General features: G+C 66.0%; 6 protein-coding genes and 1 long non-coding RNA gene across 15 annotated transcripts; 2 read left to right on the top strand and 5 right to left on the bottom strand.

Moving 5' to 3' along the window:
* Positions 1 to 27,492: 27,492 nt before the first annotated feature.
* Positions 27,493 to 35,908, bottom strand: MRPL23 (mitochondrial ribosomal protein L23). Of its 3 annotated transcripts, none has more exons than XM_090292786.1 (5): positions 35,733 to 35,908; positions 31,999 to 32,121; positions 31,062 to 31,144; positions 30,567 to 30,640; positions 27,493 to 27,689 (listed from the first exon to the last, which is right to left on the bottom strand). In XM_090292786.1, the coding sequence occupies exons 2-5, from the start codon at positions 32,001 to 32,003 to the stop codon at positions 27,534 to 27,536; spliced, it is 318 nt and encodes a 105-aa protein (XP_090148912.1). In that variant the 5' UTR covers positions 32,004 to 32,121; positions 35,733 to 35,908; the 3' UTR covers positions 27,493 to 27,533. The 3 variants fall into 3 exon arrangements, with proteins under 3 accessions (XP_090148912.1, XP_090148894.1, XP_090148904.1); XM_090292768.1 differs by lacking the exon at positions 35,733 to 35,908 and adding an exon at positions 34,621 to 34,703; XM_090292778.1 differs by lacking the exons at positions 31,999 to 32,121; positions 35,733 to 35,908 and adding an exon at positions 34,621 to 34,693.
* LOC150017339 (uncharacterized) lies at positions 34,878 to 44,131 on the top strand. The gene is made up of 3 exons (XR_016514357.1): positions 34,878 to 34,935; positions 35,605 to 35,744; positions 44,005 to 44,131. It is a non-coding gene; the product is annotated as an uncharacterized LOC150017339 (long non-coding RNA).
* Positions 44,132 to 46,312: 2,181 nt separating this feature from the next.
* On the bottom strand, positions 46,313 to 61,380 carry TNNT3 (troponin T3, fast skeletal type). Of its 4 annotated transcripts, XM_090292718.1 has the most exons (17): positions 61,296 to 61,380; positions 58,547 to 58,578; positions 58,440 to 58,453; positions 58,026 to 58,043; positions 57,023 to 57,040; positions 56,842 to 56,856; positions 56,182 to 56,193; positions 55,955 to 55,969; positions 53,601 to 53,619; positions 51,042 to 51,087; positions 50,380 to 50,496; positions 50,211 to 50,288; positions 49,973 to 50,086; positions 49,748 to 49,857; positions 49,489 to 49,579; positions 48,566 to 48,606; positions 46,313 to 46,538 (listed from the first exon to the last, which is right to left on the bottom strand). In XM_090292718.1, the coding sequence occupies exons 2-17, from the start codon at positions 58,561 to 58,563 to the stop codon at positions 46,484 to 46,486; spliced, it is 780 nt and encodes a 259-aa protein (XP_090148844.1). In that variant the 5' UTR covers positions 58,564 to 58,578; positions 61,296 to 61,380; the 3' UTR covers positions 46,313 to 46,483. The 4 variants fall into 4 exon arrangements, with proteins under 4 accessions (XP_090148844.1, XP_090148819.1, XP_090148826.1 ...); XM_090292693.1 differs by lacking the exons at positions 48,566 to 48,606; positions 61,296 to 61,380 and adding an exon at positions 47,905 to 47,945; XM_090292700.1 differs by lacking the exons at positions 56,182 to 56,193; positions 61,296 to 61,380.
* A 1,804-nt stretch (positions 61,381 to 63,184) lies between these two features.
* PRR33 (proline rich 33) lies at positions 63,185 to 67,887 on the top strand. Its single transcript, XM_090292687.1, is given in 3 exon segments — positions 63,185 to 63,266; positions 66,472 to 66,629; positions 66,631 to 67,887. Coding segments are annotated over 2 exon segments (1,341 nt in total). The 5' UTR covers positions 63,185 to 63,266; positions 66,472 to 66,479; the 3' UTR covers positions 67,822 to 67,887.
* LSP1 (lymphocyte specific protein 1) lies at positions 65,109 to 96,312 on the bottom strand. The gene is made up of 11 exons (XM_090292807.1): positions 96,176 to 96,312; positions 75,466 to 75,588; positions 73,228 to 73,350; positions 71,332 to 71,515; positions 70,980 to 71,066; positions 70,715 to 70,758; positions 70,521 to 70,602; positions 69,237 to 69,371; positions 68,839 to 68,913; positions 68,583 to 68,685; positions 65,109 to 65,503 (listed from the first exon to the last, which is right to left on the bottom strand). The coding sequence occupies exons 1-10, from the start codon at positions 96,241 to 96,243 to the stop codon at positions 68,596 to 68,598; spliced, it is 1,011 nt and encodes a 336-aa protein (XP_090148933.1). The 5' UTR covers positions 96,244 to 96,312; the 3' UTR covers positions 65,109 to 65,503; positions 68,583 to 68,595.
* A 6,524-nt stretch (positions 96,313 to 102,836) lies between these two features.
* On the bottom strand, positions 102,837 to 103,872 carry TNNI2 (troponin I2, fast skeletal type). Its single transcript, XM_090292759.1, has 5 exons — positions 103,788 to 103,872; positions 103,568 to 103,696; positions 103,368 to 103,457; positions 103,105 to 103,281; positions 102,837 to 103,027 (listed from the first exon to the last, which is right to left on the bottom strand). The coding sequence occupies exons 2-5, from the start codon at positions 103,688 to 103,690 to the stop codon at positions 102,932 to 102,934; spliced, it is 486 nt and encodes a 161-aa protein (XP_090148885.1). The 5' UTR covers positions 103,691 to 103,696; positions 103,788 to 103,872; the 3' UTR covers positions 102,837 to 102,931.
* Positions 103,873 to 106,384: 2,512 nt separating this feature from the next.
* Positions 106,385 to 111,658, bottom strand: SYT8 (synaptotagmin 8). Of its 4 annotated transcripts, none has more exons than XM_090292655.1 (8): positions 111,038 to 111,658; positions 108,148 to 108,524; positions 107,662 to 107,760; positions 107,411 to 107,578; positions 107,165 to 107,332; positions 106,977 to 107,082; positions 106,753 to 106,886; positions 106,385 to 106,652 (listed from the first exon to the last, which is right to left on the bottom strand). In XM_090292655.1, exons 1-8 carry the CDS (start codon positions 111,426 to 111,428, stop codon positions 106,419 to 106,421), a joined length of 1,677 nt encoding a protein of 558 aa, XP_090148781.1. In that variant the 5' UTR covers positions 111,429 to 111,658; the 3' UTR covers positions 106,385 to 106,418. The 4 variants fall into 4 exon arrangements, with proteins under 4 accessions (XP_090148781.1, XP_090148795.1, XP_090148802.1 ...); XM_090292669.1 differs by having other exon boundaries at positions 110,613 to 111,101; XM_090292676.1 differs by having other exon boundaries at positions 108,148 to 108,214; positions 110,613 to 111,101.
* Between the last annotated feature and the right edge of the window lie 22,098 nt (positions 111,659 to 133,756).

The following is a 133,756-nucleotide window of genomic DNA, read 5'->3' as shown; positions in this document are numbered from 1 at the left end:
GCCCTCGTGTTGGGGGGGGCGGTGGAAGATCACATGACATTGCAGGCTGCGGGACCAGGGGTCCCTGCAGGAGGGCTGGGGGCTGAGTCCTGCCACACAGAGTCCCTCCTGGACGACACCCAGGCCTCCCCATTCTGGCCACAAGTCCCAAAGGCCTGCAGGAGGGGAGGGAGGGGAGGGAGGGCCTGATAGGCCCGGACCCCACCACGCTGTTGCCCGCCCTGCTGAAGCACAGCGGTCCTGGGAGCCCCAAGCTCAAGGGGACACAGATGTCCCTTCCCGCCCCCACCCCTGCTGTGGGGAGCCCTGGAGGTGCAGGGGGTCAGCTCAGCTCCAATGAGGGGGGCAGAGTGGGGCGTCCGAGGTGGGGGTGAGCTTCTCAATAGCCAGGTATTAGGCGAGCAGAGGGGGGCAGGGAGGTAGGAAAGGGGGAGGGAGGCAGGCTGAGCAGGGTGGCTATGAGTGAAGAGTTGGGGGAGGGGGGCGGAGGGGAGGAAGCTGAGGGGTCTTGCCACCAAAGCCCTAGGATTGTGGAGTGTAAGTGCGCCCCCCGCCCCCCTGCTTGTGGTTGGCTGGGCTGGGGGCCTGCAGGCTGGGCGGGCGCTCCGCCCCTAAGCCCCCGAGTCCGGGCCTCCCAGCCCCCCTGGGCCCCCGCTGGAGCCGAGGCTGGAGCGGGAGGAAGCAGCTGTTGGATATGAGCCTGGGGTCCTCCGCCCCTCCCTGCACTGAGCCAGGAAATGCCTCAGCCCCAGATAAAGACCAGATAGGAAAGCCTGAGATACACACCCCAGCTCGTCTCCTAGGTCCCCACGGCCCCCGGTGTCCGCGCTCCCCTCTGGACCCCCTGCCCCTCCTGGCCGTGCAGGGCTACAAGGGGACAGGACAGTCCCAGGCCAGCGGGGCGGTGGTCACCACAGTGTGCATTTGGGCAAAGGCATTTCGGGAAGGCCAGGCGCTGGTGCCCTCAGGGTCTGCCATGTCCCTGGGAGGCTGACGTCGGTGCCAGGTCCTGCTCTCGGGCAAGGCTGTGCCCTCTCCAGGTCACTGGCCCACCCACTCATCCAAGTGGGCTTCACAGGGGTCTGAAGGAACTGTCCGTGAGAGTCTTCACAGAGTTAGGACTGTCAGTGGCCTTTATTAACAAACACATGTCTCCACTCAAGCTTTGCAAAGCTGGGCCGTGAGGGTGAAGGCTGGGCAGCCAGGCCGTGGACAGCAGCGTGGGCACCGCCGAGGGTGGCAGCCGTGGGCTGGGAGGGGGGCCTGGAGAGGGGCAGCTGGAAGCCTTCTCTGGGAAACACAGGGAATCGGGGTGCCCAGGAGAGGGGGAGCCACCCTCAGGGGGCCTGGAGTTAGTCGGGCCGCTTCCCTGGGGTGCAGGGACCCTCTCCTGGTCCTGGGGACAGAGTCACATGGCGCGCACACTCTGAGCCTCCCCGCTCTGGGCCCCCTAGCCCCGAGCCCCAGGCCCTCTGAGAGCGAGCATACATCTGGGCTGGAATGTGGGAGGGTGGGGCTGCTCCCCACACTCACCAGGGGAATGCGGAGGCCCCAGCGCCGCCCCCAGCGGCCCCCTTTGAATTCCCCAGCCGGGGTCTGCACCGGGCGGGAGCCTGTTTTTCTCAGCGGCACCAGGAGGGAAGGAACCTGAGTACCTGGAGGGGCCCGGCGGAGGCCTGGGGTCCGCGTGGGGCCGGAGGCAGGTGGGGGCAAGAAGCCACAGGCCAAGGCCCGGCTCTGCAAACAGGCCGCGCCCGCCCGCCCGCCCCGCGGGGCCCTCCGCGGCGCTGGGGACCGCAGGCTGGAATGTTTACCTTTGGCCCAGCCCGATTTCCTGCTTTTTAGAAAAGGGGCTTAGAGAGGGCTGTTAGACTGGCTCCTGGCGCCCCCACCACCCGAAGGCACTTTCAAAGGGCCCCTGCGCTGACTTAAGTGTCTGTGAAGCAAACAGGGGCTTGAATTTCACTTCCAAACCCCAGCCGGGGTGGGGGCCGGGGCCGGGGCCGGGGCCGGGCAGCAGCCAGGGCGTCTGTGCGGGAAGTCAGGGGAGCCCAGGGCCGGGGGCCGGGGTTCAGGCCCTGCTCACCCCTGCTAGGCTCCCAGCACGGGAGTGCTTGGTTGTCACACCTAGACCTCCCTGCTGGCTGTGCTCCATGCAGGGGTGAGGCCGAGCAGGCCAGGCCGTCCGGGAGGACAGGACTCACTGTCTGTCCGCATGTGTCCCTGTGTCCGTGTGTACTCATGCCTGTGTGCTGGCCTGCGTATCCACACGCACATGCTCATGTGTCCCTGTGTCCACACATGCCCACACGTGAGTCACAGTTTGTTCACGTGTGCAGCCCACTTTCCCAGTGTGTTCCCCTGTGCCCACGTGTGTCCCTGCATCTGTGGACGCTCGTGTCTGTGTTCATGTATGCGCCCACATGTGCACGCTCCCTGTGCCCCTGTGTGTCCGGTGTCCATGGGCATGTGCGCATGTTCCCCATGTGCCCGCATGTGTGCCTGGTGTCCTGTGTTAGCATGTGTTCACACGCTTGCACATGTGCGCGCCTTTCCACGTGGCCCATGGCCTGTGTGCAGCCTGAGTCTCCCTGTCCCAGGCTGGGTGTGCACAGCTGTGTGGCCGTGGCCGTCACCGAGGGTCCCTGTCCGGGGTCCCTCCATGCTATCTTGCTTCAGGCATGGCTGTGGGTCCTGTCCTGGTTGGGAACACTCGGTGGGGCCTGCCGGCTTTTGTGTGGCCCAGCCCTGTGTGGGACCGTGTCCCCTGCAGGGTGGACGTCTGTCTGAGTCTGGCTGTGTGTGTCTCATGCCTTTGTGTGGGTTCGTGTCTTGGTCTGGATTTAATGACCCAGGAACCCACTTTCAGGCAGGGCTTGTGGGCAGCTGGGGGGCGGGGCGGGGTCAGGACACTTGTTTTACCGCTGAATGGGGACAGAAAGAAATGTCCCTAACACAAAGGAACCGAAATCCCTGAGACAGGCCCGAGGAGAGGCTGGGGACCTCACTCTGGCGCACCCTGGGAGGTCTCAGAGACTGCCTGAGGGCCTCGACCCAGCCCAGGCTCCCGGGGAGGCTGCAGCTCCCCTCCTCCCAGAGCTGGGGGTGGGGGCTGAGCCCAGAGTGGAGGGAGCAGGGAACCAGGCTGGGGGCCCCGCCAGCTCCTCGCCAACCTGGGGCCAGGAGCAGCAGCTGCTGGTTCGAGACCCGCCTGGGCTCAGGCCTCCCCTCGTTTGCAGGATCCATGCCTGGGCTGGACCTGACAAGCCGGCGATTAGATGGCCCTGGAGAGGGAGTGGAAGGTTCTAGAAGGAGCACGCCTAGCTGGGGCACCCCCGAGGCAGTGCTGACCACACCAGGCCTGGCCCGGGGCCGCCCGCAGCCCTCCTTTCTGTCCCCTCTCCCTGCCTTTCCCCTTCCCTGCCTTCTCTGGACCTCTCCCCAGCCTGCCCCGGTGACACGTCTGGCCCTTTTCCAGAGGTGAGGGGAACCAGCGGGGCCCCTTCCTGGAAGCCCACCTGCAGGCCAGCTTGCTGGGAAGGGGCCCCGTGGCGCCTCCACCCGCCCCAGGCCGTTTCCTGGAAGCGGTCACTGGATACTCTGTTCCGTGTCAGCGCCATGCTCGCATAAAGCAGACACTGAGCTCCTTGTCCTCCGGGAGCCCGGGCCCCATCACCGAACACCTGGCCGGACACAGGCGGGGAGCCGGGCCGAGGGGAGCAGCGAGGGCCTGGGGCTGGACCAGCAAACAAACGTGGGCGCCAGGCGCAGGGGGCCCTCGCCCCGCTCCCGCCCAGAGCCTCCGCCCGCGTCGCCCGCCCCTCGGTGCTGTGTGCGGGGGGCTGAGAGGGGGCCGGGGGCACCGTGCGGACCCTTGGGGGGTGCAGGCCCTGGGTTCTGCTTCAGAGAAACACAAGAGCCTGGGGTTCAGCTTGGTGGGAGCCCCAGGGGCTGGAGCCAGACGAGGGGGGCGGTAGATTAGGATGGAGCCGCTGCCCCTGCTCTCTCCCTGCAGGCGGAGGAGCGGGCCCCCCAGGGCTGCGGAGGGCGGAGGGGCTGCTGCAGCCGCAGCCGGGCTTGGAGCCTGTGGGTCTGGTATGCGGCCCCGAGGGCGGGAGGGGGGAGGCAGGATGGCGGGAAGACCATTCCCGGGGTTGGGGCCCGAGCAAGGAGCAGAAGGAGGGAGAGGGGGTGGGATGCCTGGAATGGAGGCCCAACTCCAGGCCGACTGCGGGGCTCTCAGCTGCCTGCACAGGCTGCGGCCGGGGCTGGGGGCACCGATGGGGGAGCACAGACTCTCCCAGGAGACGGCCCACGGTGCAGCCTTGGGGGGCCGTGACTGCAGGGGTTGCCAGAGAAGACAGAGACATGGCCCATGCATTCAGGGGTGCTGGGGAACAGGGTTTTGGGGGCCCCAGGCTGAGGGAGAGTGTGGGCCTGACGCCTCCGCCCCCCTTCCCCGCCCCTCTGGTGAGACGTGCGAGGCAAGGCGAGGGGCCCGGGGTGGGGGGAAGCGGGGCCCCGTGGGTTTATTCAGGTGGCGTTCAGATCACGCCCTGTGTGTGCTGGGCCCCCAGAGCAGGAGAAGCACACAGAGCCCCCGCGGCGCCCCATTGGCCGGCGGTGATATCACCCCTGTGTCAACACGGAGAATCGGCGGCTTCCCGGCCAGGGTTTATGGAGTGGGACCGGCTGCCCGGCCTCCCCCCAGCCCCCCGGCGCCCACACACTGGGGCTCTGTTCTGGGGCCTGGGGGCGGAGTCCACGTGTGGCGCCCTGGCCTTGCCTTTTCCCCCCGAGTCCCCGCAGAGAGTGTGGGGGTCCGCGGACCTGGCCTCCACCTCCCCTTCCCATTGAGGGCCTGGGGGGTGCAGGGTGGCCTCTGGGATGGGTCTCAGGCCGAGCCAGTGGGCCTCTCCAAACAAGGGTCAGTCCTCCACAGACCCCTGAAAAGCCAGAGGGGACCCCCTTCCTTGCCCCTACACTCAGGCTCACCACCCTGGCACCGCAGGCCACAGGTTGGAGGGTGACCCCAGCAGCAGGGATTGTCCCACCCGGACTCCCTGCCTCCGGGAGCGTGGTGGGCGGTCCGGAACGGACGGACCGAACAGGGTCTGAGGTCCTGCCTTCCCAGAGCCCCTGCCACGGAAGGTCCAGGGGGGTCTCCCTCCACAGAGGCCCCGTGTCAGTCAGGCTCTGAGACCCTGGGGAGGCCAACGGCGGGGGGTGGGGGGGCCTGGCGTGGGGCTCCAGCCACATGGCTCCCCAGTGGTGCCTAGGCCGGCTGGGGGACCGTTCCCTTCACACGTGCCTCTGCGCAGACGGCTTAGGCCGGGGTCCTGCTGTGAAGTGTCTGCCACCCCGGGGGCGCGTCTTGGGGCCGGAGGAGGGCGGGGGTGGCAAAGGAAGCCTGGGAAGGAGGACCTGGGGGTAGAGGGAGGCCGCCCCTCCAGGAACCCATCTCCTAGGGATTTGGAACCCCTTAGCGAGCCCTGAGACACGCGTGTCCCTGTGTGCTGGTTGGGGGATAGGCCCGAGAGACGCCACCTATGGCTGTGGCGTGCGAGTGCAGTGCTGGGGGGATGAAGGGGGTCTGCTGCCCTCCACCCCATTTTTCTTTGTCAGCTCTGTGTTCATCAGCTTCTGTCACCAAGGAAGAAGGTGAGGAAGGAGGGGAGAGAGCCCGCTGGGCCACCCCAGGCCAAGCTCCTCTTAGCTGCCTGTGTCTGCCTGTCTGTCTGCTGTGCCCCCTCCTTCCCCAGGGCCTCGGACCCCAACCCCCACTGTCCCCTCATCCCCTCCCGCCCCCGGGAGTGGTTCCCATGGGTCCGAGCTGTCCCGGCACCCCTCCCCTCTCCCCCAGCCCCCCTTTGAGTTTGAGGGTGAAGGACCTCACCCTGGGACATGGGGCAGAGGGCATGTGTGCCAAGAGTGGCCCCTGGGGGACACGTGGCTGTTTGCAGTTCAGGAGGCGGCTGAGATAAAGAGGCCGTTTTCCCAGTTGGAACACAGCCAGGGGGGCCGGGGGCCGCCCAGGGCCAAGGGTAGGCCTTGGCTGCAGGGTCCCCTCCCGGGCAGCTCTTGTCTGCACGGAGCAGGGGACTGTTGCACAATGAGGTCCCACTGCAGTGCGGTGGGGGCAGGAGGCTTAGCACCCCTGCCCCCACCGTGAGACAGTCCCCTCTCAGCTCCCAGGCTGTGCCCCCACCGCTGCGGGAGGCCCAGGAGGTTTGCAGGGTACCCGCCTCCCACCTCCCACATGTGGGACCGTGTCGTGCAACAGGGACCTGATTAAGGCCAGATTTCATGGGCCCTGAGGTTCAGGTGGGCACGGTCCCTGCCCAAGGACTGCCAGCCCAAGACAGTGGCCAGCCCCTGGAGGGTGGGTCACAGGGTTAAGGGCAACGTTGCCATCGGTCACCGTAAATGCTGTGGGAGAAGAGAGGAGAGGCTCTCGGGGCCGGTTGGGAGGACATCTGGGGGATGCGGAGGAAATGGAGCCTTGGATAGAATTTCATACGCCTGGCCGGCCAGCTCTTCTGGACATGGAGTCCTGAGCAGCAGGAAGGCCCGGGGCTGGGAGTGACCCCACCTGGGCCCCACGCCGTGCTGAGAAGCTGCCCAGAGCCCCCGTTCCCGGCTGGGTGTCAGACCAGGCTTGCAGGAGGCTGGGGCCCGGGAGCAGGAAAGGCTGGCTGCGGGGCTGGGTTGCCCAGCACAGGGTGGGCCCACCAGTCACGACGGCCCCAGGCACCTCCGCTCCCTGCCATCCATCACCAGCTGTCACCCAGGAATGCGCTGTGGAGGCGCACTCCCTCTGGCTGAGGCCCCTGCCGCTCCCACTCCCCTGCTGGCTCCGCTGCGCGCACCCCTCCATTCCAGGGGTCCCCACCCCACTGCCCCTGCTGCCCCCTTTTTGGGCCTGGTCTTAGGGGGACTCGGGTGTGTACACCTAAGTCAGCTCCGGGAGTCCCAGCCTCCTCCTCGGGAGCCCTGGGTGTGCTCATTGGGTATCTCAGAAAGGGGGTGTCCATCTCAGAAAGGGGGTGCTCCACAGACCCAGCCAGCCACTTCTCCTGGGGGAAAGAGGAGGCAGCCCACCCGTGCCCAGAGCGCCTGCAGAGGGCTGGGGTCCCGGCGAGGGAGCACGTTTTAAGTTATGCGCCCCCTCCCCCACAGGCCAGGCCCGGCACAGTGAGCCAAGGTGGCTGTGGAGGCCAGGCAGCGCGGGACGCCCTCCGGGTCCCCAACGGTGCCTGCCCCCCCCGGGAACCTTGTGGGGCCCCGAGTTGGAGGGCAAGAAAAGTGAGGCCCACATGGGCGTTGGGGAAGCCCCAGAAAGAGAGACTTTGCGGGGGGGGGGGCAGAAGTCCCCAGCGGCCGCTGCAGGCTGCCCCCCTGCCGGCCAGAGCTGCCCGTCTGTTTTGTCATTTGCCTCAGCCCCTGGGGGACCCCACCCCTCTGTCCATCACACACACACTGTCCCCCGTTTTTTAATTTTGACACTTGAGCTGACAACTCTCTGAGGGGTTGGGGTTGGAGCAGACAGCCAGCTCTGCCCTCAGCAATGGTCTCCCACAGCCGGCCCCGCCGGGGTGGCCGTCTCTCTGACTGGAGTCCCTGCGCCTCCTGCCCGGCCCCTGTCCACTCCTGGGCGGCCGTGGCGAAGCCCCCTAGAAGAAGGCCCTCGAGGTCCAAGGTGGGGGTTTCTCTGGCCTCCAGTGGACAGAAAGGAGGGTGTGCTTGTCCTGGTGTCCCTGTGACAGGGCGTTCACACGGCCACACACTGGCTCCTGGGCTTGGGGCAGCACCCGGAATGGGCAGTGACGGGGGGCTTTCAACATCCCCGTTGTGCAGATGAGGAAACTGAGGCACCGAGAGGTAGAGGGTGTCCCTGAGCCCCCAGAGCGGCTAAGGGACCCGCCCAGGATGTGGGTCCTGCGAGCGGCCTTCAGATCCCAAGGCCTGTACCCGCCTCTGGCTCCGCACGCCGGGTGGGGTTGCAGGGCGGTCTCCCGAGCAGCGTGGCCTCTCCCCCTGCAGGAGTCAGGCTGTGGGGCCCACGCTCAGGAGGAACTTTCTGGAAGGTCAAAGGCTTCCGAGGTGGAAGTTTGCAGAGGGAGGCAGGTGTCTGTGGTCCCACCCCCACCACCCCCTCCCCAGCCAGGATGGAGGGGTGTAGCCTGTGTGGGCTCAGGATCACCCCACCGAGGACAAAGTCCGGGCCGCTGACCTGCAGCTCAGGGCTCAGGCAGGGCCAGCAGGGCCCCCAGGGGGCGGGGGCCGGGGGCTCACTAAGTGGGAGAAAGGTAGCACACCGGCCCTGGGGCCCAGCCGGCGGCCCCTCACCAGCCTCACGCACCCCGAGTCCTCCGCGCCCTGCTCTACCCGAGGGTCTCCTGTTGCCTGCCACCCTCTGCCTGCTGAGGGGGTTGGGCTGCCCAGGAAGGCCCTCGCTCTCAGAAGGCATTCTGGGACATGCCGCAAGCCTGCTGCCCCTCACCAACACCCCCCATGTCCGCAGCTTCCCTCCTGGGGCGTGGGGCTCCAGGCCCCGATTCTCAGCCCCTGCCAGGCGTGCATGCTGGCCGCTCTGAGGCGGGCCCAGCGCCGGGGCCACGGGCACCCCGTGGGAGATGCTCCCCAGGCAGCCCCCACGCATGGGGCGCAGAGCCCAGGCACGGGCCCCCCTCCTCCTGCCTGCCCTGCTGTGCCAGGGGAGAGAAGGGGTGTGTGGCACGCTCCCGGCAATGCCATTTCGCTTCTAGAAACTTCTCAGGGAACTGTCAAATCCTCGACCCCAGGATGGCTGGGGTCCTTGCTAGCGCTGCCTTCAGGATTCCTGAGTCACTTGCTCTAGGGGCAGGGGGCAGCCAGCAGCTGGGAGAGAGCCCCCATGCGGGTCCCCCAGAGGTCAGCTCAGGCAGCCACTGGGAAAGGTGGGGCTGGGTGTGGTTCCCAGAGGAAAAAGTGCCACATCTCGGGGGTGGGGTGGGGGGCAGCGGACCTGGTGCTGCACAGCCCTCCAGGGAGCCCCTGAGCCTTCAGCTCCAAGGCGTTGGGTGCGGGGCTTCGCAGGACGGAAGGGCAGGGGGCTCTGCATAGAAGACTGGCCAGGAAGGGACCAGGCCGGGGATCCCCCCAGCCACCTCCATGCTGGCCCACAGCGGGGGGACCCAGCTGGCCTAGCCCTGGGAACAGAGTCACCTGTGGAAGGCAGGCCGTCTCTGGGACACACTAGATGGGCCAGGCACCCACGTGCCCGGCTCTGGGTGGCCACGGGTGCCCAGCCTACAGAGCCCTTGGGCCAGGAAAGACCCTGCTCCTGCTGGCCTGGGAGGTATCTGCAGGGGGTCAGAGGCAGCTCTGGCTGGAAGCCCCCCACACTGCCCGCCCTTGCTCTCTGGGGATCCAGGGCCATCAGAGACGTGCCAGAAACAGTGTTTATTTTCAAGTGACATTTTTAAGAAAAACAGCTTCCCCCAAATGCTTGACCTTGCGTCTGGAATGTGGAGAGGCCGACAGCTGTCCACTCCCCAGACCCTGCACAGCCCCTGACCGGGGCCAGGGGGCTGGGGGCCTCCTGGGGGACACAGGCTGTCCGTGGTCAGAGCGTGGAACCCGGCTCTGGGCTCTGTTCCCAGTCTCGCTGTGTCCGCAGCAGGGTGCTGACACCCCCCCGCAGCCCCTGCAGGGACAGCTTATCTTGGCCAGGGGCCCCATCACCCAGGGCTTGGAGTTCTGGGACATCGGCTCCCGGTAGCACGCGCCACACTCCCATGCAGCCCTGTGCTTCTGCTCCTGCTGGGCTCCCAGCTTCTGTCCCCCTTAGCCGGTGGCAGGCCCCAGCCCTCTAATGCTCCTTAGAGCCCCCACCTCCAGGAAGCCCTCCAGGGGCGCTCCACAGGGTCTGCTTTTGGGTGGCAGCAGACAGTCCCTCCTGCCCCGTGCATATGCTGCCCCCATCTCGCCCATAGGCCCGCAGGCTGAGGCTGGGCTGGATCAGTGGGTCCATCACTGAGGGGCAGCGGGCCTGGTGACCCCTGCCCCGGGTGATTTCCTGGAGCCCATCTGACCCCTGTCCTGTGACAGCCAGTGGGGGCGTTGGTCAGACCCCTTGGCTTGTCCTGCCCCAGGACTCCTACTGTCAAAGAGGTTCAGGGGAGCCCCACCCAACCCCTGTCCCAGCCATGGCCTGCCCTTCCCCCACAGTGGGACCGGGCCCCGGGGTCCCTGGCAGCCCACCGCCGAGGGGAGGAGGCGCCGGCACTGCCCCCAAAGCCCGCGGCTTCCTGTTTCGCAGCCCACAAAGCACTAAAGGCCGCAGGTCCCGGACATCAAAGGCCCCGGGAAGCTCATTGTGCTGAATTAAGTGTCGATGAGGAGAGGCATGTGGCTCACATTTCCACGGGGCTCCTGCCCCGCCTGCCTGCCGCTCAGGGGGGTGGGGGGCTGGGCGCGAGGGCGGGCAGCCCCCGGAACTGGCCCCGGAGGAGCAGCACAAACCAGCCCCTCAAGGTGAACCTCCTTTGAGCCCCAGAGGGAGTGGACCAAGGGCCAGGATTTGGGTGGGTGCTGCCCACACCCAGGCCGCCTCTGCCCGCCCGGTGGGCAGCGCTAAATATTTGCCAAGGCCAGTGCCCTCCGGGGGGCCAAGGTGGCCCACGGGATGGTCTGGCCTGTAACCACCCTGCCCTGTGTTCCTCTGAAAGCCACGCTCAGCCCTCACGCCTGGGGCACGTGGAGCCCGGGGCGGACAGACTGACAAAGAGCCAGCCGCTCCTTCCCCCTAAAGAATCCGGCGGGGTGGGGGACAGGTAGGGGGAGGAGGCGGGAAGGCGGCGGTGGGAGCACCAGAGCCCATCCCCCTCCCCCTCTCCTAAGTCCTGGGGTTGCCAGCAGCTGCCACGTTTCCAGGAGAGAGCAGGCGACGTGCAGAGGGAGCGGGGGGCTGGGGGCCGGGGGCAGAGAGCGAGGACAGAGGAGGGGCGCCCAGCAGTCAGTGACCCGGGGGGTTATCATGGGTCTCTTTGCACAGCGTCTCGTCTGCAAAGTTGGCTGAGCAAACACGGGAGCCCAGGGAGATAGGGCAGCGGCCCCCCACCGCCCCTCTGTGGAGCCCTGCTTTCCGGGTCAAAATCCAGCTCAGCATCCGCCCCCCCGATGGCCCAGTGTTCCCAGAGGCCCACGGGTCCCAGCGCCCCTGCCCGCCCCCACGGGACTGCCAGCCCCGGCTCCTTGTCTGCTCCAGGGGTGGGCGAGGGGCCCCCTTGTGCACAGCAGGATTCAGTGTGTCTGCTGTTGCCTCGGTCCTTGCCGGGGACAGCTGGGGCTCATCACCCCCCGGGACCCTCTGCTGGGCCCGGTGACTTGGTTTACCCAGTGTCACCAACGCCCTGGAGCCCTGCTGGGTCCACTTTAGGCAGAGGGGGCCCCTCCTCCGGAAAGGCCCTGAAACCCCAGAGAGGGGAGACGGGAGAGTTGGGGCCGGAAGGAGCCGCGTGGGAAGCCGCATAGCCAGGGGTGGGGGAGGGGCGGCGAGGGGCCCCCCTCACCCCTCCGGCAGCTGCGGGGCTTATCCGGCTCTTCCCCCCTGTGGGAGTCCCCACCACACTCAATCATGGAGGCCTTGGCCCCGGGGCTGGGACAGCTGCGGCTCCAGAGCGCTCCCAGGGGCCAGACCCACCAGGCAGCAGGCTCAGCCCCTCCCCCGAGGGGCACCTCCACAGGGGCCCCGAACTGGAGGGGCTGGTTCTGAAGGGACCCAGGATGAGAGCGGGGATGGAGCCTGGGCCAGAGGTGGCCAGCCTGGGGCTGCCCGGGACCCCCGCCCCGTAAGCCCATCACGCGCGGACAGGCCATGGGTGCCTCCCCAGCCCGGGGTCAAAGGCCCCGCTCAGCCACTGCAGGACAGGGTGCAGGCTGAGGGATGGGGACAGCTGCTGCCCTGGACTCTCCCGCATGGAAGGGAGCCCCCGTCCAGCCGCTGGGCCTGCCCAAGACCGTGTGCCCACCCCTCTCTTCCTCCTAATCCCCCTCCGGCTTCTTCCCAGTCCTCTAGGCACTCGGGACACATTTTCCAAATTCTCGGCCACTGCTGCTTCCTTTTCAAATTCCTCGTCCCCCGACCCGCCCCATCCCCACCATGGGAAAGGCTTCTGCTGCCTGGACACATGCTCTGGCCGGCCAGGGCTGGGCGGGGGGCAGAGCAGCTGGCGGCCCCAGCAGCTGGGAGGTGTGGGGGTGCCAAGGAGGAGAGCCCAGATTACGGGGGCGTCATGGGAAAGCAGTGACGGAATGCTCCCCAGAGCCCCCCCTCTCAGTGTTCCTGGCCTCCAGTGGCTCTGGAGGGAGGAAGACGGGGCTCCTAGCTGGGACCACTGTGTCCTGTTGGCGAGGGGCTCTGCCAGGAATGTCCCTGTGCCCAGCACACGGGCCCTGCCCTTATGCCTGCTCGTGGGCTCGGAGGACGGGGCTGGCCCCCCATACCACACGGGTGCCCACAGGCCCTCCCAGCAGGGGCCAGAGTACAGGACACCCGAGGGTGCAGGGCTGGGGTGCCCTAGGCCCGCGTGCCCCGGGGACACGCAGACAGCAGTAGCCAGCTCGGTCACAGGGCAGCGACCCTGGAGACAGAGAGCAGCGTCCCTGCTGAGAAGGGGGCTCTCTCTGCCCGCTGGGGAGCGGAGAGGCCGGCCTGCCCCGGTGCCCGGCCTCCTCGTGGGCAGCCGTGGTCTCGGTCAGCCCGCAGCTGTCCAGCCAGTGCCTTCAGCATGGCGGCCCGGGGGGCGGGGCTGCGCCAGTGCTCCCGTGTTTTCGCCTCAGCCAGCGGCCCCTCTTTGCACCTTGACCCTGGGGCTCCCCCGGGCAGCCAGCCTGCCTCGTCCAGACCGGGCCCTTCCCGCTCCCAGCTCCGGGGCCGCCCCTCTGTGGCCATCTTCTCTCAGCTCCCCGTCCCCTTCTGTAATGGCAGTCAGAAGACTCTCTCCTGCCTGTGGGGAGGGACCCCAAAGCAGCACAGGCCCAGGCGTCCACTTGGACTGGCTGCGGCAAGTCCGTGGCCTCCTCCCTGGGAGGACCTCGTGTCCCGCGACCCCAGCACCCCTCTGTGCCTTGTGATACAGCCCCCATGTGCACCCCGCTGCTTCCCTCGAGCCCCCAGGCAGGCGGCTCCTTTCCTGGAGGGTGACTTCAGTGTTCCCCGCGGCACACGCTGCGCCAGCGCTGAGGCCCAGGCGTCCCCCCGCACTGTGCGCCCCCACCTCTCACCCACAGCAGCTACGCCTGCCCCCCGGCCCGGGCTCGGCCGCTCCGCACCAGAATAGAGAGCTGTGGGTTGGGGCAGCCAGGGGTTGTGGCAGGAGGGCAGGGGACAGTCTCCTGGTGGGGCGGCCAGGGTGGGCAGGCAGGTCAGCCACCAGAAGGAGGGGTGGTGTTCCCGGAGCCAGGCCAGCGGGATGCCACCTCCGTGCCCTGGGTCTCAGCCAGGGGACACTGCCCCGTGGGCAGGATGGCGACTGGGGTCCTCCTGAGCTCGGCCCTTTGTGCTTTATGGTGGTGGCTAGCGAGCTGTTGAAGCCACCCACAAGTGTCGGTGAGGGCAGGTCAAGGGCATGCGGCACCGGCACAGCGGGGCCGCCCCCCACCGCGTCCCCTGAACACCGTAGCCTTCCTGGCCCGTCCTCCTTGGCCCTCACACCTGAGGGCAGACCGGGGTGGGTCCCCGAGTTCTCGTGGAAAGCACGTGGCAGCTGGGCCCTGGGCGGGCAGAGCCGGGATGTGGTGGGGAGGCCTGCAGGCCCGAGGGGGGCAGCACGGGGACCCCATCTGCTGGACAAGGCCTCGGCTCTGCTGCCCACCTGCCGGCTGGAGGACCGGCTGCACCCAACCGCCTTGACAGCTAGAGCCGGTTACACCTTCCAGCCTCTGGTTGCCGTTAGCGGCTCCAGGCAGGAGGCGGGCCCTGCAGCCAGCGAGGGGCCACCTGGACCTCGTTATTCTTAAGTGGTTGGGTCTGAGAGTGTGGGGGAGGGGAGGGGAAAGAACAGCCCTTCCCCAACCCCCTCCCAGCCAGCACTTTGGGGGCTCCACACAGAGTGAACCAACCATGAACCAGGCCCCCCTCCCAGAGCGTGGAAGGGGCGTCTGTAGTCAGCTCAGCCCAGCAGGAGAAAGACCCAAAAGGATGAGGCAGGACAGCAGGTCCCGGTCCTTCCCTGTCTCCTGGGGTGGGGTGGGAGGGTCCCCGTGTCCTTCCCAAAGGTACCCTGGGGAGTCTGCAGTGAAGGCCACCATCCACACCTGATCCTGGGGGGGACCCTCCTGGCTCTCCCCATCCTCCCCACCCCAGGATGCCTCCAACAGGTGACGGAGCCAGGAGGGTGCTCAGGGGCCATGGCCCACGGTCCCCAAGAGGCCCAAGATACAAACTCTGCCGTCAAGGACCCCCTGCAGAGGCACATCGGCAAACATCCCCAGCTCCCAGGAGGCCCACTGGGTGCCCTGTGGGAGGGGATCAGGCTCTGGGCTCAGGGCGGGGCTCCAGCTCCTGCCCACGAGGGACAGGGGCCTCCAGGGTGAGCGCCCTGGGCTTGGGGTGGGAGGCCGGCAGCCTGGGGGGCCCTGGGGCCCAGCTCCGCACCCACATGGAGGGTTCTGACGCACCCCTTTCCGCGTTGCCCCCACTCACTCCGGAGCCCAGCGGAGGATCCCGGTCGCCTCCTGGCACACAACCACTGGGGAGAGGCGGGCGGGCCGGGCCGGGGGGCGGTGAGTGGCGGGCAGCCTCCAGCCCGTGGACCGGACGGAGGGGCACGCGGCAGGGCTGTCGGCATCGTTGCCTCTGTGTTGCTCCCTATGGAGCAAGTGCACACTCAGCGACACAGGGCAGTCGGTTCTGTCCTTTCTCCTTAATCCCTCCGGCGTAGGGTTTCCCGGCCTGGACAGTCCACCCAAGGGCAACACGGGCGTCCGCCCGGACACACGGGCAGCCACCAGTCCCCGGCCGCACCCCCGGGTTGGGGGCTCCAGGGGTCCTCCTGCCCCCGCCCGGCACAGAGGGGACGGTGGCACCCTCACCCACCAGATAGGGGGGTGGAAGCTCAGAGAGCCCGGGGGCCGTGGCCCCGCTATCGGGGGTCCATCCTGGACGGGACGGCGTGAGGCTGTCCTCACCCGGAGGGGAGTGCCAGGTGCCACCCGGGCAACTGGGGGTCCTGGGACGGAAAACAGATGAGGGGATGGACCTGGGTTTCTGGAAGGTTCTGCCACGTCTCTGATTGAGTTACTCTACACCACTCAGCTCCATGGGACGAGGGCCCCTTTACCTGGGCACCCACCTCTGGCCATGGAGGCCCAGAGCCCTGCCCTCAGCCCAGCAGGGTGCAGCTGCACAGCCGCAGGGGAGAACGGGGCCCCAGAACCCCCAGCCCTCTGTACACCTCACACCCTGGCCCCCCACCCACCCCACCGACCTTGAAAGGCAGATGCTTGTCTGCTCTGGTCTGCTGCCCGCGTGGCCTTGGGCGGCCTCGGGCCAGGGCACTGCAGGTGCACCAAACAGGGACCCCAGTCCCCAGCAGGAAAGAAGATGCACTATTTGGCCAGTGGACATGGCGCCCCTCTGGTTAGCCCGCATCTGACCCCGACTCCGGCCACGGCCCCTGTGGCGTAGGTCCCGGTCCCTGAGCCTTCTCATTTCCAGTCTTGTGACGTGGCCCCTTCCCCACGGCCCCAGCCGGTCCTCTCTCTCTAAATGCCTCTCGGATCCCACGGAGACACCGCACCCTTCCCAAGGCCCCTCACCTGCGCACCCTCTCCCTGTGCTCCGCCTCCCAGAACCTTCCGTCTCCTTCCTGGTCCCGTCTCCACAAGGGCAAGAGGGACGGCAGGCACCGCGGGCTCCTGCACCGTGGCCAGGGGTGCTGCCGGCCGCCTCCTGAGGAGGTTCGGGAAGTGGCCCTGTGGGTGGCCGTGCGGGTGGGTGGCCGGGGCGGAGGAGCAGGGTGACTGCAGCAGACATGTGTCCAGGGGTGGCCTCGCCCTCACAGTCAGGCTGGGCCACCTCTGGCGGGGCTCCCCCACTGCGGCGCCGGAGCGTCCCGGCCTGAAACAGCGCTCCACGCGCTGGTGGCAGTGGGCAAGTGGCACACAGCCCTGGCTCGGACTCAGCCATGCCTGCGTGCTGCAGTACCTGACCGTGTGGTCACGGGGTCCCCACTGTGGCCCTCAGCGCCCGCAGGAGCCTTATCCAGGCCTCACGGGGCCCGGTGGGACAGGACGTGGGGCGCATGGAAATGTGGACGGACTGGGTGTCCGGGAACAACTCAACACCGGCTGCGGAGGCCCAGGCCTCATTGGAACAGGGCTCCTGTCCCAAGAGAGGAGCCGGCCGGTCATGTGCGCCCAGCCCACGGGGCCGGGGCAGCCACTGGGCTGCAGGTGGGTCTGGGATGCCTCCTCTCTGGCCGGCCACCTCTCTCTGCAGCGGGCGCGTGGGGGGCGGGGTGGAGGAGGCAGCGAGCCCAGCTGGTAGGGGAGGGGAGGAGAGGGCACCCTGGCTCTTCTGCTCCCTACAGGACAGGGAGTCACCAAATCCGTCAGCTCTGTGCCCGGGGCGGGCTCGCTGGGACGTTCAGGGCTGGGCTGCCAGCCTCCGCGGGGGGAGGGGAAATGTGCTGACCTCCCCTCACGCCCTGACCCCTCACCCACCCTCGGGCCTTCCCGTCACCTCCTCCAAGACCCTGGGCAGCGTCTTGCCCCCAGGAGCAGGGAAGTGACAGAGCTACCCTGCCCGGGAGCCTGCACCCCTCTGCATTTCCTCCATCCCCAGTGCTCCCCGTGGAGCAAGGCCTGACCTCGGGGAACAGCACGGCCACACTGGGCACCCTCGGTGGCCCAAGGCTGCAGGAGGCAGCATCCGGAGCCGGAGAACAGCCCCAAGGCAACCTCAGCGCCTGCGCAGAAGGAGGAGGGTAGCTCGCAGCAGGGAGGACCCGGGCGTGACCTCTGCTGGCCTCCGTGGCCCAGCCGGCCGCTCTCGAGGGGCTGCAGCGGACGGTGTGAGATGAAGAAGGAAGAGTCGGGACGATCAGGCCAGGCTCTGCCAGGGATCCCGGGACAGAAGGGGCAAGGGTGGGGCACGCAGAGGCAGGCTGGACCGCTCTGCAACTCTGGACCCCAGGGCAGCATCTCCCGTGTGCCGGCCTCCAGTGGGGCCCCGTGGAGGTCACGTGGGGGAAGGGGGTTCAGGCCGGACTTAACAATGGCCCAAAGAAAGGAGGGGCTAGGAAGGGACAGGCCAAGAAGGCCTCTGGCTTCGGAGGAGGCCACAGAGGGCTGCGTGGTGGCGGGGTCAGGGGTGGGGTTATTGGGAGCTGACCCTGTCTTGGAGGGATGGGGGTACGGAAGGGGCTGCAGAGGCATGTGAGGACTCTGTGGGGCCGGGAGGTAGAGCAGGGCTCGGGGGCTGCGCTTAGGCTCACTCCCCAGCCCATAAGATTTGGGGGGGCGGGCCGGGTATGTTGGCGTGAGCGTGAGGGCGAGGCCATGGGGGCTGGGGCTGTGTTTAAAGCCAAGTCAGGAGGACCCTGAGCAGGACTGGGTTTGGGGTACAAGGGCTGGACTTGGGGTGCGAGGGCCCAAGCGAGTGTGTTGCGCAGCGGGGGACGAGTGGAGGGTCAGTGTCGCCCAGCCTTGGGGGAGGCTGGGAAGCAGAGCCCGCAGCATGCAGACCCCCACCGCCGGCCCGCCCCCCACCTCCGGCCTGCCCGCTCAGGGGCCTTCTGGATTCCATCAGGTGTCACCACAATCTGGCTGTGACATAATGAGTCAGGCCTGGGTCAGCAGCGTGACCTCTTGTGGCACCGATGCTTGGAAATCCCCAAATCAAGATGACCCAACACACAGGCTCCAGAGTGAGTTTTCCAAGGGCCCCCAGCTACCAAAGGGCCCATCAGGCGGCCCTCCCCATGACTGCCTCCCGTGGAGGGTAAGGTGGCTGGACCCCAGGACCACCTGGGGCAGGAGCGCCCCCCACACCCAGCCAGGGGCACCCCTCGCGGGGCAGAGGCAGCCGAGCCACCCAGAGAGGGCCGGCCGCAGGAGACAAAGGAGAGTGTGAGACCCGGCGCGACTCCCAGTGTGACCCCGCGCAGCGGAGGGATCCGGGCGCCGGCAGGACTGGGCACCTGGAGGGGGCCTAGCCGGGCCGAGGCTGAGGAGGAGGCTCAGGAGGCTGGAATCAATAACTCACATGTGGAGAGGGGGCGGGGGTGTGGGGAGGGGGTTCCTCCTGTCCCCAAGTTCAAAGTCTTATGTGAACAGACCTAACATCCTTCTTGTCCTTCCCCTCCAGGTGTTATCTGGAAAAAAACACACAAAACTTTTCAAAGTACACGCTGAAACTTCAGCACGAAAATTTAATGTCAGAAACCTGTAATCTTTCCCCAGAGATAAGACGCGGCCTCACAGGAGGGGCCGGCCCAGTCTCCCCCGCGGGGCCCCAGCCCTGGAGCCGGCTGGGCTGGGGGCTGGGGGCTGGGGCGGCGGAACTGTGGGAGGGGGCGGTCCTGCGAGGGGCCGGCATGTCTGCCCTGCGCCGGCTTGGACTTGTCTCCTGCCTGCCCCGAGGGCTGAGCTGTCCCAAGGGGCTGGGACCGGACATTCCTGCCGCCGTGCAGGTCCTGCCGTCCTCGTGACACCCAAGGCCTCTCCCGCAGGCCCCGCTCTAGGCGCTGCAGCTCCTGGCCAGCATGGAGGGCTCAGCTTGTCAACAGCTGAGCGGGGAAGCTTCACCACCGCCGCGTGTGACCCCTCTGAGCAGCGGTGGCCCCTCCTGGCCGCAGCGCCCACGTCCCTCGGGGGACACTGGCCCCTGTCCCAGGCCCTGGCACTGGGTCCACACCCGCAGTTGGTTCCGGGAACCAAGACTGGGTGTGGGTGTTGGGGGGCTCAGAACTGGCCTGGCGGGTGCGGAGAGGGGAACAAAAGACTCCAGTCGGTGCTTCCTCGGTTCCCCTGGTGCAGACGAAATTTCTCTAGTTGGCACCCAGGCGTCCCCAGCGGAAACAAAGCCTTGGCCTCGGCTGTGAGAGCATGGCCAGACGCCCGCACCCCCAGCCACCCGGGTCCAGGGTCACTGCTCAGGCACCCCGGGAAGGCGAGGGGGTGCCGGGCCCCGATTTCTGGGGCCGTGTTCTGGGACAGAAGGAGGCGAGAAGGTGCGGGCAGGCATGGAGAACTGGCCTGGCTTGAGGGTGGGGGCCCAGGCTGCCCGCGGTCTCACTGTATGATGCTACTGCCCCCGTCAGGCGGCCGCCACCTGGGGCCCCGACCTGGTGACCCTGCCCAGCACTGCTCTGACCAGTTCCGGGACCCCCACCTCCTGAGGGGTGGTGGGGTCACTGAGCCCTCTTTTGAATAGAAACAGATGAGGGCCCCTGGTTGGGCCCGAGTGACCCAGAGCCCCAAGACCGAGCTTGCCAGCTGTGGGGGCTGTCTCTTGACAAACCCCAACATCCTGGGGACCCTGAACAGGGATGGGGGAGGGGGGCGCAGGCCACCTCTCCCCGGCCTCCACCTTGTGCGCACACGCCATTGGGTGGCGAGTGTTCTGGGCGGGAGCGAGTCCGAAAGGTGAGTTTCTTCTCCCGAAAGGGCTGTCCCACCCCCTGGAGGGGACCGGGAGTCAGGGGGCCACTCTGTTGTGGGCTGTTTGTGGGCCCCTCCCAGCGTTGCCATAGAGACACCTGAGAGCGGCGGGGGGAGCCATACCTCGGAGGTGACTAGGTGCGCTGGGCCCCCACCCAGTAGCCCCCAGCTCTTTCCCAGGACTCACCCTGGCCCCAGGCTCCAACCCGGTCCCAGCCCGGTCCCAGCCCCCAGCAAGAATGCTCCATGACCCTGTGGGCAAGCATGTGTCCCAGCAAGTCAGGCCAAGCGCGCCCGGCCGGCGCCGGCCCCTCTCCCGCCTGTGGGCCTCCCCCGCCCGGCCTGCTGCTGACCAGCCCACGCAGCCACCCCATCCACCTCCGTCCACTCCTGGGGGCTCTCAGGGGCTTCCGCACTGGCCCTGCTTCCCGCCTGGTCCCTGCAACCACGTTCCCTGTTCTGTACCCCACGCTCTGTGGGTCAGCCCTGGCTTCAGTCCGCCAACGGTCCCACATCCCCACCCTGCTGCTTAGAACACACCCCAGCACCCCAGTCTGCGGAGGGGCGTCAGGCGGGGAGCAGGACTCGGGGGATGTGGGCAAACTTGAGGAGCCGGAGGCCGCGTGGCACGAAGGACTTTGGACGACCCCACAGCCCTGCCCGGCCTCTCCTGGAGGCCTGGGGGCCTTGTACCCTCCCCGGCCTGGGGGGATCAGGGCGACTCAGAAACTGCTGCTCTGGCGGGGTCATCCTGACTGATGGGGACAGCTGCGTCCCACCTCCTGAGGCTATTTCGGTTTCCAGCGTCCAGCAGGCCACTTGATAGCCTCAGAATGAGGGCGTCCCTGCCCTCTGCACCCGCACAGGCAGCTGTCGGCCCCCTCACTCCCAGGCCCTGAAGGAGGCTGGGAACACATAGTTTTCCCATTTCGTGCCAGCCAAGGGGCCAGGGCGGATTTAGCGGGGGCGAGGTGGGGGGACAGGACCCGCAGGAAGGTGGGGACAGGACAGGACCAGAGCTCCAGCTGCTCCCAACCCCACTGGGGCTCCTCCAGGACCGGCCTGCACCTCCCGCCAGGTTTTATTTTTAGGAGGCACCTTCTAGGATGGCGATGGCCTCATTCTGGGGGCACAGGGGCAAGCCCAGCGTGGTGACATGCCAGGCTGTCTCAGGACCCAGGGGTTCTGGAACCTGGGTGCTGAAGTTCTGAGGGGGTACCCCCCGCCCTAAGCCATGCATGAGCCCTAGCTGCGGCCAGGGATTCTCCCCACAGCCAGCAGGGCTGAGCCCACCAAGGACTGAGGGGTGTCCCACCCCTAGGTCCCCGCCAGCCCAGCCTCTGAGGTGGACGAGGACCTGAATCAGGAAGGAACCAGATGACAGTGGCACTTCTCTTCTGAAAAGACAGAAAACCAATGCAGTGGGGCCCTGGGTGGCACCCCAAAACCACGGAGGGCAGCAGGGGCATCCCAGGCACCAGGGAGCTGCAGGGGCAACCAGAGCCTCGGTGACCTCACTGCTGTGCCCCCAGGGGTCAGGCGCCGGTGTGGATGGGATGGGGGCATCTGTGGGCGTGGCCTGATCTGGGGCCACACGGGGCTGTGACCGCGGGGGTCCCTCCGGGGCGTGGGGAGCTTGGATAGTCTCACACAGGAGTGGACGCCCCATGAACCTTCCCACACTTGACTCTGGACCAGGCCTTCCAGAGGACCAGCCTTGCGCCCTCTGCCCCACTAACGGCCGTGCATGTGAGGCGGCTCATCCAGGGCCGGCGCCACACCCAGCAGGGACACAGGGTGCGACAGGCCACGTGGGGGCGGGGCGCGGTGACGGGCAGCCACAGGGACAGAGACCCAGCTGGACAGGGGCCTCAGGCCTGCCACAACGCATTAGGGTAGAGCGGCAGGCCAAGCCCGGGGGCCCGGGGGTGCAGGGCCTCTGCCCGCCAGACCAGCTCCTCCCTGACCCGCATTGCCATCCCCGCATTTTAGACAAAGTCAAGGCCGTAGCCAGCGGCCTCACAGTTGCAAGGCCTGCCGCACCTGCCCCCGGCTCCCGCGGCTCCCGGACAAACTCCCATGTCACCCCGAACCCTCACACGGGCCCCTCTCCTCCGAGGTTCCGCTGGCCCGCTGGCGGCCGGGCTTCCGGCTGTGGAAACCACAGGGAGGCCTTGGGAGGCTGCAGGGGTGGGCCGCGTGGACTGCCATGCCCACGGGCGACGGGGGCCCAGCGGGGGTGGCACATGGACAGCAGAGCCCCCGGGGCCCTTGCCCACCTGCGCTGGCCTCCTTAATGAGAGTGTTTCTGGGCCCTTTGATCTGGCCCTTAATGACCAGCCCCTCCCGAGGAGCCCAACACTGTCCCCCACACCCCAGGTCCCCAGCCCACGCAGGGAAGGGTACCGGGACACCCCACCGCTGGGACAGCCACAGCCCCGAGCTGAAGCTGTGTGCTCTTGTCCTGATGGGGCGGTGGGGGCAGGGCAAGAGGCCAGGCGGTCTGGGGTCACCTAGGCTCCTCCCCAGCCCACGTTGTGGGAAAGAACCACCATTTTGTCACCGGGGGCTGCCTCAGACATGCACAGGCGTAGCTGGCTGCGCGCGCTGCTGGGCCCGCTGACGGTGGCCGGCGGCCTGTGACGGGCAGCCAGGGCGCTTCCTCTGAGCGCCAGCGCTGGGCAGCCACGCTGGGCAGCAGCGCCTGGTCACAGGCCTGCAGGTCCACTTCCCGAGGTGGTCTAGCCACACAAGGCCTGTGACATCCTCCAGCCACAGCCTGAGAGAACACGGCACGGAGTGGGGTACGGGGTGGAGGGGAGAGCTTCGGGGGTCAGTGGGGCCACGGAGCCGTAGGAGCCCGGCTTGGGGGGCTCCCTCCCTCCCTCACACGCGCGTGCACACACACGCAGGGAGCAATGAGTCCTCTGTGCTCCGGGCTCCCACCGCCCCCACCCTGGCAGCAGGCATGGGGTTTTATTAGTGCTACAAATCAGATATCACACAGTTTGGGGCTGACATGGTTTTTATAAGAATTATTTGGGGCCCTGGCCGCCGGTGAAGTCCCAGGGAGAACCTGGCAAGGAACTTCCAGCTGTTTGGGCCGTCGGAATTCCAAACACTTCATAAAGTGAAGGTATGAGAGGCCGGCACCTTGTTCTGTTTAAGGGGTACTTCACCCCTGCCCCGGGCCCGCCACAAAGGCTTCTGGGAGGCACCTCCCCCAGCCGACGGGGAAGGGCGCCTGCAGCTGCGAGGCGAGGGTTGCTGGGTGGAGGGGGGGGTCCTCCACACACTTCAGCCCCCAGCCTGGAAGTGCCACCCAGAAGCTTTTGAGGCCCGAACCTCTACAGTGGCCTTCCACACCTACTGGGTCCCCTCAAACCTCCCCCTCTGCCCACTGCCCAGGCCCACCACCCAGGCTGGCGACCAGTCAGTCCCCGGGCCCACGGCAGCCGCGCAGGGCCAGGCGGCCAGCTCAGGGCGGTCCTCCAAGTGCCCCTGGCCCCATAGAGAATGTCACACGGCTGCAGGAGGGAGGGCGCGGTGGACATCCGCACACAGGCAGCGGGGACAGGCCCGTCTCGTGTACACTGAATGTCGATGCTGAGGACTCTCACCCAAATCATAACCACCCAAATCAGCAGCATGTCCCGTGATGCCCGGCTTTGGGACACGGGCCGGTGTCAGGACACGGGGTGAGGCCAGCAGGCTGAAGGGACAGACAGGGGCCGAGCACCACCCCGCTGGGCACCTCAGGGACACTTCGGGGGGCCCACAGAGCCGTGCCACGTGAGCGCGCCCACGCAGGAAGTAGGGCGGAGCCTACGATTATCCGTCTCTCCCCCTTGAGCTTCCCAGGGAGAAGGTGCTGAGCACCCTCGGACCTGCGAGCCCTCGTCCTTGCAGGGGACACGGACAGGGACCCTCCGCATCTGAGTGACTCCACGTAGCAGGGTGGGGGCAACAGAGCTCCGGAGGGAGGGACGGACGCAGTGGCCTGGGGCACCAGGAGCGGACCTCCAGGCACCAACCCGAAGACTCGGAACCAGGACCCCGCCAAGCTGGGTGGCACAGAGCGCGGCTGTGAGCGGCGAGGGCTGGCCGCCCAGCCCCCAGGGCCTGGCCTCCTGCGGGAAGGCGGGCAGGCCGCCCCTCTCCCCTCCTCATGACGTGAGGGGCTCCAGCATCCGCCCCACGAGGCTGGGGCCAATCAAAGCCAGATGTGGGAGCACCAGAAAAATGCTGATTATTTTGACTAGGAAAAGCCCTATTTACAAAGAAATAATGAAGTGATTGGGGGGCTGGTGCTGGGGATGATCTCAGCGGGAAGGAGGGAACACAGATGCTGCACAGGGCGCCTGCCGGACCATGTGTGGAGAGGTCCTGGGCCAGCTGCTTCCAAGGCCAATGGCCATCGCGTCCCCACGGGCATCTCGGGGTGTCTGAGGCCGAGCCCTGTGGGGTGCAGCTCATCCCGTGGGTGTGAGCCTGGAAAGGGATTCCTGGGATGGAGACGGGCCCTCATCCCTTTTGCCCAGGAAGCAGAGGCATCCCGGAGGCCAGAGGAGCGGAGCGCTGGGCGGGCAGGGATGGGGGGGTGGCCCTGCAGTGTGGCTGCCCCTGTGCGCGGCGGAGGTGCGAGACCACCATCTGCCATTGACAGAGTCCTAGCACAGCTCAGAGGGCAGGTTCTGTGCTCCGAAGGGACTTCGGGTCAGTTGCAAAGATGAGATAGGCACCCACACCCGCTGAGATTTGGGGATCAGCCCAAGGCCCCTGGCGTGGGGGAGCCCGGCCACCAAACTGGGGCCGATGAGTTTCCTGAGGGTGAGAGCCGAGTACCCTCTGTGGGGCGGGAGGACCTGGGGCACAGCACTTGGAGGACAGAGGCCCTGGGAGGGGCCAGAACCCCAGGGCCAGCCTAGCCCTTGACTTCCAGGCAGGGGCTCTGAGGGACCCTGGGCACCCTCAGGAGCGGGGACAGTCTGAGGACGTGGCCCCACCTCTGCAGCCTTGAGGACATGAGGACCATGGCAAGCCCCTTCCGCGCAGGCTGTTCCAGACCCAGCAGCCACACCACCCGGGGACACAGGGAGGCGGGAGGCGAGGACTCGGGAACGCGGGGACGCGGGGACGCGGGGACACGGGGACGCGGGGACTCGGGTGCATTGCATGCGTGCTGCAGACAACTACTCGGTCCCGAGGCGGCGGCCCTGGAGGGCGCTGGGCTGAGTGAAAGGAGCCCGTCACCACCGGCCACACACACGTCACTCATGTCTGTGAGACGTGTGGGAGGTCACAGGTGGCAGGGCGCCGGCCAGGGCTGTCGCGGGGCGGCCCAACAGACGGCCGTGGTGACGGACGCGGAACGCAGGCCTCAAGCAACGCCCTTCCAGCGGGGACCGCAGGGTGTGCGCTCGTCTCCGTAAAGCCCCTGAGAGAGACGACCACCCCTGCCCGGCAGCAGCCAGAAGCCAGGGGCACGGCCTCAGGCGGGACCGCTGCCGTGCTGGGGGCGGGGCTGGCACCCACAGCACCTCGCTGGCAGCGGCCGGCCCGGACCCCCACGCACCGCCTGACCCCTCTCCCCGGCTCCCAGGGACAGGCGTCTGGGCTCTCCCGCGGGCAGAGCTGACGTGCTCTCCGATAGCCCCCCGTTACCCGCTCACTCCCTCAGCTGGTCGCTACTACGTCTAGAGTCCCAGGAAGGCCCAGAGGAGGGACGGGAGCCCGAGATCACGGTCACTCCAGAGCGACCTTCCAGGAGCCTGACTTCTTTCCCTTCTGCTGGAGGCCGGGGCTGAGGGCAGGGCAGCGGGGGGCACAGGGCCGGGGGGCCGTGGACAGCCTCACCTGTGACTGGGGCCCTTTCTCAGTGGGGACCCGGTGGGTGGGGCGGACCCCTGCAGTGAGCCACTGGGGGGGCTCCTCTGGAGCTGAAACGATGGCCTGAGGGGCCCAGGGAGGGCTCTGCTGGCCCTGAGGGGAGAACCAGGCACCGAGGGGCGTCCAGCTGTCCTGTAGGCCCTGGGCGGCAGGGCCTTGGGGGGGCACTGCTGGGGCCTGGGGTACATCCCTGGGGGTCGCGGACTTGGGTCCGCTGCACAAGCTGAGGAGTGAGGCTGGGGGGCCCTGTCCTTAGGGTGCGGGAGGCAGCTGGCCGCAGCCCCCACCCCCACCCTGCACCCCAGGTCTCTGTCCCTCCTGCAGATAAACAGCCCCCCGGGCCACAGAGGCACAGAGGGGTGGGGGCAGCACTGCGGCTGTGGGTCCCGAGTGAGTTCTCTCTGCAGGAGCAGGCAGGCTGTTCGGTCACGTGGGGATCTGGTGGAGAGACATACGCCCAGGCCGGGGGGCCCCCGGAGGGGGGAGGGGAGCACAGCGGGCTGAGATCAGCCATGCTAAGGAAAAACTAAGTCACAGGGAAGCCACTGCATGGGGCCCCTGGCCTCAGGGGCAGAGGGGGGCTCCCTCCCCAAGCCTGGAGCCAGGGCGCCTGGGTGGGGAAGGGAGAGACTCGCCAGCCCCTCCTCAAAGCTGTGCCTGGGGCCGGGGCCCAGCGGCCCCCCGCTGAAGGCCCACTTCCTGGATTCCTGCAGGCAACCCCCACCCCGCGCTCCCTCCCCGCCGCCCCGCCTGCACCCTAACATTTCACGCAGGGGCTCTGCGGCTCTGGGGCGTGGGGGCTTGTGTGGCGCCAAGGACTCTGAGGCTGGGGGCCTGCCCTCCCCGCTGGGCAGCAGGCCTGGCCCTTCAGGGGCCCCGGGGCCGCAGGGAGGGTCTGAAAGCCAAGGCGCGGCGGGAGGGGCGGTGCCGGGGCGGCTGGGCTGGAAGGGTAGCTGGGGAGGGACGTGATCCCCTCCGCCCCCAGCCCTGAGTTGGGGTCCTCAGGGCCCCAGGAGTTGCTTCTCTGAGGAAAAGGCCGTTGCTGCAGCAGCAGGCCACTTCCGGGCCTCCCGTCACTTTAAATCAACACCGAAGGGCAGAGCTTGCCCTACCCTCCCCCCTGCCACGGGGGTGCCTGCCCCCCACAGCCATCCTGTCGGGTGTCCCTCGCCCAGCCAGCTCCCCACTTCCGCCTCTCCCTGCAGCCCCGGGAGGGACAGGGCCCAGACTACAGCAGGCAGCCATGTGCTGGTCTCCTCGCTGCTGAGATCTCTAGCCGATCCCCTCTCTTGACATCAACACCCCGCGCCTCTGCCGCAGAGGGGCTCACAGTCTGGGCTCCCCACTGCCCCCCCCCCGTCCAGGGAGCTGCCGGGCTGTGGTGGGGCTCAGGGCACAGCTCAGACCCACGGACAAGCCTCAGGGGCCCGAGATGTGGGGGTCAGCCACCGAGACACCAGGCCCACCCCCCGCCGTGGGCTGCGCCCCTGCCTGCCCCCCGCCCCACTCCAGGCCTGCTCCTGCCTCCTGCCAGCAGCTCAGGGCCTCGCTCTGCACTTGTGTCTCCTGACCACCACCTTCCTTGGGTCCCTCTGCAGCCCCTGCCCACTCAACACCCCCCAATCATGTTAAACTGGAGCCGCGGCCGGGAGGGGCTCTGGCCAAGACTAGGCTCCAGCCAACACCCGCCCTGGTGCTCACGAAACAACCCCCAACCCCCCCGCCTGGAGCCAGCCTCTCCGTGTGGATGCTGGGGACGGCTGTGGGTGCTCTTCCCAGTGGCCTCTGCAGCCGGCGCGACCTTGTCTGTGTCCTGGGACCATACACGTGGTCATAGGGGCCAGGCGGCACCCGGGCGCCGTGCGCACAGTGGGGGAGCCGGGAGCGGGTGTGCCCAGAACCAGCAGGCGAGGCCTTGGTGGAGACCCAGGGACAGAGGGGCAGTCACTGGTCCTCTGTCCACACGCAGCACTTTTATTGAAGCTGTGAGCCCGTCACAGGCCAAACCAGCTGGGGACCCCGCCGCGCCTGGGGTCCCTGCCCTGCTTCTTCCTCTGCTCCTCCAGGAGCTCCTCCTCCATGGAGCTGCTGTCTGGGGCCGGCTCCTTCTCGGGGAAGATGTCGGGGAACGTGAAGGTCTGCCCGTGCGCCTGTGGAGGAAGACCGGGCTCCAGCACGGCCACTCCGGCCGGCCGCGGGGGGCAGGGGACCTGCGTGGGCCCCGAGGGCCACCGCGCCATGTGGACAAGGCCCCCCACCCCTCCCAGACCCACCTGCCGGAGCTCGGCTCCCACCCTGAGCCCCAGCACAGACACATGTCTCCCCAAGTAACGTCCCTGCCTGGAGGAGGAGACACCTGAGTGCAGACGCCGGCCTGTGTGACAGCGGGGCCGGCAGTGAGGGAACTGCTCTGTGACAGTGCAGTGTGACACCCACGCTCTCTTTAGGGGTGTCTGCAGGGGGCTGGGAGGCTCAGGGAAACGCGGCCCCCAGCGTGCGCGCCCCTAAAGCCTGTTCCACCCAAACACCCGCAGGCCTCTGCCCACATGAAGCATGTGAGGGGCGTGTAGGGCGGCAGCCTGTGCGCCAGGGCCTTCCAGTCTCACCGCGGGTTCCGTGTGCTCCTGCCGCCCCTGCCCCCCAGCCCGAGGACCGGGGAGCCAGCCCCCACTGCGGGGGAGGGAGGCGCACCCCAGACAGGTAGGGAAGGCGGGGGATGGCAGTATCCGGGACGCCCTCGTCCGTGAAATCAGTCAAGCACGCTCGGTTCTTGCAGACCCTTGTTTTGTAAAGAAATGTGGACGTGGGCAGGCGGCCAAGTGCGAGCTGACCTGGCCCGTGCGCCCCCCGAGAACGAGGTTTATACATTCGGGTCACGTGGAGCGGGCGCGGGCCTGCGGTGATGAGAAGCAGCCGCGCTGCCTCGGTAGCCAGCCCGCGGGAGGATTATCTTACACGTTTCAAACCTTTTTTTTTTCTTTTTTAAAATTCCAAAGGGCAATAGTTTACATGCAGGGCTGATTGCCCGGAATGGGGGTTTATGTTTAATATATTGAGGTGATTCTGCTCGTTTTCCGAGGTGGGGGAAACCCAAAATGACATTTTAAATATAAATACAAAGATGGCAATTTGCAACAGCTCGGGGAAGAAAATGAGGAAGGGTGAAAGGAATTCTGTTTTTACCAGAGGCAGCTGTTTATGGTGCCTGTGCGGCCCCTTTCTAGAGAATTCACCTTGTACTTTCAAAAACAAAACCCTCAAGCCTTACAAAGAAGAGAGAGCAATCTGATTGCGGAAAAATGCAGAAAAGCAGAAAAATGTCACAAAAGTGAAGAAACCGGCCCGGGCTGCAATCCTGGAGCCAGGGCCATTGTCTGCTCGGCTGCCGCTGCGGGCCCCCGCGGGGCCCGCCAGTCATTCCTGCGCACTGTGTAAACAGCGGGCTGCCCGAGGCAGGCCGGCGCTGTTTGCTGCGGCCCTCGCCCAGGGCCGTGGGGCCGCGGAGATGTTTATCAGGTTGTCAGAGGAGGGAAAAATGTGGGTCTCCCACCCAGTGGGACCGGCTTTTCCGTGGCAGCCAACTCAAAATAAATCTGGCGATTTAATTTGTCTTTCTGACTGACCCTCTGTGTGCTTTATGATTAGCTGTTTTTAGAAGCCCCGAGGGGGGCCCGAAAGGACAGGCCAGCAGAGAACAGGGTGGGGGGCAGAAAAGGGACCCCTTCAGAGGGCGTGGGACCAACCTCCTGGCTGTTTGCCGGCCCGGCAAAAATCTGCAGGAGCGTGGGGGCGGGGTGTGTTACAAAGGTGACTTTGGCGCAGCAGGAACTGTGCCCAGCGGGGACACTGTGCCCCCCAGCCCGCCGCCTGGGTCTTAAAACCTGGGGTTCACAAAGGCCTCAGAGCGGCAGCTGCAGGCACCAGGTCTGAGCCCCGCTCAGTTCATTTTTCGGGGGTGGGGGGCGCTGGGGAAAACGTGAGGCTCAGATGACTCAAAACCACAGCTCTGCAGTGAAGGGCCTCATGGCGAACGTGGACATGCGGGCTGCCCCGCAGCCTGCCCTGGCCGAGGCGGGTGGCCGGGCCCCGCGTGGAGGACACAGGGGCCTTTATCAGCCCGGCGGCGCCCCCCCCGACCCCCACGCTGGCCGATATCATGCCCAGCAAATATTAGGCCAGGCAGTCACGGCCCCCATTCGGGACAAGAGCCGTGACTCTTTGCAGAAGGGCTGCCACGCTAGCCTTGTCCCCGGCGCAGCCGCCCGCGAGGGGTTCCCAACAACGCTACTGCCATCTAGCGGCCGCCGCGCTTGGCTCCTCCCGGGGCTGCGGCACAGACTCTGGGGGGGGGGGTCTCGAGCAGCAGGAGGGCAGCTCGCGGACCCAGCGGCTTCGGAGACCCTCGGTGTCAGTCCCACGCCCGAGAAAGTGCGCCAGCCTGCGGCCCACCGTCACCCCGGGAGAGCGGGAACGGGGGCGGGCGAGTGAGCAGCTGGCTGGCCGCAGCCCCGGGCTTGCTCAGTAAAGGCTCGTGTGGCCGGGCAGGAGCCGCAGGGAGAAGCGGGGCGGCGGTGCTGGCGCCCACAGCCCAGTGGCATGGGGTGGGGGGCAGGGGGGTAGGAGGCTTCCAGCCCCAGGTCCCGGCAGCGACTCGCACCCCGAGGGAGGGCCGCCTCCCCGCCTGGGCCCCGTCCAAGATCCGGCCCTCCCGAGCAGGCAGCCTTTGAGCTCAGCGTGATCTGGTTTCTGTCAGAACCCAAATCCCCTGGGCCTGGGTGGGCCTGCTCTGCCCGCAGCACGTTCAGAGCTCCAAGGCTCAACAAGGGTGGCCCCTGAGAAGTTCCAAAGTGCCCCAGCCCGTCCCCTCCCCCCGGCTCATCGGGGCTGCACTGTGCACCAGCAATGAGCCAGCGGGCCTTGGGATCCTGCCCGCCCCCGGCCCCCAGGACGTGGCTGCTGCACAGACGTGCACCCCCCGCCCCCCAGGGTCACTGCCAGCAGCCCCGCGGCCCCGCGCACACACTCACCAGCTGCACGTAGGCCACCTTGTAGTCCGGCTTCTTCACCCTGACATTCCTGTGGTCTCTCTTCCTGTTGGAACCTGTTGGGGGGAGACCCGTTGCTGCCAGCACACCACGCACAGCGCAGCTCAGCCAGGGACCCTTCTAGGACGGCCCTGCACAGACCGTGTCACACCCGAGGGTGCTGTCTCGAGTCTGCAGGCTGTGCTCACGGCTCCTGCTAAGAACCTGAACGTGGCTCCAAAGACTCAGGCAACTGGCTTCTTGGCCGGCACCTTGGACCGGGGTCCCCAGGAAGGGTTAGGGGAGAGCGCTCTGGCAGCGCTCGGGGCAGCCCTGGGGGCCCGCCCGCGGCTCTGCTCAGCCCCAACCCGGCTCTGCCTGGGAGACGTGTGGCCCTGAAGCCGCCTCAGCGTCCTCCTGTGCCAGGAACCGGGCCCACGGCGCGGCTGCGGGGGCGCACGGGGGAGCGGCAGGGAGCGGCCCCGCGCAGGCACCCACCGTGCTGCACCCTGGTCCGCACGGCGGCCACGGGCACGCTGTAGATGCGCTCCAGGTAGTTCCTCAGGTCCACCCGGGTCATCCTGGGGAGGGCGAGGGAGAGGACGCGTGAGCCAGGCTGACGGGGGCCGTCCGACCTCTGGGCGAAGCCCCCAGGTTACACGGTGGGGCAGCTGGGGGCCGAGCCTCATCAGCCACATGAGGGAAAAGCCCGGGCAGTGGCCAGGCTGCACCCCCCGCCCCCCCAGCACTGTCCCACTGACGCATCAGCGAGGGGGCCCTGGAGGGACCAGGCCCGGTCACCCTCCCACTGGCTCCCACTCGAGAGGCCAGGCTCCGAGGACCCTCCCTGGCTGCTGGGAGCCCAGGCCGACCTGCCGTCCGAAGCCCTGGGGTGGCCCAGTCTGCAGCTGCTGCCCCACCCCAGGGTCCTAACCGGCACTTCCAAAAAGTGACTGTATTTGGGGGGCTCTGGTCTGGTTTGCTTTTCACCTTCGGTGCATCAGAAACTCAGGCCCTCAGCCGCACCCGCCCTTGGCCCTGAAAGCTCAGGGGAGCACAGGCCAAGGCTGGGCCACGCCGGGGACAGTCACACCTGGGCTTCCGAGCAGTGCCCTACGGCGAGGGTGACAGGGCAGCTGTGCCCCTGGGGTGGCCAGGGGCCTGGGAAAGGAGCCGGCTCGGCTGTGGTGTCAGCAGCTCTGGGGACAGGGCCGAGCCTGGGGGCAGAGCTTGACGGACGCAGCAGGAGGGGGCAGGAAAGAAGGCAGGAAAGAAGGTGGCCGAGGCCCTCCAGCCCGCTGGCCCGGGTGGGGGGGCCGGGCGGCCTCTGCAAACAGCAGGTCTCCGTCAATATTTGCAGAGCCTGCGGGGCGGCCTGCAGGAGTTTCCCCAGCGGGAGGAAGCGGCGCCCCCGCCTCCGGTCCTGCGGACTCACTCCATGGGGATCCGGAACTGCACGGTGTCCTCGGGCTGCGGCGTGCCGGGCCGCACCAGCTGAATGAAGAAGTTGGTGCGGAAGACGCGGAGCTGGGGGTTGCCCAGCTGGTACAGAGGGTACCTGCGAGGGAGAGACTCACGTCCACACTGGTCTGGAACCCCCCGAGCAGGCTGCGCGCCCGGGCCCCAGGGCTGGGAGGCACAGGGGGCAGCTCTCCGCAGGCCATCCCCCTAAGGCCCCCACGGCCCCGTCGCTCACTCACATGGTTCTGCCCAGTGTGGGAGGCCAGTCCCCCGACCCCATCTTGGGGTAATGTGGGCTGGTGACCCCCGCGGCCAGCCTTTAGAAAGGGGCCAATGAATGATTCAAGAAACAAACAGAGGCCAGAGGGGATAGACCCCTAAGCCCCCCAAACAGGCTGGTGGTGAGGCTCAGAGACATGTGTTTGCTGCAAGTGACAGTCCCACAGGCACTGGGCCCCAACATGGCTGTCCCCATCCCAGCAGTGGGCCCCCCGTGGCAGGCCCGCTGACGACACAGTTCACCCACTGACCCCCTCGTGCCGGGCGAGGCGGTGGACAGGCAGCTTGCAGACCCCGGCTATGCCACGCAGTGGGGACGGGGCCACTTCCACACCCCGTGCAGGAGAGTGCCGGCTCCGCCGGCACAGGAGGCTCAGGGAACGGGGGGTTTGCAGTCCACCAGCCCCAAGCGCACCCCGAAAGCCCCCCGGGTGGGCAGAGGTGGCTGTAGTTCTGAGCCACTGCACTTCCACGGGGACCACACTTCGGCCAGGAGCCCAGGGGCAGGTCGTGGTGGGGGGTAGGTGCCAGGGTCTCTGCTGGTCTCAGCCACCCCAGTGACCCCTCGGCAGCACCGAGCACCGAGGAAGGGGCTCACTGTGGCCAAATCCCACGCTGGCTCTTGCCTCCCATGTCGGGCAGATACCAAGGGCCAGGGCGTCAGAGGACCCGAGTGGGACGTCTTGCAGGGAGCAGGGCGGAGTGGGTGCTGGCTCGTGGCTGGGCCAGGGCATGTGAACTGAATGGCTGGGTACCGTCTCTCTGGGCCGCGTGGGGGACTGAGTCCGCATGTGGCAGTCACCGCGGCAGAGGTTCCCTGTGGCACAGCCTCTGCGCAGGGTGGACACGGCAAGGGGCCGGGAGGGCAGGTGGGCCTGAAGGGTACAGGCCTTGCTTTGCCCTCGTGGGAGTGCAGGCAGACAGCTGCCGCCCAGGGGGCTCCGCCCACGCGGTGACCCACGGCAGCGCTGCAGGGGCACTGTGGGGTGTGCGGGCACTGGCTCAGACGCCCCGCTCTCTCCAGGCCACCCCACCGTTTGGGGCCCGAGGGGGCTGCCCAGGTGCTGGCACTAAGACACCCGATGGGAGGGTCTAGGTGAGAGGCCAAGGCCGGCAGGGCGAGCCTGTTCCCCCCCCCCACTGAGCCCCAGGCCTTCCGGGCCCCTGCCTGAGGCCTGGGACCCCCCCCAGCTCGGGAACAAGCTGGCCTGCCTCTGCATACCCTCCTGCTGGGGCCTGGAGCACGGCTCCCTGAGCCTCCGGGAGGCCCTGCACCCCCGTGGGGCCCACCCCGGCCTCTGGCTGGTTTCGCCCAGCCCCCGGCCTCCCTGACCGCTCCCCTCGCAGTTTCGCAAGCACCTCGACCTAACATCTCTCCTCTCCTGCAAACAACAAGCTGGCTGGCTGCCACCTCCCGCCCTGTGGCCCCAGGGTGACTCATCCGCAAACCCACCCTCTCCCTCCCTGCACCGCGTGGCTCCGCTGCAAGGCCCCCCTCCCGCTCCCCCGGCCAGCAAGAGAGCACGTGCGCGCAAGCTGGGCCCCTTGTTCTCATTCCCTTCCTGCCTGCACGTCCCTGGCCTCCAGGGTGGCCTCCGGGGTGGCCTGCAGGGCCTGGCTCAGAGCCTCCACTCCTTGGGGCCCCTGCCCCTTCCTGGCTGCTCCAGGAAGCGGTGTCCCCCCCACCCCCCTGAGCCCCCTGACGCCCTCTCCCCAAAGCCCCGCTCTGCCCCAGCCACGGAGCCTGCCTGGGCGCCTGGGCCGGGGGTGGGGGCATGCGGGCACCCCGCACGGCCCTGCTCCCCAGGATCAACGGCCTGCGCGCATGCGTGTGCGCGCTCGCCCCTTTATCCACGGACTGGCACTTGCAGGAGGCCACGGGGCCTCCTGTTCTCGGGGCCACCGCGGCCCCGGATTCCACGCATTCATTTATTCACAACGCAACGCATTCATTTATTCACGGATTCGCACTTGCAGGCGGCCACGGCCTAAGCTCTGGGTGGTCCGCCCGCCGAGGGGGGAGGGGTGGCGGGGCTGGAGGGGCGCAGCGCGGCCCCGCCCCAGTGCCGCGCGGGCTGGGCGGCCCCTTGGGGGCGGGGTCTGCGGGCCCAGCGTGGGCCCCCCGCGGCCGGGCCGGGGCCTGCTCCGGGCCTAGCGTCCGGCCACGTGGCCCGGGGTTGCGGCGGCGCCGGCTGCCGGGCTCGGACCGCGCTCCGGCAGGCCTCACCCCTCGCCCCTCTCCCCGGGCCGGGGTCCGCGCCCCAGTAACCGGGGCCGGGACCGCCCCGCCCCTCCCCGCGCGGGCCCCCCTACTCACAGCACGTTCCGCGCCATCGCCGGCTTCCGGGCCACGGGCGGAAGAAATGGCGCGCGCGCGCCCGGCGCGGCCTCCGGCCCGGCGCCCCCTGGTGTTCGGAGGGTGCTCCCCGCGCCCCGCGGCAGCCCTGCGCCCGGAGACCGCCGCGCCTGAGCCCCACCCGCCGCACAGGACCCAGTCCCCAGGGCCTGTAGCTGCCTCTCCCCGTCCCCTGTCTGCACCCCGCGGCGCCCTGCGCGCTCCGCAGGGCAGGGGTGGCGTTGTCAGGAGCACCAAGCCGGCCGCAGCAGAGAAGGGCCCCGGGAAGCCTCCAGGGTGGGGATGGGACCCAAGAGGGCTCAGGGCGCTGGGCCTGGCGGCTGCTCCCAGGAGAGCAGCAGAGCCTGCAGGGAGGGGGGGCGGGTGCCCCTCCGAGAGGCCCGTCCTGGGCGGGGGGCTGCAGGCCCCCCTTGGTGTGTCTGTGGACGGGAATGACGCAGGCGCTGCAGATGAGGAGGGCGCACAGGGCAGGGCCCAGGTGGACCGTGGGCTGCGGCCTGCCTGCTGGGGACAGACGGGGAGGAGCAGGCCGTCCCCTGCTGGTCCCCAGGCCCACGTGGGATGCAGGGCTCCAGCCTTTGGTGGAGGAGACTTGACGGCGGGGACATGTCAGAAGGGCCACTGTGCGGTGGGGCTGGGAAGAAAGAGAGCTGCGGAGGGGCCCAGCCAGCAGTCCAGCAGGCTCTCTCCTTTTCATAAACTGCTGACTCTGAGGCCAGGCCCTCACGGGAAGGTGACATGTGACTCACAGAGAGGTGACCAGAAACTGGGTTCAAAGTCATGTGAGGCTAATGAGAGGGGGCGGTGGGTTTGGGGGCTCTGCTGCGGGGCGGACCCCCCACGCTCAGTCCTGGCCTCTCTGATTATCTGCCAGCTGCGTCCCCTCCACAGCCGCGGGTCCTTCCCTGGGCGCCCATGGCCACCTCCTCACTGCCCCTCCCCCAGGTCACCCCTGTGCTGCGGGACGTGCCTCCCCTGAATCAACCGGCAGCTCTTCCCGGGCCGAGGGTCGCCGGATAAAACAGACACCGCCCAGCTAAATTTGAAGCTCGGATAAGCAACGTGGTTCTCACCGTCTTGGGCAGGTACGACCCCTCTTGACAGTGGGCGCCCTGGGTTTCTGGTCCTGGGGGCAGGGGCCGTGAGCCAGCCCGAAGGGCCGAGGGCCTGGGACCCTGAGTTCCCCTGGTGGCAGCCTTGCCTGTGCCTCCCTTGTGGGTGAGGTGGCTCCCTTCCACTTCAAAGGCTTGATGCACACCAGGCGGATCTGGGGAGACTGGCACGGGCAGGACAGCCCAGGCTAGGGTGGCAGGCTCGCCCCTCCCCAGCCCCTCGCCCGCCCGCCTGCCCGAGTGGCTTTGGGACTCCAAACAGACCACACCCCCAGAGTCGAGGTCACCTGGCTGGTACAATGGGTCCAGACCTGCTGGCTGTGCTGGAGCAGTGTTTGCCATTCATGTGCAGGCCAAGGCCTGTGGGATCTGCCCGCCTTCGGAACCCAGTGGAGGATGCAGCCCGTGGGCCCTGTGGCTCCCTCCCGGGGGCTCGGGGCACCTCCCCAGTGCCGTGCCTGGCTTCCTGAGGCATTTCTGCTTCCTGGAGGGGCCGGCACACAGGAACCCCCGGGGTAAAATGCTGTGTCTCATTGGCCCGGATACCAACGCGGTGAGAAGTGTTTGCCCTTTCTCGTGTCTCCGAATCTGTGACCTGTCTATTCATGTCTTGCTCGCTTGTTCCCAGTGAGGGTGTGTTATGGGCTGAATTGAGTCCCCTAAATGTATCTCAGAATGGGACTGCATGTGCAGACGGGGTCTTTAAAGAGGTGCTGAAGGTAAAAGGAGGTCGTTGGCGTGGCCCTAATCCAGTGTGACTGGTGTCCTGATCACCACAGAGGGATGGCCGTGTGGGGACACAGGGAGAGGTCTGCACGCCCATGAGCGAGCCCTGGGGGCGGGGGGCAGCCTGTGCACAGCTGGGTCTCGGACTCCAGCCTCCAGGACGGGGACGTGAGCGTCTCTGGGGCAAGAGGCCGCTGTCGGTGCGCACTGGCAAACCTCTTCGGGTGCTAATGTTTCCCGTGGACTTCCAAGTGCATTTAGTGTGTTCACTGTAGGATCCCCTCGTCTGTCAGAACCTCTTCCCTGTTCGCCATCTGCCTTTTAATTTTCCCAGCCAGCCCTGCCGAGGGAGGAGTGGCGCGCAGCGCGCGGCCCCCACGCAGGTGAGGGCGAAGCCCCCGTCTCGCAGGAGCCCCTGAGAGCCGCCGCCTCGCGCCTCCCCCGCCCCGCGCCCCAGCCCCCCCGCCCGGGCCCCCGTGACCTGGTCAGCCTGCACGGTATGGAGTTTGCCATAAATGGAAGCGTCGGCTATACTGCTCTGCTTGGCTCGCTTCCCCGGGGGACGGTTGGGGGCCGGGCCCGGCCTCGCGTGCGGCGGCCGCATTCCTCCGCGGCCCGGGGCCGCAGCACCGCCCGTGTGTCCGCTCGCGCTGGTGGACGCTTGGGCGGCGTCCAGCTTCGGACGGTGGAAAACAAAGCAGTATTTACGTCCATGTGAAAGTCTGTCCAAGGACAGCCATTTCCTTTTCTCGTGGGTAAATGCCGAGGAGGAGAATGACTTCAGACCACAGGGGAGGGTCATGTCGAGCTGGGCACGGGAGGGACAGTGCCAGCGGCCCGTCGTGCATTTCCGCCCGCGGGGGCGGGGGGGGGGGCGCCTGCCCGGGCCTGCGAGCCGGCCGTCCTCGGGGGCGGGCGCCCTGTGACCTCAGTGCGCTCCCCGGCGACCGAGGGGCTCCTCCGTTTCCACGTGCGCCCCGGCCCCCCGTTTGTCTCGTTAATGAGGTGTCACGTCTCATCTTGTGCCCACTTTTTAAAAACCGGGTGGTTTGTTTTCTTATGATGAAGTGTCTGCACTTTTTTTTTTTTTTTTTTTGGTACATTGTTTGTTTTTGCTTTTCTGAGCGTTCCTTCTATCTTCTGGGTCACGTCTTTGTGAAATATTTGCGGGGCAAACATTTTCTTCCAGCCGGCGTCCTCTCTTTGCATCCTCTTGACCGTGTCTTTGAAAGAGCAGACCGTAAACCTTCTTGGCGCGTTTCAGCGCGCAGGGTTGCCTTTTCGGGGGCTGCGCTCCGGGCCCGGAGGCCCCCGTTCCCAGAGGGGCTCTCCTGGGTGTGTGGGGTTCGCGTTTCCTGCGTCAGCCTCTGATCCATTTTGAATTAAGTTTTGGTTATGAGGTGAGGTGTGATTCCACGTTATTATCATGACTGTTACTGCACGTGGCTATCCCAGCGTCCCTGGGGGACTTGCTGGACAAGTGACAGTTTCTGCAGAAGTCTGGGGTTATTGCTGGGCCCCGTGTTTTACCCTCTCGATCTGTGGGAATATCTGCCCACCAGGCCCAGTCCGTTTTGCTTACTCTAATCTTAACTAATTCATAGACTGTTAGCTCGGCTTTGCTCTCCTTGTTCAGGGTTGTTAGGGCAGCTCTGGGCCCTCTGCATTTCCAAGGCCCTGAGCGATGGGGCCTCTGACTGGGATGGCATCAGGAAATGGTGGGAGCCCTGGTGGGTGCAGCTCAGTGGACTGAGCCCCGGCCTGCAAACCAAAGGGTCACTGGTTCAATCCCCTGTCAGGGCACAGGCCTGGGTTTCGGGCCGGGTCCCCAGTTGGGGGTGTGCATGAGAGGCAACCACACACGGATGTTTCTCTCCCTCTCTTTCTCCCTCCCTTTTCCTCTCTCTAAAAATAAATTAATAACATATTTCCAAAAGAAAAAGAAATGGAGGGAGAACCGCCGTCCCCACAGCAGTGATGGGATCTCCCAGCCCGTGATTCTTTTATGCCTCTCACTGATGTTTTCTGTTTTTCAAAATGTAGGCCTTTTACCCCCTTTCTCAGAGTCAGTCCTAATTTTGGATACTCTTAGGAAGTGGGTTTTTTTAAGATCACCATCTGATTGTTCCTATTTTATAGAAACACAAGTGACCTCCCGTATCAGTCTTATGTTCTGAAGCTTTGCCAGACCCACTCATTAGCCCCTGTAGCTTTTCCTGGAGGCTCCCTTGGGTGAGCTGCTCGGGTCGTCTGTGACGAAAGCAGTCTCCTCTCCCACCGGGCGATTTTTTTTTCCTGCCCGATTGCACTAGTGACCACCTCCGGCACAATGCCCTGGGGACCTGCTGAGCAGACTCCCTCATCTTGGTTCTGTTCCTAACAGCCCTTCTCCACGAGGTGCCCTGTGCTGGAGGGAGGAAGCTCCCTCTGTCCCCCGTTTGCCAAGGGCTTTGTGTATTTTTTATTTTAATAAGGAATGAGTGTTGTATTTTGTCAGATGCGTTTTCTGCACCTCTGGAGTGGGTCCTATCTATGGGTTTCTTTCTTTTTTTCCAATCTGCGAACATGGTGAGCGACTGATTTCCAGGTGTTATGCCGACCCTGCGCTCCTGGGATGGACAGCACCCGGTCATGGCATGGTCCCCGGTTTATAGATCGCTGAATTCCGTTTGGTGACATCGTATTTAGAATGTTCGCACGTAGGGTTTGGAGGGACACCGGTCTGTGGTTTTCTTGGACGGTCTTTGGGATTGGGTTGGGGTAACGCTGGCCTCATAGCGTGGGCTGTCACATAGCCCCCCCCCACCCCCCTTCACCGTCTTTGAAGAGTTTGTACATAAGCGCAGCCATTTCTTCTTCCGATGTTCGGTAGGACCCACCAGGGAAGCCGTCTGGGCCTGGAGCTTCCTTGGTGGGGAAGTTTTCTTGTTTTGTTTTTTTTTTCTGTGAAGACGCCTTTAACTCCACCTTTCCCTCTCAGGTGCTCTGTGCTTTCTGATGGTGCCTTCATCGGCTGTGTTTTTCGAGCAGGCTGGCCATCCCAACAGACCTGCCAAGCTTTGCGGCAAAAAGGTGTCCCTCACATCCCCAGAGGATTATGTACTATCTGCGCCGTCTGTGGTGACGTCACCCCCCACTCCTGAGAGTGGCACTTGGTGGCTTCTCAGTTGCTGTCGCTGTTTAAAAGAAGCGAGTTTTGATTTTATCAATTTTTTTTTCTCTTTTTATGTTTTCCATTTTGTCGATTTCCATTTGATCTGTACCATTTCCTGCCTTGTGCTTCCTTGGGATTTAATGTGCATTTTTTCCTATATTCCTTAAGGTGGGAGCTGAGATCACTGACCGAGCCTCCCCCCGCCCCCCACTCTCTGCCGGGACCCGCGGCCCCCCGGCCCCCAAAGCGGGGCGTCCGCGGGCCGCCACGTCCACTCTGCCGAGAACACTTCCCAGGCTCCTTTCTGATTTTTCTTTGACTCATGGATCATTTAGAAGTGTGTTATTTCAATTCTAAATAGTTGAGCGTTTTCCAAGGGTCTTTCTGTTATTGATTTATAATTTAATTCCTTATGGTCCAGGAACATAACTGTGTGACTTGAATCCTTCTCAACTTATTAAGTCTTGTTTTATGGCCCAGAACAGGCCCCACGTTGCTGGGTGCTCCGTGCTCCCCGGGAAGGAATGTGGGTTTGAGCGGCCCGTTCCGTAAGTGTCAGCGGAGCCGAGCTGGCTGGCGTGCTGTTCAAGTCTCCCGCCTCCCTGCTGGGCCTCTCCGACTGACTGTTGAGAGGGGGGCATTGATCTCTGGCTCCAATTGCGGGTCTGTCTCCCTCTCCTTTCCATGCCATCACTTTTGGCTTCGTGCACTTTCTGAAGGTCTGTTCCTGCTTTGAAGCTACGCTGCGTGTGTCTGTACATTGAACACATGTCCCCAGGCCGTAGCCAGACCTCTGCCCAGCCCTGGACAGTGTCCTCCCGGGCACGTGCCGCGGGGCCTCCCTGCGGGTCCCTCTCTGACGCTCGGCCCCATGGCCTTGCCTTGCCTGGGCCTCCCCGACCCCGACCCTCAGCTCTCTCGTCCTCCCAGGGACCCTGCGGGCCTCCCCCACCACCCCCGTCCCTCCTTCCTGCACCGAGGCCTGAGCACGCTCTCGAGGACGCAGGCCGGGCAGCTGGGGGGTGCGCCCTGACCCTTCCCCGTCTCCTAGGGCCCTTGTCGTTCACGGCCTGGGGTTTTCTGTGGTTTTTATCTGTTTTCCTGTTGTTTTGGGCAGGAGGATCCCTGTGGCCCCTGAGCTAGATGTGAGGAACACGTTTCCGATGTGCAGGCATGTACCAGGCACCAGCCCGTCCTTCCCTCCCAAGTGCTCAGAGTGCAGAGAGCGGGCTCCACGCTCCCCTCGAGTTTATCGCGGACGACTTTCTCCCGCATCCAGCTCTCTGACTCTCCCAGCACGTGTGCCCCGCACCTTAGGGGCCGTGCCCTCGCGCTGCGGGGGCTGGAGAAGGAGCCAGGAGAAATTCCACAGCCTGCAGAAAACATCACAAAGCAGAGGCGCTGGGGTTCTGGGCCCCGGCCTGTGGCGGCGTCCACAGCACGCGGCCGTGTGACCTTGTGTCTCTGAGCCTCAGTGTGCTCTCCTGGCCAGTGTGGCCGGGGCGGGGGGCACTGCCGGGCACCCCACTCCCACAGCCGTGTCACCTCCCCCTGTGAAGCCCGCTTTTAATTTTCAGACTTCTCCTAGTGCTCCCTGCCCATTTTCCCTTCTCGATGAATTCCACATGCGTCTTGTCAGCCCCCTCCCCCGCTCCGGCACGCCCCTCGCCCCCAAATAAATCCCATTAGAATTCTGCTTGGAAATCTGGCAACTCTATACATTAATTTGGGAAGAGCTGGCTCTTATAAACTTCCTGCCCAGCACAGGATGTGTTTTTTCTTTCTCTCTTCTGCCCCCCAAGTTTGTTTATGCATTTCTCATTAAAGCTTGTCGTGTTCTTCCGAGGGACCCCTCGCGTTTCTTAAGAGGGTCATTGCTCAGTGTCTTCCTGCTCTTTGGCTTCGTGTTTTCTTTTGTTTGGGAACGAGATGTGTGTTCTCCTCCTTTATCTTCTCGCAGGCCACGGCTGGAGCAGAGTAAGCGATATTGAGGTGAAATATGTGTTTTGCGTCTGGCGACTTTCCTGAAGCCCCTCATCATTCTGAAGGCTCTTCCGCTGGCTCTCTGGGGCCCACGGAAGGGCTGCGGGGGCCCCCCCCGCCCCCCGCCCGTCCTCCGATTTCCGCTTCACGTCTTTCTCATTGTGTTGGGCGTCGAGGCCGGCCGAGCTGTAATGGCAAAAGCAGGCGCCCTCGCCGGGTTCCTGTGCCGGCCTGGAATGCGCGGGGCCCACCGCACAGGCCCAGGGAGGAAGCGCTTGTTTACCCTGCTCTATAGTTTCTGGAGGTTTTGTTTGGTTTTGTTCTCAGAAGTCAGACCTGACTCTCAGCAAATGCCCTTTCCCGGTGTTTTACGGCTGTGAACCCTTTAAGATACGCCAGGAGGTGAGAGTAAAAATAGGAAGAGGCTGCGGCACCCCACCCCCCAGCCCTGGGCCTCCGAAACGAGACGTGCCAAACCCCATTCCACTCCGGGCGCCCCCTGCCCGCCCCGCCCCACCAGAGGGGCCCATCCATCTGAAACGTGTCCTCCTCACATCCAGGCACATATAATTCATGGTCTCGTTTAAAAACTGCGGTGTCAGTAAGATCGCGCTGGCTCCCCCCGCAGCCCGCTCGCCACGCCTCTCGCTGTGTTCCAGACGCTGGCTGCGGCCGCGGGCAGCTGTGGGGCCCTGCTTTTAACTCTGTGGACCCCGTGGGGGAGCGTGGCCGGGTTCTGTGACCGGGGCGCGGGGCAGGGCGCCGCCGGGTCCCCAGCATGGCAGGGGCCACCCCCCAGTTCGCGTGGGCACCCAGCTTCAGTGCCTGCCCCTCTCAGACACAGTGCAGAGGTGCACATGCTCCCGCCACCCGCCCCGGCTGAGCCTGGAGGGCCGGCTGGGGGCTGGGCCCCACACCCCCTCCTCCGGGCCAGGTGGCCACGGCCACGGGGTTGGCTCGGGGTCGGCAAACATGCCTGGAGGCCCCCGTGTGCGTGGTGAGCGGGCAAGGCCCACACCCTGCCTTGGACCGTGGTGCCCCTTTGTCTCTGCTCACCTAGAACCATCCTCCACATGTTGGGGGGTGGTGGGCGGGGGCTCTCTTGGGTCATGGACAATTTCGAAGCCTAGTGTTGGCCCGTTGTCTTGAAGAGTGTCCCTCACTGGCACAAGTCAGGCAGTTTCTTCCCGGCTGACTGACGTGGACCTTTTAGGCCAGAATGCGGCTCAGGTCACGTGGGTCCTCCGTGCGGCTCAGAGCCGGGAGAGGGGCGCCTGCCTGTGTCGCTGTTGGTGACAGTAAGATGGATCACCAGGTGCCGTCCACCTGGTTTCCCCTAATGCGTGGGAGCCAGAGCCCAAATCTTCTGCCATCTGTCCTTCGAGAAGCAGCCCCACTGTGGCCACGGCTCCGGTAACGCTGCGTGGGGAGCTTCCCGCGTCCCGTCTGCACCCGCGCGCACCGGTGGCCCCGCTTCTGGGACGGCCACTTCCCGTCCGCCCGACACCCCCGTTTTGTGTGAGCTGGCATCTGTGCTGTCTGCACCTGAGGGCGCCTCGCTAGCTGTCACGCTCCCCGGCTCGCAGGCCCCCACCCCGGGGACGGGCCGCTCCTCGGGGCCGCCTTGCACACCCCCGCCCCCCACATGGCTCCCATCTTCCCTTGGCTTGTGGCGTCTTCGACACAGAGAAGTTAGTCTTTGTTTAACCTTACTTTCATCGAATGTCCCAATCTCCTGTTTTACAGTCTGTGGGCTTTAGGCCTTGTCAAAAGTCGTCCCTGTTGGCAGAGCCTGCTGGGACTCGCCTGTCGTTCTTCCCCCCGAAAGTCTGACGCTTTTTCAGAGGCAGGTCGGCAAAGGACCAGGTGCTCACCTGGGTGGACGGCGCGGAGGAAGCTGGCGTTTTAGGGTTCATTCTCTGCCGTTGCCAGCGGCTGCAGCCCCTGGGCCGGCAGCACTTTCTGCTCCCCGTGTCCCCTGGGGACCAACGTCCCGGCTCCCAGAGGGCGCAGGGAAGTTTTTCTTTCTACTACTCTTTCCTTTCAGGTTTCTTTTTCTTGTCCTACAGCTCTGGCTGGGACACCTGGGTGACTGGGAACAGAGTTTGCCACCCCGAAATGTGCCTCTTTGGAGCTAGCGATGGTTTTAACATGCCGGTCGCTGTAAAGAAGCAGCAGCGACCGGGGAATCTCTGAGAACCGGCATCATTCGCCCCTGGGAGGGGCCTCCCTCAGGGGCCGGTGGGGGGCTGGGGGCCCCGGGGCCAGGAAGGGTGGGGCGCCTCAACCCCCAGCAGCCGTGCGCCCCCTTTCCTGTGCTTGTCCCAGTCGCCCCAGGACTGCCCGCCCCCACGTCCTCTTCTGTCTTAGCCGCAGGTGGCATTGAAGGGGGCGGTCTCTGCGTGTTGGCAAGTTGCTCAGAGGTCCCTGTCCAACCTGCATGCACGGGAGGTGCCGTGTGATCCCACGCCCACGTATGCTTCTCCGGCACGTCTGTCTCGCGTGAGTTCCGTGGCCGGGGCGGGCGGGAGGGCATTTTCCTGCCCCCGCAGTGACCGTGAAGTGGGCGGCGGGAAGCCGACATCCTTGCCTTCCTCTTGGCTCTGAAGGGGACTGTCTGATGTCCCATGGTCACGTTCCCTGTCGGTGGGGGAGCTCGGCTGGGGGTCCTACAACAGCCCTTAAACGGTCTCTTACACGAGAGCCACCTGGGTCTCTGGGCTGATACGAAGCCAGACCAGCATTCGAGAGGCACCCCCTTGGCCAGGACGGGGTTCAGCAAGAACTCTGAGTGCCTTTTGGGGGGGAGCTGTTTAACTGCTGGTTCAGCGTCTCACCGGGAAAGCATTCCGTCCAAGTTCCCTGCTTCCCTAACGGCCGACGCAGTGAGGCCCAACCGCCTGGCAGCTAGCCGTGCCACCCAGTTCCCAAGGCCACTGTCATAACGTTGCTGTGCTCCCCCCATGCCCCCGAGCTGCCGTTTCCTCCCAGCACCGTCTTGTCATGCGCCCCTCTTCGTCCTGAGGGCGGCGTCTCCCCTTCCCCGTCAAGGACCGCAGTGTTAGCTCTTCTGCAGAATCCATGTTTGACTTGATCTCATCCATGTGTTTCTTTTTCAGTCGTCTTCTCCTTCCTACTTGCCTGCTGCTCTCTTTCTTTGTTTGAGGTCCTTGTCTCTTTGTCTGATTTCCTGCGTTGGATGTGGAACTTGTGAAAACCTGGGGCCCTTCCCCCTGCCCGTTGGCATCCGGGCCGTCTCTGCGAGGGCTGTTTGGCCCGCGGCGAGCGCGGTGTCGCGACCTGGTGTGAATGACCCTCCCTGATTTCCGCTCCGATTTCCCCTCTGACCCAGGATCTCTCCAGCCTGCCGTCTGGTGCTCCTGAACATCTACTCCTCAGCGCGTTCCTCTGGTTCTGACATGGCTTCTGAAGGGTGACCGCGCCCGGCATCTTCCTGAGAGCCTCCAACCTGCTCCCCGTCCTGGTCCTCGTCCCCACGCCGCCCACGCACACCGCGGCAGGGCACCCTGTCCACACCAGCAGTCGGGCCCCCGTGGCCCCGGACCCTCCTGACCTCGCAGTGACTGTCCCGCACTCTGATCCCAGCCTGTGTGTTCTCCCCGTGGCTCTGCCATTTGCCATTAAAACTCACATTATCTGAACATGCACAGCCCCGGTGAGCTGCCTCTCAGTCCCATGGGCAGGGCAGCCTCTGCCTCCTGCCCGTTCTGTGCTGCTCGGCCGCCTCGTCCCCACGGGGCAGCGGGCCCTGCCCTTTGCCGTAGCTGAGCTGTGTCTCTGCACCCCCGCGGCTGAGGGCTCCGGCCACTCTGTGTGCCTACGCCCCTGGCTTGTAGCCCCGGGTGGGGGCAGAGGCCGTGTGTGCTTGTGGGGTGTGTGTGGGGGGCTGTCCCCTCGCAGGATGCAGGGCTTGGAGGGAGCACGTGTGGGTGTTGGGGTGCTTGCACGTGCGCCCTGCTTGTGGGGGCCCGCCCGCCCCCCTCTCCCCACACCGCCTTCCTGGAGGGCTGCTCTGGGCTCAGGAGCTTCCTCTGTGAATACCTGGCTGTGCGAGGCTCTGCGTCTTGATCCAATTTTTCTGATTTATATTTTCCATAATTCTGTTGGGTCAGGAGTTTCAAATTTATGACACAGTGTGCACTGTGTTCTCTTATAACAGAGCGTCTGTCTGCTGGCGGCTCACTCCGAAACGTGCTCTCCGCCGCTTTCCCCTGCACGGTGGGGCCCCCCGAGAGCCGCAGGCTGCGCCCCCCTCCTGGCCCTGGCTCCCCCTGCCCCCACGTTTCTGGGGGACGTTTGTAAGGTCTCCCACTGTGCGCCAGGCCCCTCCTCCCACACCCCCTTCCTTAGCAAAGCACACTAGCACCCAGCCGGCCTCAGAGCTGACCCAGGGGCCCGGGGGGTTCCCGCAGGGACGGAGGAGCCCGGCTGGCGGTGTGCGGGCGGAAGGACAGGGCAAAGGGGCTTCGAGGGGCGGGATCCGCTGGCAGAGCGAAGCGGGGCACCCCCGGCCCAGCGGCCACAGCAGAGCTGGGCCACCCAGAGCCGGGCTGAGCCCTGAGGAGAACACCACGTGCCCTGGGCCCTCGGGGCTCCTGCCCACTGCTCACTGCCCCCCACGTCCCCCCACTGCCCACAAGCCAACGCACGCCTGGTAGAGGGGAGTCTGACAGCTTTATTCACAGACCCCAGGGGGTGGGGGCAGTGAGGACAGAGACATGAGGGGTGCTCGGGAGTTGGCCTTCCACCCGCAGACCCGGGGGCCAGGTGCCCCGATGGGGGCTGCACCGCCGTGTGCTCTCCGCTTCGGGGGGACTCTCTGGCTGCTTTACTTCCAGCGCCCACCGACCTTGCCCTTGGCTGTGGCCCCAGCCTTCTTGCTGCTGCAGATGGAAAGCAAGTTGTTCTTGAGTGATGCCCCGTCCCCTCCCCGTCCCCAGCGGACCCCCGGCCCTCACAGCTCTGCCGGCCAGGCTGTTCCGAGGGCAAGGGGTCCGGCATGGCCCTGAGGTTCCCAGTGCCCATTCTCGGCCCCGTCCAAGAAGCAGCGACTCACCTGCACCTGGCCTGGCTGGGCCCGGGTGGCCTTGTGCTGAGGGTTAGTGTGGTTAGGGGTGGGGGGCTGGCACAGCGTGCGGGGGACACCCTCCCTCCCTGCCTGCCCGGGGGCCCTGCTGAGGGCCGACCCTGAGCCCGCCGGGTCCCAGGCTCCTGGCTTGGCGGCCACTCTGGTCCTTCACTCCGAGCGGCAGTCCTGGCCCTGGGCTTCGGGACTGAGGAGGCCTCTGCCTTTCTCCCGAGTTTTGGTCCCTTGGCCACCAGTTAGAGCTGGACCCTGAGGTCAGGAGGTCACCATCCCGGGGGTGGCGGCGCTCAGGGGTCTGCCCTTGTGTCTGAGGCCTCCTGCCCACCAGCCAGCCAGGGGCAAGCTGGGCGCTGGGTGAGCAGCGCGAGGACCAGGGCTGGGGGCCCAGAGGCTGCCTTCCTGGACAGCGGGCCGGGGCAGACCAGGCGGTGCCCAAGGCTGAAGTGTCCTGTGTCCTGAGGAGCCAGCCCAGGGGTTCTTACACGTGTGTGCTCACGCACATGCACGCACACACGCACACGCGCGCATGCACACGCGTGCATACACATGCGCACGCGCACACACACCCTGCCAAATGGCCAGCTCCTGCGGCCTGCCCCAGCCCCTGCCCCGCACAATGGAGCCAGGGAGGAGGCCCGTCCCAGGGAGCAGCAAGGAGGCAGAGAAAAGCCTTCACCTTCGCAACTCCTAGCCCTCCTGGGGCCGCTGTACGCCCTGGAGTGGGACCACCCGGGGACACAGCTTGGAGACAAAGCCCAGAGCAGGGGCCCCAGGCCCAGGGGTGAACACTGGCTTCCCTGGGAGCTCATCTCACAGGCGGGGGTTCACCACCCTGAGGAACTGAGGGCACGGAGGGCCTGGGGACAGATGAGGCCCAGGACTCCTCCATCCCTGCCCTAGGTCACCTTTGAAGTGACGCACGGCTCCAGTGTCCAGGCTGCCTTTGCTAGGCTGCCCAGAACGACCCCCAGCCTCCTCCTGGGCTCTGGGTGGCGTGGGAAGGGGCTGTCGCATGGCCGGCGGTTAGTCCTGTTACCGCTCCGCAAGGGCCGGCTGCTGCTGGGACCGGCGGAAACTGCCGGACCCTGAGTGGAGCAGGGCAGCCGTCCCCTTGGTGCCCGGTGCCCGGCGCAGAGCGAGGGGCGGGCGGGCGGGCTACTCACTGCTTCTGCGCCTGGTCGATGCGGCTCCTGAGGTTGGTGATCTGTGAACAACATGGGAGACTCACGGTGACGCGGCCCGGCAAGGCCAGGCTGGGCGTGGGCCGGCACGCTCCTCCTCACCGCCGGCCTCCTCTGCGACCCTGGCACGCCTCGGCGCCACGCGAGGACCTCTCGCTCCCTTACTGTGTCCTGACTCCTCTGGCCGGAGGACACCGTCCCCTGGCCCTCGGGCTGTGCGTCTGACTTACTGTCGGGCCGTGAACAGAGCAGCTCCGCAGCTGACCACTTACCTTCCAGCCGGCTGAGGATGTGGGCGGGGGGCGCGGACGGAGCGGAGGCTCGTGCACCGAGCCCCTGACTCTGGCGGCTGTTGAGCTCAGAGCCACCGTCCGTCCCTGGCCCAGCTGTTCCCCACTGCTGACTGCCCGGAGGGGGCTCAGGGAGGACAAGGCCCCTCCCCGCCTGCCAACAAGGCAGGCAGGTCAGCCTCGGTCCAGATTGCAGGCAGCGGGGAGGAGCGAGGGCCAGAGGAGAGGGGCCAGGCCCCGTCACCTCCGCGCTCCCTGCCACCACATCCTCCACGACTCCGGGCTTGGCCATGCGTGAGGCTCACCGTGCACCGCACACCACGAGCCCTGCCGGGGTGGACCCAGCTACTTACAACTTGGCCAGCATCTCCACTCTGGCCCGGGCTGTCATGATCTGGAAAGACCAAGACGGTTACAGGGCTGGTGGGTAGCTGAGGCCCGGGCCAGGACCCCCGTGGGCCGAGCCCCGTGTGTCAGGAGGCAGAGGGCTGGCCTGGCTGTGAGCCTGAAGCCCATTCATGTAGGCCAGCCCGGCCCAGGAGCGTCAGGAGAGGACCGTGAGGGCCCCGCGCCTGAGTCCTGCTGGCCTGGGGATGGCCTGGGAGGGGTCTTGTGGTCCTCCTTCTGTTAGAGGGGAGGAAACTGAGGCCCAGCCGGACAGGCGACTTGCCCAGGGGCACAGGCTCCTGAGAGAGAGCCAGGATCCACCTGGCTGTTGGTTCTGGTCCCCCAAAACCTACTTGTCAGTGACTAGCAGGGGTGGCTGTGTGGCCTGCCTCACTCTGGGACCCTGGGAGGATGAGGGGCAGCCCCCAGGCCTGTGACGGCAAGGCTGGCGGCGGCCGGGTTTGCGAGGGCAGGTTAGTCCCCGGGACCGGCACCCGCCCCGGGGCCCTGGCTGCTGCTCTGACCGGCGAGCCCCTCTCAGGCAACTCCAGACGGCCACCCTCCGGAGGGGCACAGTCGCAGCTCCCAGCGCCAGCTGTGGGGCGGGGCGGACGGCACCCAGCCCAGGGGCTCTGGGGAAGCAGCTGTCTCAGGGTCCGTGTGGTTGGGGCTTCGGCTTGCAGAGACAGTGAAACCCGGTGCCCCCCGGGGGTGGGCTCGTGACACCAAGGATTCTGTAAAAGCCCCAGGCGATTCAGAAGCAGGGCCCAAGTCCTCTGCCTGCTGCCCCCTTGGAGCAGGCGCTGCCGGCTGCGGGCGCGGAGGCGGGCCTGGAGGGGCAGACTCAGTGCGGGGGCCAGGGCCCGGGGCCCGAGGTGCGTGTACTCACGTCGTACTTCTGACGCTTGAGCTTCTCCGAAAACTCGAACTTGTCGGTCTCCAGTTGGTACAGGGTGTCCCACAGCTCCTTGGCCTTGTCCCTGTGAAGTGGCAAAGGTCAGACTCGCCCCGGCACCCGCAGTCCTCTTCCGTCAGCCCCCGAGAGCCGGCCGCAGCGACATCAGAGGCCCTGTGGCTGGCGGATTCGGGAGCCCCCCCCCCCCCCCCCCCGCCGCCAGCGGCTGCCCCAGGTCCAGGGCCCAGCGCACCTCAGCTTGTCCTCGCTGAGGTGGTCGATGTTGAGCGGCTTGCGTCTCTCGGCCAGAACCTTCTTCTTCATCTCCCGGGCTGTCTGCTTCTTGCCTCTCTTCTGATCAGCCTGCGGGGACAGAGCGGAGGGGCCTGGCCTCAGGAGGGGACGGCGCCGGCCCAGTCCGAAGTCTGGAACGCGGCGGCGCAGACAGAGGCCGGGCGGCCCCGGGCCCCGGGCCCACCTTGGCCAGGTAACTGCTGTACGTGGCGCCCATGGAGGACAGAGCCTTCTTCTTCTTCATGTCGTCCTCGGCCCGCCGCTTGGCATCCTCCTCCTCCCTCCGGGCCTTCTCCTCCTGTTGAGACCCCCCAGGACCCCAAGGTCTCTGTCAGGTGGGCCCTGCCGGGAGCAGGCAGGGCCAGGAGCAGGGCACATGTGGGGGCCCGCGGACAGGGCGCAGGCCCAGGGCGGGGCCTCACCGCCAGCCTGTTCTGACGCTCCCGCTCCTTCTCGGCCCGGATCCGCTGCTGCTCCGCTCGCTCTGCGCGGCGCTTCTCCTGCGGCCGGAGGGGTGGGTCGGTGGGTCCGGCCTGGCCAGCGCCGGCCCTCAGAGAGCGAGCCCCGGCCCCCTCCCGCTGCCCCACGCACGATCCTCTCCTTCAGCGCGATCAGCTCCTCCTCCTCCTTCTTCCGCGCCTCAAAGTGGCTGTCGATGAGGGCCTGCAGTTCCATGAGGTCCTTGTTCTGGCGCTTCTTCTGGATGTCCTGGGGGTGCAGGGGCCCGTTGGTCCCCGCCCGCCCCGCCCTTCGCCCTCCTGCCCCCCGGCCTCCAGCACAGCAGCCCTGGCTCCTCTGGCCGCCATGACAGCTGGCAGGGGCAGGGGGTCCCTGAGTCACAGGGCAGGGACAGTGCCCCCCACCCTGTGGGTGAACCATCAAGGTCCTGGGATGGACTAGCTCCGACTAGGTCCTGTCACTGTCCTCAGAGATGTCCTGCCTGAGCCAGGCAGAGAGGAAACTGGTGAGCAAGGGAGTGTGCTGGAGAGACAATTGGATGGAGTGGAGGACGGGCGGGTGGGTGGATGGAGGGTGATGGGTGGGGGGTTGGAGGGTGGGTGACTGTGAGTGCATGGGTGTGGGGTAGCAGGGTGGCCGCGTGGAGGGGCAGGAGGGGATGCGAGGGGAGCAGCTTCCTCGGGCCCAGGGCTGCGGTGAGGCAGAATCGCCTGGGACCAGGCAGCCCCGCTCTGGACGCTGGGGCCTGGGGTCCCGGGGCTGGGGGCACGTGGCTCCAGGCTCCACAAACTTACATCGAAGTCTACTTTCTCCCCTTCCGGGATCTTAGGGGCGGTGAGTCTGAAGGAGAGAGAGAAGCTCGTGAGCAGAGACAGTGGGGGCCCCAGCGGGAGAGCTGGCCCTCCCAGCCCCTTGCCCTGGCGCCTGGCTGAGCCCACTGCCTGCCCTTGGTTCTTATCAGACGTGTGACCCGCGGTCCCCAGGGCGGCTTGGCCCCCTCAAGAAGGTTTCGGTCTCTTTGTGTCCCTCTGTGCCACCCTCTGGACACCTCAAGGGCACCCCTGCGTGTCCCTCAAACAAACAAAGGGCACAGGCATCAGGCCCGAGGCGGCCCGGCAGGAGTGGCCCCCTTGACCCCTTGAATCTTTCCTTCTGGGGACCCAGAGGAAGGGGGCTGGGTGGAAAGCTGTGCGAAGAAGAAACGAGCCCCCCCGCTCTGGCCAGGCAGCCTGTGGCGTCCCCTCCCCCTCCCCCAATGCATTCCAGATGGAGCGAAGAGTTAAAACGACAACCGTGATTTTTTAAAACAAGCCTTAGAAAAAAGTGGGACTGAGTATCGATCAAACTGCTGGACGGGGAGAGGGTTTCTGAGCTCAGAAGGCCCCGCCAGGGAACCAGCGCCAGATGAGTGCATGCAAATGAGAAACGTATGTGTGTGCAAAGAGGCAGAAATGGAACGGGGGTGGGGGGCGCCCAACCCCGGCTAGAAAAATATTTTCAGCAAACACAGAGCAGACTTATATCCTTATGCAAACGGATGATTAAGAAAACAGAGAGCTGCCCGCGTTAGATGAATGGGCAGAGGCCATAAGCCGCCGATTCTCAGAGAAGAAAGAGCGCCAGTCCACCCGCGGGGGGGAGGTCTGCTTGCAGTAATCGCAGGAATGCGAGGCCAGCAGCCCCGAGAGGCCCCTTCCCATCCATCAGCGCGGCTCCCCGGGCGAGGCGGTGAGGGGCGCAGACCCGCTCCCGACCGCGGAGGAGACCGCGCTGGCACGCCCCGCGCAGAAAGCCGTTTGGCAGGAATGTCAAAAGCCTTAAGAGCGTTCATACTCTTTGACCCATTAATTCCAGTTCTGGGAATGCGGCCTAGGGAAATAACCCGAGAGACAGAAAATGCTTTCCACCCAGCGTTATTTATGATAGTAAAATATTGGGGAGAGCCAGCGCGTCCTGCACTGGAGAACGGTTAGGAAAATTAGGGTTTGTCCGATGGATGGAACATTATGTGGCCATTCAAAATATTTAAGAAGACTATGTAAAAACATGGAAAAATACTTATGAATGGTGCTACATTTTTAAAAAGCAGCATTCAAGGTTGTATAGACAGTCCGGGGTTTGAAAAACAGCTCAGGGTTTCAGTCTTTTTTTCTGAGCCCAATGCATGGAAAGGGGAGGAAGAAATAAGCCTTTTTATTTCTCCCCTTTCCTGCAGCCTGGCTGGCTGGGTGGGAGTTATAGATGAGTTTTTTTTTCTTCTTCAGGGCACTTTTATGTATTTTCCAAATTTTCTTTAATGAGGTGTTTTATTTTCATAATGAAAACACAAACATTTTTTTTAAACGTAGAAAATATCTCGTGATCCGGCAGCTTTACTTAAAATTGCTGACAAATAAAGTGGCAGGGATGGAAATGTGCTGGCTCTGCTGCCTGGAGCCCCCGGCCCGCCCCAAGGGCGCCACGGGCGTGGGCGAGTCTGAAATTCCACCCCGTGCAGAGCACACGCAGGCACGGACGTGCGGAGGCGGCGGGGCCCAGGCACGTACCGCGAGCTGCGGGCTTAAGTGCTTATCTCTGACAGAGGAGTCAGAACACTTGGATTAGAGCCACATCCCTGAGATCTCACAGCCGCCATCCACAAGGGAGAGACCCTCCGCCCAGGCTGCTGGCTCCCACCCCAGGGGCTGGGGGGCCCCGGGGCAGTGACAGCCTCCAGAGCCTGGGCCTGCTCTAGCTGTTGCTCTGAAGTGGGTTTCAGGGACCCGAACCTCCTCCCACCGAGCCCACTTTTGGGTCTCTTTCCAATCCAGGGCCCTGGGAGACCCCACAACACAGGGTGAGCATGAGAGGACAAGTGGGGGCTATAGGGCCACGCTCTCTTTCTCTCTGCCCCTTCTCCCCACAACTCCCAGTCCCCCTTCCTTCCTTGGCCCGTAGCCTTCTCCTGCAGGAAGCCCTCCTTGCCTGTACTGGGTGACCCAGGGTGGAGCCACACCTAACTGGACCTCCAGAGTCCGTCTGTCTGTCCCCGGGGTCTGGTCCCCGCCTGTGGGGGGGTGGCACTGGCTGCCCCCAATAATTCTCACAAAATGCCTTCATCAGTTATCGAGAATTATAAACTCCAAACCGAGGAGCGCAGAAGTGTCCCCTTTCTCTCGGGGCGTGGGTGCCAGCTCCTGCCCACAGAGCCGAAACGCAGAGTCTTCCTCGGGGCGTCCAGGCCCCAGCCCCGGGGATGCTGGTTTCCTGGGTGACCTTGGTTCCCGTCCAGCCCGCACCCTCGGCTCTGCCTCCACACACACCTGGCCCCCCTGATGCCCCGCCATCCAGCCCTGCCCGGGCCCCCCACTCACTTGGGTCTTGGCTTCTCCTCTGGTCACCACAGTGCCGGCCAGTAGGGAGGGGGGAGAGAGAGACCACATGAGACTGGGGGCCCACTCCTGTCCACGTGCCCCTGGGGCCCCCCCAGCTGGGGTCTGGCTGGGCTCCGGCCCTCAGGGCCACCTGCTCCCCCTCTGACCCACCAGGACAAGAGGGTCCTGTCCCCACTTGGGGCCTGCAGAAGTCTCTGTAGGGTCCAAGGAGAGCTCAGGGCGGGGGAACAGGACAGAAGGAGGCAGGGGGTTTTGAGGGGGCCGACAGGGAAGCCCAGAGAGCTGGAGGGAAGGAGGGGGCTGGACGAAGCAGGAGCCAGCCGGACGGCAGGGGCAGAGATGGGCGCAGAGCAGGGCAGCGGGCCTCTGCCGCCCAGGCGCCCGGTCTGCAGGCCTGTCCCATGACCACCCCCTAGACCCCCTAGGCCTGGCGGAAGCTTGGAGGGGACAGCGCCTGTGAAGCCCCACAGTGGAGCCTGTGGCAATGGCCATGCCGAGCAGCCCGCCCTGTCCCTCGGAGAGGGGTGGGTGGGAAGCCAACACGGCGGAGCGGGCGGCAGAAAAGCGCGTCCCCTCCCCTCACGGGCGCCAGAGCAGAGGACCCTCGGCCCTTTCTTACCTTCCTCATCCTCCCGCTCCTCTGCGGTGTCTTCTGGGCACAAGCACACATGCAAGAGAAAAGCCAGCCAGCGAGGCCGCAGGAGCTTTGGCAGCTGGGGACGCACGGACCCCCGTCCCCTGGGCGGGCGGGCCTGGACCTCACTTGTGCCTTCCACTAGGGGCCAGAGATGTGCTGCCTGGGGAGGGGGTGCGGGCGGCGGGTGTGGCCACGCTGGGGGCCCGGGGGTCCCGGAGGCATCGTGGCAGGAGGCCTGTGGGGACCGGAAGCCGGCTCCCTCCAGTCTTTCCTCTGGGGCTGGCAAGGCCCACCTTGGAAAGACGAGACCCTCCCCAGTGTTGCGGCCCTGGAGTGGGGGTGGGCAGTCCTGGGGGCTCGGCTTCTGGGTTCCGCAGGGTCGAAACCCGGTGGGTCTAGAGCAATGAGGCCCAGAAAGCCTGTCTGTGCGTGGGCCCGTGGGAGCCTTGCTGGGGACAGCCTGGGGGGCCACGGGGCCTGGGCCTGCTCGTGCCCGGCCCTCTGCTCCTGCCGGGCAGCCCCCCACCGGCACTGACAAGGCAGAGCTGCCCAGCTGAGAAGCACCCTCAGGCCCCTGGGCTCCTCTCTGTGCACTTGGCAGTGACCGGCAGGCCCCCTGGGCTGGGGAGGTGGGGGCCCCGCCTGTGTGTGCACCCCGCCCCTGCTGCTGGGCCACTCGGGCTGCTTAGGCACTGGCCAGCGGCCCTTCGCGGGTGGGCCTGACCCCACCTGCAGCCAGCACCCAGGGCCTGGGCGGCAAGTGGGAAGCTGAGGGTGCGGGGGGGTGGGGGGCCGGGAGCAGGGAGTTGGTCACGGGAGGGCAACTGGCTTGGTGAGGGACGGAAATGGGTTCCCGGACACCTGGATCTCTGCGGGGCCGGGGGGGTCTGGGCGGGAGCAGGGGGCAGGCCAAGAGCTGGCGGGAGAGCAGCCATGCGGCAAAGCGCCCCCACGCAGCGGGCAGCAGCGGCCTGGCACCCCCGTCTCCTGTCTGTCTGTCTGCATCGGGGCTGGTTCAGGTGGCCTGCTGCCCTGGCAGCTCCTAGAGGCCGGGTCCCTGGACGCCTCTGTCTGCTCTGCTGCCACCCACTCTCCCTTTGTCTCACAGGGAAGGGGAGACTGTTCTGGGGTCCCACTTGGGGTTCAGGCCCAGCCGGGAGGCCCCTTGCAGCCCACCGAGGAGCCGTGTGAGTGGAAGGAGCTGACTTGAGCCTGCAGCTCCCTCCCTGCAGCGGGGGCTCCTCACGCCCAGGCTCGTCTGGCGTCTGGCTCTGACCCCCGTGATGGGTGGGCCGCTTGCTTGTTTGCACGCGAGGCCCCTGGCTGGCCTGGTGCCGCCGTCCCCACCTTGGGCCTCCCTCGCCCCCCCTCCCTCCTCACTTCCCCTCTCCAGCTTGCTATCTGGGGCAGGGCGTGGGCCTCTTGCCCGGCTTCTCCTCTGCTCTTCTGCACCCCACCCTGGTGGGCCCAGAGGGTCTAAGTGGGCCCCGCACCCACCTCCCAAGGCCAGCACCCCCAGTTCCTGCTGGGGGCAGCCAGGAGGACGCCTGCACCCCATCAGCCAGCCCTGCCGGAGCCAGCACCCCGGGCCTAACCTGTCCCCGCTCTGTCCCAGCCCACAGCAGAGGGGCCAGAGTCACACGGGCAGGCAGGGAGGAAACGAGCAGGGCTCGACCTCGGGACAGGGGCAGCCTACCTTCTTGGACCTCCTCTGCAGTGGCAGCGCATGTGGGGAGAGAGGGAGAGAGGCGGCTGTGACCCCGAGGCCGAGACAGGGTGGGGGCCGTGCCCGACGGGGACGGGGTCGGGACCGCACAGGGAGGGGGCCACGCGGCTTCCGTGCCTTCGGCGCCGGGCTCCGGCTCCACCCGCACACGGCCACGTGCGCATGAGCGCCACCGGGACCGAGGTCACGGCACATACCTGGTTCAGGAGCTTGGCGGGTTAAGAAGGGCACAGAACATGAGGCAAGGGCGCGTGTCAGAGGTCAGAGGAGAAGGGGTCCGAGGTTAATGGACGCAGCCAGTCCACCGGGAGGGAGGGTCAGGGGCCGAGGCCGAGGGCAGCATGCGGGAGGGGAGCAGCGCTTGGTCAGAGTTGGCCCCGGGGGCTGTCGTGCCCCGGTGCTGTCCCTGTTCGTAACCTCAGGGCGTGGGGGACATCAGGGTCCCACCTGTCCCCAGTCCCTGGGAGGATGTCCGTGCCACCAGGGGGGCTGGAAGGAACCAGGGACCCCCCCTCGGAGGCCCAGCTGCAGGGGCTGCTCCTCCATCGCCCCCCGCTCACCTCCGATCTGGTCTGGGGCCCTGACCCTGCTGAGGGGCTCTCAGTGACCCAACCTGGGGTCAGGACTCCTTTCGGGGTTCAAGAAGCCAGGCCTTGTCTCTCTCCTGGCCCAGCAGACCCCAGTGGCCCGTCTATGGCTGTGGCGGGAAGCATCCAGCGCTCAGGGTACCCCCAGTCTGGGCAAGCATTGGCCGGGTTAGTGGGTTATGTGGGGGCCCCTTGGCTGGCTGGTGCCTGGCTGAGTCCGGTTCCTCACCCCCACCCCCACATGGGGCCAGAAGTCCTGTGTGTTCATACCTTCTTCCTGGACTTCTGCAGGCAGAGGGGCGCCCAGGGCAGGAGAGAGGAGAGAGGAGAGGGTTAGGCTGGAGCAGACTGCACATCACGGGCGGGCGGGGGGTCAGAGTGAGGGCCAGCGTCGGCGGGGCAGATGGGGTGGAAGGGCTGTAGGCCGGGACCCTGGACCCCACTTACGTACCTTCCTCCTGAGCCTCCTCTGAGCCGGAGCAGCAGAGAGCAGGACGGAGAGAGGAAGAAGGGGGCCGTTAGCGGGGCAGGCTGGGGTAGCGGGGAAAGGAGGCCAGGGTGGCTGCTGGGGCCGGGGGTCAGGGGCCTGGGCCTCAACCCTGCCTCTGCAGACCCACCTCTCCCCTGCCCCCTGCCTGGGACCTGCCGCCGGCCCCAGCACCACAGTCTGGCTGAGACAGGGGACAAAACCCATGTGTCGTAAGAGGGCGCGGACCCGGGAGAAAGTCGGTGTGGGCCGGGCGACATCCGGGTCTGCTAGAAGGTGGCGGTGACCCTGTGAGTGTCTTGGAGGAACCTTATGCAGGGAACCCTGGCCACCGGCTGCACGGCCACATGGCCTTCCCAGGACAGGCATGGCTCCCAGAACCACGTTTCCCGCTCAAAGTCTTTCCTCCTTTGCAGCAGAGAGAGGAATGTTTTGCCACGTTGTTAGGGGAGCCAAGTGTTTTCAAAATATTTTCAAAACATAGCACCCAGAGGCCTCACAGGACAGCCTTGCCTGGTGAGGTGCGTGGAAGGGGTTCCGGAGGGCCTCCCGCCCAGGCCTGAGAACCACCTCGCCGCACGGTTCCCAGGTGCGCCCGCCCGGGCCGGCCTGCAGGTTCCCACGGATGCCCGGGCGGCACGAGGGCGGGGCTGGCCCGAGGTCACACGGTGCGCGGGGAAGGGGCCCAGAAGGAGAGACGGGCAGGGCCGGCACAGCCAGGCCCCCGCATTAATGAGGGTGACAGTGTTAGTGACCAAGTCCCGGCTAACTGCACACAGCACGGCCGCGAGGAGGGCGAGGGATTAATGAGGGTTAATGAGCGTTTGTCTATTAATCGGTTACGGAGATGGCAGGCTGGCCGTGACAGCCGATGGGAATTAATGGTGAGGAAGGGGGTCGGTTAATTGCCGAGCTCCGGATGGAACCGGACCGGAGAGGGCCCGTTCGGGGGAGGCCGCACACTCACCTTCCTCCTCACACTGCTCTGCTCGGGGAAAAAAGAAAGGGCAGGCGTGTGTTAGCGGGGCACCCCTGGCCCGGCCCGGAAGCGAGCAGGGCCGGCATCCTCGCGCCCAGAGGAGGCCACTGGTGCCAGAGGGTGCCAAAGTGCTGGCCACAGCGCTGGCTTTCAGGGGGTGTCTGAGACCCCAGGGGCCCCTGTCCCATTGGGGAGCGCGGCAGAGAGTGGTCGGGGCGGGTGAACAGGGCTGGGCTCAGACGTGACCTTGGAGAAGGAGGAGGCCGCAGGCGTGAGGAGCCCATGGAGCTGGGCACCGCGGGGGCTTCCAGCCGGGGGTCCCCGAGGAGAGCCGCGCTGTCGGCTGTGGGACAAGGACCTCCGCAAAGGGCCATGCAGAGCGGGGGCAGCTTTGACACTTACCCTCTACCTGTTCACTGCGGGGGAGAGAGAGGGGGCGGGTGAGGGGCTTTGGCTCAGCCTGGGGCGTCTCGCAAGCACAGCTGCGGCCCACCCACAGCGCTACTCACACTTCCTCGTCAGACATGGCGGCGGGCTGTTCCTGCGGGGGTGGGGGGGCAAGAGCTGAGTGAGGGGCTGGCTTGGTCCCCAGGGGTTGGAATGGGTGGGAGGGGGACGTGCGAGGGAGCAGCTGTGGCCGGGGAGGAGGCCCCTTCCCGCACATGAGGCCTCTTCTGGAGGCCCCAGCCTCCCAGCGGCCCCCTCCCTTCCTGCCCTGGCTCCAGCCTGAAGCCTGGAGACTCGGAGGCGGACGGGGTGTGGGAAAGTGGCTGCGTGGCCCCCCGCCCAGGCGCTCATGTTCTCCCCAGTGCTCCCCGAGGAGGGTCGTGCACGTCCGGGCCAGTGAGGCCGTCCAGGCTGCCCTGGACCCAGCCCAAGGCCTGCTCTGGCTGACTTCAATCTGCTCTTGGTGGTCTCCGCCCTCGGGCCGAGGTGGGGGCTCCCTGGGCTTCCCGCCCTATCATCCCAACGAGAGCCCCGAGCTCCCTTCTCTGACCAGCGTGTTCCTGTGAGGACCCACATTCTCTCTCCAGCGTCCCGGGGTCCCCTGCGTGTCCCCACCTCCCAAACCACAGGAGCGTCCAAGCTGCTCCCCTGTCTGTCCCCCATCCCACCAGGCAGCAGCCTGAGCCCCGAGCTCGTGGGGACAGACCGGGGCCGCTGTCCTACGTGCGCCCCCCTCCCCACACGTGTTCTGCAGAACTTAGCGGACACCCTGTTCCGCCAGCCCCTCTCCTCCCCCGCCCGCTTTCCCAGGCCCTGTGCATGCTCTTGAATTTGTCAACGTCTGCGGGAGGCTCCGTGCCGGGGCTGCACGGGCCCAGGTGCGGCCGGCGCCGGGCCAGCGGGCTCGAGGGCTGTTTTCCGGCCGCCCCCCGCACCCGAGGCGGCCGGGCCCTGGGAACGCCTGCAGCGCCTGCGTGATTGCTGGCTGGGGGCTTCGCACACCCAAGCCTCTGACAACACGTTACAGATCATTTGGAGACAATCGTTACAGCGCCCCAGGGAGCGCTCTGTAAGAAAAACACGCGTTCATCATCGAAAAATGCGTCCACGTTGCATTGCTACGGTGGGAGCAGTTCTGCAAAGCCTCGGTCAAGAATGTTGATTTTCCCAGAGCAATTCAAGATCCATGCACCATTAACCAGCAGAGCTCCGCGGCCCCTCCCGGCAGCCTCCCCAGCCCCGGGGTCTCTTCCCGGACTCTGCTGCCCCCCGAGTCACGGCCTCCAGCCTCGTCTACAGCAGGGCTCTCGTGGTGCCCCTGAACCCCCCGGCCCCGGGCTGCATGCCTTGTCCCTGAGACCACTTGCTGGAGGGTCAGCGAGAGCCCAGGCCTCGCCTGCTGTGACCACCACTCACCCTGGCCGGGCCTGTCACCTGTGTGCCTCCTCGGGAGGGGGCGACCGTGGCCTGAGCCCAGGATGGGTTATTTTTAAGGAGGCAGTGGCAGCTGAGGTGTCCAGAAATAGGCACCCAAATCGGCCAAGACTCCTCTACCCAGAAACCCAAGACGGTGGGAGGGGGGCTGCGGGGCAGCTGCAGGCTCAGGTCTTGGCCAGGACAGCCCCACTCCATGCCACCCGCAACCCCTAGGTCTCCCAGGCTGGCCCAGGCTCCTCCGGCCTTCCGGGCGGAAGTCCGAGGGGCACCCAGAAGGGTTCCTGAGCCCCGGGCAGGGTGCCCCAGGGGTCCCTTGCAATGTGAGGCAGCAAGGGCTCCCTCTCCAAGTGAGGAAACTGAGGCCCCTCCAGGCTCCTGCTCCTCTGTCCGGAGAAGTGCTGACAGTGACCCCCCCAGGGCTGCTCTGTGCCCCTCACCTCCTGTCCGACGGGGAGAGGCTAAGGATGGGGTGTGCTTGGGGGCAGGGGATGGCATTTTGGCAGCTGGGAGGGAAACCAGCTGTCCTTCCAGTGTCCTGCCCTCATGGGCGGGGGCAGTGGGAACAGAGCTGTGGGGTCAGCCTTCCTTGGGGCTCACACCCTCTTTCCCAGGTGACAAGACACAGTGGGGTGGGGGCGGGGCAGCAGGAGGCTCTGCCATGCCCAGGCTGTGGACCCCAGACCACTGCCCCCCTGCTCAGCCCGTCCCATCTGGCAGACGCTCCTTGCCCATCTCCTCCCAGGACAGACGAGGGCACCCTCGAGGGAGCGGGCAGCTGGGCGCCCGGTCTGGGTGACGTCAGGCAGGACAGCGGGGGCATCGGGCCCGGGCTGTGGGCAGGGCCCCTCACACGGCTTTTGGGCAAGCAGGACAGCGGCCGGGCACCCGCCTTCCTCGGTCCTGCCCCACCCTCCGCTCACTGCCCCATCCACTCCTGTCCTTGACTCTCGGCCCCAGCCCCTGCCCCGGCACCCGCTCCCCAAGCAAAGAGGTTGAGTCCCAGCCGGGGTCTTCGTCTGTTCAAATGGCGGCCTTGGAGGCCGTGGCCACTGGGCAGCCCCACGGAGGAGCCTGGGGGTGCCCCCTTCTGGCCCCTTCGTCTCCAGCCCTGGGGCGGCCCCTCGCCACACCTCCAGCCCTTCCCAAGGGCCTCGCCCTCCTCCGTGGGCCCCCGCGGCCCCCGTGTCTTCTGCGTCACCGTGCTGTTCAGAGGACATCAGCCCCGCATGCAAGCCCCCAGCGCCTGGGGTTCCTGGGACGGCTTCCTGGCCTCTCCCAGCCGCCATGCTTAGAACTGAGACGCGTGGAGCTAGGCGTCCAGGACCCGAGGGGCGCCTGCCCAGCCCCCGGCCGGCCGCTGAAGGCCATACCCACCTGCGGCTGAGTCGGGAGGAAGGGCTGGAGCTCCCTGTGGCCAGGACCAGCTCAGACACTGCCCTCCCGGGCGCGCACCCTCGTGTTATAGTGACATTCGATCTTTCCCAGCTGCCCCTGGCGGGGGGCGGGGTGGCCGGGGCTGTGCCCTCACGGCCCCTTACCAAGTATAGGAATAGCTGAGGAGGAGGCCCAAGGAGCTGAGGCCGGGGGGCGCGTCTGCTGCGGGGACCAGGTCCACACCCCCCCCCCCTGGCGGTGTCAGCTTCTATTTTTACCCCCCAACAGCGGGCACATTCTTGAGGATTGAGGAGGATGAGGGAAGGTATTGGATGGCCCAGGGACACAGCAAAAGTCCTCCTTGGGCCATCCTGGTGTGGAGGTCCCCAGAGCTCGAGTCCCAAGTCCCCCAGCCCCACTACCCCTCCGTCTGAGGGGCACACTCTGCCCAGAAAGGGGGGTCGCCCTTTAATCCAAGGAAGTGGCCAGGACTGGGAGACCCCCCCATGCAGCGAGGACTGCGAGGGCCCAGCCAGGCCGCCGTCCCAGCTGAGAAGCGTGGAAGCCGGTCCTGGTCCTCCGGGTGGACACGCCGGGTGGGCAGGCAGGATGCACGGGCAAGAGCGAGGAGTCCTGCCGCTGGGGCCAGCGTCTCGCCCCGTGGCCGGTGCCTCCTCAGGCCAGGGACCGCCCCTCTGCCGTCAGCCAGAGCTCCCAGCTCGGGGGTCCCAGCCCTTCAGGCCTCTCCCCCCACTCACAGTGCACGTGGCCACATGCCCGTGGATCCGCCCGGCCTTTCTTTTTAGACATCCTGCTGGGACCTCCCATGGTCCCCATTCTGACCAGTGAGGCCAAGAGCTCCATGGCCCTGACCCTTGAGTTGGGTAAACTGAGGCACGGAGTGGGTTGAGACTCCCTGGGCCCAGCAGAGGGGCCAGCCGGGCACAGACAGTGGGGTGTGTGGAACAGCCTCACCCAGAGCAACAGCTGGGGGGCCGGCACCCGGAGCAGGCACGGGTCCCGGGCGACTCCCAGGAGGCCCCTGCCCTCTGCGCCTTGGAGTCGGAGTCTCAGGATGGCTGGCCGGAGGCGCTTAGGCCCCGGCACCACCCCTGCTCTGGGTGCTCAGAGCTTTCTGGAAGGTTCTTGTTGCACCTCACCTAATCCTTCCCAGTGGGGATAAGGCCACAAGGGCCCAAACAGGCGGGGACATGCCCGTGGTCACAGCGTGGGGCCCCTCGCCTGCCCCCTGTCCCAAGTGATCCCGAGACCAGAGCTGCCTGCACCCTCCTGGTCAGAGCCCGGGACCCCTTGGCCTGACACCTGCCCACTACCGTCCAGGCCCTTGGGTGGGCTGGGGTTTGGCGGGTCACACGCAGCCCTGAGCCTGGGTCCACTCAGACTCCCTTTCTGCCAACGGGCTCCCTGTAGGGCTGCTGCGTGGCTCCTGGGGCCGCCCTGCCTGTTTCCCCCATGGTGGGGGTTAGGTACCTTCTCGGCGGGCTTTTCTTGATCTGTTAACAAGAACCCCAGGACCCCCAAACACTCAGAGACAGAGACACACATGGGGACAGCATCAGGGAGCAGCTGGCCTCGTCTGCAAGATGGGTTGGTGCTTGGCCTGGGGAGCCCCACGGACCCAGCCCAGCTCAGGCTGTACAGGCCACACTTCTGGGATCCGCCACTGCACCCCGAACTCCTGCCGGGCTCAGGGTGCTCCTGGGGGTGTGCCTGCTATGGCCCCACTTGGCCAGCAGGGGAGGGTGGCTGCCCGCTCAGCAGCCCTGGCCTCTGTCTGGCAGGTGCTTTCCCATGAGTGGTGGAGCCAAGCGCGGTCGCTGAGGTCAGAGGATCGGGCAGGTTTTATTTTGGGCATCAGCGACCTCCCTCGGGCGCCAGGCCTGCGGCCCAGGGGGACAGGAGCAGCGAGCACTCCCGGGCGGGTGGCCGGCCGCTCAGGGCCCACGGCAGGTAATCTGCACCCGTGCACCCGCCTGGCCGGGCAAGGGTGGGTGGAGAGGGGGCAGGCAGGGGTCTTGGCTGGGCGCCGGAGGGCGGGGAGGCGTGGGCCAGCCCAGGCTGTGGTGGGGACAGGTCTTATCTCCAGGAAGAGTTTGAGGACCGGCTGCAGGGCCTTATCCCGGAAACAGTGCAGGGTGGGTTTCTGCCGTAGGGGAGGTGAGGCAGAGCCAGGGAGGGGCACCCCCCTCCCCTGCCCCAAGCGTCTTGGTTCCAGCGTCCTTGGGGGTGACCCCCAGGATAGCGGGGAGGGCAGAGGTCCCTTGGTCAGGGCCTGGCCCTCAGGGTGCTTGGTTGGGGGTTCCAGGGCCCAAGGCAGATCGATCATGTCCTGGGAGTGCAGAGCTGACCTGGGCATCCGCCTGGGTCAGCCCGCGCCGCAGCCAGCCCGGCCCCATGGGCTCCGGCTCTGCCAGGGCCCAGGAGACACCGGTGGCCCGGCAGCTTCTCTGCTGCCGTGCGCTCCCTGAGCTCCGTAGGCCAGACTTCCTCGGCCTCCGGTGTGTGGGGCTCTGGTGCCCAGAGCTGGGGAGCAGGGGATCTGGGCGAGGCCTCTCGGGTAGGGGAACAGATGGTGGGGGACAGCGCCTGCCTCGCCCCAGTAGTGGTCTCTCTGGGCCTGCGTCACCGCAGCCGTGGGGAGGGTCAGAGTGAGAAGAGGCGGCCGTGACTTGTTGAATGTCAGCACTTATGAGCTGCCAGGGTTTCCCTGTCTTTGGGGAGGTTGGCAGACTTTGACCATGAAGACTTCAGGGAACGCAGGCCCAGAGCAGAGCCGGGCTGGCTCTGTGAGGGGCTCCTCTGGGGCTGAGGGGGCAGGGGGCAGGGTCAGGCCTTCCTGCAGACCCAGGGCGCAGAGGCTGAGCTGGGGAGGAACCCCCACATCTTCCGCTTCACACATGTGTCCACATACCCACCCACCCGTTTATTTTGGTACACCCATGGTCACGGTCGCAGTCACTCTTTCCCTCCCCCTCCCTTCTCTTTCTCATCATCCACCCACCCATCCATCTTTGCATCCACCCCCACCTCCACCAGCCATGTCCTGCCCTTCTCCCATTGGCTCCACTTACTCTTCACGCAACCATTTCCTGCAGACCTATTGGTCCATCCATCCATCCATCCATCTGTCCGTCCATTCGCCATTCACTCACCACCCATCTGTCCATCCCACCCATCTGTCTGCTAATCTGTCCCTCCACCCACCTAACCATTCATTTTTATACCTCCATTCTCACACTCGGTGACTCTTTCCCTCCCTCTTTTTCTCTACCCATCCCTCCGTCCATTTATGCGTCTGTCTTTCCACCCCCGCATCTATCCATCTGTTTATCCACTCACTCGTCCATCCAGCCATCCATTCTCGCCTCTACCCATCCATCCACCCACCCACCCACCCACCCATCTGTCCATCCATCCATCCATCATCCACCCATCCGTCTGTCCACCAAACCTTCACTGAGCAAGGCAGATCTCATCCTCAAGGGTGCACAGGCCAGAGGGGCACCCTGTGTTTGGTGCTCTGAAGTTTCCATCAAGCCAGTCAAGGGAGGAGACCTCGCAGACATTCTGGAAGAGGAGGGCGGAACCCCACCCATCATGGGTGCTCTGACTTAGGCCACCACCCTCCTTTGACCTCAGAGTCTAATCCCAGAGGCCACAGATGGGACAGGATGTCTGAATCCGGAGGCCAGAGGCCTGGCTTCCCACACCGTGCCGAGGTGTGGCCTCGGCGCCCTGGCCAGACTGCCCCCCGTCACTCCCCCGTCAAGTGAGCACCGAAGGGCCAGGGCGTGAGGACAGAAGGAGCTTTATTGCACACAGTGGAAGGGCTGCAAGCAGGAGGCGGGGTGGGCATAGGCCTCGCAGCTCCTGCCTGGGGCGACCCCTGGCAGGCGCCCTCTCTCTGCGTGGCTGCACTTTCCTCAGGAGGCCCTGGCCTCTGTGGGGACAGTCCCCTCAGCCAGGCGTCAGTGAGAATCCCTTTCCTCCTGGCGGGAGAGGCAGAGCCAGCAGGTGAGCGAGCGGGAGGGCAGAGAGGCAGGGGTCCGGGCTCAGAGGCGGCGGCGGTGGCGGGTGCTGGCGGGGCGTGGGCAGCCAGGCGGGCCGTGGGCATCTGGCGGACTGGCCCTGGGAGCACGGCTGGGGCGTGTGGCAGGAGAGGCCCGCTTGCACCTGGTCTCAGGACGCTGAAACACAGGTCGGGGGGTGGCGTTAGGCTGCAGTCCCAAGCGGGCACCCTGCCCCTCCCAGCCTCCAGCCGCTCTCTGGTGGCCACTGCGGCCCAGCCACACACCCCTCCCGCCACCAGGAGTGACCTTCCCGTCCAGTGGCTGAGACCTGCTTCTGCCTCCACCGGAGGCCGGGCTCCAGTGCCCGGGGCCTTGCTCGGGAGTCAAGCTGACGGGCGGCTGCCTGTCATTCGTCTGCAGGCCTGGCAGCCACCCAGAGACAGACCTGGGGTTCCTGGGGCTGCTGGGGTCCCGGCCCCCACAGAGGCAGGCAGCCGACCCCTCGGGCGCCTCCCCGGGCCCATCCGCCCCTGCCCTGCGGAGCCGGCGGCCCCAGGCCTCCCTCCTCCCCCACACCCGCGGCCTCTGGCTCGGCCCAGATTCCATTTGTCAACGTCCTTGCAAGCACGTGGCGCCCAGAAACCAGGGCGGGCGGCTTGGCCGGGACCACCCCGGCCCGGAGGTCTGCGGGAAGCCCTTTCAGCCTAGCTCAGCAGAAATCGCTCCCCCCTCCAGGCCAACCGACCTCCGATGATGGAGCCCCAGCCCCCCGAGCCCCCCGCTGCCGGCTCCCAGCAGCCGCGCCTGTGGTCGGCCGGCGACGGCCCGGCGCCCCTCACGCGTTTGCGGGCGGGCGTGCTTCCTGCCCCGGCGGGCGCCCGGCCCAGCACGTGCCCCCCACTTGGATCTGGCCCGTGGGCCTCCCAGCCCCGGCGGTGCTCCAGACCTCGTCCATCACCCACTGGTGACTCGGGCCTCTGTGGGCTCGTTTCTCGGCCGGGGGCCGGCGGGGCCGCCCCCACAGGGCTGTGCCTGGGACGTGCCCGGCAGAGGCCCAGGGCTCAGGAAGCAGCGACCCCCGGGCCTCAGGCCCTCCCGGACGGGGGGTGAGGAGGACTGGCTGACAGCTGCCCCCCGCCCCACAGGGCGCAGCATGCTGCTCTCGGCGGCTCCTGGGGCCCACGATGCGGTTGGTGGGTGCCCCCAACGGCCCCCGGGCGCCCCCCCACCGCTGCTCCCGAAGCCTGGGAAGGACAACGTGCGTCTGCAGAAACTGCTGAGGAAGGCGGCCCGGAAGAAGATGGCAGGGAGCGGGCCCCCCCGCGCCCCCGGGCGTGTTCCGCGCCTCCCTGTCCCCCGTGAGCGAGGCCAGCCACGACCCAGAGCCCACAGCCCCACGCCCGGCTGAGGCTTCCCGCGTGGTGGCCACCCTGTCCCACACCCCCATCGCCCACCGCGTGGTGCCCCTGCAGAAGTCCACGCTGTCCCTCAGCCTCACCCAGCACAGGAGCCTGGCCGCTCACTTCAAGGCCCCAGGGCCCCAGCGCAAAACCGTGACCCCAGAACCTTCCTGTCCCCTCGGCGGTTTGGCCCGTGTCGCAGTCCCCACAGCTGGGGGCACTCACTCCAGTCAGGCACACACCCCGCTGGGGCCGTCCCCACAGGCTGGGGCCCCTGAGCTCCCCCAGAGGGGCCCGGATAGGGGGCCTCGCAGCCGGGACGGTGACACCGCCCCTCGGTGCCCCGGGGCTCAGCCCTCAATCCCGGTGGCCCACATTCGCCCCCTTCCTGCCGGGGCCCCGGCTGGCAGGCCCGGGCCTGAGGTGCCCCCTGTGCCCAGGCCGCCCCCCGGCTCCCAGGCCTCGGGATTCAGAGAGGCCGCCCCCCGGGTCGTGGTGCCCATCGCCCCCACCTACCGCTCGCCGGGACCCTCGCCTCAGCGGCCCGCGCCGGAAGCTGAGCGCCTGGAGAAGCCCCCCGCTGCTGGCCCTGCCACAGAGACTGAGCAGGTCTCCAGCCTTCAAGGGGCCTTGTCCCCCACCCCGTCGCCGGGCCCTGATTCCTGCCTTGTCCCCAAAGTTGCATCCAAGCCCCGGCTCAGCGGCTGGATGCGCCTCAAGAAGCAGCTGATGGACGAGGTGAAAGAGCCGCCATTTCTGGGGCCAGAACAGAGCCCTGAGCAAACAAAGCAGGAGGTGACAGCCCCTGCCACCACTGCGCCCCAGCCTCCCGCCTCCCGGGCCTCTGGGCTGTGGGACGCGGTGCTATACCGAATGGCGGTGGCCGAGACGCAGAGGAGCCCCGCGGGGCCTGGGGACGGGCCGTGTGCCCTGGCTGGCCTCAGCCGCCTGCCCTACCTGTGCCGACCCCGCTTTAATGCCCGGAAGTTGCAGGAGGTGGCCACCCGGCCCCTTACCACGGTCCCCCCCATCCTGGAGCGGAGCCCCCAGCCCAAGAACTTCAACCGCACCGCGACCGGCTGGAGGCTCCGCTGAATGGCCGGCTGGGGTGACCCCAGGCCTAGGACTGTGGGGCGGACAGGGGCGCCGGCCACAGAGGAGGGTGGCAGGCCCAGACAGACCTGGGAGAGGCCGGTGGGGGCTGAGGGGCCATCAGGAGGGTCAGGCCAGCGCACAGGACACGTGGGCCAGGGCAGGTGGGTGGGGAGGAGGTGGCTTCCATTTGGGGGGCAGAGTGTGGGGCTTAGGGCAGGAAGGAAAGTGCCCTGGGGGGCCAGGGATGGCCTGGCAGTCCTCACATGGACCCTGGGACCCCAGCCACGAATAAAAGTGTCTCACACCACAGCAGCGGTCACCTTTCTGCCTCCGTGCGTGCTGATGCGTCGGGGGGTGGGGGGCTGGGCAGTGGAAACCAGAGAGGCCCCGATGGAACAGGAGGGTGAGACCAAGGCGCTGGCCCCTTTCAGACCCTCCACCCAGCCCTGGGTGGGGCCTGAGCTCCCAAGGCTCCGTGCCTTTGTCCCGGCGATGTCCTCCAACATCAGCCTGCAGTGGCCAGGGAAACCCAGCGGGGATGCTGTGGCCTCTTGCATGGTTGCACAGGACTAAGGCCATGGGAGAAACGGGGTTCGATGGGGGTGGGTGCGGACCCCCAGCAGGTCAGGGCTCTGAAGCAGGCCATTGGGCCCTCTCAGACCCCTTTGCAGCCACTAACATGGCAAGCAGGCCCTGTCGGTGCCACCATGTTCCAGGAATGCACACGATGCAGCCATCGCTGGTGGCTGTCCTGGACTCACCTGGAGGAAAGGCTTAGGGTGCTGAGCCCTCATCCATCAGCACCTTCTCGTACTTCCCATGTCCAGTGGCCACAAATTTGTACCTCTTCCCGGATGGGGTACTCTGCTGGGGAAGGAGACCGAGAGCAAAGGTGAGCATGGCCAAAGGGAGATGATGCTGCCTCCAAGAAGCCTTCCTTGATGCACCAAGAATGGTCCCTCTGGGCTTTCGCCTGCTAGGCCCACCCTCCCTGCATCAACCTCATTTAGACTCTACCTTAATTGTCGATGTCTTGGGGTCTTCTTTCTGTTCCCAGAGGTTCTTCTTGCTCATGTCCCCAGCTACAATGTCCTGAGAGCAGAAGGAGGTATAGTTGCAGACTGCAGCCTGGGGGTCTCCAAGCCCTTCTCTCCTGCCTGGGCTCACCCGGCTGGGACAGAGAGGCCTGCCTGCCTGCCTCCTTGTATCAGATCCTGAGAGAGGCAGGGACAGGAAGGGGCCACCTTCGACCTTCCCTCAGCCCTGTGGTCTTCTCCACAAAGCCTTCCGTACCTGGGGCCAGCCTGGTGAACCCCAGTGCGCCCGACGTCCCGGTGCACTGTCTGCCCACAGTTATGCTGCATGGCCCCACACCTGCCTCACTAAGAAGCCAGCTCTGCCGGGAGGGGTCCTACCGTGCAGGAGGGGCCCTTGGCAGCAGATTGAGTCTGCACCTCTCCCGTCTCCCACCGGCTCTTGGAGCTCGCCACGGTCATGCTGGGCAGCTCAATGGAGGGCTGACGAGCCAACTTGGGGGTCCGGCCAGCAGTCTGCAGAGGAGACAGTGCCCAAGACTGAGTGGGAAGCCACACGGGACCCAGACGGCAGCCCCTGCTTCCCCAGCACTGCGTTCCCAACCCAGGGCAGGGCAAGGCACCCCGTGCAGATGCACATTTCTCCGTGCAACGTAGTTGTGGCACGCCCTGGATCTGCAGGGCACGGATGACACTGTGGGGGACACAGACAGGTGTGGGCTGTCCTCATGCGGTTCACGGCCCAGAGCTGGAAGAATGTGAGTGAATGGAAGAATGCTGGGTTTGGGGGCTGTTGGCTGGATGGATGGAGGGGTGTTGGTTGTTTGGACGGAGGGGTGTTGGTTGGATGGATGGACGGGTGTTGGTTGGTTGGTTGGAAGGGTGTTGGTTGGATGGACGGGTGTTGGTTGGTTGGTTGGAAGGGTGTTGGTTGGATGGACGGGTGTTGGTTGGTTGGTTGGAAGGGTGTTGGTTGGATGGACGGGTGTTGGTTGGTTGGTTGGAAGGGTGTTGGTTGGATGGACGGGTGTTGGTTGGTTGGTTGGAAGGGTGTTGGTTGGATGGACGGGTGTTGGTTGGTTGGTTGGAAGGGTGTTGGTTGGATGGACGGGTGTTGGTTGGTTGGTTGGAAGGGTGTTGGTTGGATGGACAGGTGTTGGTTGGAGGGGTGTTGGTTGGATGGATGGAGGGGTGTTCGTTGGTTGGAAGGGTGTTGGTTGGATGGAGGGGTGTTGGTTGGACGGACGGGTGTTGGTTGGTTGGAAGGGTGTTGGTTGGACAGAGGGGTGTTGGTTGGAGGGGTGTTGGTTGGATGGAAGGGTGTTGGTTGGACGGAGGGGTGTTGGTTGGTTGGACGGAGGGGTGTTGGTTGGTTGGACAGAGGGGTGTTGGTTGGAGGGGTGTTGGTTGGATGGACGGGTGTTGGTTGGTTGGTTGGAAGGGTGTTGGTTGGTTGGAAGGGTGTTGGTTGGACAGAGGGGTGTTGGTTGGAGGGGTGTTGGTTGGATGGAAGGGTGTTGGTTGGATGGAAGGGTGTTGGTTGGACGGAGGGGTGTTGGTTGGTTGGACGGAGGGGTGTTGGTTGGACAAAGCAGTGTTGGTTGGATGGGGAACAGCCGTATGAGCAGAGGAGAGGGCCAGCAGAAGGGGAGAGGCCAGGCATACCTCGACGGCCTGAGTGTACTGCTCCAGCCTCTCGTCGATCTTGGAGACGGGCAGGACGGGCTGAGACCTCTTCACACTGTTACTGCGGGGCAGGAGAAGGGTCACGCTCCACGCCCCTCACCAAGCTTCTGACCTCACCCCCTCTCCCTGCTCGGCGGAACCCGGGTCCAAGCCTGGAAGGCGGTAAGACATACCTCTTCTGGATGGAGCGGTTCAGGGACTCAGTCCTGTCGATGAGCTGTGCGAGGTGGGCAGAGACATGAGCCTTCCAAGCTGAGCAAGCCCCCTCCCTCCCTCCCTGCCCCAGAGTTGCTCCTGTCCAAGGCTGTGGGTGGGGAGGGGTGGGGGGCGGGGGAGCATGGCAGGGAAAGTGCAGGAGTACCCCCGACCCGGGGCTGTCATGGGCTGCCTCTCGGGCTGGGAGCGAGGAGACGGCAGCAGGCTTTGAGCGGGACCTACTTTGGTGCTGGGGCTCAGAGGGGGTGAGCCTGGCTGCCCCGTCTCCTCCAAGACCAAGGGACTAAGTGTCCTGGGCTGCTGGCATTGCTAGGGTTGAGAACAAAAAGTTTGAGCTTGCGGCCCCCCTTCCGCGCCCCGCCTGCCCCGCCTGGGGCCTGCTGGAGCAACTCTGCCCCCTCCCTGGGCCTCAGGTCCCCCCCAGCCCTGGCGTGCTCTGGCTCTGGAGTTCTCTGCAGCAGGGCCTGACCGTGCAGGGTTACAGAACCCCCCCAGGACAGGCTCTCTCCGGGCAGGGTCCACGGGCCCCACGGGGTGTGCAGGGAGCAGGGAGAGATGCAACTGAGACCCTCACCTGCTCCTCCGCTTCCCCGTCCTCTGTGGGGCCCAGGCTGCCCTGGCCGGGCTCCGTGGGGCTCGCAGGCTCTGCGCACCGTGGCCCTGGCCCCTCTGGGGGGTCTGAGCCGGGGCTCAGACCAAGCTCCTCCAGGCGGACTCCGGCTGGACCTAGTTCATCACCACCCTGGTCCCAACAGGGCCTGTGGGAGGAGGAGGGACACAGCCGGGCTCAGGGTCACGTGACTGCTCTGTCCAAGTCCCTTCCCATTTCCTAGCCTCAGTTTCCCCACCTGCACGGTGGGGATGCCCAGGCCCACTGAGCTCCGAGGGGCCCCGAGACCCAGCTCCTTTGGGGAAGTGGATGCAAGGACCCTCCAGCCGGCCCCGGTCCCTGGGGCCCACAGCCCCACCCCACGGAGAGCCACGCACAGGCTGAGGCTAGACCTGGGCTCTGCTCTGTGGACAGGCCCCACCTCCTGTCCTGCTCACCCTCGGCCACCCTGTGGCCGAGGCTGCCCTGCTCCGTGGGTGGCAAGTGGGCCTCAGGGACAGGCTGCTGCCTGGGAATGAGGCGGGGTCTGTGGGTGGTCTGGGGGCTTGGTCAGCTGGCAGACAGGCAAGGGCAGGTCCCAGCTAGGACGCGTCCCCGAGGAGAGGGGCTGACTGAGCTGGCCGCGCAGGCAGGGAGGCCAGCCCGCTGGCAGCCCGCCGCATTGCATTTGAGCAGGACTGAACCTGGAGGAGAAGGTGGGAAATTCTCGAATTTTCCATGATTTCAGGCCCCTTGGTGTTCGTGCCAACCAGGACCCAGACCCACCGCCCAGGGCGGGCTGGGGCCCAGCCAGGGGCAGGCACACAGAGGGCCCATTGAGCTGCGGCGGGGCGGCAGGCGTGCAGGGCCAGGCAGGTGTGGGGGTGCAGGCAGCGGAGCCCGGGTTCCACAGAAGAACCAAAGTGCCCCCTGCTGGCGGGGATGGTGCCTGCGCGGCCGGGAGGACAGAGCAGGGCCGCAGCCCCTCTACAGAAATGCAGTTTCGTCAACGTGCAAAGGCAGAGGGGGGAGACTGAGGCCTGGAGCGGTCCCTGCCAGTGGGCCAAGCCGGGCCCAGGGCCCCCACTAGGCAGGGGCTGAGAGGCATGGGAGCCGCCTGTGGCACAGAAAAGGGCTGGCAGAGCCACGGAAGGGCCCGAACTACAGGTCACGGCTGCTCGTTGGGGCCAGGAGGGGCCTGGATTTGGGGGCGGGGGCTGGAGATGGGAATTTGGTGGCACCCAGGGCAAAGGGAGACCCTGTCCACCAGCTGGAGCTCCCAGCAGAACGGGGACCCTGAGCAAACGGCCTGCAGAGCCCGGAGAGAAGCTCAGCAGCTCAGACCCCTGAGCCTGGGTGGGGCACGGCTCCGGGAGCAGCCCCCAGCCCCAGGTCTAGGGGTACGGGGGCCCCCACCCCCGCCCGCCCCGGTTCAGAACTGCAAACGCGTCTGCACATCTGGAAAGCTTGTCCCCCAGGCCGAGGCGCGGGCCCGCACATCTGGAAATACCTGCTCCCCTCCGTGGGAATGGAGGCCAGCCAGCCCCGAGGGAGGAAGGGGCGGGCGCGGGGGCCAGAGCCTCCATTACGTAAGTGGGCTGCAGATGTGGGCTGATGTGGCAACACCCGCCGGCCGCGGCCGGTCTGGACGGGGCCCAGGGCCCTGGGGAGCCCAGGAATGAGATTTCCTCACCACGGCTCCGCGGCCCCTCGCGCCGCCTGGCTGTCTCGCTCTCTTCCTCCCTTTCCCCCCTCTCAGTCGTGAGGCCGTTTTGGGGGGCCGGCTGGGAAGGGGAGCTGAGGGCTCTTGCTCAGGCGCGTGTTGGGGGGCTCACAGAGCCCCTGCTGGAGGCCCGTCTCCCACCTTGAACCCCCACTTGCCTGTCCTCCTCCTGCTCCCCCTCCGGACCCTCTCCCTGGGGGGGCGGCCGCGGCTCTGGCTTCTGGGACCAGTCACTGAACCCCTCATCCTCGTCCGGTCCAGGACCCTCTGAGGTCTTCAGGCTGTGGAGGGAGAACAGCGCGGGCTTGGGCTCGGCCTGGGTGCAGGGCCGGGGGACCCCACCTCTTTTCCCGCTCAGACCCTGCGTGCCACAAAGGCACTCCGCAAGGCTGCACCGCACCCCCCATTGTCAGAGAGTCCCTGAGGACTGGCCTGTGCCCCACACTCTGGAGCTGCTTGAGGCCAAGGCTCCACCTCACCCCACTAAGTCAGGGTTCCCCCAAAGTAGGGCTATCTCTACCCCATGAGTTTCCAATTCCCTAAAAGCCAGGCTGCTTATCCCCCCGTCAGTAGGGCTTCCCCAGAGCCAGGCTGTGTCCCCCCCATCAGTCCAGGGCTCCCCCAGAGCCTGGCTGTGTCCCCCCACATCAGCCCAGGGTTCCCCGAGAGCTGGGCTGTGTCCCCCCAGTCAGTTGAGGGCTCCCCGAGAGCTGGGCTGTGTCCCCCTACTCAATTGAGGGCTCCCCAAGAGCTGGGCTGTGTCCCCCCAGTCAGTTAAGGGCTCCCCCAGAACTGGGCTGTGTCCCCCTACTCAATTGAGGGCTCCCCAAGAGCTGGGCTGTGTCCCCCCAGTCAATTGAGGGCTCCCCAAGAGCCAGGCTGTATCCCCCCAGTCAGTTGAGGGCTCCCCGAGAGCTGGGCTGTGTCCCCCCAGTCAGTTGAGGGCTCCCCGAGAGCTGGGCTGTGTCCCCCTACTCAATTGAGGGCTCCCCAAGAGCTGGGCTGTGTCCCCCCAGTCAGTTAAGGGCTCCCCCAGAACTGGGCTGTGTCCCCCTACTCAATTGAGGGCTCCCCAAGAGCTGGGCTGTGTCCCCCCAGTCAATTGAGGGCTCCCCAAGAGCCAGGCTGTATCCCCCCAGTCAGTTGAGGGCTCCCCGAGAGCTGGGCTGTGTCCCCCCAGTCAGTTGAGGACTCCCCCAGAGCCGGGCTGTGTCCCCCCAGTCAGTTGAGGGCTCCCCCAGAGCCGGGCTGTGTCCCCCCAGTCAGTTGAGGGCTCCCCGAGAGCTGGGCTGTGTCCCCCCAGTCAGTTGAGGGCTCCCCCAGAGCTGGGCTGTGTCCCCCAGTCAGTTGAGGGCTCCCCGAGAGCTGGGCTGTGTCCCCCCAGTCAGTTGAGGGCTCCCCCAGAGCTGGGCTGTGTCCCCCAGTCAGTTGAAGGCTCCCCGAGAGCCAGGTTGTGTTCTCCCCAGTCAGTTGAGGGCTCCCCCAGAGCTGGGCTGTGTCCCCCCAGTCAGTTGAGGGCTCCCCCAGAGCCAGGCTGTGTCCCCCAGTCAGTTGAGGGCTCCCCGAGAGCTGGGCTGTGTCCCCCCAGTCAGTTGAGGGCTCCCCCAGAGCTGGGCTGTGTCCCCCAGTCAGTTGAAGGCTCCCCGAGAGCCAGGTTGTGTTCTCCCCAGTCAGTTGAGGGCTCCCCGAGAGCCGGGCTGTGTCCCCCAGTCAGTTGAGGGCTCCCCGAGAGCCGGGCTGTGTCCCCCCATCAGCCTGTGTCCCGCATGTGGGTGACCGGTGTCCTTTTCTCCTAGCAGGGTGAGCCCCTGCAGCCCGTCCCCCTCAACGGCCTGTCATCCTGGTGCCCGTGTGCCCCTCGCCTGGCCCGCAGCCTCTGCAGCTCTGCACAGGACCTGGCCAGGGGGACCGTGACCGCTGCAGGACCCCACCCCGCCCAGAGCTGCTGACTCGGAGAAAATGGAACAAAACAGGGCTGGGAAGGGGCGATGCTGGAAAACCAGCCCAGCCCAGCGGAGGCCTCCCGGCCTGGGAGGAAGCGAGCTGGTTGAGGGCCCCGCCAAGTTGGATTCGGTCTCCATGAGTCACCGGCAGCAGGGAGTGTGGGCGGGGGGCTCGGGGCCCAGGGCCATGCAGCTGGGGTCAGACTGATCCAAGCAGGGGCCGGGGCCTCTTGGCTCCACTAGGCTTGCGCCCCAGGGGCGGGCTGGGGGTGGGGCTGCACGTGGTCCGGCCAGGCGCTCCGAGGGCTCCAAGGGCTCCCAGGGCTGGGACGACCTTCACCCCCCCCAACAGCCACCAGTCTGCCCGGTTCCGGCCAGGCGCCCACCCAGGGCAGGGCCTGAGCCCCCTCTGCCTGGGCTGCAGGATGCGGCCCGCCGGCTGGGGCAGCTTACAGCGTCTCCTGCTCCGGGGGCTCTGGGCACTGGCTGCCTGGGTCCTCGTCCTGGGCCGTCAGAGGCCGGTCTCTCTCCTGGGCGGCCTCCTCCTCGTCTTCCAGGCCCCACTGTGTGGCAAGGCTGGGGGACAAAGAGAGACAGTCGCACCTCGATCGGCACCCTGCTCCTCCAAGCCCAGCAGGCTTCATGCTGCCCCCGCCCTCTCTAGGCCCCGGTCTTCTCAGCAGAGATCGTGTGTGATGGCCGTGAGGGTACCCTGGGCTGGGGGAGGGCTCAGGGTTCCACAGGCATGTGACATCTGGGTGCCTCCTGGCTCTGGGCAGTCCCGGTGTGCAGGCCTGGAGAAACCCAAGGGTCCCCTTCCAGCAGCCCGGTTCCCGGACCTGAGCCGAGGCAGGGGACTAGCTAGTGTCGTGGGGCCCACCCGAGTCCAGCGGCTACTGCCCAGTCGGGTACTGCCAGCCGGGCCTGCGGCAGGCAGGGCCCCACCCAGCCAGACAGCCATCTCACCGCCTTGGCCAGCCTGGCTGGGGTGCTCTGCCCTGCTCCCCGAGAGAAGGCGGCCCCACCAGAGAGTCCAAGGCCCCGAGAAGGGGTGCCTCCAGCCTGGGCCCGACCCCACACACGGGGGACCCTCTCAGAGCCCCTCTCAGAGCCCCTCGTGGAGTCTCTCTGGGTTGTTTCAAAGATGGGGAAACTGAGGCCCGCGGCAAAGCCAGGCACAGGAGAGCTTCCCCCACTCGGTCAGGGCCCCACAAGGTTGGCCTGGGGCGGGGGGTCCTCAGGCAGATCCCAGACCCTCGGTGTCCAGCCGGCATGGCCCTGCCCCCCACCCTATTCCCCTACAGCCTGGGAGAGCCGCGGGTCCCCACTTCTGCAGGGCGCACTGCCCCCCTCCGTGGGCCTCCGCCCCTCCTGCCTGTGTCCGCTGCCTGACCCCACAGCTCAGCTCGCTGTCGTGTGGGCCTCCGCCCGCGGCCCCGCAGCCGGTGTGATCTAATCTCTCCTAAGTCTCCTCGGAGCAGCTCAGACAAAAGCCAGGCTCCTCCACAGCCCCAGCCCAAGGCCCCCCCGCACCCCGTCCGCCCCCACGGGCCCCAGGAACCCCTGATTCCCCACACCTGGTCCCGTCACGAGGCCCCTGAAGCCCCGCCCCCTCCAGGCCCCTTCTGGGGGGAAGGTAGAGCCTGCAGGGCTCTTGGGGCTCTTGGGAACCCGGGGTCCAGGGTTCCTCCCCGCTGTGTGCCCCCGAAGCCCCTCCAAATGGTGGGTTGGGGCTGGTGCTGGGGGCCAGTCTCTGGGGTAGAGGGCAGACGCCTGCAGCCCCATCCAGAGGCAGCCGGGGGCCCCCCAGCACTGAGACGGCCATTTTGTTCCCCTTGCTCCGGGCGCAAGCAGCATGGACAGGCTTGTGTGGGTGTTTGGGGTGCGTGGGGGCCCGGGTGGGGTGCCTGTGTGGGCCTCTCTCTTGCACAGAGCCGTTCTCCTGCTCCCAGACCCCTGCACCAAGGCCTGTGGACCCGGCCGGGTGGGCTGCAGGGACCACACCGTGTCCAGGGCTGGGGCGGGGCAAGCCCCCCGGGTTCACCCCTGTGGTGACGTGCCACAGGGCCCCGAGCAGGCCTGCGCTGGGCTCCCAGCACGTGTGGCCATGCCTCCCACGCACACGCAGACGCACACGCTTTCCCTGTGAGCCCCACACTCTGGCCCACGTAAGCCCAGGCAGCCCACGCCACGTGTACCCACACACCACACGGACTATGCATGTGCGGAGCAGACGTGGGAACGGGGTGAGGGCAAAATGGCAGGTCTGGCCCCCAGCCTCTGTTTACTGTTTGCCCGGCCATCACCCTGACAACGGGCTGGGAGAGGCCAGGGCGCGTTTGCTGGGAACATCCTCCCTGAGGCCCCTCCAGGGGTCGCTCCCTGCTCCTCCTACCACCGCACGGGACCCCCTGAGCCCTCCTGGGGAGGGAGCTTGGGGGGCAGAGTCAGGGTCCAGAGTCGGGGTCCCTTGGTGTCTCCTCAAAACCCCACACTGAGAGAAGCCCCCACAGCTGGCAGCCCCTGACCCAGGGGCCGAGGACAAGGAGCCTGTGAGGCCCCTTCCCTCCCGCCTCCTCCCCCCGCTCCCGCTGCCCCAGGATGTGAGTAATGCGGCCCCTCCTGGCCCCCTCCCATGACCTCAGCCCCTCACTGAGCCACAGCTGGGCTCTGTTCTGGGAACTGAGGTGGGGGTGGCTCTCTTGGGGTGGGGTGGGGGCCTCTGGCCTGGGAACGGCGCCCCCGGCCAGAGGCCCAGACCCCTTGGCACGCTCAGAGGAGCTGTCAGGACGCTGGCGACAGCCGGCCGCCTGTGGCCCCGGCCCAGCCGCGGCAGCTGCGAGGGATTTGCTGCTCCTGAGCAGATGCAATTAGGCGATTTCCTGTGTCTGCTCTGGCTCCGTGCTTGAGGCCCAGGGTTCAGCCCGGGGGGGCGCGGGAGTGGGGCTCGGCCCCCCTCCCCGTGTCAGGCTCCACCGCGGGGGCCCTGCCCCACCCGCACGCGCAGACTGACAGCCACCGGCCCCCAGCTCCCCGTTCTGAGTGGGGGGTCCCTGAACGCAGGGGTTGCCCACCCTGGCCGGCCCATCCTGGCCCCCAACTCAGAACACGGGCCCCTCCTCTCCTCCCCCCGCAGCCCCAGTCCCCGCCGCGGGCCCCTGGGCCTGTCCCGGGCCAGGCCTGGCGCTCCCAGCTGTCCCACCCCCTCCCCTGCCCGCGTGGCTGGTTCCAGAAGAGGGGCCGCAGGCCCGGGTCCTGTCTCAACTCTGCCCCCTGCAGGCGGCTAGCGGGCCGCCGGCCGCCTCACGGTGGTCCGCGCCGATCCGGGCAGGGCGCAGGGCTCCGTGGGGGCGCCGGGGCTGACAGGAGGACAGCCAGGCCAGGCCTGTCGCGGGGGACTGCTCCTTTCAGCCCGCAAGCCCTCGGACGCCGTGGCAGCAGTTGGCTGGGAGGCCTGGGGAGCGGGCACCCTCGTGCCCAGCCTCCCTGGGGTCTCAGATGCCACTGACCGGGGCTGCCACTCGCAGAGGGACAGGCCATGAGTGAAGGGACAGAGAGTGGAGGGAAATGACCCACTGAGATCCTGGGGATGGCGGGAAGCGAGAGCCCCAACTGCCTCAGTCGTGAGCCTGGGCGCTCTCGGGGGGCTCTGGGGAGGGCAGCGCACCCCATCCCTCAGGGGTGCTCTTCATAGATTGTGCCGCGTGGGGTCCTGGCCTGGGCAGCCTGCGGAGGGGTCTGCGGGGTGCTCACTGGTGCTGCTCTTTGCAGGGGCAGCTGGGGTGCAGCTTTGGGGGGGGGGCCAGGGGCACAGAGAAGCCTGAGTGAGCAGGTGGGTGGCGGGCGGGGTGCAGGAGCCCCGGGGGGGGGGTACCTGCAGCTGCTGGGACCCCCCCAACCCCGTGGCGCCCTGGCCCTGCTCCAGCCCTGCCCCCTGCAGCACCTTCCTGAGTGTGCCCGTGCCTGGCTGGGCCCAGGGCTGGGGTGGGGGGTGATGCGTATCCTAGGGGTCCCAGCCTTGTGGGCCAGACAGACACCCTACCGGGCACCCCACTGCCCAGGGAAGCTCAGGAGGTGACCTTCGACTTGGGTCTGAAAGCTGAGCGGGGTCTGCGGGCCCTGGAGGGCAGACGAAAGCGCAGGCAAGCAGACCAGTGGCTGCAGACCCCGGCGTGGCTAAGGCTGGGGGCGGGGGGGCGGCGGGGTCCACGTTGCCCCTCAGGGCGGCTCTGGCAGGTCCCACACCAGCACAGGCCCAGTCAGGTCAGCGTTCTGGAAGGAGGCCCAGCTGGCATGTGGAGGAGAGGAAGGGCCAGGCCAGGAGGGTCCACCTGCCTTCTGGGGACCCTGAGGAAGTAGGTTTGGGGGATGCAGAGTTGACCCTGGGCATGCAGAGTGGGTTGCATGGGGACCCCCAGAAGGTGGCCTGTGGGGAGCAACGGCAGGCAGGGGGCAGAGCTCTGAGGACAAGTACACAGGAGCAGGGAGGCCAGGGCTGGGGGGGTGGGTGGAACAGGGGAGGCCAGGCCACTAGACACAGCCCCTGCCGCTTTCCTCGCGGGGCCCTCTCCTCTGGCAGGGGCGCCTCTGGGTTAGATCTGAGGCCCCCTGGCGGGTTCATGCCGCCCCTGGGGGCCTGCCTCGGTATCCCCACGTGAGAGGCCAAGGCAGCAAGCTGGTCCCCCCTAGTGCCCCCTATTGCAGGCACTTCTGGAAAGGGCGGTAGGGCAGGGCTGGACCGGGGGGCAGGCAGATTCCAGCTCCAGGGGTCGGGAAGATTCTGGGGAGACAGGGCTAAGTGGAGGGCTCCGGGGTCACGGAGGTTCCCAGCAGGGACGAGTGTGGGGTGGGTGGTGGCCGGAGGGGAGGGGAGCGATGCGGGGAGCTGGCCAGCACTCCGTCACCCAAGGAGGGCGGGCCCAGCGAGGCCAGAGAGCAGCGGGGCCCCTCCATGGAGGACAGAGCTGGGCCCATGGCACGGCCGTGTGGTCTCTGAACACAGGCCGAGCTCTCGCACCCCATGTGTAAAAAGGGGCTCTGGTCCCTTCAGTGGGGTGCCGAGACTGTCCCCCGCAGGCCGAGCGCCAGCTGCCTCTTAGCCGACACGGCTGGCAGACCTGCGCCCCCGGGGAGGAGGCTGGGCCCTTGCCCACAGCCCGCCCCTCTCGGCCCTGAGCTGCCTCCTGGGAAACAGCCCACCTGCCTGAGGACCTGGCTTTCCCCGGAACCGGAGGTGGTGGCGGTGCAAAGGGCTCGGGGGCGGGGGGGCAGGGCAGGCTGGACCCACGGGCCAGGCCCTGTGCTGGGGGCCTCTGGGAGCCCACGGCTGGTGGGAAAGAGGCCACCTGCCCCGAGGCCCCCCGCCCCGAGGCCCCGGGCCCCGCCTCCAGCAGGAGGGGCAGCTCCTGCCCAGCCCCGGGAAGCAGGGGGCAGTCAGCTTCCCCTCTTGGGGGCCAAGGCCAGGGCCACCGGCTTACGGGAGTCTTTACACTGACAGTGACCTCAGCCCAGGCCGAGGTCAAGGTGAGGGCCAGCACTGGGGCACCTCCTGTTTGGGGGGGACACCTAGCTGCCTCACCCAGAGCCAACAAAGCCAAGGAGCCCCCTTCTCCAAGTCTTTCCCGGATGGCCCCAAGGACAGACCAGGGAGGGTGGCCGCAGTCTCCACCTCCGGTCCTGCCTCACCCAGCCCAGGGCGTCCCCATCCCCAGGCTCAAGGTGCCACTGGGCTCTCACCCTCTCAGTGGGGGCTGACACCCGATATCTGCCACCTGCTCCCTAATCCCCGCCCCGCCCAGCTTTGAGGTCCCTGAATTCCCGCCACCCTCCCCAGGCCTCTGTCTGGCAGCCCCGCCCTTCCTCCGCCAGGTGCCGGGAGCCCCAAGGCGGGCGAGGTTCCCTCTGTGCCCTCGCAGATCCCGGTGTCTGCGGAGAACGCCAGCGCGGCGCCGACCCTGACGCCTGACGCCCGTGGTGTGGCTCACGGGCCACACAGGAGGGACCCCGCCCCACGCTTCCCTGTGAGAGGGAGGAGCGGGCGGATGTCCTCTCAGGAGGGGCCCCGCGCCTGAGCCCGCTTGGAGGGACGACGGGACCAGGGGTAGAGGGAGGGGCAGCCAGCCGGTGTCGGGGCGTCTAGGAGAGTCGACCCCCACCACAGTCCCCTCCCTCCCCGCCCGCCCCAGAGCCCGCACTTGAAGCCCCCCAGGACCCGCCGTCCCGGCACCTCCCACGCAGACACACCCAGGGAGACGGCGGCACAGGCGGAGCACCTGCTTCCACGGGTCCCCATCTCCCACGACCCACCTGCCCGCCCGCCCAGGGTGAGCTGCCCCACGGATGAGCGAGACCCCACCCCAGACTCTGGGGCGCGGCCGTCCATCCCTTGCCCCCACAATGCCCCTGGCCCACTTGGGACCCACGCAGCTCCTGGGAGGCCAGGCTCTGAGTGCCGGTTGGGGTGACCGCAGCACAAACCTGCCCATCACACCGCCCAGCCTAAGGGCACCGGGGCAGCCAGCAGACATCCCCTCCCCCTGCCCCACCACATCTGCCCAGACGGCCCCAGGGAAGGGTTATGTGACAGTGTCGCTGCCACCCAGGTGCCCACGCACCGGCGGGCGGGTCCCCCCTTACACGGGGGTGGGGTGGGGGGGCCCTCGGAGATCCCGCCAAGACTGGAGACCAGGCCCTTGGGCCACCAGTCCCTCCGCCCCTGGCTGAGTCAGGAACCACCCTCAGAGCCGGGTCCAGAGTCCCTCTGACTGGCCAGTCACCTCCCTCTGGCTGACGGTCCTACCTCTCGTGATGTGCTCCGTGGTCAGCCACCTCCGCACCTCGGCCCCCATCTGCTCTGACCAGCGGCCCGTCGGGCTCAGGGTCGGAGGTCAGGGCCTCCCGCCTGCCGGATCCGGCGGGGCTGCGGCCCTCCCCGTGCCTGCACGCTGCGTGGCACACGGGGCTTCCCGTTCCCTCCGCCTCGCTGACCACGGCCCTGCGGGGGCCTGAGCCAGGTGCCACTCAGCCCCGGAGACCTTTCTGGGCGCCCGGCCCTCCGCTCTCCGCATCCTTCCCATCAGACAGTCACCCCTGGCCCTGCGTGCGCCTCCACGCCTCCACGCCGCATTGCTCCGCCCCACCTCCCAGGGACCGGACAGGGCGGGGGGGGGGGCTGACCACACGGCACCCCAACTGACCGGCAGCCCCGGCCACGTCTCCAAGTCCGGCCCAGCCTCCAGGAGAGCCGGGCGCCACCGAGCGGGCTGGGACTGCCTGGCACGGCTCTCGAGCGCTCACGAGGCCAGGCCTTGGCACACTCCCTGACACGCGACTGGAGGCTGGCACCGGCGGGAGCCTCTCCATCCACCCCGCTCCCCTCTCCTCCTGCCCGGGGCCCAGACGCACCACACACCCGAAGGCCCACACGTGGCTCTGCCCAGCCCTAGGGTCTCTGCGCAGCGACCAAAACCTGGCTGCCCACCTGGGCGGGAGCCGCACGCAGCCTGGCGCCCGACTGCCAGTCCGTGGGCTCTGACTCCGCCCCCCCAGGAGCCCTGGGCTCCCAAGCGCACGGAGCAGCCAGACCCTCTGCCTGGCACCTCTCCCCAGAGCCCTGGACACCTTGCCTGGCCCCCAGCCCCTCTTCTGAAGCCATTCCTGCCCCTGAGGCTGATCCTTCCGGGGGTGTCAGGGGGAAGGGGCAGAACAGAAAGATCCGTGCCTCCCTCACCAGACTGGCCCTGATTCAGTCTCCACCCCCGGCCTCCTGCCTGTGTGCCCTCTCCTTCTGAGGACCCCCGCTGCCTGCCCCCCAAGAGCGGGGCCTCAGCTTCCTCCTGCCACAGATGAGAACACAGGGCTGGCTGCAGGGGCCCCGGGAGATGCCCAGAGGTGCCAGCGGGGAGCAGTGAACCTGCCTGGCGCTCTGCCCCCGAGGTCCTGGTCAGTGCTAAAGCCTCAGCCGGAACAGCCCCCTTTAAAGGGGCAAAGTGACCCCTGCAGAGCCAGCACAGGGTTCCTCACAGCCGACAAGGAAACTGAGGCTCAGGGGCACCCATCTCACGGGGGCTCCTGCAACCGCCAAGGACGGCGCGGCCGGGGTTCTGAACCCGCAGCCCCCAGCAGCAGGTGTGGGGCGCAGGCAGCGGGAGGGCCGGGTTCCCGCTCAGAGGGCGGGAGCCTCCACGCCTAGCGCCCCCATCACTGGCCGCTCCCTGCGCCCTCTCTATGCCTCACCTGCCTCCGTCCTTCCTCTTCTCCCGCCCGCCTTGAGATGCAGGAGGTGGCCCCCCGGTGCTGCTGCCCGCCTCCTGCGGTCACCCCCTGGTCTTCCCTAGGCTGCCGGGGACAACGTGCAGGAACCAGTCAGCCTCAATGGCACCCAAGCCCCTCAAGTACTTGGCCTCTCCCTGCTCCTGACCCCCGTCCCGTCCCCACGCACGCCAGCCTGTGCCGGCGGTCCCTGTCCCCACACTTCCTCTTCCTGCTGCCACGGTGGCTCCCGCGCCATCCTCTCCACCTTCCCCCCACCACCTGGGCATGGCCCGCGGGGCCCTAGCCCCTGCCTCACCTGGGGCCTCCCCTCCTGCCACGCTCCTGCTTCCTGGGCTGCACCGGGTCAGATCCCGCTCAGCGCCAGGCTCCACGGCCGTCCTCCAGCCCTCCAGGGCCTGCTGGGGGCTTCTCACCCCTGGGCGCCCACCTGCCCCCGGACACCCGTGTGGGCGCGCCCTGGCCTCCGGCCTCAGCTGAGCCCCTCTGAGTGTAACGAGATATTCTGGGGTCTGTGTCCCTGCCAACTATCCCTCGGGACCAGGAGCCGTGGGGTGCACTCTTGGGGCTCTGGCAATGGGGTGGGGGTCAACCTCCAGGCACCCAGGACACCCTGGCCGCTACTCACTCACCGCTCTGCCCTGCTCTTGTCCCCAGGCTGGAGCTGCAGGCGGGCCTGGCCCTCCGTGCTCTGGGATCCTGCCCTGACACCCTGCCCAGGGGCTGGGCCACGCCGTTCCTGTACCCCCTGCTGCCGGCTCTCTTGGGCTCCCCGGCCAGCACCCGCTCTGGCCAGCAGACCACCCCGTCCTAAGACAGCGCCGCCCACCAGACGTCCGGCCCTGCCAGGGCGGGGGTCCACCCCACCCTCAGATCCAGGCCTTGGGTGGGCCCAAGGCAGCCACGCCCCTGTGGACACTGTGGTTTGGAGGCCTGGCTTCCCCCTGTCCCCTCGGGCCAGCCCAGCAGGCTGCCAGCCCCGATCCTTTCTCTGCTGGTCACATCGGGGTCCCCAGAGACCTCCTGTGCATGGCTGCCCAGGGTGGGGGGGGGGGGAACCAGGCGTGGAGGTTGCCATGGTGCCTAGCCCAGGGGCAGATGGGCCCCAACCAGGGCTCCTTCAGCTTCCGGAACGTCCCCTGGGGGACCAGGAGCCAAATGCCATAAGGACACCAGCAGAGTGACGGAGCCAGCCCAGCCCCCACCCAACACGCTGGGCACCCAGGGCCTAAGGGACCAGGCAGGCAGCCGAGAGCTAACTTCTGGAAGTGAGGGGGCTTGGGGTCCCCTCCCTGCTCCTCAGGATCCCTAACATCAGCCTGGCCCGAGGGGAGCCTCCAATCCCCCAGGGGTGGCTGAGGGGCGGGGGGAGGCACAGAGCTTGGCCCGGGACACAGCCCGGGTGGGAGCCAGCCCTGGGGTGTGGGCCTGCCAGCCTGGAGCTCCCTGCTGGGCAGACGGGGCGGAAGCGGAGCCTGGCTGGTCACACAATGGGCCACGGCCCCAGGAATAAGCCGGACATAGGTGAGGAATGTGTCGCTGGTGCCGGGCTCGTCCCAGAAGAGGCCGCACCCCTCTGGCGCCCCTGCCTGCCCTGCACCCAGGCACGGGTGAGCCCAGGCGATCCACAGTGAAGGACCGGAGTAAAGACGTGGGCGAGGCAGGCAGGCAGGGTCCCCGCTCCAAGGGGACCTTGGGCAGGGCAGCAGCCTCTCAGGGCCTGGCTCTCCCCCCTGTCAGACAGGGGCTAGGGAGGTCAGCCCCTTAGACACAGACATGGTGACCACTGTCAAGGTAGTGGTAGGACCTGTGGGTGTCATCGGGTCAGGAGCCCCGAGGCCATGCAGGTCAGTGCCTGCCCGTGAGCACCTCCACACACAGCTTGCGAGTTTGTGTGTCTTTCTTTGTCAGGGACTATCCTGCTCCCCGCAGTCTCACAGCCAGAGTCCCCAGGGAGTTCCAAGGGACGCTTCTCTACTCCAACCCACTGGCCGGCCACTCACGGGCCTGCTGCCTCCTGCCCAGGTCCTCGGGGGCTGGAACCCAAGCCTGCCCCCCACTCTCGGTGGGGCCAGAGCTAGACCAGCCGCACCCCGGCCATGCCCCCTGTGTGTCCCTGCTCACCCGGAGACGAAGCCACGACAGGATGGACACATGGCCCAGGCCCTCCTGTGAGGCCGATGTGTGCCCAGCGAGGCCCAGGACTCTTCCTGTCATGCCTCCAAGGGCCTCGGTTTTTCCATCTGTTAAGTGGTGCTGGTTAGCCCCAGGGGTTGACCCCAGGCACGGAGGGCCACAGCAGTGGCTCCTGGGAGGACACATCCCAGCCGGGCAGATCCTGGAACGGGACTCATGGGGTCCCCTTCAGGAGCAAGCAGAGTGGGGCTGCCAGGGAGCGTGCCCAGCCCGGACCGCTCAGACCCGCTGCGGGTTCCGCCTGGGCGGTACTCCTCGGGCTAGGCTGCCACGGGGCTGGGAGAGTGCCACTGCTCCATGTCTTCAGGGACCTGGCAAGCCGGAGCTGCTGAGCCCACCCACACACTTTGCCCCTCCTCATTTCCAGAGTCAGGGCTTCAGTGGACCCAAGGATGCCAAAAGATGCCCACCCAGGAGCTTCCCAGCATGTCCCATGCCATTAAAGGAGGCAGGGAGCCAGCTGGCGGCCAGGCAGAGCAGGACAATCCTTCTGGCTTGGGAGAAACCAAGGCAGACTGCATGGAGGAGGCAGCATTTCGGCTGGGCCTTAGATGCCTGGAAGGGTTGAGGAGGGGGAAGGGCATTGCAGGCAGCTCAGAGGGAGGTAGTAAGTGTGGAGCGGTGGTTCTCAGCCCTCCCACAGCCCAGCTCTGTAAAGCCTCTGGCCATTTGCCTCTGCTCTCTCTCACCGCACTGCAAGGCAGGTGCCACCACACCACTCATTTACAGTGGAGGAAACTGAGGCCCAAAAGGGTGGGGCACTTGCCCGGGGCCTGAGGAGCCAGGGGCCAGGATCCGGGCCTGGAGGGTGTCTGAGTCCGAGGCCTGAGCGCTCCCCACACAGGCTACAGAGTCATTTCATCATCTGTAAAGTGGGGTGACTGAATGGTCCCCAAAGGTCGTGGGGAGACCTTGGGAGCTGTATGAGACAGGTGCTTCACCTGGGAGCACTGAGCCAGGGCAGAGACCCCGGGGCCTCTAGGAGCAGACCCAGAGGTGCAGAGGGGAGAGGAGGGGACGTGGCCTGCACGCACCTGCACACGGCCTGGCCAGCTTGGCACACCCCTCACCCTGCCCACAGTGCAAGGGCAGCTCCTGGGAAAGCCTGGGGGAGCCTTCTGCCCGGGGCTGGCCCGGCATAGCCACCAGGGCCCACGTTCCGCAGGGCCAGCCGTCCACGGGTAGTGCCAGCTCCAGCATCCTGCGCTGCCCCAGCCCCGGCCTGGGCGGGGAGAGACCTACCTCGGGAGGTTCTCCAGGCCCTGCTTGCTTGGCTTCCGCCTCAGGAGCGCCGGGCTGCTCATGCTGCCGGGGCCGCCCGCCGGCCACGACCCGGCCTGACCCCGGCCCTGGGGACGCCGCGGCTCTTGCTTCAAAGGCTCCGTGGGCCTGCTGCCCTCCTGCTCTCCTCCTCCTGCAGCTCAGGCCCTCTCCCTCTTCCCTCCTCTGCTCTCCTGCTTTCCTTTCCTCCCCCACTTCGCACCCTCTGTCCCTGTCCCTCCGTCCCCCCCGTCACTCTCTGCCTGGTCTGGTCTCTCTGGCCCTGGCGCCCCGTCCCCTGTGCCCTCTCTCTGTCTGCTGGTCTGTCCTGGCCCCTCTTGCCCCTGGGGGTGTCTCCTGGGCTGTCCCCAGGCTGTCTCAGTGCCCCTTGTCCCCCTGTCTCTGGGCCTCTGGACTCTGCGGGTCTCTAGGCCCCGTCCTCTTTCAGGCTTAGCAGCTGCCTCCCTTTCGGGCCCCCCCAGCCCCCTCCTCCGGCCCTGGTGTCCTGTAGCGCCGCTGCCCCCTCCCCAGACGAGCGAGAACGTCAGAGAAGCCCTCTCTGCGCCCCAGGCAGGCTCAGCGGGGCCTGGGCCCGGTGCTGGGCAGGGCGGCCCCTCCCCTCCTCTGCGTCCCCTGGGCCACCTGGCCCACTGCTCCCTGCCTCCCTCGCCGTCCTCCTCGTCACCTCCGCTCCCCCAGCTCGTGGGGTGCCTGGTGCCCACCTCTGCACCCCCATCCCTTCGAGACTCCCTCCTCGCCCGGCCGGGCCGGGCCCGCGCCCTGCCCACCTCTCTCTCCCGCATCTGCCTTTGGGCCCAGGCCCCCGCCGCCCCTCGGCCCCTGCCTCCTCTCTCCCCGTGGTGTCTGTCTGTCCCTATCTCTGTCTCCCTCCCTCCTTCCCTCCCTCTCCCCTCCGCCCCCCTCCCTTCTTCCCTCCCTCCCTCTCCCTCCCTCCTCTCCCCCCCCCTCTGGGTGCTCCATTTTCCTTTGTTTATTCCCAGCCCTCAGCTCCTTTTATCACCTCAAGGGGGAGGCCGGGCACCCCAGGGAGCCGCTCTGCTCCCCAAGTGGGGAGGCCGCTGCCCTGCCCAGCCCCCAACCCCCACAGCACTGGGAGGTCAGAGCAGGGAGACCCCAAGAGGCTGACACCGGCTCAGCCTCTCTGGGGGGGTGTCCCGCTCCCGGGCAGTGGCCACTGGGCACAAGGTCAGCGCGGTGCCCTGGCCCGCCGGCCGTGGCCCCTGGCCCTTTGGCCAAGGCCCCGGAGAAGCAGCCCAGCCCTCTGTTTCTCCGGTTGGGCTCAGTCGCCATGACTCACTGGCGGCTAGTGGCTGGGCAAGGGGAGGGACTGGACTCGCTGGAGGGGACGCACTGAGGGCCAGCAGTCTTCCACCCAGGCGCTCGCCCGCTGGCCAAGGCTCACAGAGCCCTGAGAGGTGGACGCCCCGTACCCATGTCTCAGATGGGGAAACCGGGGCTCCGACCGATTCCAAGGACTCAGGGCCAGGGCGCGGCGGAGCCAGAGCCACAAGACAGGTCTGCCCACTGCTGCCCCCCCGCCCCCCGTGCCTGCCCAGGGAGGCCCTCTCCGCACACGGAGAGTCCCCGCGTGAGCGCATCACTGTGTGAAGGCGGCGGTGTCGGACGGGCATGTGGCGTCAGTCGAAAAATTCCACGTGGGCCCGTAGCCCTGGCCCGTGGTGACTCAGGTGGTGGCAGGCTGGGGGAGACTCTGTGGGGGTCAGGAAGTCTGGCTCGGATCCCCCCTCCGCCCACACGCCGGGCTGGGTCCCGTGGCCAGTTCTGGAGGGGAGCCCGAGCAGCTTCCCTTCCCCCGTACACCCTAGGAGGAGCGGAGGATGTGGGGCTGGGCGCGGAGGCGAGGTGCCCGCCGCTGTCCCCAGCACCCAGCCGGGGGGCAGAGACCTCAGGGCCCTGGAGCCGTGGGCAGGAGAGGGAGGGGCGCCAGGTCACCCAGGGAGGTGAGGCTGGGCTTCACGCCCGTCCGGACCGCCCGTCACCCCCTTGCCTCTCCCCTTAGTTCTGGAACCCCACTCAGAGCAAGTACTGAAATTTGCCAAGGCATACTTTGGTTCAAATGAAGAAAAAATATTCCCGCAGGGCAGAGGGCTGCCTTGGGATTATGGAAAGTCCCCGACACTAAGAACTTAAAATAGAATTAATTACACAGCTTTCTATCAAAAATGCCGGTGAGAGAGAGGTGCAGTGGCCTAGATTCACAGCTTTACAACCAGGGCACCTCCTAATAGGGCCAGTGGGGCAGGATACCTGACCTCAGCTCTACTATGATTTGTACATCCATCCGCCCGTCCATCCACTCATCCACCATCCTTCCGTCCTCTGTCTGTCATTCACCCGTTTGTCTGTCCCACCCATTCCTCCATCCACTGCCCATTCACCCATTTACCCATCCATCCCTCCGCCCTCTCTCTGTAGCTCTCTGACTTTCCACACATGGTTTATCGATCCATCAATTTCTCAGTTATCCATATAAATACAATATATCCTTTCATCAGTATTCAGCTGATGCAAGCATCCATCAATACCTACAAAGCCAGGTTTACCCATCTTCCTTTATAATTCTTCATTGAGCGGTATCCTTCCATCCATCCATCCATTCACTTATACATACATATACACACATGTACGTGCATACATCCAGCCATCTATCTGGATGTCTTCACGCATAATAAACACTTAGAGGAAGCATTCCTCTAGCCATCCGTCCAGTTGGACTATTACTATGATCTCTGTGTTCATCCACCAATTTGTGTGTCTCCTTGCCCAGCGACCCAGCTAGTGAACTGCCTGCTTATTCATTCTTTAATACATCCTTCTGTCTCTTCAAATATTCTGCTGTCCTTACTTTTATTCATCTCTACAAATATTTTAGTATTTACCCATCCCGTTCCTACACACGCTCATATATCTGTCTGTCCACCCACCCATATGTTTAGCCACCTTTCCGTAGAGCGGTCATGCGTCCAGGTGTGCACAGAAGAGGCAGCTTGTTCCACCGGAAGCCGTGAGTTCAGAATCGCCGCCGCGGGCACGTGCTCACCCCTCTGTCTCTCCCGCAGTCTGGCCTGCACCGGCCACAGGGCTGCTTACTCATGACCCGCCCGCCTGTCCGCTGTCTGGCTCCTTCTGTGTGTGCCATCTCTGTCTGAAAACCCGTTTGCTGTTCATACCCATCCCTGCATCTGACTCGCCCGATAACCTTCCGTTCACCTGTGCAGGCATTTATCCACCGCCGTTTCGTCTGCCCCCGCATTTCCCTTCCACTTGCCCGTCTGCGCACCCCTCCATCCATCCACGAGTTCATTTACCTCTGGGTGCACCTGCTCATTTACCTCTGCAAGGCTGGTAATTAGCCTGATATAAACAGGCTCAAAACAGCACCCATTTGACCGGCTAATATGTGTATCACACCTGCTGTGAGGTGTTCCGAGTGTCACATCTGTGCTTATCTAGCCGTCCCTTTCCCTGTCCACCCATTGTCTGATCCTGGGCATCACAGCCATGCCATTAATCCCCCCATACAGCCAAACATGTATCCATCTGCCCGTCAGTACTGCTGCTACTTCTGCCACCACGGCCACCACCGCCGTCACCACCACCATCACCATCACCACCATCACTACCACCATCACCACCACCATCACCATCACTACCACCATCACCATCACCACCACTACCACATCACCATCACCACCAGCATCACCATCCCATCACCATCACCACCATCACCATCACCACCATCACCACCACCACCATCACCATCACCACCATCACCACCATCACCATCACCACCACCACCATCACCATCACCACCATTAGCACCATCACCATCACCATCACCACCATCACCACATCCACCATCACCATCACCACCACCACCATCACCATCACCACCATCACCACCACCATCACCACCACCACCATCACCATCACCACCATCACCACCACCATCACCACCACCACCATCACCATCACCACCATCACCATCACCATCACCACCACCATCACCATCACCACCACCATCACCATCACCACCACTACCACCATCACCATCACCACCACCATCACCATCACCACCACTACCACCATCACCATCACCACCAGCATCACCACCACCATCACCATCACCACCATCACTACCACCATCACCACCATCACCATCACCACCACCATTAGCACCACCACCATCACCATCACCACCATCACTACCACCATCACCACCATCACCATCACCATCACCACCATCACCATCACCATCACCACCACCATCTCCATCATCACCACCATCACCATCATCACCACCATCACCACCATCACCACCATCACCACCATCACCACCACCATCATCACCACCATCTCCATCATCACCACCATCACCATCATCACCACCATCACCACCATCACCACCATCACCACTAGCTAAAATGTACGAGTAATTATATGCCAGAAACTTTTCTAAGTGGTTTCCTCTGTTATATAACCCCATAAAATACCTACGGGGTAGGTAGTATGCTAATTTAATGAGGAAACTGAGAGTTAAGTAATTTGCTCAAAGTTACAGACATTCATTTTCATTACTTTTATAAGTCAACAATATATGTTTTATCACTACTTTTGGCCATCACTTTATCTACTGTTTGTCCAGACAGTCAACTGACCATTCACCCATTGACCTAGTCATCCACCTACCTGTCCATTCAAACATGCATACACGCACACATCCTCCCACCCCTCCACCTGTTCTCTGTCTGTCTGTCCACACACCCACCCATCCATCCCCCCATCATTATCCACCCATCACTCGTTCACGCATCATCTACCCATTCATTGGTCCACCCGTTCACCCATCCATTCGCCCATCATCTACCCGCCTGTTAACTACCCACCCATTCACTCACCAGTCCTCCTACCCACTCACCACGCATTTATTTACCCACCCTTTCTGTTATCCATCCCTCCGTCCATCTACCCATCCACCCAGTGCTCGTTCACCCAGCCAGTCGTCTTATTTTTCTTCACCCACTCTTTCTTTAACTCACACTTTTCTCCATCATTGAGTCTTTTATTTCCCTGTTTTTTCCCTCTTTTGACTGAGACATGGTTCCTCAACTGTGGCCCAAGAAGATAAGAGCAGCCTCTGTGGCTCCTCGGCTGGGTGCCCCAGGGGGCCTTACGGCAGGACTGGAGAAGAGGGGGCCTGCCCTCCTGCTCAGACACTCTCATCCGCACGCACGCCCGCCCCCGCTGCGGAATGCTCGCTCCCAGGAGGAGGGGGCGGTGCGGGCGGAGAGTGGGTCAGGCTCGCTGGCCTCGGTGACTCTGGGTGGCTCTGGATAGGGAACGGTCCCCGACTGACAGCAGCTGAGAGCTCACTTGCCTCGGGAGGGCCTCCATCAGGGGGGAGGGGCCCCAGGTGCCGGGTGGTGGCTGCGATGATGACACTGGGGTCTGGGTTGGAGCTGGGACCAGGGAAAAGGCTGGAGGCTTTTTTCTAGATTCTTCTGAAATAAACTGGCTAGATCCATCTGTCCCAAGTCCCATTTCTTTTTGAGATGAGGCCTCTGGAAGGAGAGGAGGAGGAAGAGGAGGGGGTAGCACCCTCGGGCCACCTCAGAGGTGAAGCCAGCAGAAGGGCAGGTGTATGTCTGGGAAGAAGGTTGCAGCCCCTGCAGGGATGGCGGAGCCAGAGGGAGCCTCCTCTGAGCCCCTGCTCGCCAGGGGCGGGGCAGCACGGGGACCCTCCCCCTGTCTCCCCCACGGCTGCACCCACCCCCACTGTCCCCATGTCTCTGTCGCCACACAGGCTGGGGACCTGTGAGCATGTGCGGAGGGTCCCACGGTACCTGGCAACCAGGGAGACAGGGCCCTATAGGGCTGGCAGGGTTTATGCTGGTTAGGAGCCGGTGCCGGGTTGGGGGGGGGGGGGCTGGCCGCCCCTGCCGCCCCGCAGAGCTGTCCAGGCTCCGGGGGGCCCGAGTCCCTTCCATGCCTGCATAGAGAGGTGGGGGCCTGGGCAGCTATCAGCTCCCTCCCCAGCTGCTCGGGTCGGAAGCAGTTGGCAGATGGGGTTCGGGAAGGACCGGCCTGGCTCTGGTAGAGAGCGGGGGGCTCCCTGCCACGCCCCCACCTGCCTGGGCCGGCACCACAGGGCAAGGAGGCCTGATTTTCTCAGCCCGCCAACCTCTAAATCCCACAGCCACAAAGGGGCGCATCGGGACAGGCCCTAGGCCCCCAGCCCCTCTCTCCAGGTGGGTGTTGGGGAGAGTTGGAGGGCCGTGACCAGACTGTGCACCCCCAAACTGTGCTTTCTTCTCTGGCAGAGAGGCCCTGACTCTATCTGCCTTGGAAACTTGGGTTGGGGAGTTTGGGAACCCCCCACCCCCTCTGATTGCCTTATGGCCTTGCCCCCGATCTCCAAGAAGTCCCTGGGAAACCCCTGGACCGAGCGTCGTGGATACAGAAGGGCTGGAACTGGGGTTGGGGAGGGGCTGGGCCTGGGGCCTCTGGAAAGAACCCGCGGCTCCGAAAGGGCCAGTCTCATTTCTGCTTTTTGGGCAGGTCCCTCGGCCACCTTCTCGCCGGGCCTGCTCCTGCCGGGCCTCGGAGCGCCGCCCCCACCCTGTGGGAGCCTCCGGGTGCAGAGCCGGCATGGCGCTGCGGGGGATTATTGAACACTTACGAGGAGCAGTGCAGCCTCTCCTGCGTCCCCCCGAGGCCTTGCCAGGCCCCTAGCACCCCGATCTGGAGCCCACCAGGGTACAGGCTCTCCAAAGAGAGTCTGCAAGGAAGCAGTGCTCCGGGACCAGGCGGGTGTGGGATGCTGCCCTCGGGCAGGCTTCTGCCTTTCGAGCCCTTGTTTCTGCCTGTGCGAGGAGGCTCCCCACTGGGCCCCACAAGGGCAGCCTTGGTTTAAGGGGTTTGGCAAAGCCTGGCACAGGGAGCCACTCTGAGGCCGGGACTGGGGCAGCTTCTTTGCCCACAGAGTCCTAGTCCAGGTGTCCACTTTGGGTGCTGGTCACGCCCCAGGAGCCTGCGTGTCCCCTCGTGCTGTGCTTGGCCATTCCCCTCCCGGCAAGGACTTCAAGAGCCTCTTCCCATGGGCACCCCCGGGGCCCATCGCTGCGGTAGCTCTGAGGGAGACCACGGCAGACGCCGGCCGGTGGGGGTGTGGCGAGGAGGGCAGCCCTGAGCCAGCCCCCAGGCTGCCAGGGGACGGCAGGTCTGCCCCGTCCGTCCCCAAGACCCTCCCAGCGCTGCCCCTGTGGCCCCACGCCTGTCTTCTGAGGAGGCAGGTGGGGGCCGGGAGAGGGTGGGGACCCGGGCCAGGGAGGGTCCTCCAAATCAGCAGGGTGGTGGCCTGAGCACCCCCTGCCCAGGGAGGGGGTGTGGAAGGGTCCCCATGGGAGGTGGGGGAGAAAGCCGGGGCCTCGCCCATGCACTGAGCTCAGCCGCCCCTTCCCTGGGAAGTCTCCGGGGCCTGAGACCCCTGGCCCGCAGGGAGGAGGGCAGCAGGCCCACCTGCAGGCCAGAGGTCCGACTCAGCTCCGACTGGGAAGGAGCCCAGGCCTCAGGCCTCCAGTTCTGCCGCCCCGGCAGCCTGCTGCCACGGTGACTCTGTCCAGCCCTCCCCTCCCTGAGTAGCTTGGCACTGCCCGCTGCTGCCCCAGGTGGTGCTGGGTCCTGCTGGGGGGGCAAGGGGGTGAGAGGGCCGCAGGGGGCCTGGCAGCATGGGGGTTCCCACCCGCGGGGCCGTCTGATGGGAGCCCGTTTACCCAGTGGGAGGGCACGGCCCACGCGGGGCAGCGGGCGGCGTGCGGCGGGCTCTGCTCCTGCCCAGCAGACCCAGGGGGGCTCCCAGGTGGGGCTTCCCAGGCCACACCCTGTCTGCCTGGCACAGGGACTCGTCACGCCCACAGGGACATCCCCAGTTGCTCAGGTCACCGTGTGAAAGGAGAACCCACCCCGCCCGGTGTCTCGGTTTCGTTCTGAAGGGGCCGGGGCGGTGGCGCACACCCCATGGGGGCGGGGTAGGAGAGGAAGGGAGCGCGGCGTCCTCTGGGCCAGCCGTGCCCCCACCCTGCACCCAGGCTGTGCCACCCCAGCCTGCCCTCCACCCCCCCCCCCCCCCGCAGGCTTGCATGACAGCTGGCGGGACAGGGGAAGGTCAAGGATGGGGCCAAGGAGAGAGGCGGGGTGCCCGGCCAGGCAGCTCAAGCCGTGTCCTTCTATGGGCATGAGGTGGCCAAGGAGCATGGGGAGCCGGGGCTTTGGGTGGCACTGACGTGAGGAGCCATTTCTGAGCGGGACACAGCTGTCCCCAGTCACTGGCTGGGTGGCAGAGCACACGCACCCCGAGTCAGACCCCCTCCGGGGGCCAGGGCTCAGCCTCCCACCCCCACGGTCAGGCCCCCGCAGAGACCCCGCGTGCGACCCTCAGGTAGATGGCGGCCTCCCCTCCCTCACACGAACACACGTGCCGGCACACACGCTCACACGCGGGGCACACGTTGGTCGTCACCCCCGTCACCAGCAAAGGCAGCATCGCAGCATCACTACAGCTGCCTGCAGCCTCCGCAGAAGAGCTGGGGTCGGAGTCCGCTCCACAAGTCACCCCGAGGCCACGCGGCCCCTGCCCCGTCCCCTCCCTGCGGCTCCGCACGCGCCTCTCCTCTCCCTCTGCCCTGCCCACCGGGGCGGCTTCCCCGCAGCCCCCTCCTGGGCTGCTGGTCTCCATCCGCCTTCGGACACCCACCTGCCGCTGGGAGCCCACCTGCCCCCGAGGCTGCCCACCCCACCTTCTCTAGGACGTGGCTCGGCCGGGGTGCCTGCCCCCCACAGCTTCTCCCCCAGGCCCTGGGCCCTCCCCTGTCCCTGCACCGGCCAGGCCCCCCCATGGGCTGCGGGGTTTCTCGGCCCAGCTCTGGGGGGCAGCAGAAGCACAGGTGACCCCTTGTGCCAGCAGCCTGCACGCAGCCTCTGCCCGAGCCCCCTCACGGTCCACCTCCCACCAGCAGTCCTGCCGGCACTCAGATTGTCTCTGTCACCATGGAGTCCCCTGACTTGCCGGGGTACAGTGGCACACCGCTGAGCCCCAAGCACGACCTCTGGGGGTCCCCAGGCAGAGCAGCCCCTGCGGGCCGGGCCTGGCCCAGAACCTCTTACCCTGCCCCCACTGCCCGCCCTGCCGGCCCCAGGCCAGACGGCTGCCCGACCGATGCCCAGGCCTCATCCTGGGCCCCACTTTGTCCCGGGCCGACTCTGCGGGCCTCGGCCTCTCCCAGGGGGGCCCAGCCGCAGAGGCCCAGAGAGGCAGGCAGCACCACGGGGTCCGGCGGGTCCCAGGGAAGGCGCCCTCGCCCTTAGGGCGGAGTGTAACAGAGCGCCCGGGCCTTACCCTGCATCTTCTTCCGCCAGGAGCTCTTGCTGCTCCTCGAAGCCCGGGTGGCTGGGAGCCTCCGCCATGAGCCTGGAGTGCAGGCCCCTCCGCTGTGTCTGTGTGCTGGGCTCTGGGTGCTTCCTGGGGCGGCGGCCGGCCCCCACCCCCCGTGCGTTTCACTTCCCCCTTCCGCCGCAGGTTGAGGTTTGCACTGGGGCTGGGGTGTTGTTTCACCCGGTGCTGCAAGAGAAGAAAGAGAAAAACACCGGCCGCCAGGAAGCGTTGAGCAAGAGCAGGGCCTGGGGGGCAGGGGGCTGCTGTGGCGTCTGGGACACCCTGGATCCGTCCAGAGTCCCAGGACCCCCGGCCGCCCTGGCCACGAGGGCCTGGTGTGCAGGCCGCTGCCCCGCCCGCCAGGCTGCGGTCCAGCACCCCAGCCTCCCAGCTCAGCACCTCAACATCCCCGGCGGAGCCTTCTGGGGGTGCCCGCAGAGCGGACGTGCCTTTTCTCCACACCTGCGCCCTCGCCTTGACACCCTTCACTGGTCTGGCTGCCCTGCTGACCTCGGGGCGCTCATGAGACACCCCACTTTCTGCATGCCTGTGTCTTGTCTGAGCACTTCTGGGGTCTTTGTGGCTCCTCTGCTCCTCCCCTCACCACCTGCTCAGGAGCTCAGAATTGACGCTGGGGACAGCGTCACCAGGCTCCGGCGTGAGGGGTCCCTGGGAGGCACAGGCAGGATGGAGGGGACATGCTGAGCCCACTTCCACCATGACTGTCCTCCGCTGTTGAGAGAAGCCAGACCAGGAAATCCGCGGCTGTGGGATCAGTCCCCAGCGCTGGGGGCCTTGGGATCTGTGCCATCGGCCGAGCTGGGGCACTCAGGCAGGGGCGGGGATGTGCCGCCAGACTCAGGCTGACCCCTGGGCCCTGAGGCAGGAAGATGGGAAGAGGGAGCTCTCGGCCATCTTGTCAAGCCCTGGCCTGCAGCAGGCCTGAGAAGTCCAGCCGAAGGGACTTGGAGGGGTCCCAAGGCCAAGGTGTGCCGAGGAGAGGCCTGGGGCTCAACTGGGGCAAGCAGTAGGCCCCAGAGTGTTCATCCATGGGGGGTGGCTGACTGAGGGACCGGTGACGTGGGAGGCGGTGAGGCCCTACCCCCACCACGCACAAAGGAGGCAGGAAGGAGCCCCACACCTGTGAATACGGGGTCGGCCGGCCTGAGCCAGGCCCAGGGGGTTCCCTGGTGCCACTGGCTGTCCAACTAGGGACATGGCGGTTGGTCGTCCATGTGAGTGGAGACAAGGCCCCAGCTCCCCGCCCACTTTGGGCACCTTGTCTGAGCGTGTGACCCAGGGTTGACCGTCCTCTGGCCTGTGGTGAGCTTGACCCTGACATCACTGCTGGGACGTTTAGGGGCCTTGCCAGGATGGGGGGGACCACGTGAGGGCGAAGCGCCCCCTACACAGTCACTGCCTGAAGGCGGGGCCCCCTCTCTCATTCTCAGGGCGCGGGGAGCTTCTGTTCAGACAAGGGACCCCGCTCCTTCCGGGCCCAGGGAGCTGTGACCCCAGGCCTGAGCCAGGCCGCAGGGGGCCTAGAGGGGGCTCCTCCCCGTGGCCCCAGAGGCAGCCTGACCCCTCCTGGTACCACTGAGCTCTGTCCCCCGGGGTCACAGGTTGAAGTCCTCATGCCCAGCCCCTCCGAATGGGACCTGGTTTGGAAACAGGATCTTCGCTGATGTAACTGGTTACGATGAGGTCATGAGGGTGGGACCTGCTTCAAAGGGGAACTTTGGGGACAGACACACGGAGGGAGAACGCCACTCCCCGTGGTCACCCCAGACTCCCCTTCCACTTCAGAGAGGAAATTGAAGCGGCAGGGGGGCATCCTCACCTTGAGGTCTGGCCCTACGCCCCTGTCCACGCTGAGACTGCACTCCCCGGATCCCAGGGCCACCTCTGCTTGCCCCACCCCCTCTCCGTCCCATGATGGTGGCTAGCCCTCAAACCTCTCACATCTTACAAAAATGTAAAGAAGCCGCCCTGGGCCGGTCCCCTCTCGGGCCTCCCTTCCTTCGCGCCCCCATCCCCTCCCCGCCTCGGTGGAGCCAGCAGGCCTGGGTGACGTAGGGACACCCCTGGGGGACACGGCGTCCATCGGACGGGATGGGCAGTGCACGCTGGAGGGTTGCCTGGGCTCCGCTGGGTGGCAGGTCCCCCAGTCCGGGCCCTTCCTCCATGTCACCTGAGAAACCGGGGCTCACTGTGTGTTCACTTGGCATCGTCTACTCGGGGGAGGGGGTGGAGATCTCATCTGTCTGTCGTCGGGCCCCCGAACCCGGGGCAGGGCCCAGCCACACGGTTAATGGCCCAGCAGAGCCCCGGGCTAGGACAGAGCACGCTCTGTCGGGGGTAACGGTGGGCCCGGCGCGGCCCCGGGGACCTGGCCGACCAGCGCAGGACGCGGAGGGGCTGGCCAGGGGGGGCTTGTGCGTGGCCGGGCAGAGGGGCGCAGCTGCTGTGGGACCACCAGGGGGCCGTCCGGGCGGCTGGGCACCTGGGCAAGGTGACCTCGAAAGCCCGGGGGGGACAGTCCCCAGGAAGGGCAATGTCAGGACCACACACGCATGACATCAGGGGACAAGACGCCAGGGAGGGTGCGGGGAGCATGGGCAGAGCGACGGAGGCGAAGTGGTCAGCACAGAGCCGGTGAGGCCGGGGAGGGACCGCGGGGTCTGCTGGGCACACTGCTGCCACCCGAGGCCTGAGGCGGCGCTGTGAGTGCCCCCCGGGCTGTCCAAGAGAGGAGGGTCACTGCCGGCTGGCACGTGGGGCTCCAGGGCTGGAGGGGTGGCCGAGGCCACCCTCGGGGATGGGGACGAAGGCTGGGCAGCGAGTGGGGTCATGGCGCGGCTCTCCGGGGCAGGCAGGATGGTGGCAGAGGCAGGCAGGCAGCGCGGAACATGCTTTGAGGATCTGGGAGAGGAACATGGAGTCAGGAAAAGCTACACTGTGAACCGGAGAGAGAGGCAGGCTCGGGGTGTGGGCTGGAGGGCGTCCCCTGAAAACTCCCGTTTTCGGGTCCTTACCCTCAGTACCTGTGAGCGTGAGCTTGTTAGGCGTTGGGTCTCCACCAGTGACCCAGGGGAAACGTGGTCACTGGCGCGGGCCTCGTCCAGCGCGATGGCGTCCTCACAAGAAGAGGGGTCAGGACACAGACAGGCACAGGGACAGCCGTGTGACCACGAAGATGGCCGTCCCCATGCCCAGGACAGAGGTCTCGGGAGGAGCCAGCCCAGCTGGCACCGGGGTCTCTGCCTCCACCCTCCAGGACGGGGACTGTCAGGGCTTGTGATTCAAGTCCCGTCTGTGGTGCTTTCTCTGGGTGCTCGGGGCGCAGGCACCGGGGTCGTGTCTGTCAGGGAAGGCAGGCCAGCTGTTCTCACGCAGCCTCGGGTCTCAGGGACCCCACTTGCCCCCCGGCAGGTGTCGGCCAGTGTGGGCGCAGAGGGGGCTCTGCAGTCACTCTGGGACCCCAGGCTCCTCCCGCCTCAAGAACCCGAGTGCCAGCCAGTCCCCTGCATCCAGCTGGCCGTGCAGATGGGTGGAGGCCTGAGGCTGGCGGGAGGGCCAGGGGCCAGGCCGAGACGCATGTGCCCTCAGGACTCTGCCTCGGGGCCTCACCTGTCCACAGGTGCGTATCCAGGAGGGAAAGGGAGCGGGCTTGTGGGCAGCCCTGAGACACGGGGGCAAGGGAGAGACTTTGGGGTGTCCACGATGGGCTGGGGGTCCAGGTGCTGCCACTTGAAACTCAGGCGTAATGGAGGCAGTGGGGGGTGTTGGGGGGAAGGGGCGGACATCGGTGCCCAGAGGCTCTGCGGGGAAACCATGCAGAGGCGTCAGCGGCCTGTGTGGACGGGGCCGTTCGGAGAGGCGGGAGGGTGCCCGTGGGCCGATGGATGGGGCCTCCCCCCCTCTCAGGCCTCCTGGGAGCGAGTCACCAAGTGATGGACGCCGGTTCGCTGGGGTAGCTCTGTCCCCCACCGCCAGTCATGACGGGCCGGGTCTTGGAGCCCTGGTGTGGCCATGGAGGAAGAAGAGGCCACAGGGGGCCTTGGGACCAATGGGGACAGGAAGACCACAAGGGGGATCGGAGGGATCGGAGGGACACCGGGAGAGGACGAACAGACCGGCCGGTGGGGAATGGGCCGCCGAGGGGACACACTGAGAGGTCAGGCGAGGTGAGAGCTGCCTGGCTGTCCCTGGGGCCAGGTGAGCATGGGGCAGGTCACGGGGGCGACGCAGGTGTCCGGGCTGTGGTCAGCATGCGTGGGGTGGCTTTTTAGAGCTGTGTGTGCCTCCGACTGGAGGTGAGGGGGCCAGGTCGTTGGAGGGGTCCCGGAGGGGACTTGGTAGGGGGAGGGGCCAAACTGTCTGTACCCGGCCATGTCCCCTCCCTGGAAAGGGGCAGCTGCAGGGAGCCTGGCCTGGACTTGACAGTGGGTGTGGGCACAGGGTGGGAAGGCCCCTCCCTGAGGCCAGCCTTGGGGGGCTCAGAGGTGAGGGTTCAGTGTGGCTGCCAGCAGCGGGCATAGAGCAGAGTAGCTCCTGGGCCCTGTCCCCTTCATAGATGGCGGTGGAGGCCCAGGTGTCCCCAAGGCCTTGGGGCTAATGGACACCCTGGTTGGCTGGGGGCTCATCATGGAAGGCTTCCTGGAGGAGGGCGAGGTGCCAGCGGCCCCTCCTCACCTTCCTGTCCTGTGAGGCAGGTGAGCTCATCTCCACACCCATGTTATTGTCAGGGAAACTGAGGCCCAGCAGCCCAGCAGCGTGTTGTGAGGAAGGAACAGGGCAGCAGGGTCAGGGAGACCTGTGGATTGTCGGTCACGGGGGCAAAGGTGGGTCTGGGCTCAGGCAGAGCTGGTGCTTGGGGACCAAAGAGGGGACAGAGCTGCGCAGGCGGCGTTCTGTTTGCTAACGGGAGGTCTCTGCCACCTGCCGCAGTGCCGAGGTGACCGTCGGTACATTTCACACTCGACGGCCCCTTCGTCTCCTCCGCCCTTCTGTGGCCTTGTCACCTGCTCCCACAGGTGCGTTTCACTTACTTTTGTCAGGTTGGCCCACCTGTTGGCTCTCTGGCCCCCCGGGCAGGGGTCTCAGCTGTGCCCTGGCTGCTGCCCCGGCCGGCACCTGCGAGCGCTGCCCGCCTCACGCCCGCCCCTCCTTCCATGCACCCCACCCCTCACCTCTGGGAGCCCCAGCTCCGGCCCAGACCCCTATACCCGCTTCTGTCGCGGGCGCCCCGGCCACCACAGCCCGTTCCTTGAATTCACTGTCTGCCCACCCGCCCTGGCTCCAGCCCTGACCGTCCCCCGTCCCCGCACACGGGTTCCCGTCCTCCTGGCCCCGAGAGCTTGCCAGGCACAGAGCACCCCCACCCCAGGCCTGTGCCCTGCTCTGAGCCCCGAGTGACCCCCCGCATCTCGCGGCCTGGCTGCACCCACCATGCAGTGACACTGCCATCACCTGCGCTTCCCGGCCCCGGGGACAACGCAGGGCTTTTCCTGGAGGCCTGGCCTTTCTCACCGGAGCGGGCTGTGGGTAGCGGGCCATGGGGGTTGATGAGCCCCGGCCAGAGCTACAAGGTCACCTGCTTGGGGGGCCTGTGGGAGCTATTCAAAGGACACAGCCACATCCCAGGCTGGAGGGGACGGGAGCGGTCCTCGGGGAAAGCCATCGGGGCGCCGGCTGACGTCAGAGTCCCGTTCCCTTGAGGCAGCCAAGGCTAGAGGTGGCTGCCTTCCCGTGTCCAACCCCCAGCAGATCAATGGCGGGGACCTCCGGAGGGTGAGGGCAGGACACAGCCCCTTCGTCACGGGTGACCGGGGCCCGGCCTCCCCAGGCCCCCGACTGGAGATCTGAGTGGAGGGACCTTGGCAGGCCGGCCACTGCATCATCTCTCACAAGGGAGGCTGACAGCCGTGGCCTTGCTGTGACAGTCCTCATTGGGTCTGTCAGGGACACAGTCCCTTGATGTGTGAGGTGGCCCAGGGCCTTGGGGCTGAGCAGAAAGGAGGCCCAAGCCCTCCCACTAGGCCCAGGTGAGGCCCAGCCTGCCTGTCCTTAGTCCCTTGTAGGGGGGCACGGTCCCAGCGGCTGTGAGTCCTGCTTCGTGGGCACAAGCCACCCTGGGAGGCCGTCTGACCCAGGACTGCCCCCTGTGTGACCCCTGTGGGGGCTGTGGATCAGAGGAGGAGCAGCCGGGAGGAGGGGAGGCTGCCCACCTTGTGTGTGCCTGCCCGGGCCCTCGGCCAGGTGTGGGTCGTGTCGGGACGGTCTCTGGGCAGGCAGGTCCCTTATATGGTTGTGCAGACCGACCCACCATCTCGCTTTGAGAACCACTGCTCAGACCTGAGTCAGACCCTCAGTCCCTGGCCCCTGAGGTGCTGGGACTGTCCAGAGTGAGCCCTGGTGAGCGCCAGGAACTGCCCACCAACCAGGGACCACAGCGTGGGCGCAGGCTGGCTGGGGGCTGTCCTGAGGACCTTCCTGGCCCGGCCGAAAATCCCAAAGCCCGTGCTCCTGGGCCCATGGCCCCGCGCCTGTCACCTGCTGGGGCCTTTCCCGGGGGGCAACACCGAGAGGCTCGGCGGCCTGGGTGTGGACAGAGAGTCTGGGGCAGGTGCACAGCAGACCAGTCACGGGACTGGGTGCCTTTATTGACAGCCGTGACGGGCCGGTCCTCCCGGCGGCTCCCTGGGCGGCGCGGCGCGCCTAGGACTCAGACTCGAACATCTTCTTGCGGCCCTCCATGCCCGACTTCTCCTCGATGTTCTTCCTCCAGTCGCCCACGTCGCGCAGGTCCCGCTCCTGGGGGTGGCGGCAGCAGGCTCAGGCCCCGCCCGCCGCCCGCCCGCCTCCCCTCCGCGCCCTGCCCGTGCACGTACCTTCTCGGTGTCCTCCTTCTTGACCTGCTTCAGGTTGGCCCGCAGGTCCATGCAGACCTTGTGCTTGGAGCCCAGCAGCGCCTTGAGCATGGCGTCGGCCGACATGCGCACCCTCCTCAGCGGCGGCCTCTTGAACTTGCCCCGCAGGTCGAACAGCTTCTGGTTCATGTCCTCCAGCTGCGGGGGCGGCGAGCGCTGGGTAGGGGCCCGCAGGGGCAGACCCCTGGCGCCCCGCCCCCCGTCCGGGCCCGCCGGCCGCTCACCTCCTTGGTGCTCTTCTGCACCTTCACCTCCATGTCGTACTTCTCCTCCTCGGCCACGTCCACCTTGGCGTGCAGCTGTTTGCAGAGCTCCTGCGGGGGCGCGGGGGGCGCTGCACTGACGCCCGGCCGCCCCTGCCTGGCCGCCCCCTCCCACGCGCCCGCTCGGCCAGTGGGGAAACCCAGGCAGGGCGGGTGGGTACCTGCACCTCGGCCGTGGAGCTGGGGATGTGCAGCGGGGGACAGTGCTCCTCCAGGTAGTTCTGCTTCTCCGTCTCCCGGCGGCTCTCCTCTTTCTCTAGCTCAGTGGCCGCGATCTGCAGCATCACACTCTACGGGGGTGCGCGGCCGGCAGTCAGGGGCTACGCACGGCCGCCCGGCCGGCCCCGCAGCCCCCACGGCCTTCCCCCGGGCAGCACGTACCTTCAGGTGTTGTCTGCGGGCCGTGATGGCCCTGTTGCGCTTCTGCAGGGCAGGGGAGAGGGGCAGGGTCAGAGCCGCTGGGCCTCCACACACCCACGCACACCCCTACCCACCCACCGCACGGGCCGGGCTCCTGCTCAGGGCAGCTGGGTCTGGGGGGCTCTAGAGGCTGCCCAGGTGGCATGTAGGGGCGTGGAGATGAGGCTGCGCCTCAGAGGCCGTGGAGAGGGACAGGGATCCCCGCAGGGCGGGGGGTGGATGCAGGCATTTGAAGGAAGCCATTGCTAGGGTGGCCAGGCCACAGCCCACTTCCCCTGCCCTGTGGGGCCCTGGAAGCTGCTTCCCCTGTTGTATCACTGTCTGCAGAGAGGGCCAGGGTGTCTTTCTGGGCCTCAAAGCTCTGACCTCTGACCTATCCCAAGTGGGGGACCCCCCCCATGTTTCACCCCCAAGGAGACACTCACCTCATCACTGTGCCAGGAGGGTGGGCGGGCATGGGGGAGAGAAAAGAGAGGTTAGGGACCTGTGATGGGTGGGTGGGAACAGGGCTGGTCAGGGGCACAGGGCTAGGGGGCTATACTTACTCCCCCATCCTGAGGTCCTGGGCTGAAAGCCTGTGGGGGAGAAAGATGGGGCGTCAGGGCCACAGACCTGTGGGGGTGCAGCATCTCATCTTACCCAGGCCCCTGCCTGCCACCCCAACTCTAACCTCCGGGGGGGGCGGGTAACGTCTTGGAATTCCCTGGGGTGAGAAACAGGAGGAGAAAGGGTCCCAGAGCTGTCCCAGGCGGGGCCTGAAGTGCACAGCTGTCCCGGAGGGCGGGCGGGCGGGATGGGCCAGCGCAGGTGGCCGCCAGAGACACCCCGCTATTTTTAGCTCCGCTCCTTCGGCTTCGGGCCCAAGTGCATGCGAGAGGCTGCTCCCCCATTTGGCCTGGGCTCCTCAGCACATGGAGACCCCTTCCAGTGCCCCAGCAGTGAGGCCTGGTCCCCCAAGACTCTCCAGGACGCTGCCCCACCACGGCCCGCTCCCCACTGGTGTCTGGCTGGCTCCCAGCCCCATGGAAGCCCCCCATGGAGCGCTGCTGGTGGTGGACCCCCACCCCTGCCCCTGCCCCTGCCCTGGGAGGCCCTGCAGGCTGGCTTGAGCGGTGCCTGTCCCCAGCCCCAGCTGGCCGGCGGCCTCACCTCGCGTCGGGGCTGCTGGGCGGGGAGCGAGGTCAGGCTGGAGATGGCGAGCTGGGCTGGTGGGCCCCGGGGGAGGGGTATAAATGTCCTCCCCCGGGCCGGGCCCCTGCTCAGAAAGGACATGGAGCCCTCCTCAGACCAATGGGGGCCCAGGGACCTCCCCACCTGCCCAGGCCGCCTGGCCTGGCCCAGCCACATGCCGCCGTCCAGTCCAAGAAGTCTTGGGGAGGGGGGGTGCCGAGGTTGGGTTGCTCTATTTAGGGATCAGTGACGAGATTGAGAAGCTCCTGGTCCTTGCAAGGAGCCCGAGGGCAGCTGTGCACAGCCGCGCGGGGCCATGCGGGGCCTGGCAGGGCCGTGGTGGGAGCTCGGCTCAGGGGTCAGCGGGGGGCTCCTTGGGACCCTGGCCCCACTGGGTACACGTCAGGGTCCACACCACAGTGTCCCCCTGGGGACTGCAGTCGCCTCCCCTGCAGCTCCCTGTTCCCCATGCAGCCCAGGGTGCCTCTTCCCCAAGCTGGCTGTGCCCCCCTTTCTCCAAGCCAGCTCCAGAGCCAGGTCTGGACCCCCAAACACGGCCTCTGGGCCTGCAGCAGCCCCGGGGTCTCGGGGTGGGGGTGTGACGCCACCTCCCTCCCAGGAGCAGGCACGGGGTGCCCTGGACGTGCAGCGTGCAGGGGGCCGCCCTCCCCGAGGGCTGTTCTGCACAGCTCAGAACACGCCCTCCCTCCCCAGGATGGCGGCGCCCCTGCCTGGAACCCTCCCTGACCGGAGGGGCTGGGGCCCCACAGCCCCCACCCAGCGCAGGCATCTGGAGGACCATGACTTGGCACCCTGCAAGTGGGGCGGCTGGGCCAGGGGAGGGCAGGGAGAGTGGGGCCTCCCAAGGAGCCTGAGCAGAGCCACATGCTTTCCCAGCCAGGCTGGGCCCCCTTGGAGGCCCCGCGGCAGCAGCTTCCAAAGGCAGTTTCCAAAGGCAGTTGCTGCCCCCTGCTGCTCACACGGGAAGGCCCTGCCGCCGCCCGCCCCAAGGTTTGGGGGGCTCTGAGAGGAGCTGGGGCAGCCCCTGTGGTTGGGGTCCCGTCCTTCCACCACCACCACCACCCCCAATGCCTCCCGATGGCCCACCTGTGCCCAAGGGCCTGTCTCCAGCCCACCTCACCTCGCCCCGTCCCTGACCGCAGCCCCCAGATGGGAGGGCTCCCCACCGCCCCGTATTGTCCTCACTGGGCTTGTCCACCCAGGAGTCTGGCAGTGGTCAAGGTCTCAGGGCCGGGATGAGTCTGGAGAAGACCCCTCCCCACCCTCGGCGGGGCCCCTGACCATACTGTGTCCCCAAGGACTCAGGAAGGACACGAGGAGGGACTGTGAGGGAGCTTTTATTGCAGTGGCCTGGACCAGGACCTCAGCTCAGTCCTGGGACACTGAGGCACAGGGACACTTTCAGCGGCCAGGCAAGGGCAGGTGCAGGCGGGGCCTCAGGGCCAGGGTTTCGTCCACCTCCCTGGCGGGCCGCAGGCGGTGCCACTGGGCGATGGGCCTCCGGGCGTGGGCCAGCATGTCTGCCCAGTGCTGCAGGGCCTGACCAGAGGCGCGGGCACCCAGCACCACCTTACCCACGGGCGCAGCCCGGAACTGTGGGCCCCGAGCCCAGACGGCCAGCACCAGGTCCACACTCTGGGCAGAGACAGGCAGTGGGGCCGTGGAGGAGGAGAAAGACAACGGTCAGTTTGGCCCCTGGGGAGAACCTGCCCGCCACTTCTTCCAGGCAGCCCACCTGGACCTGGCTGAAGGGCACGTGGAAGGTGAAGGCCTCGTTGAAGTACGGAGCGGCCACGCCCTTCCTGGCAGACGTCTTTCTCGCCTTCCACTTCCTCTGGCTCAGTGCAAGCTGGACCTTCACGTAGTGCTCTGGGCGGGCGGAAAGGGCGGGCCATCACAGGCCTGAGAGCCGAGGCAGGGCCCCCTCTGCCCACACAGAGGGGTCGGGGCGGCCCTCACCTGCCGGCTCCAGGCTCAGGCCCCTGGCCTCCAGCACCGCCACCGTCAGTCGGCCTGAGCTGGGCACGTACCGGAGCGAGAAGCACAGCTCCCCGACCTGCTCTGCCTGTGGGCACAGGAGCGGCCTTGGTACCCCTTCGGGCGCTGCCGGCAGGACCAGGCTGAGGCCAGGGGGTCCGTGGCCTCACCTCGGCAGTGCCCGGCGGGCCCAGCGGGCGCCAGAGCTCCAGGACGTGCTGAGGACCCACGGCGCCCAGCGGCAGGCTGAGCTCGCCCAGGGGCTCGTGTGCGGAGAAGCGCCTGCAGTCCAGCACCTGCACCTTCAGGGTGGCCCGGGGCAGCTCCTCTGGCAGGATCTGTGGGCCAGGGCATGAGTGGGGCCCCCAACCCCTGGTCCCGGCCCCCGGCCCCCGGCCCGCAGGGCCCAGACTCACGCGGAAGCAGCAGGTCTCGTTGAACACGGGGCAGAGCGTGCCACGGTGCACCTTGGTCTCGTGTCCGTGCCCGGCCTTGGTGGACAGACTGACGCGGGCGTAGGGGTCTGCTGTGCCACCAGGGCCCCTGGCCCTCAGGTCCACCGCCTGCTTGAGGCCCACCCTGAGCTGGGAGCCAGGGGTGGCTCAGCCGGGGCCTCCCTGGTCAGCCCCACACCCAGCTCCTCTGGGCCGGCACCACGGGGCCTCACCTCCTGGCTCCTGCAGTCGTATTCCAGGGAGAGCTGCAGGCGCCCCCACTGCTGGGCTCCCCCTGGGCTGGGCTCCACGTCGTCCACATCTGGCTGCACCTGGGGTGGGAAGGGACGGCCACAGGTGTTGCCGGGACAACGCCATTCCAAGCCTCCTGTCAGAGCAAACAGCCCACCTCTGGGCCAGGCCCCCACGAGACCCCCACACCCCCGGCTCAGCTCTGAGATCGGCCCAGATGGAGACTCTGCCCCAAGCCCGTCACTGGCACCTCTTCCCTCTGCGAGAACACGCCGTGACCCCGCGGTGCCAGCCCAGCCCTGGGCCCCGGGCCCACCCGCCTCTCCCGGCCCCCGTTTGCCCCTCCAGGACGGACCTCTGGCCTCTTCTTACGGGCAGCCCCTGACCACACTGAGCTGTCCGCAGCCCCCAAACCGGGCCCTCGAGCCGCGCTGTGGGCACCGGGAGCGCAGGTGCCTGCTCCTCACCAGGTGTATGGTGGTGTGACCCCGGGCGCTGCGCAGGCCCACGGCCTCCTTGTCCCTGGGCTTCCTCCTGCGGCCCCGGCGGCAGCAGCAGCAGAGGACACAGAGGAGGGAGGAGGCAATGAGGGTGCTGGCAGTGACAGCAGCGGCCATGAGCGCCCAGCGCGGCCCTGGGGTGGGCACAGGGGTGGTCTGAGATGCACCTGTGGGCGAGGCTGCCCCCCACCTGTCCAGGCCAGCCCCACGCCCCTCCTGGGCCCCACGACTCACAGGGCATCCTGGCAATGAGGGCCGGAGCAAGCCCGGAAGCAGCCGTGGTGCCCACTGGGGCCAGGGCTCCGTGGGGGCCTGGGAGGTGCCCCATCTCCCCACTCTGCTGGCTTAGAGGAGACAGCCTTGGTGGCCGGGTCACCTGTGGGGATGGCCCCTCGAGCCCCTGCCCACCGTCCTATCTGCCCAGTACCAGGCAGCTGGGGTCTGCCCGGGCTGGACGCAGCCTGGGACGAGGGGCCAGCTTCCCAGCCCCCCGCCCACCTCCCGGCTGCCTCCCCAGCCCCTGGCCCAAGCCAAGCAGCCTGAGCTCTGCCCTCACTGGTATTCCCTGCAGAACCCCCCAGCCCTGCCCCATTGTAGGGCCTCCCCCTGCCCCGGCCCAGGGTCCTGTCTGGGGTTCGTCCCCTGGGGTCCCCATCTTATCCCTGCCTGTCACACAGGGTGCATGTTCCCACATGGGAGCCCTGGCCCAGGGGTGACCTGGGAGCGTGGTAAAGGGGGCTTGTGGGGCCAGGGCTGTGTTGGGGTCACAGGGGGAGCGGGCGGGGGGAGCAGTGGGGCCGGCTGCCGGTGCGAGCTGGTTTCAGCAAGCTGGAGCTGAAGGTGGGTCCCCAGCACAGGGCGCGGGGCCAGAGCACCTGGGGGGCGGGGGGGCAGGCAGGCACGGGGCGTGGCTGGGAGCGCCCAGAACATTCCTTGCAAACTGACTCAGCAGCCACCGGCCCAAACCTGCCTATCTGCGGCTCTTAGGCCCTCAGGCGAGGGGGCAGGAAGGAGGGCGGGTGGGGGGGGGTGCAGCTGCCCGCCTGGGGGCCGGGGGAGCCTGGGGAGGGAGCGCACCTGGCCAGGCTGCTCCTCCCACCCGCAGCAGGGACCCAGGATTCCAAGCTGCGTCCCAGCCCCACGGGGGCCTCTGCGGTTCGGCTCCTGCTGATCCCCCTCCTCTGGGGAGCCAAGAGGCACACCCCCTCCAGCCTGGGGTCCCCCTCTGGCCTTAGGCCTCCCCCTTCAGAAATAACCCGGCACCCGGGCCCGAGCCCCCACCAGCCTGCTGCTGAGTGTGGGGAGGCCCAGGCAGGAGCCCACCATGGTCCTGAGATGGCCCCCCGGGCACGCAATCATCAGCGCCCCACTCTCCACTGGGCTGGCCAGAGCAGCCCCACTCCCAGAGCCCATCCAACGTTGCACGTCCACAGGGGAGGTGCCCGGGCCACTGCTGCCCCCTCTGGGGTGGGTCCCTGCCGGCCAGTCAGGCCACAAGGGAAGGAGACGGAGCCCGTGCTCAGTCCGCCGCCTGTGGTCACCATCTTGAAGTTCTAACCATGTCTGAACTAGAGGCTGCACCTTTCCTACCCGGGGCCCGCGCAGGCAGCTCCCTGGGCACCGGGGGGCCTGGGCTGGCCTGAGAGCCCCTCACGGTCCCACGGGGTCCCCCGGAGCAGCAGGGCGGAGGCCAGAATCAGAGAGGAGTTTCCAGCCGGCCTTTTCTTTGTGGGCCCCCGGAGCCGCTGCGTGCCGTGGGGTCAAAGCAGCTGCACCTGAGCCGCCGTCTGTGCGCGCGTGGGTGCACGCGTGGGCCCCTCCCCCGCCCCGCTTTGCTGGTGTGCGCAGCTGGGCCAGGTCAGGGCGGTGAGGGCCCTGAGTCACAGGGACGGGTGCAGCTGGTCTGGCGGGATTCCTGAGCCGGCCTGCTGAAGGCGGTTCCCCCAGGGCCACAGGCGGCTCCTGGAAGCTGGCCCCAGAGGGTCACGGGGCCCTCGGGATGCCTGCTGAGAGCACAGAGGGGCTCAGAGGCCTGGGGCGGCGCAGGGTCCCTCTGGACCGCAGGGTGCGCACGGTGGAGAAGGTTCGGGATGCACCGGGCCACCAGGTGGCGCCATCTGCCGCTCGGGACCCCGCTAGCGGGCGTCCGGCCTTGGGGCCTGGGGCGGGGGGCGGATACCTGCAGGGGCCCAGGCTGGGAGCCCACCCGGGGCGACCCTCGCAGGCCCCTCGAGGTCCTCCAGCGTCTCCTCTTCCGCAGCCTCCCTGGTGCCTCCGCCCTGCCAGGGGCTGCCTCTGGGACTCACTTTCCCGCCCCCACAGAGGAGGCAGGGGTTCCTTTCTGTGCTCGCTCTGGCCGTCGGCTCTCTCCTGTGGCCTGGCGGCAGAAAGCCCTCCCAGGGGAGATGGCATCCATCCCAAATGCAGCCCACCTGTAGCCGCCCCTCCGGACCAGTCTGCAGACACAGCTCTGCTCTGGCCATCCAAGCACAGGCCTGCTTGCCCCATCCCACTGGACCTTCGAGGGCTGCATGAGCTCCACCTCCTCCAGGAAGCCCTCCCTGGCCACCCCTGGCCCTTGTACCTGCCCCAAACTTGGGGCTGGGTTCCACCCTGTGTCCTTTCCCAGTCCAGTGTCCCAGCTCCCCCAGGCAGGGGTGGCTGGGTGCTCTCCTGTGCCCTTCCCGGTCAGGCCGGACCGACTCCTATTAAAGCCATGCTAACTAACCCTCCTGCTTTCCGTCCAGCTGGAATTCTCTGTGCTTTGATGAGAGAAAGTTTCAGTGGGCCTTCCTTAGGAAGAACAAGGTTCTCCCAAATGTCGGGTGGCAGCTCCCCAGGGGTAGTGCGCTCTCACCTGACACCCGACTTTGGGCCCCACCTGGCCTGCAGACCTTCCTCTCGGACCCGGGCACCCGCGGGCAGTGCTCAGAGGCAATGGCCGGAGCCCAGCATTCTCTGCTTCTAGTGACAAGAACGTCTTCTTGGTGGGTGAGAGGTGAGGGAGGCAGGGCCTCGGGGAGCCCCACCTCAGGGCCGGAGCTGCTGGCCCTCAGGAGCTGGGAACTCCCTGAGGAGGCAGAGGAGGGGGCCTCCTGAGCCCCAGCCCCAAGCACCTGGGCCCCTCCCAGAGGACTGGACAGAGGGGTGGCAGCGAGAGGAGGCCAGCCTGGACCGGGCCTCAGAAAGCAATGCGCTTCCAGGAAGGTGTCCTGACTCAGGAGGACGCCGGGGTCGGAAGGACGCATGGCTCCCTGGCGCCATCGGCCCAGCACACGGCTTTGGGCCGCAGCCTTGGCCTGCTGCGGCTCAGGATTCCGGGGCCCAGAGAGGCGCCCTGAGGTTGTTTGCAGCGGTGCCGCAGCCTCTGGCTGGGCTGGCCTGTCCCCAGAGTCCCCGCAGAGCCAGGGGCTGGGAGTCCTTGCTCCTGGCAGGGCCCGTCCTCTGAACCCTGGATCTCGGCTCTGGCCGGTTTATCTGGCCCAGCCCTGAGTGCCCTCGCGGGCCTGCGAGTCTCGAGGAAGCCATTATGGGCTGGTGGCCAGACATGGGCTGGTTAACGTGTAACAGGAGGCCCTGTCACTCACAGGGCTGTCCACAGGGCGGGACTTCCCTCTGCCCAGGCTCTCAGGCTGCTCAGGGGACACAGCCGGTATGCCCACGTGTGCGCCCACATGTGTGCCCACGCTGGTCACGAGAGGCTCTGGGGCACGTGGCACATGGGCTGTCCCCTGAGCAGGGCCGGCCTGCCTCCAAGTCCGACCCAGTGATGCGGTTTGGAAGAAGCGTCTAACGGGGGCCGGGAGCAGTGAGCACAGGTCCACAGAGGAGGCGGTGGACCTGCCGCAAGCAGACGCCCTGCTCTGGGGGGGACGAGGAGGGACACCCGCCATGTGTGCTCCATGTGTGCCTTTCCCAAGATAAGGGCGCCGCGTGGCCGGGCTGAGGTTCCAGGGCAGGAAGGGAAAACCAAACAGGGCTGGGCTGGTGGGCCCCCGGCCGCTGGCAGCTACACCTCCCGAGACCTTGCGGGCGGGTGGGGCCCTGCACGCGTTTCCTCTGAGGTGGCCAGGGCTGAGGGTGGGGTAGGGGCTGGATGTTTGAGGTTGGAACTCAGGGCGGACGCTGGCGGAGGGAGTGGGGCGCTGCTGGCATGGAACCCTGGGACGGGCAGGGACGGGACGTGCGCACCCTGCCCACGCCGACCCCGGCCCCTGGCCCCCGCTCCTGTGGGCCTGGGACACCTGAGGGTGGGGTGCTGCGCTGGCCGCGGCCCTCTGCAGACTGCGGGGCCCTGCGCGCATTTGTTGGGTCTCAGCCTGTGTGTGCTCGGTCACCCTTGATTCAGGCTTGCCATCTGGGCGCCTGCACCTTTCCACCCGAGCCCATGGGGAGCCTGCACCCCACCATCTGAGCACCTGGGGAGTCTGCACCCCATCATCTGAGCTCATGGGGAGCCTGTACCCCACCATCTGAGCAGGTGGGGAGCCTGTACACCACCATCTGAGCACCTGGGGAGTCTGCACCCATCATCTGAGCTCATGGGGAGCCTGCACCCCATCATCTGAGCTCATGGGGAGCCTGTACCCCACCATCTGAGCAGGTGGGGAGCCTGTACACCACCATCTGAGCACCTGGGGAGCCTGTACCCCACTATCTGAGCCCATGGGGAGCCTGTACCCCAATATCCAAGCCCATGGGGAGCTGGCACCCCATCATCCAAGCACAGGGGAAGCCTGCACCCCATCATCTGAGCACCTGGGGAGCCTGTACCCCTCCACCCGAGCCCATGAGGAGCCTGCACCCCACCATCTGAGCACCTGGGGAGTCTGTACCCCACCATCTGAGCACCTGGGGAGCCGGCACCGCCCTCCCCTGGGGGTCAGCATGGATGTGCTGATTTCCTGGCTTTACTCACCATCTTTTGAGCCTGTGCTCCTTTGTTTGTGAGTCTGGATTTCTGAGGGATGTGAACCCCACTCTTTGGAGTTTCTGGGTGAATTGTAACCCATTCGCTGGTAAGCTGAGGGGACATGCCCCACTGTCTGACCGCATGTGCATGCATAACCCGCCCACCTCTGGCTCCTCTGCAGCCCAGGGGGCCCGCTCACCCAGGGCACCCCGAGCAGAGCACCTTCCACCACCCCTGTGACTGCCGGGGGGCATGCCGGAGCCCCGCTTCCATGCAGCCTCCCCCCCCAACACCCCAGGTCTGGGCACCGGGACTCCGCTCTGTGGCCACCAGGGTGCCCAGATGGCCCTCACCCCTCACCGGGCCCCCAGGTGCCGAGTCCCCACCGGCACGTCTCGCTCAGACTGCGCGCCAGGCCAGGCCGCCGGGGGCACCGCCTGCGGTTTGGACACCCCAGACCCGCCCGCCCCGCTGCCTGTGTGGGTCCCATTCATGCCTGTCTCAGGCTCTCTGTGTGCTATTCATGTGTGTGCCGGCCGCCCGCCCGCCCGCCGCCCAGGTGTCTCGGACGCCGCGCCTCTGTCTCCACACGGGGTCCCCACCCCAGACATGTCTGGGTCCTGTACCCCATTTATCTGAGTGTGGGGTCTGTACCCCATTTCAGTGTCTACTGCACCCCACTCTGCTGAAAAGCTGCATTGAGGTCCACAGCCTGATGCCTCTGTGTTCTTGGGGCTCTGGGAGCCGGACCTCATTTCCTGGAGAGTTGGGGTCACTGCTCTGTCATGCATTCTTCTCAGCCTTTCTGTAGCCGGGGTGACGTATGTTGTTAGACTGCGAAACTGGGGAGCTGGGACCCCAGGACCCGCTGGTCTGGGCTTGGGGCAGCACAGACCCGCACTCTGAGTGTGAGCGTGCCTAGCACTGAAGGCTGGACACCTGGGCATGCGGTCACCTCCCTGCGGTCCCTTTGGCACCCCGCCTGCATCCTGAGGGGCCTGGGTAGTTTTGCACAGCCCTGCACCCTGCTCCCCTTGAGTCGACAGACCCAACCTCACCGTCCCGAGCAGATGGGGACTGGGTCCCTGTCACTCTGAACTCGTGGATCCCAGCAGTAGGTCTGGACCCCAGCGCCCGCTCCCGCCGTCCGAGCATTGGAGGCCCTCCCCAGGGGAGCCGAAGCCCCATAGGCCCGGCAATCTGGGGGGGTCTCAGCCCCTCATGCCAGGACCCACGGCACGCAGAGCTGACCCCAGTCCCCACGGGTCCCAGTCCTGCATGGCTCGCCCTTTGACTGCAAACGTCCAGACGCTCACCTGGACGTCCAGGCTCTGGATTTTGTGGCCCCCTCCTGAGTGCCTGAATCACACCTAGCCTCAGTTTTGGGGTGTTCTGTGCCCCACCCACCGGGGACTTCAGCAGTGTGGACCCTCAAGCGGCCTGTACCCACACATCACGTCGGCCCACGTCTGGGCCTGGGGCCCCCCACGGCCGGTTCCAAGCGCCGCCGCACGCTTGGCCGCCCGGCGCCCATTCACGGGTGTCCGGCCTGTGTGTGAGCCCATTCATCCCGTGCCCGCGCCCCGGTGCCGGGCTCATGCGTGACTCCGGGCCGGCTGTGCCCCGTCCGCCCCCGTCTCAAAGACAGTCTGTGCTTTGTGGTCCCCGCTCCAGGAACAGCCGCCGCGCAGCCAGCAGGCACATTCCGGGGTTTGGCCGTGAGCCAACGCAAACCCGGTTTACTGGCAGAGCGGGAAGGCCGGGGAGGGGAGAGAGGGACCCTCGGGCTGGGGACGTGCGATCAGGCTACGTGTCCCGGATTGGCTGCCAGCAGGTCTGGGGCGGCCGTGTGCACATTCCAGAGCCTCCACCCCCATCACCCCCCCGCTGGCCTCCTGGCCTCCAGGCTTGTCCGTACCAGCTCGGAGTAGGTCCCAGGTCCCAGGCCAGGGGTGGGGGAACAGAGGCCGGTGGTGGGGGATTCCACCTCGGGGGGCCACAGACCCCTGCTCCCCGGAACCTAGGCCCCTGAGAGGGGTCTTGTCCAGCTCCTCCGGGGCACTGGCTTGTACTCCCTGTGCTGTCTCTGGAGGGTCCCTGGCCCGCACCCCCGCGGCCCTGGCCCACTTTGCTGTCGGCAGGCCCAGGCACTGCTGCGCCCTGGTCCTGCCCTCTCCTAGCCACTCAGAGCTCAGGGCCCAGCCACGCCCTTGGCCCGGCCCCTCTCCAAGCACCCCCACCCCGGTCTGTGGCACGATGCACAGGACCCCCTTCAAGCAGGCGTGTGGGATGGGTGGGGCGGCCGGGCGGCCCTGCCCCTTCTCAGCCCGTGCACACTGGGGCCTGGGTCGCGGGCTGGCTCCACGGGCCGTGAGTGCTGACGGGGCCTGGGAGGGTGGCCCCCTTCCACGGTCCGCTCTGGGGTTTCTGGGCTGCTAGGTGGGACCTTTCAGGTGGGGCCCGTCGGGGGGAACCCTGAGCAAGCATTGTGGGGCCAACACAGAGAGTTAGGAGCAAGCAGAGCACCCCCAGGTGCCCACTCTAGCCAGAGGGCCCGCGCAGCTCGGGAGAGGGTCTGCCGCGCCAGGCCGGCCGGTCTGTCTTCCCGTCCCTCGCTCGGGTTTGGGGTCTGGCTGGGCCCTGCTGGTGGTCTGCAGGTGACCGAGCGACCCCTGGGTCGTCCAGGGTCTGTCCCCACACACGCCCTCCCCAGGGCGGCACGCGGCCCCGGGAGGCTGCAGCGGCAGGGCGGGGGCCCAGGTGACGGACGGAGGGCCGCCATCCGCCGGGCTCCAAGCTCCCCCTGCTGTTCGCTGGCGGCCGCTGGCAGCAGCCTCCCCTCCCTCCGCTGACCCCTGAGGTCTCCCTGCCGGTCCAGCCCCTCAGGCCCCCGGCAGGCCTCTGGGCGCCCCCTGGGCCCTCCTGCAGCACCCAACCTGGCGTTCTCCCTGCAAAAGGGCCTGTCCCGGGACCCCCACAGCCCGCGGAGTCACCTTGTGGGGACCCCGTCGGGAGGACAGGCCCCTCCTGGGGGCCTGGTCTGTGCACAGAGCCTCTTTGCTGGGGTCGTGGGGGGGCTGGGGACCATCATGAAAGAGCTATACCTTCCTGACCTGAGAGTCCCCAACCCTAGCCCAGAGGGTCACCTGGAGCCCTGGACATCAGGGCATCAAAGGCCCCAGTGGAGTCACCATGTGTCACCCATGTGAGAGGGAGGGAGGCCCCAGGACATCGCCCAGGGCCCAGGCCCCAGGCCAGGCCAAGGCCAAGGGTCTACAAGAGCCATCAGCTCCCAGATGCACCCGGGGAAGCAGGGTGGGGCCGAGCGGCAGAGAGGGACGACGGGGGGCTGGCGGGGCTGCGTGGAGAGGAGGGCGGGTGTCAGGCTGCTGTCAGTGGGGACGGGGCTGCCCCGTGGGCCTCCCGGCCCTCGGTTCTAGGGCTGCTGACCTGCGCCCAGCCAGGGACTCAGAGCCGCTGCCCACCCCCAGAGGAGGCCCGGTGTCTCCCTCACACACACGTGTGCACACATGTATGTAACCACACGTGCGCACATGCTTGTAAACGCACACTCTCTTGCTCTCGGGCACCCCAGAGGCCCCGTGACCCCACTCCCAGCAGTTCTGTCCTCAGACCGTGTCTCAGCCACCTGAACAGGCTGCCGGGGGTCAAGGGCACTCACAGGGTGATGTCCGATGAACCCTGATCTTTCACACGTGAGGACAGACAGGGGCCCGCAGGCGATCAGAACGACGCACTCCAGGTGAAATGGCGCAGGGAGAGGGGGTCCAGGCGGCGCGGAGAACAGACGGGCCGTGACCTTCTCTGCGCATTCTGGTGCGTGTGATGCTCTCCCAACGGGGGGTGAGAAGCCCCTGCCTCCTGACCACACCGCCAGGCTCCCTGTGGGTGGTGGGTGGTGAGGAGACCCCAGAGCGTCGGCCAAGGGTTCCGGGCCAACAGGAGGCAAGCGGAGGCGCCAGGTGCCGAGCGGGGTGGCGGGAGCCCCCTCGTGGGCTCGGGGGTGGGGGTGGGAGGCAGGTCAGTGAGGGCCACATCCCAGGTCATGGGAGGCTTCAGCGTCCTGCTCCCTCAGGGGCAAGCCCGGATGTGCTTGGGGTCTCCTCACATCCCACCGGGTCCCCCTCAGTGCGGAACCCCGACCCGGCTGGGGGCTGGAGCCTGGCCTGTGGGTGGAGCAGCTGTGGCCCATGGGAGCCGGGTCCCACATCTGGCCTCAGCAGGCCGGGCGACTTGATTGCGTCCCCCGTGTCTGGCCACAGGAGTCCCGTTTTGGGTGACAGACGGCTCCTGGAAGAAGTGAGTGGTGGTGGTCACTTACGGGGGCCCCAGGCCAGCAGGGTCCTTGGGCACAACCCGCAAGCTGCCCTCAGGCCGTGCACCTGGCTCAGCCCTTGGATCCGGCGTCTGCAGCGGCTTCCGCGGCTTCGGGGTCCCAGCTCCATGAGCCCCCGCGCCCGGGCCACATCTCCCCTGCACAGGGGCCTCACTTTCCTGCTGCCTCATACGTGGGTTCTGTAGGTGGCTTTGGAGCTCACAGGGCCGCTGCCCCATCTCTGAAGCCCCTTCTCGCTGATAAGCCTGCCCCCAGTTGTCACCACGTACCCGCTGAAGGACGCAGATCGGCAGTGGGGCGGTTCGGGTGGTGAGGACCGCGTTCCCGCACTCTGGGGGTCTCGTGGGAGCCGATCGGCTCTAGGCCGACCCTTTGGGCCACCCTGCCTCAGGGTGGAAGCCCTGCTTTCAGTCCCGTGACTCCCCTGGCATGAACCTGCCCGGGGCGGGTGCTCAGCCAGCTCCCAGCAGCTGTGTGCCCGCTTCCGCAACCCAGTGCCATCCGCTTGGCCAGGGGCCGGCCCACCACGGCCACCGGGAGGAAATTGGCCCCCCTCGTTTGTGCGAATAAAGCCTTAATGGTACCAGCCCCGCTCCTGTGTTCACAGGCCGCTCAAGTCTCTTCCTGGTCCAGCGGCTGGACTCTCAGGCCTCCGTGCCCCCAAGTTCCTGCCCTAATTCCCGGAACTGAGGCCACAGGACTCACCCCTGTGCTCGTGTGACGTGACTGTAGGGACAGTCAGACGGCCGACTCCAGTCACAGGAGGCTTTGGATGTGGGAGTCAGACAAGGCACCACCTGAGAGGGCGCCGTGAGCGGGCTCAGGGGACACCGCCCCCCAGCCCACAGGGAGGGGGCCCCGGCTTCCGCGGGCGGCGCTGAGCAGAGAGCCGGCAGGACCCCAGGCTCCGTCCTTCGGTGCCAGCAGCGGCGGCGGCAGCAGCATCCGCCCGGCCTGCAGAGCCCAGGCACGGCCACGACCGGCTCTCGCGGGGAGGAGGGCCCCGGTCAGTGCTTCCCGGCCCGGGACGGTCGGCACTGGGGGCCCGTGTGCTCGCGACCTACACTGAGTGACCCGCTGGCACGGACACGTGTCAGTTGCCGTCTCCAGTTGGAGGGTCGGCAGCCCGGGCCCAGCCCGGCTGGTTCTCTGCGGTCAAGGGCTTGGGGTTCGTGCGTGTGCTCCCCTGAAGCCCGGCCTGGGAAAGGGAGCTCACTCAGGCTGTGGACAAAAGTCAGTTCAGCGCTGCTGCGGGACGGGGGTCCTCGCCTTCCCCGGGCCACCCCGGCCCCCTCGCAGGAGCCTCTGCACACGCAGCAGCCGCTTCTTCAAGGCCAGAGGAGAGGAAGCTCATCCCAGGAGACGTCGCAGCCCCCAGCTCACAGCCCCTCCGTGAGACGCGGGGCACAGGCACCACTCCCTGGAAGGAAGGGGGCCACGCCCAGGAGTGCCCAGCAGGAGGGGAGCTCAGCCCAGGGCAGCCCAACTGTGCTTTCGGATCAGCCTGTGTACGGTGGCGCTTTTATCTGCGGCCCCGCCCCCGCCCCCTCGGTCACAGTCATCAGAAATGTCTCCAGCGGTTGCTGCCATTCTCTGGGGACAGACTCACCCCCCCACCCCCCCATCGAGAACTGCTGTCCGAGAGCCATTATTTCATCCGGGCTTCCAAAGCAGCCATTTTCCAAATCCAGCCTCTCCTCAGCACTTACGTGCAGGGCTTCTTCTGTGAAGATGCACGTCCTCACAGCACGGAGCCGGAGCGGGGAAGTGCTGACTGTTTCTGATATATATATATACATCTCATTATGACTCCGTGAATGCCAGTGCTTATCTAAATATATTTCCTGGGTGCAGCCGTGGTCTGGAGCTGCTCAACCATTAGCAGCAGCTTAAAGGCTTAACAGCCACGCGACGGGACTGCGCATTTCTGAGGGTCAGGCGTCCTGGCGTGACTCAGAGTGTCCTCTGCCCCAGCCTCTCGGGCCAAGGTCAGCGGACGCCGGGCTATGTCCTCCTCCGGGTGCCCCACGGGAGAGCAGTATCTGCTTCCCGCAGTGGTATGGTCCGTGGTCTTCTGCTTCCTTGAGGTCGCATCTCTCGGGTCAGGCAAGGCCCGGGCCCACTTGAGAAGGGCCTGCTTGAAGGTCAAGCCCACCAGGAGACCCCTCCCGGATGAACTCAGACTCCGCTGATGAGTGACCTCAATGACCTCTGTGAGGCACCCTTCACCTTTGCCCCAGTCTGTGGGTTAGAAGCAAGTCCCAGGCGCCACCCCAACACAGGTGACTCACAGGGCCATGCTGGGGGGTGCCCACCGCAGCTCGTTTCAGATCCGGGTGCTTCTCTGGACTGGTGACCTTGCCACCGTGCCCTTGACCGATGGGAGCAGGTTCAAGGTGACTGGTGCACCATGTGGAAGTGACGTCCTGGGTAGTTTCTGTACCTTCAAGCGGGACCGGAGGCTCCGGGCTCACTCTGCGTGGGCCACGTCCCAGCCTGGCACCAGCCACCGTGCTGGGAACCTGGTTTCCTGGCACAAGAGCTGCCCTGGGTGCCCGGGCTGCTGGCTGGGTCACCAGAGGACAGAATGAGGACGTTGTGGTTACAACACACACACAGAGGGGGCCATCCTATTCATTTTAGGGGCGCAGCTCAGGGGCATCAGGCACATTCACACGGTCACGCAGCCGTCACCCCGTCATTTCCGGAATGTTCCGTCTTCCCAACGGACACACTTCCCTCCCCGTCCCCAGCCTCTCACACCCGCCGTCCCACTTTCTCTCTGCGGATCTGACTCCTCCAGGGACCTCCTGTGTGCGGGGTCACGCAGGACCTTTCCTTCTGCGTCTGGCTTAGGAAATTCGTGTTTTAAAAAAGAAGTCTGTCCTGGAACTACACTAGCTCCAATTCGAGTGCAGGATTTCACGTTGTTTCCTTGACTCCTTAGGTTGATGAGGGGGCCAGGGGTCCCGGATGAGAGGGAGTTATAAGCGGAGTTAGGGTCCCCTCTCTGCAGCCCTCTCCTATCTGGGGCTTCCTCCCTCGCCCCAAATGCCATCCTCAGACACCCGAGTCCTCCCAGATTGGCTCTTTCTGTTCAGACTCAGCTGCCCCGCTCAGCACAGAAGGGTTTCCGCACTCGGAGATGCTCCAAGAGCCTGAACAAAAGGCGCTGGTATAATAATAACCGTGCGTCACGGGGACCAGGCCACTTCCTCTGTTCTGCCAGGTGGCTCTGTCAGAGTCCACGTGGCAGGTGAGGGACGGAGCCCACAGTCTCAGAGGTGACAGTCGGATCGCGCCCGGCCCTCTGGCCCCAGCGCCTTGTCCCCATCTGCCTGCTGCCCCACCCCCACCCACAGCTGCACCCTCATAAAACCCGACCTCCTATTGGTAAATCACGGGTCTATTTGGAACCACTTCTTACGGGGCTGAGAGGACCCCTCTCCCCCCCGCTGTGAAATAATGGCCCGCTGCCATATTTCCCTCACTTCCCCCCAACCGCAATGTGGGAAGGCCACACGCACTCAGCCCCCCGCCCCCCAGCTGGCTCCGTCCCCGGGGAACTGATTCATTCCCGTGGCTTTGAATTCCACAGCTATGCCGGCTCCTCATGCTGAAGCCCCGCCGGGCCGGCGGCCCCCACACCTGGGGCTGCCACAGCCCCTCCGGCTCTCGGACACACGCTGTCCACCTGCTGGGCTGCTGTCCTGTTTCGTGTGTAAAGACGCGTCCCCCTGTGTTCATCGCTGTGGGTCCCTCTTAGACCCAGAGGCAGAAACCAGCCAGACGCTGGGTCTTTGTTCTCCAAAGAGCTGAGGCCCAAACCTCAGAACCTTCTCAGGAAGTGAGAACGGGAAGGGGAACATCTGGGAGACAGCTGCGGGTTCCCGCCGGCATGAGAGAAACAGAAACACAGAAATATGGGGTCAACCTTGTGCCTCAAATTGACAAACGCATTCGATGGGGCACCTTCTTTTCAGGGCGCGTGAAGCACTTACTAAGGTTGACCATGTTTAGGGTCACGGCACTATTCTTAACGTTTAAAGGGATCCAAATCATGCAAATTCAGGCCACGGTGGAATTAAATTATAAAGTTAAAGAAAGAACAATACCTGGAAAGCCTCCAAATATGTGTGTGGCAGGCAGAGTGTCAAACGGCCTGTGGCATCTGCCCCCCTTTGCCTCTCCCACGCCCTTCATCTTCCACGAAACCCCCTTACACTTCCTCCTTTTATCCTTTTATAAAAAAAAGACTTCTCTTTATTTTTAGAGAGAAGGGAAGGGAGGGAGAAAGAGAGAAACATCAATCAGTTGCCTCTCACACGCCCCCGGCTGGGGACCTGGCCCACAACCCAGGCCTGTGCCCTGACCGGGGCTCGAACCAGCGACCTTTCCGTTCTCGGGCCGGCGCTCAGTCCACTAAGCCACACCAGCCAGGGCTGCCTTGTCCTAATTTGCAACGTCAGCTGCAAAACTGCCATTCTCCGGAGCTTTGCTGAATCTACTGACATCTTACTTCCCGGCAATTGTCCGTTTCGCTGTAATAAACACATAAAAATTCTTACAGGTTCAGCCGTCTCTTTCCCCAGCAGAAGCCGGCCGTGTCACCCTGGGTGTGACCCAGGCTGGGGGTCACGGACCACGGTCACTGCGGCTGCTACACAGCAACAGGGAGCTAAGGCAACAGAGGAACAAAATCGCAGCTTTACAGTAACCACGGGCCAGAGGGCTCGCACAGAAGGTCAGAGAGCATTTGGAAGTGAATAAAAATGAAAACGCAACCTAGAACGTCGTGGGATTTTGCTTATGTTCGAAAAGAAAGTTCTCGAATCGATTGCCTCGGTTTCTGCCGTAGGAAGTCAGAAAAAAGGAAAAACAAATTAAATCAAGTGCAGGCGTTAGAAAGGAAGCACAAAAAGAAGGAAGAGAAGAAACCTCTGAACTGAGAAGCAGAAAATCAATGAACGCGAAGTGCTGTTTTTTCCGAGCAGAGAAAAAAATCTGATGAAACTCTGTCGCGTCAAATAGAGTCAGAAAACAATGAGAGAAGACCCAAGTATCACAGCACGGGCTACGAAGAAAGAGAACCACGAGAGAACTGCACGGACAACTTTATGCCAATGCGCCCAACCGCCGAGAGGGGGCGGCGGCCCTGGCCGGGGGCTCAGTGGGGTAGACCGTCCTCCGGATGCACCACAGCTGCGGGTTTGATCCCCAGTCGGGGCACATATGAGAGTCAGCCAGTGATGCCTCCCTCCCCCCCTGTCTCTCTCTCCCCCTCCTTCTCTCCTCTCTGTCTCTAAAAAAAAAAAAAAAAAAACCAGAGGGGACATGGACAGCCTGCCAGAGCTCCCTGAGAGAGCAGACAGGCCAAGGAGCCCTGCCTCTGCTAAAGAAATCGACACAAAACTGTTAAAGAAACAAAACTACGCGTCCGGCCTGGGATTCACAAGTGCCTGGGATCGAACCTGCAACCCACGCCGGTGCCCTGACCAGGGATCCAGGGATCGAGCCCACAACCTTCCCGTCCCAGGACGACGCTCCAACCCACGGAGCCACTGCGGCCGGGGCCTTTGGCTTTGGTTCCTGACACAACCTCCCGTCAGAGGAAATGCCAGGCCCAGATGGCCTCCCCCAGGGATCCTCCCAGGACTTAAAGAAGAAATAACGCGCGTCGTCTGAAGCTCTACCGGGGACCGGACAGAAGGAGGCAGCCCAGCTCGCCGCCCGGACACCACTCCAGGCAGAGTCACGAGACGGAAGGGAAACCACAGCCGTGAACATGCAGCAGCTCAGACCCCGTACAGAGCACACGGACCACACGCCACGACCAGGGGGCGTCCATTCCTGATTAAAAAAAGAAAAACTCCCGGAAAACAGGATAAAAGGGAATTTCCCAACCTGATGGGGGCCCCGATAGCCCATGACCCGCCGACACCCCCTCGGTGGGGAGGGCGGAGTGCACCCCCCATGACCAGAAAGGCGGCCCTCACTGCCTGTTCCCACGGGCCTGCGGGTTTCAGCCAGCACCGCGAGAGGAAGAAATACGCACCCAGGTCTGAACAGGATGAGACGCGGTCACCCACAGAGAAATCCTACAAAACGAGGGGCTTGGCAGAACTGACGTGTGCGTTACCTGTGCGTGGAGCGGGGCTGTGGCACAGAAGGCATTTCTACACGCCAGTGACAGACACTGAGAAGTGTCACCGAGCGGAAGGGGTCCGCTCCCCGGCGCGCACCCAAGCACAGTCACACGGGAAAGGAGTTTGCAGCCAAGAAAACAGAGGTTATTTTTAAGGAAATGGCACCAAAACCGGGGTCCCAGGTGGGCTCAGGCTCAGAGACCTGGATCTCACTGGTGTCCAGGGGAAGAAGTCATTAATCATGACGGTCGGTGCAAGGCCAGGGACTGGTCCTGATGTCACGAGAGTGAGGCCGGCGGGGTCCTTCCCCTTCTCTGGGTCTCTGAGCTGAAACACACCAAGGCCTAGATGCTTTCTCTGCTTTAACCAAAACTCTGGTCAGCAGCCCCGAGGCTTCGTTCCGACGGTTATTTGATGCCGACCAGAACCTCATTGTCCTGAGAGCTTAATGATAAAGAGTGGACGAGCAAGGGAGAGGGGCGGGGTCAGTCGGGGTGCTGGGCGGGGCCAGTTTGAATCTAAAGAAAAAAAAGGGGAAAAGATCATGTTAAAGAAATTAAGCTTCTGCCAGTGACAGAAGTTGAAGTTAAAAGTACCATTTACAAGACAACAAAACTGGGAAATAGAAGTAAATTTGACAAAAGTTGTCCGAAACTTGTACCCCCAAAACTAGAAAATATTACAAAGAGGAAGTTAAAAACTAAAGCAAGGGGGGATGTGGTCTTTAGGAACAGGGACCACCAGTGCTGTGGAGCGGTCTCCCCAACCTGAAACAGCAGCATGAAACGTTCTGCAGAATGGCTGCACCGGCCAGGCCCCGCCAGGACGGCGGCAGTTCCCAACGGGTAGCGAGAAAACAGCTACCCTGGCTTCCTTTAGTTTTTAGGTTTGTTCTTCCGATCTAAAGCCAAGCCGCAAACCCCAGAGACAAACTCACTACCCGGTCAGGAAAGTCGCTTCCTGCATCCCATAATAAGTCTTGCACAATCCCAGAAGGTCTCACTTTACTTACGCATCCCCCGACTTCAGTGGGACCCTCGCTGCCTAAAAAGGACAGAACCAGCCAGCCTACCCCCCGATCAGTTAACCCCAGCAAATCCGGGTCCCCAAGGAATAGCCCTCCACAGCCCCACGTCGCAGGTGCCGACCCTGAGGCCTGAGCCCCGTGCGCTCGCCCTTGGCACAGCCTCACGCATCTGCCTTCGGTTTTATCAGCGACTCGGGTCTAACCTCTTTTACATCAGGAGACGAGAACCCAAGCTCGTCAGCCGTGCACCGGCCTATAGGGCCAGCCCAGCCTGAAGCAAAACCCCAGGAGGAATTTTTTCATAGAAATCAACCAGGTGATTCAAAGATTCGTGTGGAAAGGCAAAGGGTGTAAGATACAGGAACTTTGAGAGGGAGGATGGCGCTGGGCAGCTCTCCCCGCCTGACGTCGGGACTCACTACCAGCTCCCCGAAGCCCCGGCTGGTGTCCAGACCACTGTGCGACCAGGTGGCCGGAGCGGCGCCCCGCGCGGACCCACACACGGGGCCCACGGGCTTCCGGCCACGTGGCTGAAGCCGTCGACCGGGGCAAGAGCTCTCTGTCAGACAGCAGGGGCCCGAACGGCGGGACAGCCGCTAAAATGACGTCAGCCCTCACCTCACACCGTAAACAAAACGCAACCCAAACGCAGCGCGGACGGAGCGGAAGCGATAAAAGGGTGAAATTCTGGAGGAAGGCCGAGGTCGGGGGCGGCCTCACTGACCCCGAGGTCAGCAAAGACTTTTTAAGTACAATATTTGAAAAATAAAATAAAAGGAGTATTAAAAAAATAAATTTGCATCAAAATAAATTTTCTAACTTTTCTTTCACAGACATTGTGGAAAGAAGGGAAAGGCAAGCCAGGACTGGAAGAAAATGTTTGCAAAACACATTTTTGGGCCACAAAGGATTTGTATCCGTGTGTATCAAGGACTCGTTCCCCTCGAAAACGAGACACCCCAGTAGAGAAAGGGGGAGAGGCCTGCACGGCCGCGTCGCAGAGAAGACGCGTGCATGGCCCCTAAGCACCTGAGACGTCGCTGGGGTCCCTGGCCGGGGGCTCCGTGGATCTGAGCGTCGTCCCGATGCGCCGAGGTTGTGGGCTCAATCCCTGGTCAGGGCGCGTGCAAGAACCAACCAACGATGCATCCGTAAGAGGGACAGCAAGTCAATGTCTCTCTCGCTCTCTTCCCACTGGGAAAGGCCAGTTAGAACCTCAGAGGCCGCGGCCCGCGGGGACGGCCGTGACGCGCAGGGGCAGGCAGGCCGCGCGGGTCTCCTTCGCTGCTGTGGGCTCAGAGCGGCCTCCCACTTTGCAGACAGCACTGGGACGCAGCCCTACTGTGCGCCCCGGAGGCCCCACAAAGACCTGAGAGGGAGGGCTCCCGCCGCTGGAACGGCAAACACTAACCCACCCACCCCCGCGACGAGCGGACCGTGGGGCAGGCGCTGGGGCCCCACCGGGCAGTGGACAGGAAGGAGACGTGGGGCTGTGGGCGGATTCACGGCCCCTCAAAGAGGTCCATGTCCTCGTCCCCGAAACTGTGACGATGTTCAGTGGCAGAGGGGACCTGAGGCTGTGGCCTGAATGTGGTTTCTAGGCAGCAGACCTCAAAGTAGGGGGATGAACCCGAATTATCCGAGTGAGCGGTATAATCACAAGGTGTTTACGGCGGGAATGGGCCCTGGTGCTGCCCGGGAAGGTGGCACGGTCAGATGGGAGAGGCTTGCCCACCGCTGAGGGCTGGGGGAGGAAGGGCCACCTGCCACGGAATCCCAGCCTCTGGTGGCCGGACAGGATGGGGATGGGCCTTCCCTGAGAGGCCCCGGGGAGGGGGGCCGCGCAGTCCCGACACCTGGGTTCCTCCCCATGACCCTCAGTTCTGACTTCTGACCCCTGGGACCGTAGTCACCCATCTGCACGGCGTCAGGCGCTGTGTCAGGGGCTCTGTCACAGCCGCGACCGAGAGCGGACCCCACTGCAGGCAGTCCTGCCGAGTGACGGGTCGGGCGGACCTGGGCACCTGCTGCCCGATTCCATCTGCGTGAAATCCTAGAACTGGTGGCGGCAGGCCGGGGGCTCGCGGGCACCTTCACAGGCCTCCAGGGGGTGTCTGGGGCTCCGGGGACAGAGGGGAGAGGACTGTGAACGTGGGGTGGGGGTAGGGAGGCTGCGATGTTGGGGGAGAAGGAGGGGGCCAAGTCCGCATTCCGTTGTGGGGGGCCGGCAAGTGTCTGAGACAGCCCGGAACAGATTCACGGCCGTTACCAGAAAAACGCAGGTGTGTGTACAAAGAATCGGCAAGCTGCCTGTCTGGGGGTGGGACACGGGGGTGGGACATAGGGGTGCCACCTGTGGTCCTGAGTTGTGTCCCCAAGTTTCGATGTTGGAATCCTGACACCCAGGACCTCAGAATGGGGCTGCATGTGGAGACAGGGCTTTAAACAGGTGATGAAGGTAGAAGGAGGTCACTGGCGTGTCCCTAAGCTAATGTGACTGGTGTCCTTGTGAGAAGAGATGAGAACGGAGGGACACCCATGTGGGGACTCAGGGAGAGGACTGTCTGCACGCCCAGGAGAGAGGCTTCGGGAAGGGCCGGCCCTGGGACACCCGGGGCTCGAACTCCAGCCCCCAGGACGGGGACCATGAGTGTCCGTGGATTTTATGCAGCCACCCTGGAGACTCCTACGCTGCTTCTCTGACAAACGTCTGAGGACCACCTGCCTCCTCTTTCAGTCGGTGTGAAAGGGACACACAGACACTGGCGGGTCCCTTGAGTTGGGGGCAGAGGACCAGCTGGCCCTGGGAGGTGGCTTCAGAGGCAGTGATGAGGGCAGGAGGTGGGCAGTGCCTGGACCTTTGTCCCCAGCCTGCAGGCAACTGGGGAGGCAGGCAGAGGGCACAGACTCATCATAGCTGCACCGCTCAGGTGGCGGGGGGCGGGGGGGGGCCCGGGGTTAAAATCCCAACTCTGCTGCTTTGCTGCCGACCGGCCTGTCTGCGCCTCTGTCTTCTCACCGGGGGCGTGGACAGGTGGCCACCTCGTCCCTTCTCGGGCCAGTGACAGCATTGGGGAATTGGCCCAGTAGAGGGCAAGCAGGGTGAGTGTCGCGCTGGCCTGGGAGGAGAGGTTTCGGGGCAGGCCTTTCACTGTTGAAACCGGGGCAGCCCCGGCCAACTGGACAGTGTCCCCCCCACGAGGACACGTTCAGTTTCCTTCTGCAGCCAGAGCGAAATGCCACAGACGTCGGGACTGAGCGCAGCCAGCTCATCATCCCGCAGCCTGGGAGCTGCTCCCGCTGGACAGACACCAAGGTTCCTCCCGGAGGCCTGGGGCCACCTATCCGGGTCCCTTCCAGGTTCACAGGGAGGCCGCGTCCCCGGCTCCTGGCGCACCCCAAGCCTCAAAGGCAGCAGCCCTCCTGAGGGTCCCCAAGCCACCCAGGACCCTGTCACCTCCTCGCGATCCTTCACTCTGGCAGGCCTGCCAAGCCCCTTTGCCATGTGAGTTCGTCACTCAGTCCAGGTTCTGGGGACGAGGAAGTTGTGTTCGGGCTCTGCAAGAAGAACGTGTAAAACGTCTGTCTGTCATCTACCATCCCTCTATCATCTGTCTGTCTGTCTGTCTGTCTAGCATCTACCTGTCCATCAATGTTAGAAGGAACCAGACCACGTGATTGTGGGGCTGGCAGCCCCAGGGTATGCGGTCAGCAGGCTGGGACCTGGAGCGAAGGGGTCGCTCTGACGGCAGGACAGGACCACGTTCCAGCTCAGCGGCCAGGTCCAGAGAGTCCCTCGGGCTCGGGAGCGTCCTCCTGCGGGTCCACCCAGGCCCTTGGCTGATCGGATGAGGCCCATCCACATGCAGGCTTCGCTCAGCCCCACCTCCACTCCCGCCCCCGCCCCAGAGGGAGGAGAGCAGCAATTGATCGCATATAATCTCTTAAATCTGCTTTGCTGGGGCTCACACAAAGAACCTTCAGGGTGACCTTCAGTCTGCCCCCCGGGCACAGAAGCTGAGCCCCACACCTGCCCTCGGGCCGTGCCTGTAAAACCCACGCTTTTTACAAGCCCTCCAGGTTTTCCGTCGCGCCTTAAGGGTCCTTCTGGCCGTCTCTCAGGGGAGCAACCTTCGTCCCTTCCCTGGAAAGACTGCCATGAATGTACAACCAACCAGGGTGTCAGGCTTTTTCCTCCTTGGCTTTTATTAGCCTTGAAAGCCAACTCCCATTCCCCAGGGCTTTCCGGTAACACCCAGAGCCTAGGCACACGCCTCCTTCTGCATGACATCCTGGCCAAAGCCTCAGCTGAGAAAACCACTACTAGCAACTGGTCTTATTAGTTTTGCGCAAAGGAACCTTATGTCTCCTCTGACTTCTGTAGGATGCCAAGTGCGGGAGGGTTCCGGTCGGGAGAAAAATATGAAGGCGTGAAGGGAAATCCTTGTCCTTCAAAACTGCATTTCCACGCCTTATACCTTCCATTACTAAAGCCATAGAATTTCTTTTCAAAACCTTTATAAACTTCTAACAGACCTTTCCATTTCCATGCCTTCCACTTCCCCTGGTTCCCTTTCTTTCAGGTGAAGTTCTAACTTTCCCTGGGAAACCTCAGTTTTTCCTTTCACAGCATAAGCAGAGCAATAATTCAAGACACAGATAGCTGGGCCCTCTCTCCAGTATGTCCACTGGCCTCCTAGAGAGACGTGCCCTTGGCAGACACATGCTCACTCGCCCATGCTGGAGCGCTCGGCAGCCCTGAATGACCCTTCCTGGGTCCTGGGTGGCAAGAGGCATTCACCCAACTGGTTTCCAGACGACCTTTCCTGGGTCTCCTTGGTCAAGGACAGATACAGAGAATGCCCCAGCAGAACAGACCAAAGTACGCTTTTATAAACTCAGAACACAGGCAGCTGAGGTTTGCTGAGGTATCGCCCAGGGTGATGTCTGACCAAGGGTCTGGGCCCCCGCGGCCAGTCAGGCCGACCCCTACACTGACCCTCAGGGACGAGGCTGTCTCTGGGGGCCATTATTCCACCCAGAGAAAGGGGTCCGTGTCAGGAAGGGACTGAGCAAGGCAGGCAGGCTGAGGGCCCGGCGCCCCCCGAGCCCAGGCCGTGACCCACACTTGCTGTAGCAAAAGGGCCTGGACTCCCCTCGCCACCAGGTGGTCTCAGAGCCGCCCCGGCCGCCCTGGGTTTCAGGACACCTGTTTCTCATCCCCCCCGGGAAGCTGTGGCTCAGAAGCATGACGCTGGCATCTCGGCCACTGAGGACCTTGCGAGGACAGGGCTGCTCTGACTAGAAGGGCACCTGCCCCTGGGGCAGCTCAGAGTGGGCGCTGGAGCTCTTTGCCTGCCGGGGACTCTGCCAGGCCCCAGAAGGGGACAGGGCGGTGGCTCCTGCAGGAGCTGGATGGGGGAGCTGTCTGTCCGGGAGCGATGGCCTTGCTGGTGACATGGGACAGCAGCTGGGGCATGAGATGTGGCAGGGCGTGAGGACAGGCTGGGGTGAAGCCCTCTGCACGGCGCGCAGGGGTCTCTCCCGGGACCTGCGCCCCTCCCAGCACCCTCTCCAGTCCTGCTGCCGGGACCACATTTCCGACCCACTGTGGTCCCCACACAGGCCACCCTGTTCTCCGCTTGGGTCCTGAGCCAAGCTGGGCCACCAGGTGCCACCTGGGGACCGGCTGTGCTGCCCGCGGGCCCCTTCCCCCCGGGGTCTTCCTGCCAACCGCTCCCCATGGGGTGCACCTGGCCATGGTCCCAGCGGGTGGAAGGATGGCAGGGTCAGGCAGGGACACATCAGCCTAGGGCAGGGGGTTGGGGGACAAGGGCTGTGGCCGCTTCGGAAGGGCCATCAGGAGTCTCTGTCCCCTGCGAGTGTAGGTCTGGGGTGACAGCAGGCTGAGAGGAGGGGTTGCCTCGCCCAGGGCGGGTGGCAGAGCTGTGCGGGGACTGGGGAGCGGGGCGGAGCGGCAGGAACCCGCAGGCCAAGGCCAGCCTCACAGGAGCAGGGACGCGCGCACAGCAAGCGCCTCCTGACGGGGAAGGAAGTCGCTGTCAGAGCTGCTGACCGCAGGACAGGCATCCGTCCGATCACACGCTCTCAGGGTGGCAGGGCCTGGCGCCACGGCGGAGAGGAGAGCGTGGCCTTCCCAGCTGCCCCGGGCAGAGCCAGCGCAGCGTCCCTCTGCTGTGCTAGGCCTGGCCAGGGGCCCAGGGACCGGCAGTCCCCTCAGGGGCCCCTCCACCCCTGCCCGGCCCCACCTCTCTGTGTGGTTCTCCCCAGGACACAGCTCCCGGGGTCCTGAGCTACAGACCTCCCCTCCGTCCCTCAGGACCCTCAAGGCTGGTCCTTCCAGAGCCCCAGGGTGCCTGTGCCCCCTGCCCCAGTCTGCTCCCCACCAGCCACGCGGGGTGTGGGGCCGGAAAATGCTCCCCGACCCGCATTCCTGCTGAACCGGCCCCGGCCCCGCCCCCTTCGGGCGACCCCACTTCAGGGACCTCTGCTCGCGACCGGTCCCTTTGCCTGGGCACCTGTCCCTCACGGTCAGCGGTTTCCCTTCCTCCCTCAGCTTTGGCGGGGCCCAGGCGGTATCCGCGCCCCTCCCCAGACTGATCCTAAAGGCATGGTCCCCCCTGACTCACTGTCTGTACCCCCTCCCCCGTCTGGCTCCTGGAGGGGAGGGCCTTGTGTCCCTGCTGTTGAGTGCAGCGTCCCCAGGGCCCCAGCAGCGCCTGGTCCTTGTGGGTGTCACACCGGGCCTCGTCCCTGGGGACCAGCCTTGGGCTGGGGGTGCAGACCCTGCTCTCTCACTAGCACCAGGTGCTCGGCAAGCTCCCCTGAGGGAGGACCCCAGGACCCAGCCCACGTGGAGGCGGCAGGTGGCTGCCCAGGGCCTGAGCCTCCTCTCACCCACCCTCACCCCCCATAGGGGCCCCCAGAGTCTGGAAACTCACGGCAGACCCATGGGTGCAGGGCCGGGCCAGGGAGGGGGCTGCTTCCTGACAGTGAGTGTAGCAACGGTGGGCAGGGGACCACCCCAAGTCCCTGCCAGGGGCTCACAGAGAATCTGGGTATTGTTCGTGGGACCCTCGGGCCACCTGCCCCCGCCCACTCTCCCTGCCCTTCTGAGTCACTGCTCCCAGGAGAGGGGGCGTTGCAGCCCCAGACCCGTTTATCCAGCTGCCCGGGCAGGGCTGGGTGCCACAGCGGAGCTGGCATCCCCAAGAGCAGGCGGGTTTGACCGCCAGCCACTGGCCCACCCCTGGGAACAGGCCGCGTGTGGCCCTGCTGGCCGTGGGCGGAGGGTGGGGGAGGGCCGAGGCAGGGCAGGTTCTGCGGGAATGGGGTGAGCCTCCCCTGGGCTCCAGCGGGACGCACCTCTGTGCCCACTACTGTGAGGTCGTGATGGGGTCGCAGGGGCCCCGCCGTGGGGGGCAGTGACGTGGGCACCCTCTTCCCCGTTGCTCGGCAAGGACATATCTGAGAAGCACTGAGGCAAGACGGCCCGGGTCGCTTTCTTGGCAGGATGTCTGGGCTCCCCAAGAATGGCTGGCCCGGCGTGTGGCCTCGGGGAGAGGTCAGCTGTGGCCCCATCTGGGTCGGTGGCCAGCGCAGAGGTTTGGGTGGCAGCCCCCACTCCACATGCCTCCAGCACCGGGCACAAGTCACACCTTTGCTCCGCAGGACACGTGGAGGCCGGGGAGCGCTCAGGAGAAGCCACGGGCATTGCTCAGCCGCTGGCACTCACAGAGCCGGCGCGACCAACAAGCCACCAGCCGGCCCGGCCCCGCAGGACAGCCGGCCACCCCGTGCCCCCCTCCCACAGCCCTGCCAGCCTCCCGCCGTCCGCCCCCCACCCACCCCCTCAGTTCAGCCCCCCCTGGGGTGTCCGTCCCCAGCCCCAGACTCCCCAACGGCCTGGCCAATGTGGGGGCTCCCGTGTTCCTGTCCCTCCTGCTCGGCTCCTCACTCGGCCCCCTGGCCCCAGCTTTAGTGCAGGTTCCCGGCCAGCGCATCCCACCTCTCCACCCTCGGCCTTGTCCTGACTTCCGCCAGGTGTCCAAGTCTCTCAGGGCCACCGCTCCCTGTAGTCCAGCCCAGCGACACCCGCACGCTCAGGGCTCCCCCAGAAGTCCCATCCTCCGTGTTGGCCAAGGGCCTCGTGGAGGCAGAATAGCGCCTCCCAAAAACATCCATGTTCTGATCCCCAAACTTGTAACCACGTGACCTTACAGGGCAAAGGGGGCTTTGCAGTTAAGTGGAGGGTCTCGAGGTGCGGGACGCCCCTGGATGCGCCGGTGGGTCCCTGCGCCCAGGAGGCAGGAGGCCGAGTCAGAGGACGTGGGAAGCCTGCGCTGCCTCCCAGACACGGAGCGGGGTCCCCGAGCCCAGCCTGGAGCCCCCTGACTTCTGGCGCCCAGCGTTCTGAAGCCCCCCAGCACATGGCCGTGCGTCATGGCAGCCGGAGGACACCGAGACCGCAGCTCCGTTCTCCCAGGGACTCACTCCAGAGCCAGGGTGCCAGCCTCACTTGTAGGAGGGGCACGCAGGGGACAGAACACACCCCTTCTCTCCCTCACCCCTGCACCGGCCCTGCCGAGCACATGTGGCCGCTCCCTTCGTCCTGTTCTGAACAGCGCGGTCCCTGCTCGGTCCGTCCCTTTCCACCTGTCACGTGGCAGGGGAGTGGGCAATGAGTTTGGGCCCCTGTCCTCGCCTTTCCTCGTCACCGCTGTCACAGCCCGCACCCAGGGCCTGCCCGCCTGGCCACCGCAGCCACCCGGCTGACCCCCCAAGGGGCACCTCTGCGCATCCGCCTGCATCAGTCAGGGGTCTCCATGCCCACCGTCGGTCTGTCTGCGTCTCTGTCCACAGAGAGAGGGACCAATCTGCAGGGACTGGCGCACGTGACTGTGGTCCCGCAGGATGGAGACCCGGGAGGCTGACGTTGCAGCTCCAGTCACACATCCGTCTGGAGGCCGAGTCCCCATGTCCTCGGGGACCTCGATCTCGTCTCTTAAGGCCTTACGTGGGGCGGAGAGCTGTTTCTCCCTGGACTAAGGCGCAGGGGGAGCGGCTGGGTGGGGACCCTGAATGGTCCTGTCCTGAGGTGCAGGTGGACGCCT

Source organism: Furipterus horrens, unplaced genomic scaffold (assembly GCF_987537825.1).
Source record: "Furipterus horrens unplaced genomic scaffold, mFurHor1.1.pri manual_scaffold_2, whole genome shotgun sequence".
Classification (NCBI taxonomy): domain Eukaryota; kingdom Metazoa; phylum Chordata; class Mammalia; order Chiroptera; family Furipteridae; genus Furipterus; species Furipterus horrens.
This window is presented reverse-complemented; position numbering and strand designations above follow the sequence as displayed.

What these genes read in the sequence shown, in the direction of transcription:
- MRPL23 (XM_090292768.1), bottom strand. An exon ending in CAGTTCCGGATCCCCATGGA is followed by an intron (nt 31,145 to 31,998) that starts GTGAGTCCGCAG and finishes CGCCCTCCCCAG; the next exon opens with GATGACCCGGGTGGACCTGA. An exon ending in GCGGACCAGGGTGCAGCACG is followed by an intron (nt 30,641 to 31,061) that starts GTGGGTGCCTGC and finishes TCCCCCCAACAG; the next exon opens with GTTCCAACAGGAAGAGAGAC.
- TNNT3 (XM_090292718.1), bottom strand. An exon ending in GGGAGAAAGTAGACTTCGAT is followed by an intron (nt 50,497 to 51,041) that starts GTAAGTTTGTGG and finishes CTGCACCCCCAG; the next exon opens with GACATCCAGAAGAAGCGCCA. An exon ending in CTCAGCGAGGACAAGCTGAG is followed by an intron (nt 49,580 to 49,747) that starts GTGCGCTGGGCC and finishes GCCACTTCACAG; the next exon opens with GGACAAGGCCAAGGAGCTGT.
- LSP1 (XM_090292807.1), bottom strand. Translation starts at nt 96,243, where the DNA reads ATGGCGGAGGCTCCCAGCCACCCGGGCTTCGAGGAGCAGCAAGAGCTC. An exon ending in CTGGCGGAAGAAGATGCAGG is followed by an intron (nt 75,589 to 96,175) that starts GTAAGGCCCGGG and finishes TTTGTCCCCCAG; the next exon opens with CCTTGCCACACAGTGGGGCC. An exon ending in GGGGAGCAGGAGGAGGACAG is followed by an intron (nt 71,516 to 73,227) that starts GCAAGTGGGGGT and finishes CTCCTCCCACAG; the next exon opens with GCCCTGTTGGGACCAGGGTG.
- TNNI2 (XM_090292759.1), bottom strand. Translation starts at nt 103,690, where the DNA reads ATGCTGCAGATCGCGGCCACTGAGCTAGAGAAAGAGGAGAGCCGCCGG. An exon ending in TGCAGAAGAGCACCAAGGAG is followed by an intron (nt 103,282 to 103,367) that starts GTGAGCGGCCGG and finishes CCGCCCCCGCAG; the next exon opens with CTGGAGGACATGAACCAGAA. An exon ending in AGAAGGAGGACACCGAGAAG is followed by an intron (nt 103,028 to 103,104) that starts GTACGTGCACGG and finishes CGCCACCCCCAG; the next exon opens with GAGCGGGACCTGCGCGACGT.
- SYT8 (XM_090292655.1), bottom strand. Translation starts at nt 111,428, where the DNA reads ATGCGTCCTTCCGACCCCGGCGTCCTCCTGAGTCAGGACACCTTCCTG. An exon ending in GGCCCAAAGTCGGGTGTCAG is followed by an intron (nt 108,525 to 111,037) that starts GTGAGAGCGCAC and finishes GTCTCCTCTAAG; the next exon opens with CCAGCAGAGTGGGGAGATGG. An exon ending in GTCACACCACCATACACCTG is followed by an intron (nt 107,761 to 108,147) that starts GTGAGGAGCAGG and finishes TTCCCACCCCAG; the next exon opens with GTGCAGCCAGATGTGGACGA.